The 144,179-nt window shown below is 41.9% G+C and overlaps 1 protein-coding gene across 1 annotated transcript; it reads right to left on the reverse strand.

Annotated features, from left to right (window-relative positions):
- Nucleotides 1-14,860: 14,860 nt before the first annotated feature.
- On the reverse strand, nt 14,861-53,240 carry MTNR1B (melatonin receptor 1B). The gene is made up of 2 exons (XM_087757373.1): nt 52,973-53,240; nt 14,861-15,729 (listed from the first exon to the last, which is right to left on the reverse strand). The coding sequence occupies exons 1-2, from the start codon at nt 53,181-53,183 to the stop codon at nt 14,861-14,863; spliced, it is 1,080 nt and encodes a 359-aa protein (XP_087613499.1). The 5' UTR covers nt 53,184-53,240.
- Between the last annotated feature and the right edge of the window lie 90,939 nt (nt 53,241-144,179).

A 144,179-nucleotide genomic window follows, 5' to 3' on the forward strand; every position in this document is an offset into this window, starting at 1 on the left:
TGTATTTGTTTCCAAACGAATAGTGAACAGACTGCAGATACTATAAATATTCTGTGTAGTTACTTAATAAACGCAAATGGCTGTAAATAAAAAGGACCTTCCTGAATTAGTGAGTAAATAATAATTGCTCAAAGCCTTTTTGCCCCAGCAGACTTCAATTACAACTGCACAGCATGTCAGAAAACATTTAATTACCCTCCAGAGGGCTCTGTAATTCTGCTTATAATGACTACCTTCCAGAGGGCTCTGTAATTCTGCTTATAATGACTACACCTCCCTATTACTCCTGTGTAAAAATTATCCCTCTGATAAGATTTGTTTTTGTTTTGCTGCTGTTTTTGATTAAAGGAAACAAACAGCTCTAGGAGAGGTCTTGCTGCCTGTCCGTCAGTCCCTCCTGCCCACCAGAAAAATTTGCCATTGCTTAGCTCCTTGTTTTCAGGGCTGGGTATGGTGCTGACACTTTGGTGGGATCAGATCTGACATCAGCTGAAGTCACTAGCAATAGGGTTCAGTTCCAAATTAAGGCATCAGAATGAAAATTTTCATATATGAGCCAAGTGTCTAAGCTCACATCTATGCGAGATCCACTCATAAACCCACGGAGCACTGAAAGCAAATTGGCTGACCAGACATGAGGGGCCCAATTGCTCAACCTATGCAAAGGCATTTTAAATTACCTGAAATGCCCTAGGGTTTCTCCAGGAATGTACACATTTCCCACAGGTCCTTTGTCATACATGTCTTAGAATATAGCCTCAGATATCTCAGGTTATTCAAAACAGCATTAAATACCTATTTTTAGGCAACTGGATGATATCTTGGTTATCTACTGTAGGGTGAGCTGAACTGCTGTACAGATTCCTCTGTGTGATAAGACCCTGGACACCTAGATCACATGCAGATATCTACATAAACCCCCCTAAACTGAGGTGTCTTAAGATATCTTTCCCTTTCCATAGAGAGTAATAATTTTGCTTCAGGCCTTTGTAGCTAGAGAGGACCTATGCTATGAAACTGGTATGAGAAGCAAGACAGGTTATATGTGGTTTTAACTTATTGCAGTTGGACTTGTCCATCAGCACGTCAGTGGCTGAAAAATACCAGTATTGCTTTGAATAATCACCCTAACCGTTGTCTGCTGGTGTATCTCCAGGTGAGCGTGTGTGGTGATAGAGGCTGTGCCGCACAGGGGGTGATTTCCAAGTCTTGTGGTATTGGAGCAAGTTGGCTTCAACGCTGAACACTTGGAAGTCGCCCTTTGGACTTCACAGGGGCTTGTAGAGAAGATTTCTCTCCCAGACGGGGTGAGCGCCATCCTCCTCCTCGAGAAAGGATTTTTATGGCACTAATTGCAAAGGGCAGGAGAGCACGGCCTGTAGCAAACTGCACCTATGTTTGGCAGAGATGAAGAAACCTATGAGTGACTAAGTAGGTGTTTTGGTAACGATGGGTTCAGCTCTCTTTCCTGATCATAGTAAACAGTACTTTAATCTGAAAGGAAACCTAGTCACCTTCGTGAAACTGATATATCATTTAGCCTGTGAAATACCTTCAGTTTAAGATTAAAGATGAGTATGTGTCTATGAGTTTAAAAACTGAAAATTAGGATGAAAGAAAAGAAGAAATAGGTTTGGTCCTACTGGATTTGTAGTGTTTGATTGTTATGGATTTCTACCAACATGATTCTAGAATTATCTATTTCCCTGGGGTTTCTACTCATCTGTGGAGGAAGACTGGACCTGATATTTCATACCAGGAGACTGTTAAGATGGAGGAGTGTAGGTGAACCAAAATCAAGCTAAAACCAGCGGACCTACTCACTGCATCTTGAGGACTGTCTAGAAACTCATCATGCAGCTTACAAATGTGGCCCTGTGGCAACTATGAGATGCCACTAGGAAATCTGTAGGACCCTAGATGCCTTGGTGTGCTTGGTAGCTTAATATACATGATAGGTGGCTTAATCCACTAGCAAAAAGACATAAACATGCTGTCTGGTGGACACACATATAACAGTTCCTTATACACAGGAACTACGCAAATCTAAAAGCACCTTGTGCTCATGGATACTCCAGAATCCAGTCTTTTGGATGAAGTATGTGTAGTAAGCATAACCATTGTGCCCTTGTAGCTGAGTCCTGAATATGGGGAGAAATGCAGAGTGTAGCTAAATCTTCCATACATCTCCTACTGTTCATTTCTGTTTCAGGAAAACAGATGAAATTTTGTGGATGCGCTGATTGAAGGAAAGGGTAAATAACAGAAGGAACTGGCAGCTGGTATTTTTTGTATTGTCTTTGAGCTCCTGAAGATTTTTACTTGATTCCACTCTGGTCAAAAGACTTCCTTCCCTTTTTACCATGACAGGATGAAATCCCTGGATGATTTTGCTTGCCTTTTATTCACTTAGCACTTATACTTGCAGCAGAACAGATGCCATATAGCAGCCATGTATGATTACCGCTACCCTAGTGAAAAAAAGAAATCTGTAGTGTGGAGACTCCCTCCTACACCAAAAGGCAGCATCACTATTACCAGTTTGGACTTACCTAGGTCTGAACACATATCTTGCATAAATACACCAACTGTACCAATAGATTACAATTACTTATACAGCATGGGATGAGGCTTCTAGCTTGTTTAGTAGCCGCATGGGGGATTTAAATGGTGTTTGCCAGGTGCCCTTCATAAACACTAAATGCAACCTGAGAACGGCTGGCCTCTATTTCAGTGTAGCTAATCAGTTAACAACTCAGCTGTGACCACAGGTATATTTTCTTCTGCTGAAACCCTTGTCTTCCTCTTTTCTTTATGCAACTATGGAGACTTCTTTGTGTATAATCTAGAGGAAATGTCATTCCAACATGAAAACCTTCATCATGATGTCTGGAAATCATGCAGCAGTTTAGAAGTTTGAGGTTTAGAAAATAACACATTAACAGTTAAATGAAGTGTAAAAATAATAGACTGCTGCTGAAGTTCGAAGTTGAGGATGTGAATTTTTTACAAAGGGCACTTGCATCTTCAAAGAAAGAATCGTGGGCTTTTGAAACTCATAAGGTAAATCTTGCAGCCCATGACAATTCAGTAAATATAAATGAAAAGGGCTATGGTGAAGAATTACAGGGGTTCCATAACAAGCTATGCAATAGTGACCTCGAATGAGGGCACCTGAAAAAGGTCTCTTAGGCTTAGTTTACTTGTTCTTTCAAAATAAGATAGTTTAACACTTGAGTTACCAGAGGATCCTCAGCCAAACCTGAAGCATTTGTCTCTGCATGGAGATAGCTATTATCCTTCCAGCAGCTAATGTCCCTGAAGAACCATAGGAAATTATTCAGCCCTTATTGCTGTCAGATCTCACATAGCAGAGGAGAAATATGAACGTTATGAACAATATTTTATCCTGCTTTCCTAAACACCACTTGGGTGCCTGCTGCTTCTTTTTATGGTGCTTGACACTGCAGATTAAGAGGTCTATCAGCATGTCTAAAGGCAAAAGAAGCCATACATTAAGCATGAGGTGATAAAAAACCTGCTTGCTGAGTGTTTTCTTTTAGGGGATTTTCAAAAATAATTTTTCTTCATTTTTAAATACTATGTGTTACAATTTATCCAATGAACATTATGAAGAAATTGCTTAAATGCAACAGACAAGTGAGCTGTCAGCCACTTGGAAACAAAGAATGTGTTAACTACTTATGGTCTAATAAGAGAGGATTATGCTTACCCTCCAAAAGCACACACACCTTTTATAATACAGAACTCCTAAAGAAATAACTAAGTTCTTAATACAAATAGCCCTATGAAATTTAAGGTACATATTGTTAATACCTATAATGTTTTCTAAAATATAAACAGGCAGTGATGTTTGGAGGAAGAATAAAATAAACTTTGTTTTTTACCTTCATGACTACAAATGTACTTCAGTGTCTTTGTGTTTCCAGTTGGAAAAAAAAAAAAGATTCTTTCCACATGCTTTTGTTGAGAGATAAAATAGGGTGAAATGTCATTTGTGTTACAGAACTGTTTATCCCTTTATCCCATTTCTGCCAGTGTAAGTGATCTTTTTATCCTAAATTCGAGAAAAAAAGATTACAGGATGGAGTGGGAAATTTCAGGTGAGATTTTTCCATGGTATGGGACAAGTTGAAGATGTAAAGTCAGACCTTCCAACACAGCTAGAATGACTTGATTTCTTAATTGTATCCCTCCTAAAGGCTCATGGTAGTTTTGCAACTGGATAAATAACAGTTTAATCCCATCCTGCTTGTCCTGAGTCTTTTATGGCATAACAACTCCAAGGAGCTTGTATGTCTATGTATGCTATTCTATGTCCACATATATCTGTAGCTGGTATTTATTAGTTATCCTTATGCATATGCTGCCACCATACCAAACTCTTGCAGCAGCTCTGTATGCTATATCTTCCTTCACCCACACATATGGGCAGTACAGGACCAAGTGGGAAAGACAGCTCCCCAAAAGATTCAAGTTTCTTTGAATCACATGGAACAAGGAACCACACGTTGTGTAGCCGTCCTCTCTTTGGCTGCTTCAGTGTGGCCCATAAATGCCTGAGGTTACAGAGTGCCTTTAGGGTTTTGGTGGGAGCAGAGCACAGGACCTTAGTGGAGCAAATCTAGGAAGCCAGAATTGAAAGCTGGCCGAACCGTTGAGTTCTCGCCCTTACCTTGGTCATGAGGAGGCCTTGTCTAAGCTAGGAATATTAACACTTGTAAGACATCAAACCAAGACTCTCTACTGTGAGTTTTCCATGGAGCCAAGAAAAATACTGCATGTTTTAGCTTTGCGTCATTAAACTATAAGGCATCCCATTCAAACTACTTATAAGAAATACAATCTAGAAAAAAAAGAAACAAAATACTCCCATTTTATTCTGATTGTTTCTAACACTTCTGGTTTTATTACTGATCTCATGATAGTTAGGTGTTTTCTTTAGTGTCCAGTCTCATGATACAAATGTCAGTGGCAGCACTAGAGCAGGAGGACGGTAAGTATTGCTGACATAGTCACTGAAGAATTCTGAGCCTACTTAACTACTTTCTGAGTAACCTGGTTTTGTAGACATCTGCTTGTCTCCCAGAGGAGGGTGTGAGAAGTTCATAGAGACTCCAAGATGGTGGCAGAAGTTGTTCAACAAGCAAATGTATCTTTTTGTAAAACAGCTAGAGAATGAGATGGGGCATAAAACTCCAGGATCTGTATACTTTTTCTCCAAATAAAAGGTACCTGAGGCCACTTAGTTCCTTTCACGTAATGCATTTAAAGGATGGTCTCTATATATGAGACATTGTCATGTTGTGTTTGGTTTTTTTTTTTATTTGTTCTCCACACAAACAAATCTGGGAAAAAACCCATATGCAGAATATGCTTTAATACAGATGACTTGAATGCCCTATCAATTTATGATATGCACCAGAGAGGGCTATTAGAGGCATTGTATTCACTTTTTGTATTGCCAGCTGAAAGCTGGGCATTGTAACCAATGGCCCAAGAGTATCCAGATCAATCACTACAGTAGCTTTTTGATAGTTCATATCTGCTAATTATATAAAATACCCTAAAATACTAAATGTCTGCTTGAAATTTAGCAGCAGAACAGGCTTTCATGGTGTTGCAGTGACAACCAATTTAAGACTTGTGCCACTTCAGAGCAAAGGGAAAAAATCTTCTGATGCACTATATTTGATGATGTAATGTTGCTTGAAATTCCTATTTCCTGCTGTGCTATTGTGTAAAGTGCTGGACTAAGTCTAATTAACCCTTGCAGGAATCTAGCCTATGAATACAAAATTTGCATTGATTTCCAATGACATAGCAATTAAAGCATGACAAAAAGGCTGCAGTTGATTAAAGACTGAATTAGGACTTACTATTCGAAAAGCATTGGGATCACTAGCTCTTGGCTTTATAAATTATCATATATAAACTAAGGCATGTGGGATTGCTGAATACATTACAACATGGAAAATCTATCTTGTATTTTTAAAATTATATATATTGCATATACTTCATATGAATATTTCCAGTTCCTTACCTTTTAAGCAAACTGAATGATAAAGGAAATAAAAAAAGGTTTGCAGCAGTTACTCTGGCTAAGAGCAACTTTTGACAAGGATGCTTTAACATTAAGAGACACACAACTGCTTGAACCAGGCTGATGAAATGGGCTTTCGGTGAAGTTCTGCTTGAGAGTGATGAAAAGTGCAGGATACGATAGCAACATTTTCAATGTCAAAAATGTCTTTTAGAAGTCCCTAGATTGGTACTGAAATATAAAACGAAAACACCCCAAAGCCTGATCTTTCTTTTTGATTGATTAATTTGTTCACAGAAAGATTTACTTCTCAACACGCTCTAGCATTTGATCAAAACGTCATTGTCAAGGAATGTTAGATGACTGGCCAATACAGTCTTTCCCCTACTGGGCTATGCATTCAGTTTGGATTATCAAGAATATCCTGTGCCACCTAACCCTTCTCACTACAGGAAGTCATACAAAATAGCGCCTACTTCTCCCCATCGCAATGTCAGGCTGCTGCAAATGGAATGGAAAGGGAAAGGCTTCTTCAGACTCTGGAGCACAGAGATTGGAATTGAATCTGTGCAATAATCTCCTTCACATGGTACATAGTCCAGGAGGGTGCAAGGTGAAGCGCAACAAGGAAGGTTTCTATAAATATATGGGTATTAAAAGGAAGGGTAAGGAGCGTGAGGGCCCATTCGTCAGTGAGGCATGGAACCTAGTGAGAAGCTACAAGGAAAAGTCTGAGGTACTCAATGTTTTTTTTGTCTCAGTTTTCAATGGTAAGGCTTGTCCTCAGGCATCTCAGGTCCCTGAGCCTTCTAGCAGGATGAGTGGGAGTAAACCAGTACCCACAGTAAAAGAAGAAAGAGTTAGGGATCACTTAATCCTCTTGTGCATACACAAGTCTATGGGACCAGAGGGGATGCACCTAAGGGTGTTGGGGGAGCTCGCTAATGACATTGTGATGCCACACTGCATCTTTTTTGAAATGTCATGACAACTGGGGAAGCTCCTCATAACTGGAAAAAGGCAAACATCGCACCATCTTTAAGAAGGGCAAGAAGGGGGATCCAGGGCACTAGGCTGGTCAGTCTCACCTCAGTCTCCAGGAAGGTGATGGGGCAAATTCACTCAGAAGTAATTTCTAAATGCATGAGAGACAAGAAGATAACTGAGAACAGCCAGCACAGGTTTACCAAGTGGAAATCATGTCTGACCATCCTCATTGCTTTCTATGATGAGGTGACTGGTGCTATGGCCAAGGGAGGGCAGTAGATGTTGGACACCTTGATTTTAGCAAGGCCTTTGACACAATCTCCCATAATCTCCTTATCATTGAATTTGTAACATAAGGACAGAAAGATGGGTGGAGAATTGGTTCAGCTGGTGGACCTGAGCAGCTGTGATCAGTGGTGCAAAGTCCAGCTAATGGTCAGTAACTAATGGGGTCCCTCAGGGGTCAATAATGGGACCAATGCTGCTTGAAGTCTTTAGTAACAACTCAGATGATGGGACAGAGTGCATCCTTAACAAGTTTGTGGACAACAGCAAATTGGAGAAAACAGTCAATATCCTGAAGGGCAGGATTGCTACTCAGGAGGACCTGGACAGGCTGAAGAAATGGGTTGCAAGGAACAACATGAAGTTCAGTAAGAGCAAGATATTGCATGCAGGATAGAATAACATCATGTAACACTACAGGCTGTGGCCCACCCATCTAGGAGGCAGCTCTGCAGAAAAGGACATGAGGGTACTTGTGGACAAGAAGTTGACCATGAGCCAGCAGCAGGTGCTTGCAGTAGAGGGCTGCATTAGGAAAAGAGCCACCAGCAGGTCAAGGGAAGTGATCCTTCCACTTTATTCAGTGCTTTTAAGACCATGTCTGGAGTACTGTGTCCTGTTCTGGGCTCACCAGTGCAAGATAAGTATTGGTATACTGGAGTGAGTCCAGCAGAGGCCACCAAGCTGGTCAAGGGCCTGGAACACAGACCATATGAGGAAAGGCTGAGAAAGCTGGATTTGTTCAGCTTGGAGAAGAGAAGCTGAAGGCAGACCTTACTGCTGTCTACAAGTACCTGATCAGAAGATAATAGAGCTAGAGTCTTCTTGAAGGTGCATAGTGATAGAATGGGAGGCAATGAGAGCACCTTGCAATATGGGAAATTCCAAATACATATTAGGGGAAAAAAAAAATGCCATGAGGGTAATCAAATAGTGGTGTAGGATGTCCAGAGAGGTTGTGTAGTCTCCATCCTTGGAGGTATTCAAAGTTGACTGAGCACAGTCCTGAACAAGCTGATCTATTTAGATCTGTTTTGAGCAGGGGATTGGACAAGATGAGCTCTGGAGGTCCCTCCCAGCCTAAGCTATGGTTCTGGGATTCTGAGAGTATTACTGAGATTGTGAGGGAAAATTTACAGCTACTCATATACTGATTACCACACAGATATGAACGTTTCAAGCCAGAGGTAGTCTTTATTTTAAAATCTCTTAAAAATGACTGAGAGAGTTTTTTTTCTTTTTGGTAATAGTTGTTCAAAACCAGAAAAAGTACTGACATTGAAAGCAACAGGCTGTGAGAGAGGTTGTTCTTCCTGGTAAAGCTTTTTTTGTCAGTTGTAGAGACAGCTTAAGACTCCTCAGCCATGTAAGCAAATTGTTCTTAAGATTGGGGAAACAAGGTTGGACCAAGCTGCTCCTGACATGAAAAAGGGAGCAGCACAAGAAAGAGGTACAAATGCAATGCAGTGAAGAACCAAAAAATAGAGCCCTGGAAATCTGTTGTCAGCAGAGGATGAGAAGGAGGAGACAGTGACAGTATCTGCTAGAAAACATATTAACAACAGCTGTGGTCTTATCATAAACCAGCCTGGACAGCAGCAGCTGCAGCAAAAGCTTGGATTTCCAGAGTCCTTCCTGAGCCTGGCGTATTAATGTACTTCTTTTGTGTTCACAGTAATCAGGTAAGCTCTGTTTTGTGGACAAAATAAGAAGCACTGAAATTCTCCATGTCTGGAGATCGTTGTGCAATCTTCCACATTTTGCTCGCATGTTATGCCATGTGTATCTTCAGTGTCTTATGGGGACTGCCAAAAATTAGGAATTGCAAAGTGCACGTTTCTACAGTAGAGTATTTTTTGCCTTGGAATGGGATAATATTATTTTATTTTTTTGAATTTTGCAAAGCCTTTTGGATTTTTTTCCAGAATGAAATGGTTACATTCACACATGCAAACAGGTGATCTGTCGCAAGGTTTCTCTGTGAAGCAATTTAAAATTATGGTCACGTGGCTTGCTTTCACAGGCTTTTTGTTGTTGCTGTTGTTCTTTTTTCTTTTCTAAGGACAAAACCTCACTGTTCATTAATTTGTAATTAAAAAAACACAGCTGGCATCAATGGACCTGCCTATAATGTCATTGCCTATAATTTCAGTTGGCATGCATTTAGTTGATTTTATCACATGACTGTAGATAGAAGGGAACCTCATTAAGTTTACAGAAGAGTAAAATTAGTTGGTATGTATTTCAGACATAAAATACGATTTTTAAAATGCTGTTACCATGGCCAGCTCTTCTTTATTCTCCCAAACAATGATTCTTTATACAGCAATTTCAAGGCTTCATTCTGCATCCATTGAGTTATTTGAAGTTTTGCCTGCACAATGACGTGAGATTAACTTGTTCTGTGAGTGGACACCAACAATATTCCATAGGACCTTCCCAGCTGTGCCCAAGGACTAAAGCCTTCAGGGCTGAACACAAGAGTCTCTATGGTTAGTGAATCTGACAGTCCCACCTCTGTGACCAGGTCCAGTGGGAGACACAGTGGGTCATGTTCTTTGCAGTTTCAACCTCCAACTCCAGTTGTTAAATTCAGAGTATCTGTTTTTTGACAATGTATTTAATGTGGTTTTTACCCCAGAGTAAATTTATGCCACAAAAATATTTCTGAAAATACAGACGTAAAAAATGTTTTCAGCCGTTTTTTTCTTACTACAGCTTGAGGTGCTACTAACAAGAGGATGAACAGGAATCAGTTATGTGTTCTACAACTGACATCCATAGCGGTCTCTTTGCATGCTCATTATAACTTGAGGCAAAATATTGATTTATTATTATAGACCAGGTGCGCAAGATCCAGTTAAAATAGCAACATATCAATAGATGACTGAAAATAAATTGTCTTCCACATTTTCCATTGAATCTGTAAATTCTTTTAAATGCAAGAATTTTTTCAGATGACCAAAATTGCGTTATATACATATTAAGAAATATATACACTCTTCCATAGATATTTATTCATTGTGAAATTCCCAGACTTGTGCCGTTAAAAATACAATTGTGAAATAAAAGTAACCATCTTTTATCTAAATGTGTTCTTAAAGGAAGAAGTGGAGAGACAGAAGTGCATTTCTGCCCCTGAGAATGAGCCAGACAGAATTATTCTATTCAGTCAATAATTTGGTGTAAAAACCTGATCTCACTGAAGTCAACAGTAATAGGATTGAATCCTTAGTTTTAATTCTTCCTTGAGAGTGAAATTTTCACTTGCACGGAGAGACAGGATAAGGCTAATGCATTGCTTCAGCCTCATTTAGACTTTACCATACCTCCACTTCCCTCTTTACTGAAACAGAATTTACAGATCGTCTTCACCCATCTACATAAGTGTAAGCTTTTTTCTAATCAGAGTTCTATTCTAAGAACAACTCTAGAATACATTCATTTCTTTTAATAAACAGAAAACACAACATTTTTTAATCAAGATAACATTAAATGCTTGAAAACACTCCAAATTTTCTGGAAACAGACTTTTTCCCTGAGGCCCTAGTTTTGCCTTCACTAGTTACCTTGTGCAGAACACAAAGTCTACTTGACTTTCTTCCTCCTTTTTCTTAAAGTGTCTATATCTTATATGCTGGTATAAATACTTTTATATAACAGAAATAGTAATTTCCTCAAAGATGCATAAATCTGTACAGAGCTCATATGTTCTTCCTGAGTATACTTTCAAATCGAGTTATAACCATATAACCTATCTTGATGGTTAGTTACATTTTAAATTGCACTTATAATTTTTTCTTCAAATTTAAATCGAGGGAAAATGGATTTTGAATTGTAATAAGAGAGGGAGAAAATTAATTTAAGGCTTTTGATGTAGGTAGATGGATACATTACTTTGTGGAAAAATAAAATATTGCTACATAAAGAAGTTTCACCATGCAAGAGCTGCATTTAGTCATCTAAATTAATATGAATTTTATGAATTTGATTGATTTCCAGGTCAACGCAAATGCAATGGTTTGTAATAATACTTGGTATAAAAACTTACTTTAACAGACATGACTTATTTTCCGTACATCAGGACTTAATAAGTAACAGTACCTGGCACACTAACTTGCTCCATTGGCTTTGCAGACACCATGCAGAGCAGAATCCCATTTAGAAAATGTGGTGGTGGTAGAATCCACACCTAATAATTTAGCACTGTTCCAAAAATTTTCCATCATTTTTGAGGAAGGATCACATTTTGAAACACTTCTTTCTTTGAACAATGCACTACTGTGTTCAAGTACTGTGTTCAGCTCTGGGGTCCCCAGCATAAGAAAGACCTGCTGGAGCAGGTCCAGAGGAGGGCCACAAAGATGACCAGAGGGATGGAGCACCTCCTCTATGAGGACAGGTTGAGAGAATTGGGGTTGTTCAGCCTGGAGAAGAGAAGGCACTGAGGAGACCTTATAGCAGCCTTCCACTAACTTACAGGAACCTACAGGAAAGATGGGGAGGGACTCTTTATCAGGGAGTGTAGTGACAGAACAAGGGGTAATGGCTTTAAACTGAAAGAGGGTAGATTTAGATTAGACATTAGGAAGAAATTCGTTACTGTGAGGGTGGTGAGACAGTGGCACAGGTTGCCCAGAGAAGTTGTTGATGCCCCATCCCTGGAAGTGCTCAAGGCCAGGTTGGATGGGGCTCTGAGCAACCTGGTCTAGTGGAAGGTGTCCCTGCCCATGGCAGCGGGGGTTGGAATTAGATGATCTTTAAGGTCCCTTCCAACCCAAACCGTTCTATGATTCTACGTTTTTACTCTATTACTCATGTGAGCTTCATTTAGGATAGTTGAGGAGGTACCAGCACAAGGATTTTTAGAAGTGATCTTTAATTTTTAAAGTGCAGAGATAATTTGTTAAATGACTTCATAAAAATTTCAAATCTTCTTCCCATGAGTATGCAGAATAATAGCTGCTCACTTTTATGGCCAAGCAAGTGGTAACAATGTTTAGATTTGTTTTATGTAGCTAAAACAATAATGGGAATTTGATCCAAATTCTGGACTCTATTCTGACTCATGTCAGCAAGTAATAAACCAAAGTCAATCAATTTACTTCTAATACTAGTTCATCTACAAGTCAGGCAACAAATTTTGACTTTCAAGTCACAATTTTGAGTACTCATAGAAGTCAGAAAAAGCAGGATTGTCAATGAAGCAAACTTGATGTCCTTTCCTGCAAGTTTCCCAGACTCTTGAAACTCCTTATTTACTCTGGGGGAAGTTTCACATGTAGACATACATGTGTATTAGTACTGTGTTCAGTACCTTGGTGTGGAAGTCACAAGGAAAGACAATACATATCAAAACTGTCAGACTTACTTACAAAATTATGTTCCAAGTACAACCTACATATTGATAATTGCTACTTTTAGCTACAATATTTTTATTATCTACCACCAGATTAAATTTGTCCCATCTCTTTCTTACCCCTATTCACAAAGTTTTCAGCTTTCATCAGGCTACTACTCAATGAGTCCTGAGGTACTGAACTTCAGAGATTATCAGAATTTATCTGAAGAATATGAAAGAAGCTAGAAGAATCATCACATTTGTTACTTTGCTGTACTTTACATAGACTTGGCAAGCAAATAAAACATTTAAAATACTGTGGTACTTGATGTTTTTCTAGAAGTACAACAACATAAGAGTGATGTTTAATATGTCTTTATGGCTTTGGGAGCAGCATATTGGCTGTACAAATTAACATTACTACAGAAATATTTTTTATAATAGCCAGGTCAGGAAACCCAAATTGGAAAGTAACAGCAACCTGAATTCCTCCTTTTCCTATTTCAACACCTGACATGGATTTACCTCTCCCCTGAACAGCGCTGCTAAGTAATGTGCATTTCAGGTCTAATGATAAAATAACTTCATTGACTGTGTGTTTGCACACAGATCCCTAATCTGATTTAGAGATAATGAAAACCACATTGTGTAAATTAGTATGATGCTGCGGGGTATAACCCAGATTGTAATCTGATCTGTACAGTCACTGTTACAATGTGCTACCTGAAAAAGAAGAAATCCAGTTTGAATTTGAGCTGAGTTTGAAAAGAAAACAGAAAGTCATCCTTGATGACTTGAATAGTCATAATAGATCATCTGTCTTTGCCTGAAATGTGTCTACATGAGCTGCTTGATCTCTGTTACAGTCAATGAAGTCAGTGAGTTCTGTCAATCAGTTCCCGTAACTAATAAAGATGCCTATTTCAAGATAAAATTAATAATTTCCTAAACCTCCATGGACTACAGTGAGAATTTAGAAAAAAAATCGTGTGCAAAAACCTACACTGGAGACATCCCAAATTAGGCAAGAGAAATCCCAGACTAGCTATTCAAAGTGAGATGTTTGAACCAGCAATCAAATCTCCTAAAGTCTGTGAAAGGAGATCAGCACCTCCACAAAGCAATTAATCCTATCCTTGGATTCGTGTTTATATCTCCACTACAGGAAACCTTGAAGGTTGTCTTAGATTAGACACCAGCAGTGGATTTTGTTCAAGATTAGATGTAGACATGTAAGGCAAGTATCTCAGCTACCATTATAGTCAAAAGGGCTGCTTCTTTTGGTCTAGCGTTATTTGAGATGATCTAGGATATCCTGCCTGGTGTCCAGCTGCCACTCCAGCCGACCACAGGTCATATGCCATAATTTCCAGCCTCTTGCAAATGTGTAAGGTGTGCTAAAGTGCATCAAATGTTATTGGATGTATATATTTAGGTGAAAAAATGGAGCACAATGAATATTCAATCCCTTCTAAAGGAAGAATATTGTGTAAAGTAAATGTGTAAGAAATCAACCATTTGTATTATGTTATCTACCATAAAATCAACCACAGAAGATGAACATAGTAAATACACTGTATTCCTAATCTCAACGTATGTAAGTATGAAAAACCTGTGAGGAAAGGCTCTAATGTTAATATTTGCTTTTACACAAGCATTCTTCTCTCCAATTTACAAGTTTGATTCAAAGGTACTACTACTGCCACCAGTACATGCACAGAAATATGATTGTGCTTATGTGGAAAACAGAGCATCTGCTTCACCCTCTTTTTTCAGATACAGGAGGGAGGAAAATATCACTCTGCAGCCTTGATGAGCTGCTGTGCCCATAGACAAGTACCATCGCTAAATCTTCTAAGAAATGGATCCTGACCTTGTATAAAGAATGCAAAACTTGCACTGAAGTAAAAAAATGCCTCATTCATATGTTTGGGAGCAGAATTCAGCTCTCAGAACTAAACCAGCTTGCACTCACCTGCTGCTTTAATTCTGAAATGCGTTTTCAATTGATGTCTTGTATAAATCATGAATTGAGAGCAATGTGCTTTATCAAGAAGACAGTATTCCAGTCACAAAGTGCCATCCAAATGGAAAGCCCCCAAAAGTAAACAAAAATTACCAGAACATTACAACTATATTCTTGGAGTTCTCCATGACAGACTCTTGCATTGATTATCACACATTTACACGGTATCAGTTTTCATTTGGTCATTGTTGTTTAAAGCAGGAGAAGGCTTGCTCTTCTGACCATCAGTTCCTCCTTTGGATGTGTCCTGGAAGAAAAGTCTTGGCATCCACAGCGACATTAAAATTCGTTTGTATTCATTCCGAAAATTCTGGTTAAGAAGTCCGTATATTATTGCATTAAGGCAGCTGTTGAAATAGGCCATGAAGTAGCTTATAATGAATAACCATTCAGGAACTTTTGGTGCCATTTCTGTAGGATCGATGGCTACAGCCAGTCCAATAAAGTTTAGAGGTGCCCAGCAAAAGGCAAAAATCACAAAAACCACAAACATGGTAAGAAAGTTTCTGAAGTCACTTGGCTTCAGTCTTGGCTTTGTTTCTGACTTGACTCGTCTTCTAACTTGAAGCACTAAAACCCAAATTCGAAGGTAGCAGAAGCTCACAATGGTGATAGGGACGATGAAGTGAATTACCACAACAGCTATCGTATAGTAGGAGCTTGCAGTCTGAACAAATGTGCATGAATAGATGCGTGGATCATATTTTAAAGAGCCAACAAAAAAATTTGGCACAGTTGCAATTACTGTTAATACCCAGACTAAGGAGACGTACAGCATTGTGTTCCAACAGCTGTACACTTTGTCATAGGCAAAACTATGACATATATAGCAATATCGGTTTATTGCAATTGCAGTGATGTTGAAAATAGAGCCTATTACACTTAGTCCCATCACAAAGCCACTCACTTTACAGTGCATTTCACCCAAAGTCCATCCATTGTGGAAAATAGCTAAGAGCACCAGGGGGTATGGATACAAGGCCACCACCAGATCAGCCAAAGCCAGGCTTACCACAAATGCATTACCTAGGGAAAAAGAAAAATACATAGACATAAGTCTGAAAGCTAGCATAGTTGTGAACAAGAAGAAAATATGATATATCATTTTGGATATCTGCAATGCTAAATTATTGTTGATGTCAGCAAGCAGCAGGTATATAGGACGATTAGGTCTGTATGGGAAATTATTTTACAATTCAGCTTAGAACACCATGGAAATACCTGCAGCAACATGATGTTTCAAATCTGTTGGTGACTTGATTATATCCTCCTTTCTATTTTAATCTTTAATAACCATAATCATCAGCCATCCATTACATAAGCATGTGTTGAGTTGTTTCAGTGTAGCTAACTCCACAGCTGGATTGAATAAGATGAAAAAGGAAAAAAAAGTCTAAATTGTGCCAGGTAGGCAGGCTATTATGTCATTCTAACCTATCACTGGAATACAACAGGCTTGACAGGTATCAAGGGAAGGGATATGCAAGGACTAGGTCTGTAAGGATTAGAAGGATGTGTTAGTTTATGTCTAAATTGCTACACGGTAGTCTGTAGTACAGATATTTTCTGTATGAATGGCCTACCCATCCTGCAGTTATTTTCCCATTGGATTGACTGAGAAAGAGTGAATTGCCTTGACCACCCTCTGTAGAAAGGCATATTTAATTTTACAAAGGCAAAATGCATGAATGCAAGAGAAAGTATTCAAATTAGGAAAAATTTTTTCCCCCAAAGGGTTACCAAGCACTGAAACAGGCTGCCCAGGGAAGTGGTTGAGTCCCCATCCCTGGAGATATTTAAAAGACAGGTAGATGTGGTGCTTCGGGACACAGTTTAGTTGTGGACTTGGCAGTCATAGGTTAACAGCTGGACTCAATGATCTTAAAGGTCTTTTCCAACCTAAATGACTCTATGATTCTATGAAATTCATGGGATGAGCCTTTAGATCCTTTTCTGATGATGATGTTTAAAGAAGTTTTGGTGATATGTTTAAGACTTACCATCTCTCTTTAAACAGTGTCCTTTTAATCAGTTTGAAATTTCTGGGCATTGTATCTAAGGATACTTTAATAAAATAGTGAGATAGTAAACCATATCCCTGAAAAAATGAGATTCTTACCATGGTAAGTAGTGCCTTCCTTGCTTTTTAAGAAAAATGTGAAATCCTTCTCTAGGAACTCCCCAGGAGACAGAAAATAGAGGTACTAACTTTAGATTCTTGGCATTTACGTAGCATAAAACACATTTCTGGTTTGCATACTCACTTTTTTGCTTTAAGTCCTTCACAGCGTGAACAGATGTGCAAAAGACCCAAGTAGCTTTTAAAATTATGTACAGAACCTAATTATTTTTTTTAAAAGAGCAAATAGATGCTCAATTCTACAAATTCTGAGCTTTCTAACCCTTATCTAGGAAAGACGTGCTCCATTTAATTTTAAGCACAGAAATAATGCTGTGGATAAGGACGTTGTTACCTGGGATCCAGAAAACCAACAACCCTGTAGGATTAAACTGTTCCACCCGCTCTGTATCTATAGCTTGCTTAACCTGAATTAAGGAATGGGGAGCACTCTTTCTCCCAGGGGAAGACCATGCTCATCAGAATTTGCACAACAGCTAGTGAACTTAGAAAGCAGGATGATCCATCTGTAGCTACAGAAACATGGCTCATCTCAAGAGTGGTGTACAACTTATTTTACATAGTTTCTTGTTATACATTTAGCAGACTGTCTCACACTCTATGCATCAAAGGCCACACAAGTCTTATCATAGCTACAGTTCACTGTAGCAATTCCATGCTATTTGTCTCAGAAGTAGGATATAAAACCAATAGCACTGTTGTTTTTTGTGTCCTCCCAAGTCATAGTCACTCCCTGCTTTAGGGTTGAGGGGGTCTATTTGAGTATATTGTTGGACCTGCACAAGGAGGCATTTCCTGCTGGCTTTATATGTGCTATACTGAATACAATTCAGTAATGATATGCTGTTGTGAAAAGGCAAACATAATTTTCAGATGCATACCCATAACTCTTTGAAAATATATAAAGTAATTTTTCTGTCTTACTCAGGATTGAATCATATAATACCAGGTTGGACAGGACCTCGAGGATCATCTGGTCCAACCTTTCTAGGCAAGAGCACAGTCTAGATGAGATGGCCCAGCACCATGTCCAGCTGAGTCTTAAAAGTGTCCAGTGTAGTGGAATCAACCACTTCCCTGGGGAGATTATTCCAATGGCTGACTGTTCTCATTGTGAAAAATTGTCCTCTCACGTCCAATCAGAATCTCCCTAAGAGTAACTTGTACCCGTTACCCCTTGCCCTCACCGTGTGACTCCTTGTAAAAACGGAGTCTCCATCTTCTTTGTAACTACCCTTTAAGTACTGGGACATGGTGATGAGATTACCTCTAAGCCTCCTTTTCTCAAGGCTGAACAAACCGAGTTCTCTCAGCCTTTCCTCGTATGGCAGGCTTCCCAGTCCTTTAATCATCTTTGTGATCCTTCTCTGGACCCCTTCCAGCCTGTCCACATCTTTTTTGTATAGCAGGGACCAGAACCGTACACAGTATTCCAGGTGTAGTCTGACAAGTGCCGAGTAGAGTGGGATAATGACTTCTTTATCTCTGCTGGTGATGCCCTTTTTGATGCAACGCAGCATCCTATTGGCCTTCTTGGCTGCAGCAGCACACTGTTCACTCTTATTGAGCTTCCTGTCCACCAGGACCTCCAGGTCCCTTTCCACAGAGCTGCTACCCAGCTGGGTAGATCCCAGTCTGTGCTGCGCTCCTCAATTATGTTTTCCCAGGTGCAAGACCTTTTACTTGTCCTTGTTATACTTCATAAGGTTCTTGTTAGCCCACTCTTCCAGCTTATCCAGATCTTCCTGCAGGGTGGCTCTTCCTTCCAGAGTGTCTGCTTCCCCACTTAGTTTGGTATCATTGGCAAACTTCATCAGACTACACTTGATCCCGTTATCCAGATCACTTATGGAGAGATTGAGGATTGCTAAGGCATTAGAAAAATGCCTCCAGTTTGGGGCTTCGCACTTCAAGAAAGAAGTAAACCCTAATTAGAGCTAATCTAGAGCAAAGCAAATATCTACTAGTTTTACGATCTGTGAGGAAAGATTGAACAAACTAGGGAGAGGATTGAGGGGGACATGATAACCTCAAATAAGTGAAGCAGGAAGGATATAATCCATTCCCATGACTGTGGTGAACACAAACAAGCTTCAGTCACAACAAGGAAGTTTCAGATTAGACATTGAAAAAAACACTTTAATGGCAAGAAGAAAGAAGTGCTGGAACATCTTGCTTTGAGTTTGCCATTGGAGGCTGAAGAAAAAGTTAAATAAGCATTCGTCAATACTAGCTTAGATACAGCTGATCCCTGTTTTGAGCATAGGAAGGATGAGATGAGTTTGAAGGCCTTTTCTAGCCATATGATAAATAGGATAAAAGACAAGACTAACAGAGGAGCAGAAGCATCTTTGTCAGAATGTATTTACATCATGGCAACAAGAATTTCTCTTATGTTTTTTCATCACTGTATCTGACATTAGAAGATAGAAAAGTCAGAAGAGAGAAAGAAAAAAATACTTTTTTCTGCTTTAGAATGTCTTTTGGAGAAAGACAGAGTTTAGGCCAGGGTGTGTGTTAAGATTAATCTAATCTGTAAGGCCTCCCAGAGTCAGTTTATACATAAAATGTAATTGTTCAGTTAAAATCAAGTGGGCATTCAGCTCTTTCAATCATATTTGGAAATTTGCTATAAAGTACATTTGTCAAGAGAATTTCAAAATTCTGAGTGTAATTTAGGACTTCTTGAAAATTCCAGCTGCAATGAATAAGGACAGTTAGCAATGAACTTGTCAAAAACATAATATACCACTTTACAACATAGAAGAAAAATGGTGCAATATCTATAAAGACCTCAAGCGATTTGTCACTGTTACGGCTGTTTACAGGGTTGGGTGTTCACACTGCACTGAAAAGTAAGGTCCAATGTTTTTTCTTTCTATTTGGCTGACTGCAGGATGAAGTTTTATATTACTGCAATGAATAATCTACAAAAGTAGAGAGAAACTTTTCTAATTCATAAAAAATACATAATCAACATTTTGAGAAATCAAAGATCTTAGATGTCTTCTAAGTGCTTGGAGAAAGTAAATGTTCCTCGGTACACCTAAGACACAGCATTTGGAGTGGCTATAATTACATTCGTAAGATAACCAAAGAGGTAACTTTTTGCTATCTGTAACAAAATAGAAACCACAACATGCTCATCTAGTTGGAATTATTATCATTATTTCCATAATTTACCCAATGGACTTTGTTCCTAGATTTCAGTTTCATTAGACAGAAGATTATACTAATTTATAAGAAACACATTTGTTCACTGGAATGGAAAGACCCCTTAATTACAAGCAGTAGCTACTAAAAGCCAAATATCTAACCAGGGACTCAAAAAGATACACATCTGCACTGTTTTAAACTTTGATAGCTGGGCTTATCTGATGTTGACTTTGGGTACAATGGAATGAGATTGATATTTCATGAAGCAGTCTCGCATATTGGTTTTGTTACCCCAATTAACAAGAAAAAGAGAACTTTCATACCTTCTTGCAGTCTTGGTATGACTTGATATTGTAGGAATTTAATCACACAACAAACTTTTTGGTGAGGCCAGGATGCCTAGGGGCTAAGCATCTGCCTTCTGAAAAGACAATTGAGTTCTAATGTCTCTACCAAAACCAGAAGCAATTGAAATCATCAACGATTTTTTAAAGGTTTTGCTTCTTCCTTTGGTTTCAAACTGGCTAAAATGATTATATATCATGGCATTTTATTTTTTATTAGATGGTGTTTTAGTTGTTACACACTTGTTTAACAAGTTGTTCCACATTGCATACAGACATCACACTCTTAGCTCTATTTCCCCCTGGCTACAGTAATGTTTGTACTTGTGTACTCTTCTTCTGCATCCATTACTCTTCTTTAGCATAAAAAGGCCTAGCTTCAAGACAGGAAAATTGTTTCTACACAGCCTATTGTGCAGACTGTTGCATTTTGCTCTGCCCCTCCTATCCTACTGTCGAACTTGGGTCGCTGTGTAGCAACAAATGTCAGGAGTAGGGACAGGCAAGGCAGAAAGTGAATGACTATAATGCATTGGCAGATTTTTTTAAATACCAAGGACTGATGACTCAGGATAGTTATTGTATTCTTCCATTTCAATATCCTAACCTTACTCTTGCAGATTTCTTACTTCATTATATCTTCAGTTGGAATATAAGTGGGAAAGCTCTTTGTTTGGGCTTAAGGTTTAAAAACCCCTCCAATAATCAGTACTGTTTACATTTAAATAGCCTTTTATACTGGCTGAGAATGATAAGGACTAGGGTTTTTCTATGATATCACTCTGACAACCACCTGTAGGTATTTATCTGTACTAAAGGAGGAGGAGCAAGATCTTGACTTTAATGAAGTAAATAAGAGTCCTATCATTCTATAAAATGAAGCCAATCATTCTCTGCAGAGTTCACAGTAATAGACATCATCAAAAAGAAGTTAGACTGACAGACTGTCTGTTCATAGACACTAGGCATTTCTCTAGTGCTAGCTCACTCTTTGACCCCCTTTTTTATTCCTCTGCCAGACTCCTGTAGCCCCTGTACTCAAAATGAACTTAAAAAAGAGAGTTCTGGAAGGCTTCTGATAGCTTTCTTGTTGTGGCTGATGTATAAAGACAGAATCTGGGCTCAGTTTGTAGACAGTCTTCTAGCCAAAGACAGAAGATACCACTTCAGGGATGCATGGTGTCATCCATTCTGTAAGTTCCTAACACTAAGCATACAAAATTATTTTTTGCTCTGTTTTTAAAATGTTCACAAAATACACAAGGTGAGTCTAGTCTTTTAGTTCTTTCCTGTAAGTCATTAAAGGAAAAAAAAAAGTTTTACAGTCTCATCATAATTCATAAGTGATATGCTGCTTGCATACAAAATCCTTCCTCAGCTGTGACATCACCTCTCTCTAATAAAGGTAACCTTGATCCTGATACTAGGCTTGGTATGGAACTTGCTGGTGGCTTATAATTTTTTTTTTCTGACTACCAGCAATTTGTGGAAACAAAATGTTATTTTTATAGTTTTAATCTTAATGTTATTGGCTTATATTATATTAGTGTAAATTATCTGCCTTTTAGGCCTCTTTAATGACTGCTGAAGTTAATGGGAGAATTGCCATAGACTTAAAGGAGACATTAATCAGATACAAGAAAATAAAGACCTCTTATTAATAAGAACGTGAAATATTGAAAGCATTTGGTCCATACAACAAGAGCAACAACAAGGAAAAAAATTAAGTACTTGAATTATATTTGGATGTAAAAGGACAAAAATCAAAGCTTAAACCACTTTCATAGTTCCTACCGCTTTTAAAAGAGCAGATCTTACCTTCAGACAAGGAGAAATAGCAGTGCGTTAATCCCAAGGCATGTTAGCCAGGATTCACTACAGCAAGTAGCTTATTGGGTCTATTGTTTGAGTCTAGACCAACATGGAGATTGAAGTGGCATATATAACAGCTTGAAGAAAGCAGTCAGTCCTTCAGTCAAGAAGCCTGTCTCTCTTTAATCTCCCCTTGTCTCTAATTACTAATTAGTAGTAGAAACTATGCAGTTCTGATGAAGTGTTGTCTTGAACTTTCTTGTGCAATGTCACCTTTTGAGAACCAGGCTTAAATAAAATTTCCAGGCTCTAGACCCTACTGAATCCTCATTAAAGTGAGTCTCAATGTCTGGACTAGATAAAACAGGAGCATACTCAACTAAGAGCAAACTGGTATAAAATTGACCTCTAATAAAATTGATGTCTATGTCTCTGCTTCTGGTTGCATAAGAATAGCCCTGAGACTGAAACTAAGGACCAATCTGCTCAGCCAAACCACTTAAGCAGCAGATTTTTCCAGGTGCCAGTCTGAGTGCAAACCTTAGCAAGGTATGACTGGTTTTCCAGCTCAGAGTTCCAGATTTTGGCAAAACAGATGATAACTGTGATGGAGATGTGTACCTGGTCCCACTTCTGGAGCTTCTTCATTATATGTATGTCCATGGATACTTACTACTTATTCAGCTGATTATCTTCCCAAAATTTTAGTTAGTTTTGGCATATTTTATGGAAGAATTGCATAGCAAGATAGCAGGTTATGCTTTCAGAGCCAGGACTTCTGCTAAACTTCCAGGTGGTGGCTTTTAAATGGACGCCCTGGCCACCTTATTGCTGGTTCTTGATGCTGCCAGTGACACCTACTTTTTCTGACGTATCATATTTTCCACTGGGCTTCAGTTCCTATAATTCTTGCAGCTCATTTCAGGCTTGGTTGTGGGGGTTCTTCTTAAGGTTTGCTCTTTAATGCAGAAAGGAGGTGATATGCTCCTTTGTAGTTATGTTCATGATTTCCGATATTAGTGGGATATGCTACAGACTCATGTAATGGAAAGGGACAGGGAATATATTTTCACTAGCACCACAGTATTTTAGAAACTCTAGCAAAAAATACAACATAGCCAGTGAATCAAGGCTGGTATTTGATCTATGGAATGTTCAGTTTATTTCTTTTTAGGAAACATATGTTCTATGAAACTGTTTAAAATATTTGGTGAATATAATTATCATATGGTCTGTATAAGGAAAATTCTCTGCCATCACTGGGAGTAGAATCATAGAATCATTTAGGTTGGAAAAGACCTTTAAGATCATTAAGTCCAACCATTAACCTAGCACGCCAAGTCCACCACTAAACCATGTCCTCGAGCACCACATCTACCCGTCTTTTAAATACCTCCAAGGATGGGGACTCAGCCACTTCCCTGGGCAGCCTGTTCCAGTGCCTGACTACCCTTGCAGTGAAGAAATTTTTTCTAATATCCAATCGAAACCTTCCCTAGCACAACTTGAGGCCGTTTCCTCTCGTCCTATCGCTTGTTACTTGGGAGAAGAGACCGACCCCCACCTCACTACTACCTCCTTTCAGGTAGCTGTACAGAGCAATAAGGTCTCCCCTCAGCCTCCTCCTCTCCAGACCAAACAACCCAGCTCCCTCAGCCGCTCCTCATAAGACTTGTGCTCTAGACTCTTCACCAGCTTCGTTGCCCTTCTTTGGACACGCTCCAGTACCTCGATGTCCTTCTTGTAGTGAGGGGCCCAAAACTGAACACAGTACTCGAGGTGTGGCCTCACCAGTGCTGAGTACAAGGGGACGATCACTTCCCTAGTCCTGCTGACCACCCTATTCCTGATACAAGCCAGGATGCCATTGGCCTTCTTGGCCACCTGAGCACACTGTTGGCTCATATTCAGCTGGCTGTTAACCAGCACCCTGGATCCTTTTCCGCTGGGCAGCTTTCCAGATACTCTTCCCCTAGCCTATAGCATTGCATGGGGTTGTTGTGACCCAAGTGCAGGACCCAGCACTGAGCCTTGTTGAACCTCCTACAGTTGGCCCCGGCCCAACGATCCAGCCTGTCCAGGTCCCTCTGTAGGGCCTTCCTACCCTCCAGCAGATTGACACTTCCACCCAACTTGGTGTCATCTGCAAACTTACTGAGGGTGCACCTGATTCCCTTGTCCAGGTCACTGATAAAGATATTAAACAGAAGTGGCCCCAACACTGAGCGCTGGGGAACACCACTTGTGACTGGCCACCAACTGGGTTTGACTCCATTCACCACAACTCTTTGGGCCCAGCCATCCAGCCAGTTTTTCACCCAGTGAAAAGTATGCCTGTCCAAGCCATGAGCAGCCAGTTTCTCCAAGAGAATGCTGTGGGAAACAGTGTCAAAGGCTTTACTAAGGTATAGGTAGACAGCATCCACAGCCTTTCCACTAAGCAGGTCACCTTGTCATAGAAGAAGATCAGGTTAGTCAAGCAGGATTTGCATTTCATAAACCCATGCTGACTGGGCCTGATTGTCTGTTTGTCCTGTATGTACCATGTGACGATACTCAAGATGATCCACTCCATAAGCTTCCCTGGCACCGAGGTCAGGCTGACAGGCCTGTAGTTCCCCAGATCCTCCTTCCGGCCCTTCTTGTAGATGGGTGTAACATTTGCTAACCTCCAGTCAACTGGGATCTCTCTGGTTAGCCAGGACTGCTGAGAGATGATGGAAAGTGGCTTGGTGAGCTCCTCTGCTAGCTCCCTCAGTACCTTTGGGTGGATCCCAACTGTCCCCATAGACTTGTGCGTGTCTACGTGGTGTAGCAGGTCACTAACCATTTCCCCGTGGATTATGGGGTCTTCAATCTGTTCCCCTTCCCTGTCTTCCAGCTCAGGGGGCTGGGTACCCTGAGAGCAACTGGTCTGCCTGCTCATCCTTTTCCTCATCCTTTGTCACTATGTTTCCCCCTGCATCCAATAAAAGATGGATATTCTCCTTAGCCCTCCTTTTGTTGCTAATGTATTTATAGAAACATTTTTTGTTGTCTTTTACGGCAGCAGCCAGATTAAGTTCTAGTTGGGCTTTGGCCCTTCTAGTTTTCTCCCTGCATAACGTCACGACATCCTTGTAGTCCTCCTGAGTTGCCTGCCCCTTCTTCCAAAGGTCATAAACTCTTTTTTTTCCTGAGTTCCAGCAGAAGCTCTCTGTTCATCCAGGCTGGTCTTCTTCCCCACCAGCTTGTCTTTCAGCACGTGGGGACGGCCTGCTCCCACACCTTTAATAGTTCCTTCTTGAAGAATGTCCAGCCTTCCTGGACTCCTTTGCCCTTCAGGACTGTACTATACACAGAGCAGGAGGAGAGTATTTACTGTGGCAGTTATCCTTTTACTGTGCAGCTATACCCAAAGGCTTTGGGAGAGCTTTCTGTTCAGAGGAAATCCAGGCCTAGACACCCTGAAAGTTATACGCCTCTGTTTTCACAGAAAAGTGAAATCCAGACTAATTACTGTTTAATACTGCAACTATGAGTTGATGCTGGAAGCTACGTTTGCAGGAGCTGAATTTTAGGCTTATAAGCTGCAGCTCTCAGGTGTCAACATAGTCTTGCTGAAAAGGGACACCTAAGTTGCACTGTTGATTAATATGTTTTTGAGATCATGATTTTGGCATGCTTGGCAGCTAGGTATGAATATAACCCAGTTAGCAAAGCCGCTGTTTTTTCTGTGCACTCAGGCTTCTTCTCCCTGTGGTTAAATATGGGAGCACCAGTACTTGCTGTGAGTTTGCTGCCATGAGTTTCATAATAGACTGCAGGTGAAAAAAAATATTTCTAATGCTCTGCTGTTAGAAACTTACTAAAGGCTTGAGATTTGTAACTCCTAGGTGTACAAATTTGCTCGCCTGTGGCTTCCTCAGGTGCCAGTAGGGACAGTGCTGACTCTCTATTGCCACCTAGTGCACCAGCCACAACAGAGACAATACATCGCACTCTCTGGCAGGGGAGAAGGCAAAAGCAAGTGGCTTGCTCTTCCAGAGCAAAAATCTGATCGCTAATCAGATACTACGTTTATGGAGTGATAAATACTTTTCTGGGCTTCTGATACTTCCTGAAATTGCAGGAACTTTCCTGGTACTGGGTGTTTTCAGAAAGAAAAGGGGAAGCAGAAGAGGCAGACAGGCTCTTCTAGAGAATTCCCTATTGCCTAGTCGTTCAGACACTTCCATGGTACAAGAGCCTTTCTTTGGAAAAGGACTCGAGCCTAAGTCTCCCATAGTTGCTGTTATTGCAACTATATAGTTGCAAGCAAGTGTCCTACTAACCAGCCCTGCTGCTCTTCTGGGGTTAGCCTGCTTGTCTCTTTCTAGGTTATGTTCAAGAATTTCACCCTATAACCAGAACACACAAGTTGTCACTTATATTGTAAGTGTTCCTCATCAGTCTATCTCAAAGCAGGAAAAAAAAAATAATTAAAAATTCTTCTCATGATTGAACAGGTGGGAAACTGAGATAGATGGGTGCAGGGACTCTCCCAAGACACAGATTAGAAAGAACACTCAAGGTTCATGAGCCTTGCTCTTCTCTATTAGATAATACCACCTCTATTAGATACACCTTGGAAAAAATGCCAGTGCTTGTCCAGCTCACTGCTCCAAAATGTCACTGTAGTGGCATTCTGGTACTGAGGGATGGAGCCAATAGAGGAGCTAGACCTATTAAGTGAAACTAGTGGGATTCAAAGCAAACAAAAGGGGGTGGTTGCTGCAATAGCTAGTAAACTTGTGGAACTCCTTAACAGATCTTGCAGATGCAGTTTTACCTGTATTCAAGGGAAGACTGGAAAAGTACTTGAAAGAGACATCAGTTGAAGGTTACTAAATAGGCAGAATACACTAGGTTCAGGAAATCCTCTGAGCTGGAAGGAATCACAAGTTGAGAGAATACAGAAGTATCATATAGGGTTGCTCTGATCTCTTTTTTTTCCTGAGTGCCTGCTTGTGTCTGCTTATGTCTACAATTAAAGACAGAGCATCCGGCTAGCTATGCCCTTGGTCTGTACTGTTACAACTGCTTTTATGATGAGGACAGTAAGTTTCAGTGAGCTCCTTCTTGGGCTTTCCTGTTGTGTTGGTCTGAGTGATAGGGTGTGACATTCTCATTCAGGTCTTTGCGAGCCACTCCTCTACACAACCAGCCCATTTTTGTTGACAAAATATTTGAGGATGCAATAACCTTGTTCTGTATGTCTAGCTACCTCCAACTGAGCAGGTAGCATTTTGCAGCAGGCTCAGGCGTGAAGACACCTTATACCAATGCCCTCACACTGAAGTCAGGATCTTGCCATCTGGTCTAGGATCGTGAAAGGCCCTTGTTGTTGCCGAGAGAGTGTGTCTATCTAGGGTACTATGGCTTTTCATGCGGGGAATGAAGCCAAGACATTTACTCTGAGTGCTTACTCCTGTGGGCACCACTGACGGCCCAGCTTCAGAACCTTCAGTTGCTAAGCACAATCACTGAATAACAACAAAACCAGACTGTTTTTTCACTAATTCATGGAAGAAGTTGTGTTTCCTGTATCTGTCAGAACCTATCAGCTTAATTTTCTTCACCTGAAGTAATCACAGCTGTTGATTGCTTCAACCCAGGAAGAATAGGAAACCTACATGAACAACTGCAAGTATGAAAACTCATTTACTGCTGACAAAGGGGCTAATATGAAAAGCTGTAAAACACAATAGGTGCAATCTAGTCAGATCCTATAAATAGCTAGGCAACCTATTATTGTTAATAACATATTTTTCTTTCAGTCTCCCAACACTATATTGCATTCCATAGAAAAAAGTGTAATATGTAGCATTTTGTAGGATGCTATTTTGTTACAAAAAAAAAAAAAAAGAAAACCTAAAACTTGGTTCAGATCAACTATAAAAGACTGAAATGTGGAAGCAAACACAGCAAGGACGTTACACTGCTAAAAACTCTGGACAAAACTTTATTGTGTCCTGGCAGATATTAATTTATATTGTGTGAAAGGCTAGCTCATCTTCTATTACCTTCACTATTACCTTCTATTACCTTCATCTTTGCTACTGTCTTTAGCCTGAATTTGGGTCAAAGGAAATTATGTTGGGTTTTTTTTCTCTCTTACAGCAACAAAACAACATTCAGATCCTTAGAATAACTTATCTTCCACCTTGTTTTAGAAAGAAGGGCAGGAAATTGAAGAATGAAAATAATTTTGTGCAAACAAAAACCATGTTTTGTTTTGTTAAGCTGGTTGGTTTGCGGGTTTTTCAATATTCACTAGCAAATTAGTTGAATTAAAACAAAACAAACCCAACTCCAGAACATAAAATAATTCTATTTTGAAATATAAGGCTCAAGATATTACAGAAGATAATAAAAATATCCTGCAGATACACCAAGTGAATAAAATTGGGACTATTGCAGACTATGGGACATACTCAGCACCAGTTAGCCAAGAGATTTGGCTAGCTATGATAAGGTGCATCTTGGAGCTTTGCTTGTAGACCCATTTAAACAGAACAGAGCATTTTGAACAGTACAAATGTTGGGATCTCCTCATGGAAATTAAGAAATGCGTGTGGTAATTTCCGCAGTGATTTACTCAACTGCTCTGCAGGTCTCCAGATGAAGGACTCGCAGCATGTGACAGCTATACAACCAGAAACAAGTACATGCAAAGCATGTACATGCAAACTAATTACAGCTGCAAAAAGAAATCAAATCTAAGCCCCTTATTGCTGCTATGTACTTTTAGGGGTTCCTATGTTCAGCTCCCAGACACAGTGGGGGATCATAAGACAGTCCTGGAATTCTACGAAATGGGATCTGATATACTGCAGTAAATATAGTAACACCTAATATGGAGAACACTTAGGCTGACAAGTTGCCAATGCTTCTAACATTCTCTGGAGTCCCTTCATTGTGATCTTCTTTTCCCTTCTCTTGTTTTCTGTTTTGCCAAGGAAGAAAATAGATGATACTTGATGAAAATGGCCATTATAACCTTTCAGTGAGGAAGTCTTACCCTTTTTGTTCTGAGCTTTTGGAAGGCCTCATCACTGTACATGCATAGGGAGATGAATGTCTTCGGAAGCTGTTGTCAGTCTGTGCCATCTGCTTCTTTTGGAAACAAGGGCTTAAAGCAAAGTACACTGATATGATTCATCTTATAATGATACTCATAAGTTTGTAAACAGCATGTAAACAGATGAGAAAATAAAATGCATTTACAGAAAGGGATGGTGTAGTCTTTTCTAAAGCATTGGCTGGTTTGTGTTTCAACTCAATACAGGCAAAGTCTGTAATGATAATTTCCTGAATTAAGGTCTTTTCTGACAGCCAGTATAAGCCTTGCAAAATGACTAGACAAAAACTCTGTTCTGGCTGGGCCTGTGAGTCATGATATTGGTGAGATAGTTAAATGAAGGGTGATAGGCATAGACATATAACCACAGAATCATTTACGTTGGAATGGATCTCTGGAGATCATCTCGTCCAAGCCTCCTGTTTGAAGAGGGCTCAGCTACAGCAGGTTGTTCAGGGCTATGTCCAGTCAGGTTTTGACTATCTCTAGCCATGGAGACTCAACAGCGTCTCTGAGTGACCTGTTCTAGTAAGGAATGAGTACACAAGATATTTACTGTTTTCATTAGGGAATAGGGGGGAAGATGCTGTTGATTTTGCACCAGATGAGGGCTCTACTTGATCTACTAAATAGCAGAGGCCATCTAAGATCGTACCTGCTACTATGTAGGTAGACAAAAGACATGGTCATTAACAGCGAGCTAGAGTTGCTTGGTCAGAAGAACAGGTCCCAGTGAAGATTAGAGTAGGTGGGGATTTCTTTTGTTTATGCTTGTGTCTTCAGATTCCTTGTGGCAGCAGAATCTGGACAGTCTCTGACTGGACATAATGGCCTGAGCCGAACAGAGAATCTGGACCAACAAACATTTACAGACCCAGGGGGCGGAGCATGGAATGTGGTGATGGTTGCACAGAAAGAGGGAAAAGGCACCAGATCCTAGCAAAAATATTTTTGGAAACCAATTCCCTCTGGCTTTAGCAAGGACAGAATTTCCCTCCTTAGCTAGATACTCAAATATCAGTTCAGCTGACCCAGGGTTGCAGAGTCCTTTTCTACATGCTACTTTGATGATCTTTGAGCATTGTGAACTGCAACTAGCCATTCAGACTAACTCCTTGTGGGAATCCTAGCTGTAACCCAAGTGAGCGACCCAGTGGCCTGTGGTCCAGAAACAGCAGTGGGTGACTTCTGTCTGTGTGAAGTACTGAGTCACACCTCTTTTATTGGGTGAATACACCTGCAAACTGGGACAAACCAATCTCATTTTTACTAAATCAGGCTCAAATGGAAATCGCTTTTGTATATATTATCATAGAATCATAGAATGTCCTGAGTTGGAAGGAGTCCAACTCCTGTCCCTGCATAGGACAACCCCAAAATTCACCCCATATGTCTGAGGGTGTTGTCCAAATGCTTCTTAAATATTGTCAGGCTTTGTGCCATGACTGCCTCCCGGGGGAGCCTGTTCCAGTGATCCACCACACTCTGGGTGAAGAACCTTTTCCTAATCACCAGCCTAAACCTTCCCTGGCATATCTTCCTGCCGTTCCCTCGGGTTCTCTCATTGGTCATCAAGGAGAAGAGATCAGCACCTGCCCCTCCTCTTCCCCTTGTGAGGAAGCTGTAGACCGCGATGACGTCTCCCCTCAGTCTCCTCTTCTCCAGACTGAACAGACCAAGTGACTTCAGCTGCTCCTTGTACGGCTTCTCCTCTAAACCCTTCACCATCTTCGTGGCTCTCCTCTGGACACTCTCTAGTAGCTTCGTATCCTTTTTGTACTGTGGTGCCCAAAACTGCACACAGTATTCAAGATGAGGCCGCACCAGTGCAGAGTAGAGTGGGACAATCACCTCCCTCGATCGCCTGGCAATGGAGTGCTTGATGCACCCCAGGACACGGTTGGCCCTCTTGGCTGCCAGGGCACACTGTTGGCTCATGTTCAACTTGCCGTTGACCAGAACCCCCAGATCCCTCTCCGCAGGGCTGCTCTCCAGCCTCTCGTTCCCCAGTCTGTAGGTACATCCGAGGTTGCCCTGTTGCAGGTGCAAAATCCGGCACTTGCCCTTGTTAAACTTCATACAGCTGGTGATTGCCCAGCTCTCTAATTTGTCCAGATCTCTCTGCAGGGCCTCTCTGCCCTCAAGAGTGTCAACAGCTCCTCCCAATTTTATTCCATGAGAAAGCTGTGTTTGAAGGTCATGTACTTCACTATTTTGTTTGCTCTCCATAAGCAGACCAGATATTCTTGCTTCATATTTAAACAGGAAGCTGACTGTATAGCAAGTTTTACAATCTTTATGGTCCTAGCCTACCAGGTGTTTTATAAGAATGACTAAAGACGATTACATTGTTTTGAGATTATCTAACTAAAGGCATAATTACAGGATCTCAAATTACTTAATTTTTGCTCAACTTTGAAGCAACAAATGTCCATCACTGAAATTAGACTCTGGATTGTGTAGTTAATGTTTCATACCTGGAACCATCATCATAAGTAAAATCTTTTAAACTATTTCAACCCGCTTACCAGTAGATCGTTTTTTTCTAGGCAAATCACTGTGGTTAAATCATCTTTTTACAAGGCCTGCTTCAACATCTGATTAACATTATACACATTTTGCTTCTAATGACTGCAAAAAAAAGCATAAAAAAAAGAAAGGAACATCTTGCTTAACATGAAAACTGATTCAGAAAACAATCTGTTGTTCATGGGCTCTAACCCCACCTTTGAATCTCACAACAAGTATTTTTGCAGTCACTTTAGAGGTCTCACAGATAGGCTTTGTGTCCTTGAGTAGAACTGCTCTATATATCCACACCACAATAGTCACTTTCTACCACTATATTTTACGCTAGTAAATTACCTGGAATATGCCAGTGTACTACCTGGCTTTTGGCAGGGGACTTTGAATTTTAAATTTTCTTTCTATCATGACCTCTAATGTAACAAGACAAAGGCATATAAGGATACCAGTCCCCTATTAATCTAATAATTGTTGCATTATCTAAGAATTAGGCCTTTCTATTTAACAGAAAGTTCTTTAAATATAGCATTTTCTGTCAGGTGACTGTGCTGATGTAATTAAAAGTGTGAGAAGGTGTGCTGCTTTGTTTTCTCTTTTAGAAAATGGTTTTTATGTTTCAGTTAACTGTTGGACCTACTGATGCAGAAGATTCATGAGAGTTTACCTCCCAGCTGCTTTCAGTATTACTGTATACTGTAAATATAGAGTTCTGCCAACACAAAGTGTTCTTTTCCTATTACTTATCAAAAGGCTATGCCTTGCAAAACAGATGACATGCAACCAAAGGCACTAATACCACTGCAAACATATTTCCATTCACTTTCTTTTTCTGTTTGGTCTTTTCTAAACTGGAGCAATAAAGGGTGGAAAAATAGTGGCAGTAAGCAATGAAAGACCACACTAAAGGCACAGAAAATTTACCACCTTTAAACATATGTGCACTGAAAAAAAAAAGCAAGCTTTTCAGAAATCAGAGATCTCAGATGTCAGGATGAGTCAAAGCCTACCTATGCGTCAGTAAGCCAGTGCTGTTAGCAGAGTTCTGCCAATTATGTCAAATGAAAATCTTTCCACAAGTACTTAGGTTAAAATACAAGTTTTTTACAGCAAATTATGATGTCATGCTGGAGCCTTACAGAATCACCATATCACAGACTCTTTTAGGTTGGAATGGACCTCCTGAGATCATCTAGTCCAACCCCTCCTGCTCAAGCAGGGTCAGTGAGAACAGGTTGCCCAGGACTATGTCCAGTCGGGTTTTCAATATCTCCAGAGATGGAGACTCCACAACCTCTCTGGGCAACCTGTTCCCGTGTTCAACCACCCACACAGTGAAAAAAGTTTTCTTGTGTTCAGATGAAATTTCATGGGTTTTAATTTGTACCCATTAGCTCTTGTCTTCTCAGTGGGCACTACTGAGAAGAGTCTGGTTGCCTCTTCTTCATTCCCTCCCACTAGCTATTTATGTACATTGATAAGATCCCCATGAGCTTTCTCTTCTCCAGGCTGAACTGTCACAGCTCTCTCAGCCTCTCCTCGTACGGGAGATGCTCCAAGCCCCTAACACCTTAGTGGCTCTGTAGTGGACTTCACTCCAGTAAGTCCATATCTTTCTTGCACTGGGGAGCCCAGAACTGGACACAGCACTCCAGGTGTGGCCTTATCAGTGCTGAGGGGAAGGATCACCTTCCTCGACTTGCTGGAAACGCTCTCATGCAGTCCAGGAGGCTGTTAGCCTTCTTTGCTGCAAGGGTGCATTGCTAGCTCATGATCAGCTTGTTGTCCATCAGGACCCCAGGTCCTCTTCTGTCAAGCTGCTTTCCAGCTGGGTGTCCCCCAGCATATATTGGTGCCTGGGGTTGTTCCTCTCCAGGTACAGGACTTCACACTTCTCTTTGTCGAACTTCATGAGGTTCCTGTCAACCCATTTCTCCAGCCTGTCCCCATCCCTCTGAATGGCAGCATGACCTTCTGGCCTACTAGCCCCTCCTCTCAGTTTTGTATCATCTGTGAACTTGCTGAGGCTACACTCTGCTGCATCATCCAGGTCATTAATGAAGAAGTTAAGCAGTATTGGTCCCAGTACTGACCCCTGACGCACACCGCTAGTGGCTTCCCTTCCTGCTGGACTTTGTGCCACTGATCAGAACCCCTCGGGCCTGGTCGTTCAGCCCATTTTCAGTCTACCTCACTGTCCACTTATCTAGCCCCTACTTTGTCAGCTAGTCTATGAGGATGTTGTGGGAAACGGTGTCACAAGCTTTACTAAAGTCAAGGTAGACAACATCCAGTGCTCTCCCCTCATCCACCAAGCTAATCACGTCATTGCAGAAGGCTATCAGGTTGGTTAAGCATGATTTTCCATTTTTAAATCCATGCTGATTACTACCAATCACCTTCTTGTCCTTCATGTTTTTTGAAATGATTTCCAGGATTAGTTACTCCATCAACTATTCATTACCTTATTAATGAATCAGAAGTGGTACCTTCTTATAGCATCCTACAATTGTATTGACTGCTTGTCTTCCAACCATTCATTAAGTTAGACTTTGCTTAGGTTATGATGTAATTAAACTAAAAAGCAATAGCCAAGAATGAGACACTAATTGGAAACATGTCACATATTCTCATAGGCTGAGGCTACCCATAGGCCTGTAAACCTGTCTTGAAAATAAATTATACATGAAATTTCTGGAAGTGTTGTGGAAGGCATTTCAATTTTTCAGATAAGTTATTTTGGCCTCAGTGGCACTGGCAGTGTTTGGGGGTAAAAGAAAGAATACATAGCTGCATCTCTTATGGTTTCCAAAGTACTTTGCAGATGACTTTTATTTACATTTCATGAATGAAGCACAGGGGAAAGAGTATAGCATTTTACTCAGAACAGAATGCATGATCAGCTTTGGTGGAGCTTTGAATAGTATAGTTAGCTGGTTTAGTGTAGTTACCAGTTAGTTACCTGGTTAGTTACCTGGTTTAGTGAAGCTACCAGTGAAGTTTGGTGTGCTTCAGTATAGTTACCAGTTTTATCTAGTAGTTAGCTACACTTTAATAGTGTAGTTAGCTGGTTCCTGTAGGAAAGCTTCGGGAAAGGTAATCTTTTTTCTGCAAAATGTACACAAGTATTCCTTGTGTAAAGTGAGTCACATCTGCTTTTTGTGAATTCTAACTCTGTAGATAATGGAATTAAGCAATTTTGCACGTAGGTGTAAAGTGGGGACTGTTTCTGAACAGCTTGATGCCCAATAAGTTCCTAGGCCCGTGAACACTTTGGGAAATCTGTTATTTTAATTTCATGCTTATGTAGAAGTAACGGTATGCTGACTCTTTCTGCCTATCTCTGTATTCAGTACAGTGGGTAACACCCACCATTCTTAGCAGCTCTTGGATACATAAAGAATGCAGTCCTTAAGCCTGAACTCAGAATTGTTAACAGCTTCAATGAGTGAGGTTAAAATGCCCTCAGCAACGAGTGGCTTCACTTCAGAGTAGTACAGTAGCAGTTACTGTGTAGTTTACTACATCAGAAGGGGTTTGCTGAGGTGCTTATAAGAAAATAGAGGAATTAACTTTTACCTGAGAGGCTAAAAAGGATGGACCTTTATTTTTAAAGGACAACATGGAAGAAAGTACAAAGGAGTGTTAAAGTTGCATGCTGTCTTGAGTTTGCAGACCAGAAGGTTTGTCTGAGTGAAGATGGAAATTCCAGCTAAGGTGTTGTGTGAAACTTTTCTTCTGTAACAATCCAAAGATTACACCTTGTGCATTCCAGTGAGTGAGGCTTGATTTCAAATGAGTTTGCTGGAGTGCTCAGTCTCTTGAATATAGATTCCCAAGAGTCTTAAGAACCATAAGTTGTAGTTCACAGCAAGGAGGGATGGGATAGCTCCCAGTTGGCACGTAGTGACTACGCCACCTGCATGTCTTTACTTGTCTTGAAGTGAAGCAGCATGTTTTAATATAACATCCTTTTACTTGTCAGTAGAAAAGCTGAGTAGAGTTGTCTTCTTCTAAGAACATCTTTAAAAAGACCTGAAGACTATAACGCTGATGAACTTCACCATGGGCAGGATCTACACAGCATGAGTAGCTTGAATAGACACACTTTTTAAAAAACTATGCAGATAATATTCAGTAAGTAGAATATTTTTACTTGAATGAAAAGTAGGAAATAAAAATACCTAGACTGATTAGATTGCACATATTCATAGGTGATAGCCATCTGACATAAAGTCCTTTTCCCTGTTTGAACTCAAATGAAATGCTGTGTATACTGAGGTAATTGGAAAAATTTCACTGGCTTTAGTATGAGAGGACACAGAATTTCAGGCAGGATTTGAGCAAATCTTCGGGACATGAGAATGTCCTTTATAGGTCCCTGTCTTTTTTGCAGCGATATATTTTACAATTCAATGCTAGCTCTGAACTTGTAATTAGTTAACATAATTATATTTACAAGGCTGATGTATTAAGCAGATATTTTTCCTGTTAGTCTGACTGCTAGCTCTAGTGGCTTTATTGGTATTTTCTGATAACAATTGTTGCCCTTGTTATGCAAATACAGCAATCTAAACCAACAGATGAACAGATGGTCTATAGCAGAAAGATGACAATGTTTGTGGAAGTGTCATGTAATATTATTATAATCTTCATACAGGTATTTAAACATTGAAAATGAGCCAAGTCCATAAAAAGCAGCTGAACAAAATTACTAACTTTGTGAGAAGGGTTATGTTTTTTCTTCAGACATAATTTAAGCAGCATTTATTAAAGTGTAATCAAATATCTCTATAATTAATAAATAATTTAAAGAAGAATCCCAGCAATCAAGATCCTAGTCATTTGATGAATGTGAATGTGTTTAGGCTGTTGTTATCTGTTGTCATGTCAAGACGTGACTGTCCCATATGCAGCTGAAATGTCAGGAAAATGTTGACTCTGTCCTTACCAGTATTGAGACCAAAAGTAAACCAGAAGATTCCAAAGCAGCCACTGCTGTTAACGAGGACAATGGAGTTGCACCCACAATGATTTAGACATATTTCAGTTAGCTTTTGCTGTCAGGAAATCTGTTTCATGTCCATATCAAGGTGGGAGTTTAAAAATTAGAACCACTGCTCAGATTGATTTTTCGGAAGATGTAGTTACCATAGCATTTTTTCCTTTCTGCAAAGGAAAAAATTTGGTTTGTTTTATCAGCTCAGGATAACATAGCTGTTTTCATATGTATTCTTGGGAACGAGGCAATGTACTTGACAGTCTGCATCAAGGTACCAACATGTGCTTGTAAAGGACGACTTATAAGAAGCTAAAATCTGGAGCATATCTGAAGATACTGGTACTCAGAATAGGTCTGAATTGAAGTAGGAGTAAAATTTACCCCTAGAGGCAGAGAAAACATTATCATTGATTTAATGAGATGAATGTAGTCTCCTATAACATCCTAAATAGACTGGTTCAAGTCACGTGGTGAATTTATATCTGCTAAGAATAGTTGAAAAAATTAGTCGTTTAAAATGAGCTGTCCTGGCTCTCTGTGAGTAGATTTGGTCTTTTAGCTCTTTGGCTGATTGTGTCAAAAAGAGCACCATGAATCCTTGAATTGCTTCTGCTGGTCCACCCAAGAATAGAGCTTTACTGTAGAGAGGTCATGCCTCACGCACTCAGTGAGTCTTCCAAAAGAAACACCAATTCAGAGTCCAGGAGACAGCTGGCAGCAAAGCAAGTGCTGCTAAGACACATTGGAATCGCCATATTACAGCTGCCAAGAGGTCCTTTGAATTACCTGTCTCTGAGGGTATGTTTGCATTGATTATTTCGGGAAGATGAAAGGAGCAAAACGAAACTCTGAGTTGAAAAACTAAAGCTGTGTGACTGTGTTAGACTTGGACCTATGGAGAGCCTGGATACGGTGTTGCAAGCAAAGCATCACACTAACATCACCCTTTGGTTTTCCTTTTGCTCGGAACACGGGTAGAGTGGACTTGTGTCAAATGAAATACACAATGTAAATATACCCTTAGATTCTTCTGTTACAGGTTCAAGAAAACCCTTATATTTCTCCAGTTCAACTAAATGCTTATCATTTTATTATTTCCTCTAAAGATAAGCACACCAATAGCTCCATTTACCAACTGGAATACAACTTAACATTTTATTCTAAAATAAAAGTGTCTTGGAGCTGATCTTGGCGATATACTTCCTATTCACTTATCAATAAATTGTTCACTTCCTCTACAGGATAAAAGAAAATTATTATTTAGAGCTATCATCCAATAAGGTATTGCCAGGTGCTTCAAAGGAGGATACAAAGTACCCTATAGCTGTAGAATAACCTGCCTCAGATTATAATTTTACCGTAATCCTTAGCTGCTAGAATTTGGTTTGCACCTGCCACCAACACTTTCCATACTTTCTCTAATTTTTGGGAGCATTAACTATTATGATTTCAAACACTCCAACTATTCACAGAACAGACAGTAGTTCTTTAAATTTACCAAATTCCTGACTTCCACTGTTTACTTAGAGTTTGAGAAAGTGACTTCCATTTTAGTATTCTCCATCTCCAGATTATGCTGAACATGTCCTTGGTCTTGTGTCATGATTCTCTAGATGATGAAAAAAAGATGATTCTAGTCCATCTTCTCTGAGGCTACCCATTATTTTATATACAGTGTCACATAAAGGCGTCTGCTATTGCTTTTGATGAAACTGTTTATCTCCTCAGGTTTCCCTGTGATGCAGACTGAAGATACAGAAGTTATTGTTCTCCTTTATGAAGTTTCTGTACTCCTAAATGCTTCTTTCAATCCCCTTAGGCTGATAATTTCCTTACAAACTTTCTACTTCCAAAATATTTTAAAATTCTATATAGTTTAGATTTCTTCTCAACTAGAATATTCTTAGGTCTCTGATTTTCACTTCTTCCAAATTTACTTGCAAGGTTCACTTCCTTTTGCTGAAGGACACTTCCTTTGTTAAAGTAATTTTCCTAATTCGCAAATGAACAATACTGGCTTTTCACTTTGCTCTTCTACTTTTGGAATAATTAACAGCTTAACAAAGTTTAAAGTTATTATTTTATAAGTAACTTACTTTGAAGATTTATTTTCTCAGCTGGTTACTGTTTAAATCAAGTCTCACAGGAAAGAGGATGCAATTGATGATGAACTTATTCTGTTTCCTCTCCAAGAAGAGAAGTGTAATTACAAGTATGAGATGAGTCATGGGCACATGACTGAATAATTCTAGAAGTGATGTAGAAAGACTTGGAGTATTGATCATTTGGAGGTATTCTCTGAGAAAAGGTTTCATGTCTTCGCAGACAGACTTCACCTAAGCATATGGGATACCAGCTTGCAACCCAAGCTGGCAGAATGAATAAAGAGAACTTGAAATTGAGAGATGGGAAGAGAGCCTGAGAAGGAATCATATAGTTTCTTCATTTAACACCCAGGGCAGGGGGAATTTTGGCTTCAGGAAGGTGGTGGCAACAAACATAGAAAATAGGAGCTCAAAGACTGAGGAGTTCGACTGGAGTGGTAATAAGAAAAGCAGTAGAGTCAGTAAAAGACTGCCAGGAACCTATGCAACAAAACAGAGGATCCGAAACCAGTGAGAAATTAAAATCAAACTTTATGGAAATAATTCTGTTAGAATGGAATTGCACCAATGATCAGAGAAGAGAAATATTAACTGAAAGGTGTATAGTCTTCATAAAAGAAAAAAAAAAAAAGAAAGAGGAGGATGATATCCTGGTAAAAGCCAAAATTGCATTGAGGAAGAGTTGTAAAGACAATGTCCAGGGAAGGACACAGAAACCTGCAGTAGGATGACATCACCTCTGTTTTAGTAGGGAAATACTAATGGAAACAATTTAACAATGGGACACTGCAGCTTCTCATATAAATAAGATAATAAACATACTAATGGCTGTTGCATTCTGGACATACACCCAGTAGATTTCTTCAATACAGAGTCTATTTGCCAATATACCCCAGCCTTTGTTTTGATAAAGAACAAAGACATCCCTGAAGAGCCTGTCATAGAAAATAAGGTTGTATTGAAAGCAGAGGAGATTATTTTGTTTAAATTAAATGGAAGAATAAACAAAACAGACATAACTAAGAAGAGGTTTTGCACATTTTGATAAATAAAAGAAGCTAATTAGGAAAGTGAAGTCAGCTGTATTGAGGAGCTTAGGGACTTGAATGTGGAGGAAGCTTGGCATTTCTTCATATTAAAGATACGAAAATAATCTCTGGAACTTGCATCCAAAAGAGGGAAAAGATATAAGAAAAAGTTGCAGATCTAGCTGGAGGAAAAGCTGCCTCAGCAAGGATACCAGGGGCAAGAAATGAGGCTAGAAGGAACAGGAAAAGATATGTCCACCAAGGAAAACTGCTAGGGAGAGCAAAAATGGATCAAATGGGAAATGGCAAAAACCTAAACTTAATTGAATTTGCAAAGACTTCTAAAATTAATAAAATGCCCTTTCACCACATTAACAAAAGGAAAAAGGAAAGAGGAGTTACTGGGGTAAGGGGAATCTGAAAATTAACTTAAAAGAGCTGCTGGTCTGAAGAAAGATTTTGCTAGGGTTTTTAGTAAGGACAATAATGTTGGGCTTGGGAACAAGACAGGCTGGCAGGTGAGGAATTAACATATCTACAATAAAGCAAAAATGTCAGAGAGATTGAATACACTTGATAGCAGGAATTTTTTAACATCTGTTATCTCAGAGATGGTGTTATAGGTTCTGAAAGGACAGAGAGCTATCTGTGGGACCTGTAAAAAGGGGCCAAATATGTTCTCTGGTCCTCACTGCCAGTAGGGAAGTGCTGATTTCTCTCAGGCTGTGGCTCAGAGCTTGGCTCCCACATGCGTCTTGAAGAGCAGTTTTGCCATGACTCGCCTGCACCTGTGGTGCTCCCACACTTTAGTACCCATTTCCTCCTCCCTTGCTATGGTGCTGGCAGAACTGCTGTTTCTTTTTGCAGGAATGGTGCTAGCGATAAGTCAGAAAAAGGTGGTGAATCAACTGCAAAGGAAGAGTGAATCAAGAAATCTTTGGGCTTCTTAATCTCATCTTAATTGTAGGCAAGCCTGCAGAAACAAATTTGGAAGGAAAGGAAAATTAAAGATGCAGGTAAAGACAAATGGAATAAAATTCAATGTGAACTTATACAAAGTGGCTGTACCAACTAATCAGATCATCTTCATTTAATAAAAACTGGACTTGGACTTTCTGTACCTGGGAGGTTGCTCTAAACTGATCTAGCCTTGGACACACATATACTAGGGTACCACATGTGGTCTGTTGTTACCACTGCCTGCATGGTGATGAAAGAAAATTGTTGGACCAGAGGGAGATAACCTACATTGAACTAATTTGTCTGATTCAGAAGTATTATGCTACAAAACACAAAGAGAACTAATGAAATTTTGTGATAATACAAAGTTGAGATCCCACATTGATACAGGGAAATGTCAAGATCTTTTTTTCTTTGAGGACTAAAGGAGCAGAAAGTGGAGAGAGTTTAATAGTATGAGGTATGAGGTCAGGTACTGAAAGAATAATAATTGTGTGGTCTGAAAAGACAGAAGAAAAAGAAGAGCTGCATTAGCAAGTGACTGCACCAAGAAGAGACATCTATATGATGCTATCACATACAAGGAAAATGTGGCTCCAAGGCATATCAGGTCCATTCTGACAATCCAGGGAAGGACAGAACAGAATCGAATGTCAATATCTTGATGTTGTTGTTGGTACTTCACCTGCATTACTGTGAACAGTTCAGTTTTCTCTTGTTCAAGAGAGATTAATTCAGCTGGGACAGGTGAACTGAAAGGCCTAAAACAATCAGGGAAATTAAGAGCCTGGTTAATTAGAGGAAACTAAAAGCATTTGGCTTGTTTACCATGGAAAAACAAAGGTTGAGAGGTAAATATGTGTTTATTCTCCATTAATACGGCACAAGAGCTCTCACCAGGTAAAGAAAGGATCCATCCAAGTTAAATGACAATTATAGTTTTACAAATAAAAATATCCACTATAATTAGCAACTAATAAGCACAAAGTTAAAATAAAAAAAAATGTTTGAACCATAGTATTATTACAAAGAGACAGAAGAGCTATATTTTAAGTGTTGGGTTCAATGAACCTTTGTGAATGTTGAAGTTATATTCCCATGAATTTGTTAGTATTGGGCAGCTTCAAGGCTAGAGATCCTGAACGTGAGAGAGAATGTGAAGGCCAAACACACACAATCCCAGGGCTAAGTCATCCATGGATCCAGGGTTCAAGAAGTCAAGAGAACAAAATTGCTGCTAAGCATGGTCCTAGCTGAAACCATAAAAAGTGGGATCTCATGCTCTGCTCATCTGTCCTGGTTTCAGCTGGGATAGAGTTAATTTTCTTCTTAGTAGCTGGTATAGTGCTGTGTTTTGGATTTAGTATGAGAATAATGTTGATAACACACTGATGGTTTAGTTGTTGCTAAGTAGTGCTTACACCAGTCAAGGACTTTTCAGCTTCCCATGCTCTGCATGGCGTACAAGAAGCTGGGAGGGGGCACAGCCAGGGGGGCTGACCCAGATTGGCCACAGGGCTATTCCACACCGTATGACGTCATGCTCAGTATATAACTGGGGCGAGTTGGCTGGGGGGGGAAGGGATTGCTGCTCGGGAACAGGCTGGGCATCAGTCAGGGGGTGGTGAGCAATTGTGTCGTGTATCACTTGCTTTGTACATTATTATTGTATTATATTATTATTATTATTATTACTACTACTACTACTACTATCATTCTATTTTATTTTACTTCAATTATTAAACTGTTCTTATCTCAACCCAGGAGTTGTCTGACTTTCACCCTTCTAATTCTCTCCCCCACCCCACTGGGGGGGAGTGAGTGAGCGGCTGTGTGGTTCATAGTTGCTGGCTGGGGTTAAACCACAACAGTCCTTTTTGGCGCCCAACATGGGGCAAAGGGTTTGAGATAATAACAGATTAATGAAAGTGTATTAAGGAATTTGCATCTGTTAACAGTTGCTGGTCATAATATTGATTCATCTGCTCTCGGTATTAGTCTACCTGATCTGCACCATGCTCTTGTTTTTGCAGTACATGTTAAAGATTGGTGTTGGGTGTTGCAGTTTTCTGTGCTCTGCCGTGATTAGTGATGTTTTGCCTGGGAGATTTGTTATTAAAACACTGACGTTGAGCGCTATCTGGTATTTGGGTTCTGTACTGAAGCCATTACTGTACTTCGGGTACCGCCATGGAGAGAGGTATCCAGTACCTGAGGGAATTAGCCGTACTGGAGGTGATGCATAATGACTTGAACAATGAGCAGTTATCCAAAGATCCAGATGAAGTCCAGTGCACACGACCCATGTGGTGGAAGTTCGTGTGGAGCGCACCGTCATCATATGCAAACTCTTTGGCAACAATGACCTGGAAAGATGAAGAGGGACCAACGGTGGATGAATTGGCTGGCCAACTCCGACAATACGAAGAAAGTCTCTCTTCCTCCCTACGGGCCTGCGTCGCGGCTGTGGAGAAACTGCCTGATGTGCTAGCTGAGAAATTATCCCGGGAGTTCCAGCGATTCAAAGAGGACATGTCCTACTCCTCACCTGTACAGACCAGTATCTCAGCCATCAGCAGTAAGCATCCCTCTCTTCAAGAGAGGAGATATAGTGAATACACACCACGGGCCACCCTGTGGTTTTATCTGCGTGACCATGGAGAGGACATGAGGAAGTGGGATGGAAAATCTACCTCGACCCTAGAGGCACGAGTACGTGAGTTGCAAGGAAAAACAATTACAAAAGGTGGTTCTTCCAGGAAAATTGCTGCTCCAGTTTCCAGTGAGCAGTTCCCTAGACAGGATAAAAGGGCTGATTTTGCTTCCGATCTCAATAAAGGGGTTTTTGATTCGCATTTACAAGAAGTGAGTAACGAATGCTATGACCGGGACTAGAGGGGCCCTGCCTCCAGCCAGGTGGAGGAAAGGGACAACCGGGTGTACTGGACTGTGTGGATTCAATGGCCTGGCACATCAGACCCACAGGAGTATAAGGCTTTAGTAGACACCGGTGCACAGTGTACCCTAATGCCATCAAGCTATGAAGGGGCAGAATCCGTCTGTATTTCCGGAGTGACAGGGGGATCCCAGCAGCTGACTGTATTGGAGGCTGAAGTAAGCTTAACCGGGAAGGAGTGGCAGAAGCACCCCATTGTGACTGGCCCAGAGGCTCCATGCATCCTTGGCATAGATTACCTCAGGAGAGGGTATTTCAAGGACCCAAAAGGGTACCGGTGGGCTTTTGGTATAGCTGCCTTGGAGACGGAGGAAATTAAACAGCTGTCTACCCTGCCTGGTCTCTCGAAGGACCTCTCTGTTGTGGGGTTGCTGAGGGTCAAAGAACAACAGGTGCCATTCGCTACCACAAAAGTGCACCAGCGGCAATATCGCACCAACAGAGACTCCCTGATTCCCATCCATAAGCTGATTCGTCAACTGGAGAGCCAAGGAGTGATCAGCAAGACTCGCTCACCCTTTAACAGTCCCTTATGGCCAGTGCGAAAGTCTAACGGAGAGTGGAGACTAACAGTAGACTATCGGGGCCTGAATGAAGTCACGCCGCCACTGAGCGCTGCTGTGCCAGACATGCTAGAACTTCAATATGAACTGGAGTCAAAGGCAGCCAAGTGGTATGCCACAATTGACATCGCTAATGCGTTTTTCTCAATTCCTTTGGCGGCAGAGTGCAGGCCACAGTTTGCTTTCACTTGGAGGGGGGTCCAGTACACCTGGAATCTACTGCCCCAGGGGTGGAAACACAGCCCCACCATTTGCCATGGACTGATCCAGACTACATTGGAACAGGGTGGGGCTCCGGAACACCTGCAATACATTGATGACATCATCGTGTGGGGCAACACAGCAAAAGAAGTTTTTGAGAAAGGGAAGCAAATAGTCCAAATCCTTCTGGAGGCTGGCTTTGCCATAAAACAAAGTAAGGTCAAGGGACCTGCACAGGAGATCCAGTTTTTAGGAGTAAAATGGCAAGATGGACGTCGTCAGATCCCAATGGATGTGATCAACAAAATAACAGCCATGTCTCCACCAACCGGCAAAAAGGAAACACAGGCTTTCTTGGGCGTTGTGGGTTTTTGGAGAATGCATATTCCAAATTACAGTCTGATCGTAAGCCCTCTCTATCAAGTGACCCGGAAGAAGAATGATTTCAAATGGGGCCCTGAGCAACGACAGGCCTTTGAACAAATTAAACAGGAGATAGTCCATGCAGTAGTCCTTGGGCCAGTCCGGGCAGGACAAGATGTAAAAAATGTGCTCTACACTGCAGCTGGGGAGAATGGCCCTAGCTGGAGCATCTGGCAGAAAGCACCAGGGGAGATTCGAGGTTGACCCCTAGGGTTTTGGAGTCGGGGATACAGAGGATCTGAGGCTAGCTATACTCCAACTGAAAAAGAGATATTAGCAGCATATGAAGGGGTTCGAGCCGCTTCAGAAGTGGTTGGTACTGAAGCACAGCTCCTCTTGGCACCCCGACTGCCGGTGTTGGGCTGGATGTTCAAAGGGAGGGTCCCCTGTACACATCATGCAACTGATGCTACATGGAGTAAGTGGGTCACACTGATCACACAACGGGCTCGAATAGGAAACCCCAGTCACCCAGGAATCTTGGAAGTGATCATGGACTGGCCAGAAAGCAAAGATTTCAGAATATCACCAGAGGAGGAGGTGACGCGTGCTGAGGAGACCCCACCATATAATAAACTATCAGAAAATGAGAAGCAATATGCCTTGTTCACTGATGGGTCCTGTCGTCTTGTGGGGAAACATCGGAGGTGGAAAGCTGCTGTATGGAGTCCTGTACAACAAGTTGCAGAAACTGCTGAAGGAGAAGGTGAATCGAGTCAGTTTGCAGAGGTGAAGGCCATCCAGCTGGCTTTAGATATGGCCGAACGAGAAAAGTGGCCAATGCTCTATCTCTATACCGACTCATGGATGGTGGCAAATGCCCTGTGGGGCTGGTTACAGCAATGGAAGCAGAGCAACTGGCAGCGCAGAGGCAAACCCATCTGGGCTGCCACATTGTGGCAAGATATTGCTGCCCGGATAGAGAACCTGGTTGTAAAAGTACGTCATGTAGATGCTCACGTACCCAAGAGTCGGGCCACTGAAGAACATCAAAACAATCAGCAGGTGGATCAGGCTGCTAAGATTGAAGTGGCTACAAGTGGACCTGGACTGGCAACATAAGGGTGAATTATTTCTAGCTCGGTGGGCCCATGACACCTCAGGCCACCAAGGAAGAGATGCAACATATAGATGGGCTCGTGATCGAGGGGTGGATCTGACCATGAATACTATTGCACAGGTTATCCATGAATGCGAAACATGTGCTGCAATCAAGCAAGCCAAGCGCTTCAAGCCTCTCTGGTATGGAGGACGATGGCTGAAATATAAATACGGGGAGGCCTGGCAGATTGATTATATCACACTTCCACAAACTTGCCAAGGCAAGCGCCATGTGCTTACAATGGTGGAAGCAACCACCGGATGGCTGGAAACATATCCCGTGACCCATGCCACCGCCCGGAACACTATCCTGGGTCTTGAAAAGCAAGTCCTGTGGCGACATGGCACCCCAGAAAGAATTGAGTCAGATAACGGAACTCATTTCCGAAACAGCCTCATAGACACCTGGACCAAAGAGCATGGCATTGAGTGGGTGTATCACATCCCCTATCATGCACCAGCCTCCAGGAAAATCGAACGATACAATGGACTGTTAAAGACTACACTAAAAGCAATGGGTGGTGGGACATTCAAACACTGGGATACACATTTAGCAAAGGCCACTTGGTTAGTCAACACTAGGGGATCTGCCAATCGAGCTGGCCCTGCCCAGTCAAGACTTTTACGTACTGCAGAGGGGGATGAAGTCCCTGTAGCGCACCTAAAAAATATGACGGGGAAGACAGTCTGGGTTACTCCTGCTTCAGGCAGAGGTAAACCCATTCGTGGGATTGCTTTTGCTCAAGGACCTGGATGCACTTGGTGGGTGATGCGGGAGGATGGGGAAGTCCGATGTGTACCTCAAGGAGATTTGATTTTGGGTGAAAATAGCCAATGAACTGAATTGTATAAAGTTAGTTGCTATATAATATTAGATGTCATCACTTCAATGATCACTATGTGCCATATCAATGGTATACAGTAAGAATCACCCAAATTAATGAAGAACAAACTTTGAGGAAACTGAACAAAGTGCAGTGATGATGGAACCAGAACTGACTTCAGCATACAACAATCCAACACCACACACCATCTCTCCTGCCCTGAAAGACTGTTATGACAGATGAAGCCTAAAGTCATGAACTAAATGAACTCAACAAACATTTTAGAGGGATAGCCTATAGACTAGGGAAATTATATCTATATATGTGTGTGTATATGTATATATATATATATATATAAAATATATCAAATGACTGGAAAAGTGGTAGTGATTAATTGGAATGTATTTGAAAGACCTGGGCATGACGTATATGGTATGGAATAAGGGGTGGATACTGTCCTGGTTTCAGCTGGGATAGAGTTAATTTTCTTCTTAGTAGCTGGTATAGTGCTGTGTTTTGGATTTAGTATGAGAATAATGTTGATAACACACTGATGGTTTAGTTGTTGCTAAGTAGTGCTTACACCAGGTCAAGGACTTTTCGGCTTCCCATGCTCTGCATGGTGCACAAGAAGCTGGGAGGGGGCACAGCCAGGGGGGCTGACCCAGATTGGCCACAGGGCTATTCCACACCGTATGACATCATGCTCAATATATAACTGGGGCGAGTTGGCTGGGGGGGAAGGGATTGCTGCTCGGGAACAGGCTGGGCATCAGTCAGGGGGTGGTGAGCAATTGTGTCGTGTATCACTTGCTTTGTACATTATTATTGTTTTATATTATTATTATTATTACTACTACTACTACTATCATTCTATTTTATTTTACTTCAATTATTAAACTGTTCTTATCTCAACCCAGTTGTCCTACCTTCACCCTTCTAATTCTCTCCCCCACCCCACTGGGGGGGAGTGAGTGAGCGGCTGTGTGGTTCATAGTTGCTGGCTGGGGTTAAACCACAACATCATCAAAATATATTCTTGTCAGCATCACTGCTGATATTAAAAGACTAGTTTGCCAAGCAGCTTCAGGACTCAGGAAGCATATTGAACATTCCAGTTGTATAATTTTTTTTAATTATTATTTTTTATGTCAGTCTTATGTGGATCAATATGATCTCTTGGAGGACAGGCGCTGAGGAGGAGGAAAATGTGCAAATTTGAAAATGGGACTTGACAAGTTACTAGAAGAGTTACTACATGATGACTTCTGACTTCATATGTTGATTTCTTCTGACCTAAATGTAGGTGACTACACTGAGATAGTCCCTCTTGATTCTCTTTGGTTTTAGTGGAGAGAAATAAAACACTTCTATGAGCTGAATCATGTCATCCTCGTGTAGATGTCAAAAATAAGTGAGATTAACTATGCCCTAAAAATGCTTATTTTTCTTCATTGATTATAAAGGGAGCCCAAGGGAAGAAGTTCAGGAACAGGTATCTCCGCTGTTGTCTTCTAAGAGATGAATTCCACCCCAGGAGAAAACTGTCCTCTATCCCAGTGGACAGGAATAATAATAGGGGAGGAATAAAGGAGAGAAAGAGAACTGGTGCAACCAAAGTGATGAATAGTAACTGAAACCAGAATATAACAATGGAGAAAACATACCCTCAGCTATATTACAGAGATGTGGAGTGAAGGTTATGGAAAGGGAAATACTCTTGGAAAAAGAGTACAAGACTTGGTTATATCGCTGAACATTTTTATTTAGTAGACAGGCAAGTACCAAAATTACAATTCTATATGCAGGAATGTGGGTTTTTTTGTGGATGTACATATGAGAAGTACTATCCATCTCTACGGCCACACACACATTAGATAGAACTAAGCATGCAAATACACCCATGTTCTTACAGGTAAAAGAAACATGAATTTTGATTTAATTTGTGTTGCAACAGCACCTTGCCATTCGAATGGAAATCAGGGTCTCATTGTGCTGTGTTAGCTGTTATATATAGGAAGGAAAATAGTGGAAAGAGGGTTGACACAATGCACTAAAAATATCACGTTCTGCTAATGTATTCTTTGGAAGTGCACCAAGGTTAATATTAGGCCTTCTGCCAAAAGTCAAAGGGTCCCAAGTCCTCACTGCTCTTTGAAATGATATTGAGTTAATGTGCCTAATTCTCACCTCTCCCTGATTTTATGCTGGCTTTAAGGCCAATGAAGTACAAATGGTTTGCTTTATCTCCCTCCTGTGGGAAATGCCTTGCCAGTTCCCACCTACTGAAGTGCTTCCTACTGGGTTCTTACCCCAGCGCATAATGTTACAGTTATAGCTATGGCTATACAAATGTGTCCTGAAATTCTTAAAAGCATCTAGTGGTTTTGATTGACTTGATGCACCTTCAGGATACTTGGCCATCCAGCAGTGGTTGTTGATGACATGTAAACTATAGCACTTCAAAAGTTTAGCACTTTAAAAGCTGCCTTCAACTAGGCATGCTTAATTGAAGACATGCAAAATCAATAGTCACTTCTGAAAATTCAGAACACATTTGACATTTCAAATAGAAAGACAGGCTAATTTATTTTATTATTCCTATATACAAAGTTTTATTTAATTTTGTAGTGTGTTGGACAAAGTTACTCCCCCCGCAAATCAGAAATTACAAAAGCATTAATTTCTGTAAATTAAATCACTTGTTGAGATCAGAAGTTGCTCAGCCTCTCACAAAAAGAAGGGGCGCAGTTATGTAAGACGACAAGCATGTTGATTCATACCAATTATGCTATGCATTACTTAGAAGAGCCTTCACAAATTTTCCCCTCCCCCTCTAAAAACAAATTTAAATGTGGGAAAGAGGCTTCTGTATGATATGAAACAATCTTTCTGTTGTAAGGCTGGCAAAATTCCCACTGTTTAAGGAGTGAATGATCAACCTCTAAAAGCACCGATCCTACCCATTGTCCATTTCTCTCCTCCTAAGCATAGTACTTACCAACATAAAGGCTAACAGGTCATTTTATTTCACTCCGTTCTTGTGCCTCGTATTATATAATAGCATTAAAATAGATTTGGTTTTGATCACACTTTAATTTTAAGGAGACTGATACATAATTACGTTGTTTGCAATTATCAGATTTCTCTGTAAAGGCTAGGACAGGATAGTGTTGATAAATCCTGGAAATATGCTAAAGCCCTGTTTTGCTTTCTGAAGGGAAGATTACTATTTGTACTAGAGAAATGGGCACAGCTGCTTAATTTATTCCTCATACACCTGTGGCTTATTTGAAGGCCTCAGCTCTCATCCCTATGCAAGAAAATCTCTCATTAGTTTCTTCAAAGAGAATTGAGTGTTCGTGGTGCTATAGCTCTTCCTTTTTTCTTCCGTCATCCAGACCCCCTGTCTGTTGTCACAACCATTCCACTAGCTTCGTCTTGTCTCTCTCTCTGACATCCCTTATTAGAAGTCTAACTTTCATGCCATTTTCCCTCACCATTTCACTTTCCACCACATCTGCTCCCCTTGAGAGTATGAACATGTTGTTCCTGGTTTGCTCAGAAAGGGAAACCTGTAAGTCCACCTGCTTGTCCATCTTATTCCTTGTTGGAGGCTAAGGGCTCCCAGGCCTTAGCTCTCCACCACCTCGCTGTTCCCTCCATCACTCCACCCACATCAGTTTGCAATCCTCTTCCACTCTGCTCCCTCCTTAATAAATTTTCTCTGGAAAGACCTCTGTGGACATTTACCAAGCTATCCTCTTTCAACTTCATCCCTAAGCGCCATCTCTCCTTGACGGAAAACTAAGAACTGGCAACTTGAAAGGTATTTAACTTCATGAAGATTATGCAGAAGGAACTCCCTGCTGTTCTTCATGGTACTTAGCAAAGATGAAGAGATCATTGGGACAGTGTCAGTGGCATCACGTTAAGGGTAATCCTAGAAGGAGATCGATTAGTAGGTATTTGAACTAGAAAGAAGACCACGTCTTATTTCAACAAGCTTAGGACGCCACAGAGCACTTTGATCAGTATCTTGAAACTTATTCTTCCAGGCATCACTCTCTTCCAGTCCAAACCCTCCCCTCTGCTGCCGTTTGAACGAAGGGAACGGTTCAGAAGAGAGCCCCTCTCTTGCTCCTCCCTCGGCCGGGATCCGATGCCCCGGGCGAGCCGCGCTCTCCAGCGAGAGCCTGTTCCCTGGGCGCTCGCCTCCCCGGAGCCCAGGCGCGAATCCCCGCGGGAAGCCGCCTCCCCCCGGCGCCGAGGGGGCCGGGAGGGCGCTGCTGACTCACGGGGGCTCCCGAGGGAGCCGCTCCGCTCCGCTCGGCCGGAGCAGCGCCCGCCCGCTCCCGCCCGGCCCGGCGGCCGCGGCCCCCGCTCGGGGAAGGGAGGGCTCCGGCTCCCGGCACTGCTGGCTACCGGGGGGTGCCGCCTTCCCCGGCGCGGCAGCGGCTAAGGCTTCACCGACCTCGGCACAGCTCTGCTGCTCTCAGTAGCGGCTTGGTTCCCGTGAACGTACAGCCCAAGCACAAGCCAAGGGACCGTGCCCGGCGCCCCGAGCAGCTCCCCCGAACCACACTTTCAGGTGTCCTCAAGTTTGGCGCGATCGCTCAGCCCCACGCAAATGGGACCCGCCAGCATCCCTCGTATGCAGTCAGACGTGCAATGACTGGGGAGGGGAAGTCTCATCCCTCTATGAACCTCTTCTGTTCCTAAGCATCATTTCATTTAGAACAAGGGTGAATGAGTGCCTACTTCCAGTTAGCGGGAGCTCTAGTCACTACACGTGAAACATCACATAGCGCTCGGGCTGCGACAACCCTTAAAAACCCCACAAACAAGCACACACCACCCGGGAGAAACAAGCCAGCCCTTCTCCCTCCTTCCCCGTGGCGAGGCAGCACCCCGCTGCCTCCCGGGTGCGCAGCTGGACCGGTGCGGCAGGGCCCGCTGGCCCCGAGAGCGCAGGGGATGCTGCGCGCCTGGCTCCCCCGAAGTTTCGTTACCTCGACCAGCGAGCGCATCGCAAAACGACGGCATGCGAGACCCAAAGAAGCGAGCAGTTTCGGGAAGCGCTGGGTCCTATGAGGATTTTAGCAGATACACCGCTATTTCGGGGGTGGCACCTTATGCTGCACCGACACCCAACAGCCAGCCGGGTGCAGGTGTGGGAGCAGCAGCCCAGCCCTGCGCTGTGCATCGGGTAACAACCGGCAGCATCAACGGGCTGGGGGCAGAGAGCATCCGCCGGCGGCGGGACGTACGTGGATCAGGTAAGGAGTTGGTCGGAGGGAGGCAAATCCGAGAAGTTGGTGCCAGCTCCAGAGTTTTGTAGCTGGAGACACGTGTAACTAGCCCAGCAAAGACGGGAAGAGAAAGCAAGTAAGTTTAGCAAATGAAACACGCAGGGCCACATTTTAGCACACACAAAGAAAAACTATAGACACGATTCAAGAAAAACACCCCACTTTATTTGTTGCTTTCTGGTTGAAGGATGTTTGGTGAGGAGACAAGAAGAAAGACGATTTCGGGAAAGACCGATTTTGCGAACTCCGATGAAGCCTCCGGAGCGTGAGCTGAGCCGCCTTCCCACAGAGGCACGGCACCCCCATCTTCAGAAGCACTCGCAAGCAAGTTTTAAAGTTCCTTCTTTCTTCCTCCGACCGTTTTGGGCACGCTCTTTGTCTCCGGTGTTTTAATCGTATGGCACCAGTTCCCCTCATCAGGAGCTCCATAGAGACTATACAATGCCTCATTAAGAGCCACTTAATGACCTGCGTTCCCCCCTTAAGGGCTCGGGCAGGACAGAGCACAGGCTAAGGGGAGCGCAGGGGCAGGACTGCCACAGGACTGAGCGTCCGGAGGTCCCTGCACACATTCTAGGGCAAGCACCGACAGAGGGGGACTCCTCGGTCCCCTGCCTTCAGCAGGGGGCCCGCCCGGGCTCCAGAAGCGGGCCGGCCTCCTCGGGGCAGCTAGAGGCGGGCACCCGCCGGGGCGGGTGCCGGGGCTCGAGCCCTTACCTGAGTTCCTGAGCTTGCGGTTCTTGAAGACGGAGACGATGACCAGCAGGTTGCCCAAGATGTCCACCACGGTGGTGAAGATCAGGACGCTGGAGAGCACCGTCACCACCCAGGCGGGCCGCGGGGCACCCGCCGCCTCCCGCTCCGCCAAGCCGAAGCGGCCTCGCCCGCCCGGGTCGCAGCAGTTCCTCAGGGAGCCATTCTCCAGCATCGCTGATACCCAGCTCCGGCCGCCTCCTGGCGTCGACCGGCCGCTGCCCCGGCAGCTCCTCGGCGCGGCAGCCGCGCTGACTGACCGCGCGATAGGGCGGGAAGGCTTTTAACGGCCGCGCCGCGCGCTCTGCCCCTCCCGCTCCCCCACGGGGCTGCCGGGGCGGGGATAGGGGCGGGGATAGGGGCGGGGCCATCGCCCCCCACCCCGACGCCGTGCGGGGAAGCCCGGGGGCGGGCACTTCTCCTGGCCCCGCCCCCGCCCCGGCCCCGCCCCGGCGGCTGCGGGCGGTGGGCGGGAGCGGCGCTCCGCGGCGGGCGGAGGGGGTCCCCGGCGGCGGCGGCGGCGGCGGCGGCAGCGCCCGAGGGCAGCGGGGGCAGCCGGGCGCGGTCATCCCCGGTGACGGCTTGCGTGGATGGAGAGCCCGGGAGGGCCGCGGGGGCGGCGAAGGGCCGGGCGGGGGCGCCCGGCGGCGAAGCCCCTCTCCCTCAGCGCCTCTCCCCGCTGCAGCCCCCCGCCCCGCCGGCCTGCAGGCGGCTTCCCGGGGAAACCTCCACCTTCCGCGGCGGGGAAACGTGGTTTTTTGGGTTTTTTTGTTTTGTGTTTTGTTTTTGTTTTTTGTTTTTTTTTTGTTTTTTGTTTTTTGTTTTTTTTCTTTTTCCCTGAGGCCCGGTCCATTGTGTTCCCGGCAGCGCAAGGCCAGGGAGCCCCTTCCCCTCACCGCCTGCAGATGCCCGGTGCGCCCAGACGGGTGTTGCTGTTGCATTCCTCCCTTTAGTCTGGGCTACAGATCTGAAAAGGTTTTACGCTTACATTGCCGTGGCCTTGTGCTTCGCGTTTCAACAAAACAGTCTGTCAGAGCAAGAGTAACGACAACGCCTGTAGGGAGATAACTGCAGAAGTCACGGACAGGAGATGCTCCAAACCAATGTCAACTTTGGAAAAAGTGTGCATTTCAGAGGCTTTTCCTTTCAAGCTGCAGGAGTAGACAGCAAGGCATTGATGGACTTTGCTCTGAAGTTAAGTTTGAAACATACAGCTTCATTTCGGATCCCAAAGTGACAGATGCCATATGCTCATTTGCACTAAATAAATAAGATGCACGCGACAAAGGAGGACAGGCCCTGCGTGTCTCCGTGCCTGGCTTCCAGCGTGGCTGGCATCGCCACCAGGTGCCACTGACAGTGCCTCAGTGGGTTCACGTAGCCTGTGCTGGCAATGAGGGCTGCTCACGGCAGACACAACTCGGAAGGGTTTTGTGTCCTACTTTGCACTGTTTCCAGGCCAACCAGGTCACACTGGATCGCTGTCCTGCTTGCAGGTTTTGCCCCGCTTTTGAGAATGATGCAGGAGCTACACCTGCAGAAGCGGTTGCTGTGTAGCGGTATTCTTCCTCTTTGTGTCTGCTCAGCACAGAGGAAGGTATGCCCCACAGTTTTCCAAGAATTAGCCTGCCTCGTTGAGTTAATTTGCAAAAATGGGGCAAGTTTCTGTCCTTTCTCACAGCAAATAATTTATTATGGCACATTGCTTCTTTGAGACTTACCTCTACACAAATGTGTGCTGGTGTAATCAAAATAGTACAAATTATTGTGTGGACTTCTTTTTCCAAATTAGAAATAGTTGGCACATTGCTTCTTTGAGACTTACCTCTACACAAATGTGTGCTGGTGTAATCAAAATAGTACAAATTATTGTGTGGACTTCCTTTTCCAAATTAGAAATAGTTTATTGTTGTTCACTTTAAATGTATTCCTAATCAATTTTAGATATACTAAAGTAGTCCTGGTTGGAATGAACATAAAAGTGTGCATGTGGATTTTTGCACCAGTCTTATTTACACTGATTTTAAAAAAAAAAATCATACCTCAGATGCTTTCTGTTTAATGTAGGCAATACGTAAGGCACCATGATCCTTTTCAAATGACAGATGGAGTTATCACAGCTTCATGGCTTGAACCAAAGAAGGACTGTCTTCTGAGAATTATCACTCCTGAATGGTTATTTTGCAGTTCTGCCATAGGAAAGTAGTAACTGCACACTTGACAGAACAGGTTCGTTCTTGATGGAAGCAAAAGTTTACTTGATTTTTCTTTTTCTTTCTCCAGAAGTTTAAAAGGAAGTTAATCCAAGAAAATGCCTATTTTCTGTATTCATCAGTGCAAAGAAGGATTTTTCTCCAGTGAATAATAATCTACCTTTAAGAAGAGCTTTTGTATTGCAGTGTCTCACTTTATCTACCTCTCTGCCAATTTCCCTTTTCAGAAAGTTGGTATCCTCGCTGCACATTATCTGTGTACTACTCTAGTCTTATTGACTTCTTATGGAAAACTTACAGATATTATCATTTATTTTCATGCCTCAGGCTCTTTCTGGGCATCTTTCCAGAGTCTGTATAAGTGCTTTTAGGAGAAATGTACCATTTTGTTGTCTGTTATCACTGCAGGATTTATCTTTAACTGTTTGTCAAAAGCTTAAACTGTCCCTGAGCATAAATGTGACTTTTCAAGGTAGGCTTTGCTCCTGGCATTCTCCAGGTTTGCAGTTCATCCACACAAGAGGAATGCTATAAATTTTCCCTGCCACACACAATTGTTATGTACCATCACTCATTTTGTTTTATAGCTCCCAAAAGTGTGCCAAGTGATTTAGAGAAAAATTAGAAAGCTATGGCCTGAACTTGGCCTGAAGTATGAGCCTGTTACAAAATGTGAAGTGAAATAAAATAAGTGTTGCTGGCTTTGTAACAACAGTCTGTCTTTTGTGGCTGCACTGGCATTTGACAGTAGGAAAACAAGTAGGGAGGAATCAAAACGGTAGCCTTTCTGCCTTAGCAACCTGTAAAGAGCAGGTCCTTCATCTGATCTGAATTCCCACTCTCTTCATTTATGTCAGTAACATAGGTCTAAATTATTATTTAGAGTTATCTATAAAAGGATGTTGTAAATGTTAATCTTATTTGCTTTTTAAAATGATGATTAAACTGCATTAAATGATCTATGGATGTTCTTACTCAGCCTTTTAGTAGCCTTATTTCAAATTAACTAAATTCTCTTTGAAAGTGAAATGCGTGTTTAAGCCTATTGATTTTTACAGTTAATATGAAATAACTGATTGTTGCAGAAAGCCTCCATTGCAAAGAAAGGGGCATATTCTTCACAGTTGGATTTTTAAGACCTTTTTATTTTTAAGTTTTGGGAATTTTTCTTCTAATTCTATGTCTAGGAAAAGTGACTGTTCTGTGTTTCTTTTTGAAAGCAATCCAAGTTTTCTAAGGCTATCTATATTTGTGTTGCAGGATAAGACCAGGAATTGCCTGGATAGTGGAACAATCAAATATTCCATGCACTGCTTTGCTGCCGGAGGCTGTACTCTCTTGTTTGCCTTTTTTATTTTTTTTTCTTTTTCATTCTGAAGACAAATGGCTGCTTCCTAGAGATGCATTCATGCACTTTGTTTTCTGTGTTTTGTTGATTTGATTTTCTGAAGGGACTTATCTTTAATTGGTCATGGAAGTCAAAACTCTTCATGAGCATGAATGAAATTTCAGGACAGAGGTTCCTGTTGGTGAAATCTCTTGAATTTTGGGTATTCCAGTGGAACAGAAGAAGAAATTATCTCTCTTCTATATTTGTTATGTCAGCACACATTTCTACAAGAAGCACACATTTCTACAAGACCAAAGGGCACTCTAGAGCTAAAATGCATGGTCTCCAAATAATGTTCCTACTTGTAACTGTCTCAGTTTGAGTTGACTGTTCTCACAGTGTACACCATGGCAGAGGCTGGAGTGTGGACTTCTATACCTCTTCCATTTCTATTCAATTTTGATTTGTTAAAATAGTTCTTTATATATTTTTGAGTCGACTCGAGCCCAAGTACTGTTGTTTGAATGAAAGCCTGTTTGTCTGTCCACTGCTGTCATGAGCCTGTACAGAAAATTGTATCTATCTATCTTGTTTAATAAAGAAGAGTCTATCTTCTCTGCCAAAACAGAAGATCCACTTAGTAACATTTTCCAGTCTGAGTTTCATCTTTTCCCTGTGCAATGTTAATATTTTTTAGGTAGAAATCAAAGCCTTAGTCAGGGAAGGGTTATTTTGTTGTTCGCAATTTTCCAGCTCCTTTTTCATGCTGGAAATTGCCCGTAAAATGAGATCTGTCATCTAATTCTCAATGATTTATTGGTATTTTAGTCGTATTGAATTTCCATGGCACATAACAGGATCCTTTTGCTGTGAACTGTCAATAAAAAGTCACCTGGTTTTGAAACTTTAAATAGGTTGGGCAAAACAAAGATGGAGAGTGGGAAGGGATTTAAGTTGGGTACATCTACCTAAGAGAGAGAGATACCTGCTTCCAAAGGACAGGGTACGTTCATTGTATTCTCACCATTGGGTGGGTGTTGAAGGCAGGTGGAATAGATAACCTTGTGCCTGTCTTTCTGCTGAAACTGAAGGGGAGCTGTGATGAGTAGCTTAGGCCAGATACTTCAGTGTTAGGTGATTAAAGATGACTCTCACTGCTGAAGATTACTTCAAGGAGTCATAGCAGGGCTAAAACTAAACCTCCATCTCCTGATTTGGATTCAGTGTCAACATTTCAAAGCCATCCTATCTTTAAACCTGATCACCAATTTCACCTTCCCTCTTCTTTAGTGTAAGTAGACTTGTATATACTTTCTATACTATATATACACACGTACACACTTTCTGTGTATACTTGTATACAAGCTACAGTTGCTATTCCATTCCTGGGACTGTTCTGCCAATTTGTGTCAAGCTCTTCTAACATATAAGCGCTAGGCTGGAATGGAAGAAACTAATTTTCATTCATGACCCAAACTAGTATTTGAACTTACATTTTTCAGGGGTGAAAGGCTAATTCCATAATCCCCCATAACCCTTTGACTAATCCTTTTTGAGATGGAAAACAGAGCCAGAAGAAAATAATTGGTTTATATTATTAAAGGGAGCTACCACAATCCCTTGTTCATGTAGCATTCAGGTGCTGTTATCTCTGTCCTTCAGCTTGTTTTGCAAGCAGCTGCTAGGTTTGTCACAGCCAGAAGGCCAAGAGGGGCTGGGGAGGGAGCGTTGCGCTGGCAACAGGAGGTTCTGAAGTTCTAGTGGTGACTGTCCCATGGATTTGCCGTGGCACTGGGGATAACTGACTTAATTTCTTCGTCTCCTTTGTCACATTAAAAGGAGGCTAAGGAAACTGTTATGTACTTCTTGGGAGGAAATGAGAGTTAATTAGTTAATGATTTAAAATATATTTAATTTTGCTATGCAGCTTATTGTCTTTTGTTTAAGTTAATGCAAAGCAGTCATGGACGGCCTTTTATGCATGGATGCATAAAAACCAGCCTGTAGTTCTCTGCCAATACCAGCCGTAACAGATGGTCTGCTTCACAGGGTTGGCCATGAGTTCGACATGAGCTGAAATCTGCAACCAAGGAATAATTGGGTTTAGTGAATCAAACGAGTTCACAACTTAAATACAACTTTTTTACAAAGAAATGGGTCAAGTTTCATTCTTCAGCACCAGTTTCCACCAGTGTTCTCCCAATGACAGTATGAACTATGCTGTCTTGAGCTCTGTCACGGTGTCAAGGTATCACCTGAGATCAGTCAGGTGGCTGACACAATACGCACAAGACACAGAGTTACAACTCCATTTTTCTCAAAGGAGTGGAAGTCTGGCTCTTTCTCTTCTAGCCAGCTAGTGATTTTCGCAAAACGTCTAGAAGTATAATAACCTCAGGGCTTGAGGCCATGACTCAAATCTGGTGGAATTTAGCAAAAGTTTAAAAGTTGTTGAGAGGGGATAACAAGAGGACAGATGTGTTAATAGAAGGCCTGATTATCATAAGTCCCATTTCTGTAGGAAGTTTAGGTTACAGTGGTCCAGTACTTAGAGCACTTCCATCTAGACTACCTGGTGCTATATCCACTTCGTTCTTGTATGCCAGGAAAATAAGGACTGGGACTGGAGCTGGAACATGATGGACTGATGGGAATAAAAAGCAAGTCAGACTTGGTGATTGCTTGGTTAGAATAGATCATTTTCTGGTAACCACCACACCATCACACTGACCAAATAACGTGCTTAGCTGGATTTGTTTTTCTGCTGTTACCTATGATTCAGAGGTAACAGTCTGGCTCTTTCACTCTGATAACTAGCAAGAGTGCCAGTGAGTCAACAGTGGTTGATGGTGTGGTGCCATTCAGTTGCTATATAAAATGGATCATGTCTCTCAGGGTTGGGAGACAGAACAATAGATCATTGTCTAAATTGGAAATTCTTGTCTGGATTCATTGCCTTGCCTAAATAACAAAAAGCTGACCCACTGAATTATCTGCTGCCCTAGGTATAGCTGCTGCTTGGGGATAATGCATTTACAGCCATATATCCCTCTTCAGTGCCAGTCAACATAAAGTCTAAACACCACTTCAGTCACTATTACAGTAACTGAAGTTAGCTATTAACTAAGTTAACTATTAACACTGTAATAGTGTTTAAGAGAGAAACATTCTTGTAGTACCTGAAGTGGTGTAGTGCTCTTGTGATAGTCTTCATTCCAAGTGAGTTTCATCTATTAAAGTCTTTGAGGTGAAGTGTGGTTTTATGGGTATTAAATCATTCACTGCACTAGAGTCGTCTTCTACTTAATGTTGAAATTATACATCTAGTTTAGGATTTTAGTGTGTCAATTTCAGAAAGCGTTCAAGAGAATCTCCAACTACTTTTTCAACTAGGGTGCAGTAATAATCATGCTTTTCTTCTGGCACTTTCCTAGCACAAAGGACAAAATCATATTAGAGGACAAAATTATATTTATGGTAAATGTTAAGGTATGGTTAATGCATTGACTGAAATTCATTAACTGGACAAGATGCCTGGAGGTATACTTGTGGAAGTGGCTCAGAATTGTTTTTTGACTCAGTATGATAATTAACTCAAGCAATCAGAAATGAAATACTGCCAGACTTGGTATTGCTGGCATGGGGGATATGACTGGAAGCGGAACATCAAATGAAGAATTCAGGAAGCAATTTGGAACATGCTGTGGTGGCACTATGTTTAAAACTACCAAAAAGGAAAAAAGTGAGTGTGTCTAGCTTTATGAAGTGAAGCTTGGCTGGCAGTAGGTGAGGGCTGTATGGGTTCTAGAGAAATGGTACAGGACATGGATGAAAATTAGGAAAGGAAGCGATGACAAAACGGCCTTTTTTTCTAGTTTTGAATTTTAATTAGTACATTACTGAAAATAGGATACTTTAAAAATGCACTAATATGAAGGAGTAAACAGGTTTAGAGTATCATAAGGGGATAGGCAATTAGAACTATTAGACATTTAAGGTTTCACAGAAGGGAAGAAAAAGCAAAAACAATTCAAATTTTAAAAGATCCTTAAAGTAGCATAGAAACAGAAATAGAATATAAATAGTCTTTTTCAGTCAGCCATATGCAAAAAAACAGTAGGCCACTGAGCTATGCACATTGACAAGAAGTGATTATTTTGGCAGGAGAAGCCTAATAATAATTTCCCCCACTGTTGGCATGGTCTAAACTTGATTCACTTGTGGAACAAGTCTGTCCCTTACAGATAATAAGCGGTCATCCAAAGCTGTGTCATAGGGTAACACAAAAAGGGTTGAATTCAGATTTTACCAACCTTAATTTTTCTATTTGATGGACAATTTCTTCACTTGCAACCTCAAGCTGTAATTTTCTGGAATTTTTTATATGTCCTGTCCTAGATTTTTTTTAAGAAAGAAAACTGAAAATCGAATATTCTGTCATTCAGGATTTATTGACCTTTGTATGGGCTGTCACTGATAGTGAGCATTATATATTTAAATCTTCTCTACAGCTCTCTTCCCTTCAAATTAATGAGATAATGACTAGTCACAATTAGTTGCCATTGTCTTCTTTTCATCAGCATTAAATCAGTATGAGGCTACTGAGTTTCATGGCTGCTTGCTTTCAGCAGAAGACTGGAGATGCTCAGGAATCTGGGTTTCATTCTGGAGTTGGGAAAGGATTTGTTTTTATGGTTCTGACCTTTCAACCTATTTCTCCCATATTTAGAATCATAGAATCACAGAATCGTCAAGGTTGGAAAAGACCCTTAAGATCATCGAGTCCAACTGTTAACCTATCAATGCCAAGTCCACCGCTAAACCATGTCCTCGAGCACCACATCTACCCATCTTTTAAATACCTCCAGGGATGGAGACTCAACCACTTCCCTGGGCAGCCTGTTCCAATGCCTGACCACCCTTTCGGTGAAGAAGTTTTTTCTAATATCCAACCTAAACTTCCCCTGGCGCAGCTTGAGGCCGTTTCCTCTCATCCTATTGCTTGTTACTTGGGAGAAGAGACCAACCCCCACCTCGCTACAACCTCCTTTCAGGTAGTTGTGGAGAGCGATAAGGTCTCCCCTCAGCCTCCTCTTCTCCAGGCTAAACAACCCCAGTTCCCTCAGCCGCTCCTCATAAGACTTGTGCTCCAGACCCTTCACCAGCTTCATTGCCCTTCTTTGGACACACTCCAGCACCTCAATGTCCTTCTTCTCTTCTGCTCTATTCTACCTTGTTCCTTCATATCTGCTCTATCATGCCTTGCTCCTACTCTCATCTCTTTTCTCCCCCCTCCTTGCGTTGTTTTTATTTGCTTTCTCAGACAGTCCTTGTCTCCCCTTTTGGGATCTCTCTTTGAGATCCCAGTACCTCCCTTTCCTCATGTTCAGGGAGTCTCCTTGACTAGCAAAGCCCAGTTCTCCTTTCACTATGAAAGTTGTGCCTTACCCTTTTCCCTACTTATATGGCTTTCCAATCTTACCACCCTTTTCCTGCAGTTCAATAGCAATGTCTTTTGTTTTCTTTCTCCCTTGGTGCTGATCCCTCTTTCTCTCCCCAGGTACCTGTACATCAAAGTATCTTGTCTTACTGCTTCATTCAGTTTTCATTTATGAAATTCTGGCCTAGGCTTCTAGAGCAGGCTGGCCCTTGTACCAGCCTTGTCTGGCAGATTGTCCTAACCTACCTTTTCCTCTCACTATGTCCTGCTTTTGACTTGCATTGGATTGATTTTTGTCCTCTCCATACTAAGTGAAGAAAATTTCCTTTGTGCATTAAGAGGGTTAGCATGGTTTGAAGCCAATGAGCACATAAGAGTCTTTTTGCTTTCATTTCCAGTCATAAACCCAGTCCAGTCGTTCTCAGGACAGCTATTTCAGGGGAGACCTTTGGAAGAGCTTGTAACCTTCTATTGAACCATGAACAGTCAGGTCAGTGTGAGTGGTAAGGAGGGGATGTAACAAATTCAACCACTCTCTTGAGGTGGCATTTGCAATAGTCACAGAGGAGAGAGAGCAGAATCTGTGCAAGATTTGGGGGATTCACATTTTAGTCAGCATTAGAACATGAGAAAAGCTCATAGATATTCAAGAAGAATAGGACAGGGTTGCCCCATAACTTTGGGGACAGCATGACATTAGCCTAAAATTTGGGTCTGAGCAGCTCAGTTCCATAGGATGTGTCAGCAACCCTTTGTGGTGTGGGGGCATGGTGGGGTTCAGTTAATGGATGTCTTCTTGAAGGTCTATAGAAGAAAGGGTGGTAAGCCTTGAGTTTACTTACTGCATCTTCTGGGAAAAGGAGGTAGAAAGGGAATAGCAGCTCCAGAGCATTCGCTCCCAAGCAATATTTGCCTATCCATAGTGTCTGTGATCTGCAATCTTATATCCATATGTCTTATTATGTGTGTCTGCTCTGTCATCTTAAAGCTCTTGGTTTTTTTTTTGCCACCCTTTGGAACAAACTGGACCTTTTTTTTCAGCCAGTTTTTTAGTAACTATGATTACCCTTTCTCAGCTTCACAGTCCTTCTGTCCCTATATTTATAGTAGAGATTTTCTCCATTCTTGAATTTCTGTCTCAATCTTTGAAGAAGCTTCCATAATTTCACAGGGATTTCCTTTATTTTCTTATTCTTTGTCCTAAAGCTAGCCAGACTTCAGGGTTGGTAAACATCGAGCTTGTCATAGCCAGTGCTGGTGCTGTAAGAGTAGAAAAAGAAAACTACCAAGTCACCTTTGCTCCACAGCAGCTGATCATGGACCAAACATAAAAACTTCTCAATCTTGTGGTTTTTTTTCTTTTTATTTTTCCCCACCAGCATAATTTTAGAAAGCTGTTTGAAAGGCTTCCTCAGAGACCTTTGAAATGACAAGTCTTCTCCTATCTTTTCTCCTGTGTTTGAATCATGATGGCTCACACTGTTATGTAAGTTTGCTGTTCCAGTCTTCCATTTATGACTGTGGACGCTGCATTGTTTCAGAGACCATGGGACTAAGTAGGTGAAGCTGAAGGAGGACAGCCTAATGGGTCTAGCAGAATGGCAGCATTTCTACTACTTTGTTGTCCTTGTTTTGCTGGGATAGAGTTAATTTTCTTCATAGTAGCTGGTATGGGGCTATGTTTTGGATTTGTGCTGAAAACAGTGCTGATAACACAGGGATGTTTTCATTATTGCTGAGCAGTGTTTACACAGAGTCAAGGCCTTTTCTGCTTCTCACACCACCCCACCAGTGAGTAGCAAAAGGAAAAAGTAGCCCTGCACTGCTGTGTCATAGGATTTCCTGGTTTTGTAACTCCTGCAGAAATTCTGAAAGTTCACTACACCATTACTGGTATGTTGCAATGAGGTTTTGGCACTTAGAGAGTAATCATGCCTATGACCCTTAACCAGCACTTTGCTAGTGCTGCCTGCTTGTGCTTCTGGTATTGCTATCTCATGTCAGACAGTAAATTTAAAACTGAATTGTTGAGAGCTTTACTTATTTGGAAAATAATCAAGTGTTAGACTGAAATAAAAGTATGTCTCTCTAAAATTTATGTTTGTGTCAGCAAAGCCTTTCTGAAATTCATGTTTATAGAAAACAAAGGTTTTACTGAAACAAAGATCTCAATAATAGTTTTAATATTAACGCTCTAAATTGTACTTGAGGTCAGGATCAGGACAGGACAATGGCTCTTCTTCAAGGCTTTCACTTTTTCCTATCCACTCGTGATGTGATAACTTGCAAAGGCCTGGGGGCAGCCTATCGTTATCTTGCAAGTATTGGTTACACACCAGCCTGCTAAGCTTTGAATTGTTATAGTCTATACAGTTTGCACAATCACCAAAATCACCCTGATGATTCTTCAGGCATGAAGTCCAACTCAGTCCACCTTTTAAGTACCCTTAGCATTTGTTGCAATTGATTAAAATTCACCCCAAAATTTACTGGCTGATTATAGCACACAGTTGCAATGATTTCTTTAATAAGTGTTACTTTAAAATGCATGTAGTAAGAAATGACATCCTTCCATAGAGTTTACATTAAATATACACATCCATACATATTGTAAATTAGACAATGTATGTTATTTTTGGACACAAAACACACAAAGACAACTGGAGCCTACATAGACAGTTACAGATTGATCGGAGATAGATGGGATAACTTCATAGTCACTCTTGATCACATTTGAAGCAGAAAGCTGTTACCTTCCCAAGTGTAATTCCTGCCTTGCCCTGCTGTTTGCTGTCTTCCGGCTGTAGAGACTGTCCAGAAAACTCCATCTTGATCCATAGTCCATCATTGATGCAGAGCTCTAATCTCAGAAGAAATATCATATATTCCTAAAATTATCTGATCAGCTCCTTGGTAAATATTTAAGTCTTTCCATCAAATTGCTGCAGATTGCTGCAGATATTCTACACGTATGTAGTGTTTTGATATCTCCATAATTGGGAAACCTCTGGTTTCTACCCTATGCTACCTTTTACTTACCCCAGGTCCATCAGTTTATTCATAGTTGTTTTAAAATGGCTTTGCTGTAGCACTACACAAATGTGCAGTCTTTTAAAATACAACTGATATATTTCTGTATCTGATTTACCTTCACTTTTCAACACTCAAAATATTAAGTTCTATAAATAGACAAAATCATATCCATGTGCATTTTTGTATTACATACGCACCTTTATGACTTGGTGCTCTATTAATCATATTCACTATTAATAAAATAAGATATATCCATCATCACTGAGAGGAACAGAGTTTCTTCTGTTTGGAGATAGAGACACCTTTGACTTGGATCCAGTTTTCCCAGTTACTTTTGCTTTTTTGTGTTTTTCTCTTGTTTTATCTTCAGACAGGGCAATTGACCTATAGAAGTATTATATCTATCCCATTTCATATATGATAATAAAATGAAATTAAAATCAAGTGAAACAAATTCACACAACTTATAATTAATCCTATTCATAGAGTTGGAATGGATTACTTTTCTCTTCTACCTCTGGAAGATAAAACAGAAAGGATTGTTATTAATAGTTATCTGAGTTATACCGGCTTAAGTATCTCCCTCCAAAGGATTTTCTAGTGATGTTAAAGGCCTGATTAACTGCATTTTCACTTTTTTATTTCATCAGCTAATATCCTCATACTATTGTTTATAAGTTCTCAATTCATGTTTACTATCCATTTATTACCTATTATTTATAACTGATAAGTTTGCTTTAGCTTAAATTAGAAATTCTTATTTTTGCATAGATTTCTACTATCTTTCATTTTTTTAGTTGTTGTTTTGGTTTTTTTTCCATTTCCTTCTCTGTACTCTAAAAAAATTACTGGTTTTCACATACCACTTAAAATCATACACTATAGTGTTAACTTCAGTTTTCAAGGGTTAGGTCTCTCTGAGTTCAATAAAATACCTGATACCTCTCTCTTTCTCTCTCTTATTCTCTGCCTTAGTAGGGTCACACCTAATCCACCATTCTTTCAGCTGTTAACTACTTACATGCTAGTAGCACTTCGTTGGTCTTTGTTTTTGTTTTCAAACTTGTCGTTTTTCTTTCTTTTTTTTCCCTGATTTTGTAGCACTGGAACCCCCCCCTGCTAGGTTTCTTTCATGCACATACTCACACGCTTCACTGAATTTAACAGTACTGTCTGTGAGCTTGAACTGCTTGTTTTCATCTTAATCGTACTGCATTTGTTTGGCTTGTTCTGCAGTTTTAAACATTTTACCTATTCTACCAGTTAGGTATTCTTTTGTATGTGATTCTCTTTTTCTTCCAAGACTTTTCAGAATGCATGTTGGAGGAGCCTCAAAGGTGATGCTGCCTTTTCTCTTCTTGTTTTCTAATTCTGGGGTTCATAGCACATTTGGGTCTCCTATTGATGTGATGCATCACTCTTATCCCTCTTTCTTAGGTCCGATTGCTGCAGATCATTGTTAGCAAGTGTTAAAGCCCTGACTCATTCCTGTGTTTATTATCCCTTTGAGACTTTTGTTCATCTCTCAAAATTTTCCTTGCTTGTTGGAACCTCTGTGCTAACTCAACCAAAGAAATGGTTACCAACCTGATCCAGTGGTTGCTGCTGCTCAAGCTAGGTTCCCATACTGCTGTCCCAATGGTTCTCTCACATTTAACCCATCACCCCATAGAGGTATCCCTGTTGCAGAGCACTGTAATGTTTGTTATTGATTTAATCTGTCTTTAATCGGTTCCTTGTGATAGCAATTTGCTTTTACATCTCTAGCCCTTCCCTTTTACTACAGTCTTGATGATTAAAAGAGCTATTGGTTTTCTCTGCATGGCTGTCTATATTGCAGAGCTGGTTTTGCAATACCACATAGTGTGGTGAGTAACTATTCTTTTCCAGATTCCCCTGCACAATTATTATTATCAGTCCCTAGGCTGGATGGGTCTGGATCACTCTGTCTCTCTCCATCCTAGTGTTCTGGGTCTCCCAAAGAGCTGTAACAAACCCATTATGACTTTGGAACTGTGCTTACAGGGCCACTGTGTGTTTCTCTCATTCTTTGTGGTCAGCCCCTGCAGGAGGATGGCAGGGAGCAGCAGCCTGGCTGATTCTAATAGAATATTCAGCTTCTCTTTTGTATGCTCCTTCTCCAAAAAACCCACAAACAACCTTTTAGCACTTCATTTGGTTCTTGCATTTACTCCATCAGAGTAGCTTCTTGATTGCATTGGGCACAACCTGCCCCTGGTATTCCAGCTTTCTTTGTTACATTGATGAATGTGCTAGTACCTCGCAGTTTGTTTCCTCATCACGCCTTAGCTCCACCAGAATGGTGGGCCTTCTCCAGGGATCCAGCTCTAATTTGACCATGAGCCATGGGAAGGGGAGGGACAGGACTCCCTAGACTATCACTAGGAGGGAGACGATACATGGCCCACTTTCTTCTTTCCTTGCACTGATGTCCTACAAGCAACACAGCAGAATGCTTGTTGGGGCATTATCCCATCCATTCAGATTGTCCCCACGCTTCTGAAGCATTTTCTATATATCTGGTCTTGCTAAATATCTTCTGCTGTGTTATTTCTTAGCACTACTTTAGGGCTTATGCTATTCTGCCACTCCTTACTCTACCACCACACTTTCACCACTTACCCCGAGAAAGGGTATTGAGGGAGTTATACTGGCAAAGGTAACAGTTTGTATAGCTTCTAAATTATTCCTCTCCCTAGATTTTTTTCCTTGAGTTACTATAATTTACTTTTGTCCATACCACTGCTATGTCTCTTAACCAAGCTTTTAGTTTATTCCATACTGGCTTCCACAATTACAGATCTTAAAGTTGCAGACATATGCCTCTGTGCTCTTATTTGGCTTATGCTCATCCAGGTAATACAATTATTCCATTTCTCATCTTCCATTTAAAGCTTGCACAATGCAACACATCCACTCAGCCTGCTAGCACTTCCCTCATTGGTTCCCAGATCCACCTTAAACTTATTTATCCGGGTTTTGGTTTTTTTTTGCTTTCCCAAACCAGTTTTGCCTGACCCAGAAGGATGCACTCCTTTAGCGATCAGTAATTGCCTACTGTGATTTATGTTTACAACCTGGGCCTCTGGTACCGTCTTGTTCTCTCATTCTGCTCCCTATCACTGAACATCCTAGGTGATTTACTTAGTCACCTTACACCATTTGTATTTATAGGGTGGAGAAATAGCCTTCTATTTTGCACAGCCACATTCCCATCTGGGAATGCTAAATCTGGCACTTCCCAATTTGGCACATTCTTCTGAATTTAAGCCTGTCTTTGTAAAATGGCTCCTCTGACCAGGGTCATTTGAGTGCACCTGAGCAGTTGTCACCAAGCACCTGGGAGCTGGTGGCATCCTCACAATGAGGCCCGTTGAGTTTCAGTCCAGCGGTGTTACAGGAATGGTCTCAATCCTAGATGCAAGGAAGCATGTCCAACACTGAGGTGTAAGCTTCAGGTAGCCTTTCAGTCCTGCCTGCACATTGTCTCACAACCAGGACAAGCAAATGCTGCTTTCTTGCACTGGTGCCCTCTCAAACACTTGGACTTTAGTTTTGCCTTGAAAAATACATCCCAACAGAGATGGCCAGGCTGAGTGGCAGAAGGTGTGCAAAGAGGAGCTAGCATTTGATCTCAGAGAAGTGATGTAAATGTGAGCAAAGTGCCGTTTCTGTCTTCAGCAGGTTTCTGACCTGCTTCTTTCCAGTCAGTGAGGTCAGCAGCGGCTGTCAGAGGGGATGTGTGTCGGGGAGAGATCACCAAGTGCTGGGAGTGCAACGGATTATAAATGGAATGCTTTCACACATTAATATTTATGCAGTGTGCCCACAAATGGCAAAGGAAGGTTAATTTTAGATTACTTTAAGTTGTATTTCAGTGGAATACAAATCTGAAGAGGTGTTGTGAGACTTCAGTGGCACAACTGATATGACAAAGTGAGTTTTTTGTCTGATCAGTAGGCAGGGGAGTTTTATCATATTAAATCTATAGGTTTTCATGAATGGCTGAAGGTACATGAATTCCTTCATCAGTTTCACAGCCTATTGCAGACAGATTTTAGTGAAACTGGTTACTGTGCTATTAATTATTAAATGAGGCCATATTACCCCTAATGGACTTGAACTATCACCAAAAATGTTTTCGCTTCGTTTTTGACCATGCTAATAATAGTCTCACCTGTCTTGTTGCATGCTACAATTACTCTAACATTTTACTTTCTGACTACTCTAGAAGCAGCAAAACTTATTTTGGTAACATAATGGTAGGATATACACAGGTTGCAATACAGTTTTGATCTGTATTCCCTTTTCAAATGCAATTATATCAAATCCATTAAGTGCTTCCAATGGATGGGCTGAAAAAATGAGTGTCAGAGAAAAATAAAGAGGTGCCATACTTCTGTGTCTCAGTGACTCAGCAGCAGATCTGCTGAGTTCACAAAAAAATATAATTTTCAGTCCTGCAAACTCAATTTCAACTCTGATAGTCAACTGGGCTCTTGGCTTCCCAATTATCACCACTGCTAATAAAGAAAACTCTGAAATGAATGCCACTATGCTGTGTTCTTTTCGTTACCTGTGAAATTGCTCTGACAGCCTCCTGTCTTCTCCATGCAGATATTTCTAAATTGATTGTGAGACTGTGATTAGCAAGGACAAACCTCACCTTGATTTCCAGAACCCCTGTTGAATAAAAAGGATTTGCAGTTAAAAAATCCTGTAGTTCTTAAAATTTGGAACTAAGCAAATTGATATTGCAATGAGTGAAGGAGTAAATACAGAATTCCAATCACCTTGCAGATTTCTGTAATACTTCAGTTGGTTTAGCACCAATTCTAATCCAGAAAAGAAGTATTTAAGTTTGAATATGCTTTAGTTTGACTGTGTGCCTGAATATCTTGACAACAGGTAAGTGGTAATCTTCGTAGTGATCTGAATCCCGCAGAGCAGACATCAGCTCCAATGAGCAATCCCTTCATGAGGTTGTGTAATGCTAAACTCCAAATTACATACCCTGGATTGGTCTCTCTCATATATATTTTAATAAGCTAAAAGGATGATTTGTTTTAAATAAGCTAATTACCTTTAGGCAAGGGATCAGTATTCTTAATGGCAGAATTCATGCAATTCCTCTACTTAATCACACCCATTTTCACAGACCGATGCACATACATGTAGTCTGTTTAATAAGACACATTCCCTATCTACTAGCTGCAGAGATTAGACAGTAGCTGGATCAGAAGAAAAACGTTTTTCAAGTCCTGTTCCTTCAGAAGCTTCTCTTCCTTTCCACAAAATGGTTAGGAGTCTGGACTCTGAAAGGCTATGATTTTTTTTTAATTAAAAAAGAGAAAAAAAGTTTGGAAAGGGTACTACAGAGTGGTAGTTTGCTACTGCTTGTGGATTCTTCTCCTGTTTTCATTTTTTGAACAAAGAGCAAAAAGATCACAAGGGTCTTGTAGGGCTTGTGTTGAATTCTCTCTGTGAACAGGCAAATAACTCCCTTTGCTCTGACCTCTGTTATTCTGATCTGCTAACCTGCATGTAGTCATGATTCAGAAGGAATTGTTCCAACAGGGCATTCTCAAAACATGGAATCATTTTTATTAAGTCATTAAGCATCACAAGCAGCACTTTTTCAAGATTTCATAATTTTTTCCTTATCTAATAAAAAAGAGAAAAAGGAAGAAGCTTTTACTCAACCATAAGTTTAAGTGCATCATTACCAAACTTACCGGACTGGCTAAGATTTTTGAAGATGGCGTACAGGTTCCATTAAAGTGACTGCGAGAATATCCTACAGTCATGGTTGCCAAACTCTTAGCTCAGAGGACACCGCAGACTTTCTTGTGAGCTCCCAGAATTGCAACATTCAGCAGGTCCATAAACTCTACTGTTTAATATTGTTTTGCAGACTTCCTTAGACTACATACTACAGCTTCAAGGTTTTCAAAAAACTGTGGGAAATCAAATTGATAAAAATTCCCCCTCTATGGGATTATAGATTATGGATTGTAAAGCTGCTCCCAAGGTCATCTGAAAATTGACAGGCCATAGCTGTGCTTTCGTTGTGAAGGGTTCAAGCAGCTGTTAGCTCTGCTTTATCACCATGTGATATATTACACCATTATGGCCATATATTTTTATTGTCTCTACCATGCGCAGTGCGCCTGTGACTTTGTCTCGTCAGAGTTATGTTCAGAGATGCTATTCAAGGTAGTGAGCTTTTTTACATGCCAGAAAATTGGAATCTAATAAATTTGTGTACTTTATATGAAAAAGCAAGAGTGATGAGAGGTGGCAGGAAAAGTAGCCAACAGGGAAGTACATACAAAATAATTCAAGACTGCAACAAGACACAAAAAGATGATTTTACAAATGTCCTTTTTATCACCAACCATAGCTACTTTTTTGTCCAGTTTTGTTATTAGCTGGCAGCAAGCCAACAACTTTCCCTCCGGTTAAAAGCTGTATAGGCTCTTCAGTGCTTTGGAAGACTGAGCTGGATTCTCATCATCCTCATCAGTCGGTGAGGAAGCAATGGGATTTCAATTGTTGCATCTTCATTGCTGATAATAAGGGAAAAGGAATAAAGAATGCGGGTGATTTTCAGATTCCAGATTTGTGGTTGTTGATAGTTATACAAGTCATACTCTAACTTCTAAAATATAAATGCCTTGTTATCTGTGAAATCCTGTTTTATTTTTCTTCCCTTTTATTACAAGAAGGTTGTCATTCTTCTTTGTACCTTTAGGATCTTGCATCATCATATCACTTCTTTATATTTCATCTCCTCAGTTGTCAAGTTTTCCCTTTTCTATTCACATAGCAGAGCCAGTTGGAAAGTGCTACCTCTCCTGCCCTAGGAATGCTTTTCTGAGCTTATCTGTCAGCCTACAGATCTCTTTTCATTCAAGTAATTCCCTAAAAGTTATTTCCATTCTTACAGAAAGTCAACCAACTACCAGTGAGTAGGAGACACTAAACAGTCACTCCACAGAAACAGAAAGATTTGGATGAGCAAAAAATTGTTTTGGTCATTTTCCCCCCAGCATATATGTTCCCCTTTCCTTATTGTCTTGCCTTTTATCTCTTTAGAGGAGTGGTCAAGATTAATTCTTTCTACACATTTCTTTCTTTCCAAGGCATTTTCCAGAGATTGTTGGAAAATTAAAAATGCTAGTAATTGATAATACTGGGAATGTCATAATACTGAAAATTGAAGTAGGAAAAAAACTGAAGTAAAAAATAATCTCATTTTTATATCACTACAGTCACATTTTAATAGCTCATGTCACATGCAGCACCTACTTTTGAGAGTCCTCATATTTCCTCCATTATCCCAAGTTTTTGCTACAGCTCTTCAAGTTTAGATTAATATTTGGACATGAATAGTGAGTGTATACAGCATTCTAGGTGAGTCATGTCTTACGCAATGCTTCATGCTCTACATGGGAAACTCATGGACTGATTCACTGTAGGATAACCTTTTCCACTTTGGTGGCTTATGTTTATCCTGAGGAATCACCAGAACTTCATCTCCTTCATCTGCTTCCAGTAGATGGCTTCTCAGCTTTCAGACAATATTCTCATTCACTGATTGGTACCCAGAGTTCCATTCTGTACAACGTTCGTCCTATTTTGGTTACTCAGAGTTACCTAGTTCTTCATATGTACCTCGGTATCTTCCACACTGCTAATAACAGCTCAATTTGTTTTCATGTCAGTGTATTTATCCACTCTAATCTCCTTCCAGTTTGTCTTCCTTCAACAGTATTTGTTGTCACTCACTCCTTTACCACCATGCAATTTTTACACCTCACTTACAATACAGATTTTGTGCCACTAGTTGGAAAGGCATGAGCTTATGAAGGTCTCCACTTCCAAATCCAGCAGTTGGCAAAAGCTCAACAAAATTGCAGAAAAGAATGGATGGCTGGATATGAGTGCAGTCCAGAAAATGTGAGGCAAAGAGCCAGAGACTTCTTATGCAGAGCCTGAACCACTGCTGTAATGTACATAGGCTCATCGGCAAGAGTGAATCATCCTAAACCAAAGAAGGCCACCTTACATAGTAAAATCATGGAAGTGTTCAAAGGTAACACTGTTCCATGAAGAGAAGATTATAGTGAATGGCTGGACACCCCAACCATCCACAAGAAAACCTCAGGAACAGTGGCTGATAACTTGTTAGTATCTTAAAATGGGAGAAGTCACTGGAGGAGAAACATCAGGAAAAGGTGCAAAACTATAGCCATGTTGAAGAAAGGCTTTTGACACTATCTTCCATAACATCCTCATAGAGAAGGGACAGATCAGCAGACAATGCAGTAGATATTGAAAACTGGCTGAACGGCTGAGCTGAGAGGATTGTGATCATAGCAGGAAGTCTAGTTGAAGGCCAGTAACTAGCGAGGTACCCCAGGGGTCAACACTGCATCCAGTTCTGTTCAACATCTTCATTAATAATCTGGACGATGAGACAGAGTGTACGCTTGGCAATTTTGCTGATGACACAAAACTGGGAGGAGTGGCTGATAAGGTTGTGCTGCCATCCAGAGGGATTTGGACAGGCTGGAGAAATGGGCTGACAGGAACCTCATGAAGTTCAACAAAGGGAAGTGCAAAGTCCTGCACCTGGAAAGGAACAACCCTGGGCACCAGTATATACTCAGGGACACTTAGCTGGAAAGCAGCTTGGCAGAAAAGGACCTGGGGATCTTGGTGGACACCAAGCGGAACATGAGCCAGCAATGTGCCCTTGTCACGAAGAAGGCCAATTGCATCCTGGGCTGCATTAGGCAAAGTATTGCCAGCCTGTTGAGGGAGGTGATCCTTCCCCTCAGCACTGGTGAGTCCACACCTGGAGTGCTGTGCCCAGTGCTGGGCTCTTACTACAGGCTGCCCATGGACAGCCTGGAGAGAGTCCAACAAAGGATCACGAAGATGATGAAGGGACTGAAGCATCTCTCCTCTGAAGAAAGGCAGAGAGAGCTAGGACTGTTCAGCCTGGAGAAGAGAAGGCTCAGGGGTATCTTATCAATGTGTATAAATACCTGAAGGGACGGTGCAAAGAGGATGGAGCCAGGCTCTTTTCAGTGGTGCTCAGCACCAGGACCAGAGGCAATGGGCACAAACTGAAACACGGGAGGTTCCCTCTGAACATTGGGAACCCCTTTTTTACTGTGAGGGTGACTGAACACTGGGACAGGTTGCCCAGAGAAGTTGTGGAGTCCAAGCATGGGGTTTGTTGGACTTTTTTCAAGAGTCAATGGGATAAAGGTCTGAATAACCTGGTCCAATCTTGTAGCTGACCCTGCCATGAGCAGGAGGTTGGGCTAGAGACCTCCTGAGGTCCCTTTCAGCCTGAATTATTCTGTGATTCTATGAGGCTCTCATATATTTATCTTTGAACCTCTCAGATATAATTCTTGGATTTGTTGTTCGAGCCCATGGCTACTTTCCCTGTGATGAAAATTTTTCAAGTACAAAAATGCACCTACGTGTCATGGTTTAGCCCCAGCCGGCAACCAAGCACCACACAGCTGCTTGCTCACCCTCCCCCCGCTGGTGGGATGGGGGAGACAATCAAAGAGCAAAAGTAAGGAAACTCGCAAGTTGAGACAAGAAGAGTTTAATAATCAAAATAAAATAATTAAAAAAATAATGATAATTTGTAATGAAAAGGAAAACAAAGAGAGAGAGAGAGAGAAACAAAACCCAGGAAAAACAAGTGATGCAACCACTCACCACCTGCTGACCGATGCCCAGCCTGTCCTTAAGCAGTGATCCCTGCCCCCCAGCCAACTCCCCCCAGTTTATATACTGAGCGTGACTTCATACGGTATGGAACAGCCCTTTGGCCAGTCTGGGTCAGCTGTCCTGGCTGTGCCCCCTCCCAGCTTCTTGTGCACCGGGCAGAGCATGGGAAGCTGGAAAGTCCTTGACCAGTGTAAGCACTACTCAGCAACAACTAAACCATCAGTGTGTTACCAACATTATTCTCATCCTGAATCCAAAACACAGCACTATAGCAGCTACTAGGAAGAAAATTAATTCTATCCCAGCCAAAACCAGGACACCACCATTAGTTCATTGCAGAACCAGGACAGCAATGAGCATAAAAGCCCAAACATATAACAAGATAGTTGCATGCCGTTCCATATTTCTCCTATGTTTTTCAGATTTCAAAAGATGTATCTGATAGGAGCAACAAACTCAAAATCTGCAAAAAGAAAAATGAGACTGTCTTCTTCTCACCATTTCATTATCTTCACAAAAAAAAATAAAATGTTTCATTAGAATTTTGCTTTCAATCCAGGAGAGCTGAGTGTGCCTCTCTCTTCCTTAGCACACCAGGACCAATGCAGCTTAATTAGAAAGGAAGATCTTTTGCCCAGTAAGTATTCTGCCATCTCAGAGACATGGGGGGAACAACTCTGCTAGGTAAGAAAGTGACATTATTAGATATCTTCTTGTCTGACCTTGGTTACATTTTAAGCACAGTAGAGATGAGAAATACATGTTTTAGCTGGCTGATCTCTCATTGTGGTAACAGAGCTAGATTTCATTTCAAAAGGGAAGGATAGTCTGAGCGCTTGCTTGCTACCTATATTGTGTACTTTCAACACGGTAGCAGTGAAAAAAAAGGAACAGCGAAGGCAGATATGACTGATACTGCAGAAATGACTGAGGCATGCAGTGCTTCATTTGAGTCAATGCAAAAAAAGGCAATGTCAACCGTCACCAAGTACTTAAATTAACTTTAATGACAATACAGAGGTGCAGAGCAAGACAGATCAGGGAGGCATTAGAGACATTTAGAAGGATTCAATTTGTTCAGACATACTGAAATTCACTCTGAAGTCATTAAAGAACTTAGCCATTAAAAATTGCCTGCAAGAATTTCTGTAAGTGAGGGGATCCCAGCAGACTGCAGAGAGCAAAATTTAAAATCAACAAGATTAAATTCAACAGAGACAAGTGTGGAGAATGACTGTTAGGAAGAGGAAATCAAGCGCACAAATATGAAAATGGTGAGTAACTCAGCTGAAGAGCTGTAGAAAGAAGATTTAGGGGTGCAATAAATCAGAAGCCAACCCAACAAATTAACATATTAGAGAAATTGAGGCACAGTGCAATATTGTTTCCAGCAAGTTGTATTCTGTGGTGCATTAACAGAAGCAGAAATGATAAGACAGAGATAAGTTTTTCAGCCTACTAAACACTTAGCTAAGCTAAGCCGTACTGAAATCCTGTGTCCAGTCTGAGCATCATATTTTAAGTAAAATGTAGACAAATTCTGATTGTTCTGACTTTCTCCAAGAATAATTAAAGGATTAGATAACATGACCTAAGAGGAAAGTCTAAATGAATTGAATGTGTTTAGTCAAGAAAAGAAAACAAGAGAGAAAGAATGAAGACAGCATTCTGGTTGTAACAAGTTGCTATAAAACACACAATGAGCAATTGTTCTTCACATTCACTATGATTGAGGGAGACAGGAAGAAATCTGATGAATTACAATAATGAAAATTGAGTTCATATTTTCAGAAAAGTTTTTAACTGGGGATTGGAGACAGCTTTCTGTGTGGAGATAATGAAAAATCTAAATTAAGAGAGTCAAACTACGCTCAGAGAGCAGGCTTAAGGTTTGCTACAAGAGAGCTAGGTCCTAGGAACAAGGCGAATTTGTACTCTGAAGCAGAATTTGTAGAGGCTCTTGAGTCAAAGAAGGTCATAACACATTCACGTTCTCCCACGGACAGGCCTGTAAAATGTGCCACTAATTATTCATGTGCCTGGCAATGCTGATGTTAAAGAGAGTGACTGTACAAGAAATGACATGCTGTGTGAAACGTGGAATCTGATATGGAGCAGAATTAATATTAAACAACGAATGGACAATGAATGGAAATACAGAGTGCAAGATGGCACATCACTTCTGAAAGAAAATAGAAATATTTTAACATCACTACTACTCTCTTCTGCATTGTAAGTGTGTTCCCATTCTGTTCCATTTGCAGTTTACATCAGGAGTCAGCCTTAGAGTAGGAAAGGGAAAAGGGTGGAGGAGCAGGAAAGGGAACTGTCAGAGAAGTTGACATTGTATTTAGGGCTGCACCCAATGGCAACGTATGTGCCTGCGAAGGCAGGAAGGACTACAAAGCTGTTACAGAATCCTTTAGTTGGAAGTGATACCGTTGTCAAATTAACACCCATCCCCACCCCCTGTGCCTGCCTATGAATGCCAGTAGGGATGAAATATCAAGGAGTGACAAAAGATGCCTGGGTTTATTGATGAAAGGAGGCATCTAGGAGCAAAGAAGGAAGGGACAGGCTCTCTATCTGCCAAAGGTAGCTGGCTTTGGTAATAACAGAACAGCAGGTGTTGGAAATGATAATTAAGGCGTGAAGTTTACAGTATTGTGAAATATTCTATAAGGATGGATAATTTTATTCAAAAAACAACTCTGATGCTCGGTGGGGAGTAGCTCCGTGCCTGAAGAGTCTTCAGAAGTGTGAAATATGACGTGTAAGTAAACCTAATGGATAAAATACCAATTAGCTCAAGCTTTGATTTACATGAGGAAGACTGACATCCCTGTGAGTCAGGTATGTGGATCTCATGTGCAGAAAGGCTTTAGTTATTGTTTGAAGAATTGCCAAGGTTTATGGAATCTTGCCTCTGATATGTTCAAAGGAAAATATCCTCCAGAGTTAAAGCTGGTTTGTGTGTCTACAGGTCTGCATATGTGTATGAGTATGTTTTATTTGATCAGTAGACTGCATTAAGAACTGTTGTAAAAAGCAGGGAATAGGAGTGTATCACTTAACATCTCTTTACATTTTCCAACAAAAAACGTGAAATGTCCACATTACTCATTTAAAGAAAAGTAGCTTGTAGTATATCTTCACACACTGCAGAACTCAGTCCCTCCATCAACCAAATAATATAATCAGTGAATTAATGAAATAATTTATGGTGCTAAAGGAAACCATGTGTCTAAAACAAAGTGCTTTTTTTCCCTCATTTTGCTCTTGTAGCGGATATATCAACACATTTGTCCAGAGGACAATCGTTCATGGATTATTTCTCTATTAATAGGATGAGAAATGCTAAGAAGGGGGAGTTCATTATCCTGTCAAGACAGGGCCTTGTGATCTCAGTGAAAGTTTACAACAGGCCAGTGTGTCTGTATGTCCCAAAGTCTATCTACCAATGTCAACATGCTTGAATGCCCATGCATCCAGAATGGATAACGAGTAAATCTGAGGTCAGCATGAGTAATCTCTTCCTTGAAGGATAAGTTTATGAACTCATAGTTAAGCTGAGAAGCAGAATGATTCTTCAGTTTCATTACATTCTATTTATTTTCCACCCCAGGTAATGGTTGGCAGGCTGTACACAAGCACAGAGAACAAGCCAGAAGGTATTTGTGTTAATTCAGCACTCTTGCTCATGCTAGTTCTTTGATGACTTGAGTGGCTGTTCTTCCAGAATATCTGCAAGGTGATGTGGAGTGTTTATGAATATTTGCAGAAGGTATCTTGCTCATTGTAATTATACTGACTCTAAACAGCTGAGAGAAGCAGATTAGTTTGCTGTATCATCACTGTGCTGATGACAGTCACTCAACTACTTTTCCAAAGGAGACCGTACAACTTCTTTGCTGTCTCATTGTTTTGCAAAGGCTATCAATATTACAGTGTCTGTTGTGCATTGACATTGTTTAGTGTTGTTTAAGATATGAAACACAGTTCATCTTGTTAGAAATTAAAATTCTAAAGGAATCTGGTATGCAAAATGCAATCTCGCTGTGAAACTCCAAAATAAAAATGATCACAGTTTTTAATTATGCATTTATTCTGTGATCTGAGGACCCAGCAGCCACCACCAAGGAGGCTTTTTCTTACTTCTGTCTTAATGCTGCTTCTTTCTGGAAAAATATTACCCCAGACATATCTTGCTTCAGTATAAACAGCACACTTTTTTCATATAATACAGCACGTGACAAATATCACTCTCCACATTTTTTTTTTCTGTAAAAGAAAACAGCAACACAGCTCTGCATAGTTCAGCTCTTTCCCATTTTAAAGAACAGAGCCACAGTCTGGAGGGGGGGTAATTCTCAACCTAAAGTATCTTAGGCAGACTGATGGCATGTGCTTTTGCCTTCAGGCATGCTCACACAGGGTTTTTTGTACTTCTCAAGTCTCTCCAGGGGTTATTAGGGTTTTTGCTGGTATACCTTGAAGAGTTAGAAAATAAGTTTTAAAAAAGATTATGGCCGGTGCCCAAACACTGATCAATACCTATGCATGGGCTCTGCTGTTGTATAGGAACACAGAACTGGGGTCATCAAATCAAATCCCATCCTCTGTAACTGGGGGCAACCGTGTAACCTGTGTTAAACACACAAGATCCCACATCTGTTCAGTCCACAGCATTCCTCTCTCACACCGCAAAAATCCTTTAGGAGATCAAATGCTTATAAAAAATGAAGTGTGTCCAGGATGATTCACCAGAGCAGGAACAGTTTGTCAGTATATACCTTGCACAAATCAGTAAGCATTTTCACCATGGTCCCTGTGATTTTGGCAGTTAGAGCTCCAGTAACATTTATTCCTTGAAATGATGGTGAGAAACATCTCTCATACAACATAACTGGGTTTATCACAAATATGACTGAACTGAAGTCCATCCTGTCAAATTATAGTTTTAATTCAAGCTATGTGGAAGCTGAAAAGTTATTTTCTTTGATGACTTGCTAATTAACTAAGCCAACAGATATGTACCACAGTGAAGAGGGTGTCTGACTGGCTGTTTATTCTTGACAAACAGAGATGTTTCTCACTCTTGTTTTTCTTTTTTATTTTTCTTTTCACAGCTTTTAGTAGAAATGAGTTTTCTAGTCAGAACAACAGCTAAACAATACAGTTTGCAGCAGATAGTGAATAAACGTTCATGTAATGTCTTTACCATGGTCTAATGACTCATATAGGTGTTAATGATGACTGAGACATGACTCTCAACTCAAGATCACTAGGTCACTGGGTTCATGTATTTCACGCTTTTCCTCAGACTGTCAGCAAGAGTGTGATCATGTACCACAGTCACCACTGCTCATTACACTGATCATCACTGCTCCTCATTATACCATGTAATGGGCATGAGTTAATCTCTTTGTCTCCCCTACACAGCTACTAGTTTTGCTTTCTCTTGCTTTAAGCGTCATTGACTATTTTAGGTTATTCTACAGTTTTCTGAAGTTGGCTAACTTCATCTATGGCATCTAGGTACACCAAGCTTGGCAAAGTATACACCAGAGTTAAGACAAAACTGTGAAGGATTCAGTTTGAAATTAAATTCTTTAAATTAGGGTGTCTTCATGTAGATGTCTATATGTCAGCTATGTGTCTAGGCTCCGATTATAGTTTGGAGATCTAGGGCTCCTTTCAGTTGCCTACACTTCAGTACATAGTGTTATTTGAGGTCCTTGAGGGTGCCCAAAACCTCTGCTCAGGGCTGACAGATGTGACAGTGGTCCTACAGCAAACCTGTGTCCCTTTGGAGTGGCAGCTCCAAATAGCACCCTTATACCACCTCAGATGACACTAGACATATCTGCTTAGGCAGGTGAATTGAGCTCCTTTTCTTTATAGTCAAGGGAGCCTGGACAGAGCGATTCATTTCATCCTAAAGCAGGCACCTAGTGGCTAGCCATTCATTAGGACTTCAGTTCAGTTGCTGGAAGATAGCTCACCTTCTTTGAGTATTCAAGGCATCCCGCCTTGTTACCAGCTACCAGTCCAGAAGGATACAGCTTCTTTTAGGTTCTGTGTTGTATTAACTAACCCCACGCTGGTGCCTTAAATACCACAGGGCATCTGCAACAGCACTAGAGATTTACATTTAGACAAACAGCTTTAGCCATGGAAGCCCAAGGACAGTAAAAGGAGCTTACTTTGTATGCAGACATGCACAGAAGCATCTAAGATTGGAAGTTAGTCTGTAATTGCTCTCACCTAACTAAATCCTCAAGTACTAAGCTTTCTATTTAGAAACAAAATTCGTCATTTAGGGTATCTGTAAATATAAGCATTGAGTACCATTTAAGGGGCCTAGATGTCTGAGATATCAGTACCTGGGGCTGGCAGGTCCGACAGCTGGAGGCCAGGCAGGATACACTTGGAAATCTCAAGTGGCACTAGATGCTTGTGTTTACCCAGGTTATTAGTAATCTTCAAAATCTCTGCTACACGGTTGCCTTACCCAGTTGGTAACTCGCCTTTCTAAATCTATTTCCATAACTAATCCTAAAAAGTTTTAACCCCCTCCAGACACGCACATTCAAAAGGAAGTGTGGGTTACAAGCACAAGGCCCTTTTTTTTGGGAGTGTGGCATCCCCTACGCTTAGGTAATGTGATGATAGAACAATCACAGTGAACATAAAGACCCTGGGAGGAGCAATGACAGGCAGGGGAACCCCAATAATCTAATCAGGGAGATTGTCACCTCATACTGGCTGCCCCTAGGACCGTCAAAGGAGCAGGATCAGCCCATTGTCCCACCAGTTGAGGCAGCCAAAGGAAATCTCCCCCTAGAAGGCTGTGCAGACTGAGGGGATTATTTTCTACAGGGGTATAGATTCACTATGGGATGTAGGTGTAACTGTGCAAAACTTATGGGATGTTCTAAAGGAATTGTGGGAATGTGTGAAACATCTTATGGGATGCTTAGGGGAAGGATCAAAATCAAGGAAAGAGAGGGATCAAGATGGACTGGAGAGGAAAAAGCATGGGGAAAGAGAGAACAAGGAGCTGAAAGATTGGATGTAAACAGGGGCTGGTCAGCATGCTTGTCTGACGGAGCCCTGTGCTTGGTCACTGCAGTGTACCCTACATTCCTATTAAATCCTCTTTCTAACTGTCTCCTTGATGGAGGCACCCTCTCTTCTGGGCTGCTGTGTGTGAATGTGAGCAAGGAAGGTGAGAGGTCTTGGTGCCTGTGCTGGGGAAATGCTGAGGACCTGCAGGGCCCCAAAGTCTGGGGGCCAGCTTCCAGGAGAGAGGACGTCTGGGTGCAGCTCCTGGATACACCAGGGGTCTCAGACGGGATCCTGGAGCCTACAGCATCTGTGTGTCTGTCCCATCAGAAGCTTTCAGTGTTGTCAACAGGAGAGAAGAGGTCCAGGCTGTTGAGGGCTGCTCATGTCTGCGTGAGCATGATGCCTGTTTTTCTGGGTGCTGACAAAGACAGTGTGTTCTGTCTGTATTGATCTGTGTGGCCAGCTGTATTAGTGTGTGTTTGTGTGGGGCGGGTGGACACAGAGCCACAGCAACTTCCGTCAATATCGCCAGGGCAGGAGGAAGCCCGCTGAGGCTTGTAGCCCACTGGAGTTGGCCACCTCTAACAGATAGATGCCCTGGTGGAGATGTGGTCCTCTAGTTTTATCTGCACCTGTGCTGCTTCCTGCAACTCATTAGTCCACACATTGGTGAGAAAGCAACCCACAAGGCCACATACCCGTGCTGTGGGTCCCTACTTGTTGCACCTCACAGTCAGTCTACCAGCTGGATGAAGGCTCATCATAGCATCTTCATAGCACTCCAAGTTTCAGATTTTTTCCCCCCTGTTACAAAGAATCATGCTTATTTTATACTTTTTTTCATGATGATTCTTTCTTTATTTCAAAAGCCTCCATCTATTTCCTTAGTTACTGTTTAATTCAGATGATGGCTGCCTTTCTCTTTAGCATCATCCCAGTTTTTGGGCAAACACTCAAGCAGTTTTGGGTATTCCATTCACACACACACTTTTTACACTCACATTCCTGTTTTATCAGATACTGTTACCCAGGCACTTTGCCAAGGCTGTGCCTTGTGGGGACCCCCATGCTGGGATGTGGAGAGACTGACCCAGGAAAGATGCAGGCTGGAAATGTGTCTCCTGTCTCTCAAGCCAGTGCTGAAACCGCTGGCATGGTTTGCAAGTTATGACCATTGCATACCTGTTTTGAATACTGTCTTCTTCCACGTCACCAGGGATTCAGCCCCGCACTCTACAGGAATGCCATTCATCAGCTTTGCTAGACCTAATACCCCTTCAGGCTTCCCAGTCTCCAGCACAGTGGTGTTGGACATTTGCTGTGCCATCAAGTCAGGTCATACTAGGAAAATAAAACAAAGATTGAAATTTTTCAGTACAGTCTTTTATTACTTTTTCTCTGATGTACCTACTGTTTGTATAATAATACACTGCTCAAAGACCAGTAAGATAAATGAGTTAAAAATCTTTCCTTAGGTCACTCTTAACTTTTAAAGTATCCTAATGATACTAGGATAAATATATTAGCTAAAATCAATTAAATTGACTGGATATTTACCGGAATTAGTCACTGGAGTTGTTTTTTTAATGTTGATTTAATTAGAATTTCTAAGTGCTTCGAGATCTCAATGACATTTTTGTTATTATTTCGTAGAACACAAAAAATGATTCAGACTCCAGAAACTAAGAACTGCAATAAGTCATATAGAATCTTCATAGACTGGCACGTATTTTAATCCTGTTTTGAAAATCAGTATATTTATTTGCAGCTATTCTTAACTGATTTATCTGTAAAGTTTAGATTATAATTAATCACTATTAGCATTTTTTCCAAAAGAGAGTGTTGGAAGGCACTTGCCAAAGGGATATGAGAGGAGATTATTTTTAGCATTTAATCCACCAACAATCATCTAAAATGGCAATTACCATCTAACAGGCAAATAACACATATCTGATAAACTATGTGTTGGTACTTAGTGTGCTTCTCTAGACTCTTTGGTATTATGAAAATCCACAGTGTTGCAGAGGTTTTAAAGGCATTTAGCACTTAGCATTCAAAACAGCAGGAGATGCTGTAAACTCACAATAAGACTCAGAGCTATAAGATGATCCCATTTGTTTAATTTTTATTATCTCAGGAGGAATGCTAGATCCTCTGCTGGCATAAACCATTGCAGCTTAACTGATTTATAGCATATGCCTGCCAGTCATTTGTCCGCTATTTTTGGTTTGTAGTGCTTTGGATTGGAGTATTCATATCTCAGTCCTAGACAACTTGAATAAACAAAAATTATGGCATAACTTTACAATCTCTACTGATTTTTCTAGGAGCTGAAGCAAGTACTTAGCTCTTGGACTTGGCAAGATCAATTCTGAAATGAAATTAAGGTGAAACTGAAATAAAAAATGTACAGATTCAAGCCCTTTTTTATTCTACGTCTCTTTTCTATGCTAAGTTGTGCCAAAATCTTTCATCTAACTAAAGAATTTCTTGAGGAAGCTGAACGTGTGACTGGTTTGGAGGACTCAATAAGTACCAAAAGGTAACCAGGTGTCACGTGCTCTGGACTCTGTTAAGGGGAGCTGCAGGATGCCTTTCAGTCCCACCATTTAATCAGTTCAGATTAAATCAGATCCTTAAATGAACATACCTCACAGAAATGTTCTATGTTGGATCATGCAAAATCAGCTGGGAGTAGGATGCATACAAAGTGATATATTCTTTAACTTAGGCTCAGTAGGAGATCAGCAATGTATTAATGATAAAGTTTAAAACAGAGGTTGATATGAGCTTTGGAAAAAATGTACCTGGTGCAGAACTTTTCTAAACTTGAGGGATGCTAAGACACAGATGTTTCATATTAGCTCCTTCTTCTTTAAACTGAAGTGTATCTGTTGCCTCTTTTTGAATCTGCAGGTCTATAGAAAATTACATTAATCAGCTCTCATAATTGACAAGTGAACATCTTTTTCATAAACTGGCTTTCAAATTAAATATAAAAGAAATTGTCCTGGCTTATAAAAAAGCTGAATTCAATAGGATTTTTTTTCCCATAGGTTGCTTTTAATCAGGTCTCAAGTTATGAGTAATACTGCATGGCCGATTCTTTACTTCTGTGATTCCATCAAAGTCAGGCGCTATCAACTTATGCAAATGCAGCTCAGACTGTCAGATGTTTCAAAGATTTTTTCTAAATGGTGGGTCTTTTATTTATGTGAGTGTCCTTTTCCTTTTTATAACATAAGTACTTTTTTTGCTCCTCTCCACTTCTTAGGAAAAACTGGTTCAGAGATGACAGGCTCTGTATAATTTCTGGTGTGAATTCCATCAGGCCTTGCTGACTGAAATTCATTATTTAATGTGTCCTTTCTTCATTCTAGCCCACATTCCTATCTCCTTGTTGAGTTCACATGAATCATTAGTAAGATTTTTTTCCCAAACAAAAATCTAAGAAGCTACTGAATACTTCAGCCTTCTCTGCATCATCTATTATTTGCACTGCAAATAATATCAGGTCTTACTAGACCTATGCTGTCCTTTGTTTTTCTCATTTCAAACATATTTGTAAGAGCCTTTTTTATTGCTTTTACATAACCCACTAAGTGAAACTAATTTTTTTCAGCTTTCTGTTTTTTTATTCATATAAGCTTATGGCATTCTTTATCCCTTGCCATAGTCATGCTCTCTAGTTCCTGCTTGGTAAGATTCTGTATTGATTTTCAAGTCTTTAAAGACCTCTGATGCAATCATAACAATCTCTGTATTTTTCTTCTTCAGTAGGATGGTTTGCTATGGTACATCTATTTCAGTAACTTCCAGATCTTCTGCTCTCATATGTATCTTGGATTATCCTGGGAAACTGTACCTCGTAGCTCCCTGAGTTTGACACGGACTGAAGTTGTTTGTTGATTGCAAGAAAACATGACAGCAGCAAAAGAATCACAAAATCATTCTGGTTGGGAGGGACCTCAGGAGATCACTAGTCCACTCCCTGCCTACAGCAGGGTCAGCTAGGAGATCAGACCAAGTTATTTAAGTTACTCAGGGTTTTGTCCAGTTGGATCTTGAAAAATCTTCAAGGATAGATATTCCACAGCCTTTATGGACCACCTTTTCCAGTACCTGACTGTCCAAATGTTGAAAAAATTCTTATTATATCCAATTAGAACTTTTCTTCTTACAGTTTACGACCATTGTTTCTTGTCTCATGCCATACACAACTGTGAAGAGCCTGGCTCCATCTTCTCGAAAACCTACTCATAGGTACTGGCAAGCTGCAGTTAGGTCCCCCTGAAACTGTTTCTTCTCTGTCCTGAACAAGGCCAGCTTCCTCAGCCTCTCCTCACAGGTTAAGTGCTCCATCTCCTGCCCATTTTGGTGGCCCTGTGCTGGATTTGATCCAGTTTATCTACAACTCTGTTTAGAGACCTAACAGCTTCCCCTCAGCGCTGTCTCCCATGGGATCACACCTCCCACCTTCCTGAATAAACTGAAGTCTGCTTGCCAGAAGTCCAGGCTCTGTACTCTGCTCCTTGCCTTCCTCAGTCCCCTCAGGCCCTTGAAACCCACCATTTCTTTGTCACTACAGCCAGGATTGCCGCTGAGTATCACATCCCCAACCAGTTCTTCCTTGCTAGTGAAGAGCAGATCCAGCTGCTCGTCATCCTGGTTGACTCATCTGGAGACCTGACACCCTCCAGAAATCTTCTGGGTTATTTGCATCCCGTTCTGTTGCTCTTCCAGCAGATATCCAGGAGGTTAAACTTCCCATTAAGAAAAAAAGGATCTGTGGTTCAGAGACTTCTTCAGTTAGTTTCATAGTTCTCCTATCTAATGATACTGACACAAAACATTTCTCTCTCATATTTAATGATAGGCATCACTGAAAAGCCAAAACAACCTTTCACTTACAGTTAGATGTATTACAGTTTATATTCTCTCCTGGTAAGCATTGTTGGCCTAAGTGTTTAAAAATAACGTTTACAGATTCTAGCTCATCTAAATGCTCATATCATTTTGTTGTGCTTAAATAAAGGCATGTATTTACATCTTGGCTGGGTACTATAACTGGAAAATAAATCACTGTGTGAAAGATACATGATATTGCTCAGTTACTTGGGGAAATTTAAACAAATGTATGAGTTAAGAAAAATATAGAACAGCCTCATAGAACTGCATGTGTTCCATTCGTTAATATAACTGAGCCACACTTTAGATTATATTTAGTGATAGCACAGATTAGAAGAGACCTGGGTTACTTAAACAAGATCTTGTTCAGCATCAGGCTTTCTGAACATTCCCCTTACTGTTTCTCTGCTCTCTGTGGATAACAGCAATGCCATTTTTGACAGGGTAACATATGGCCATTCTGTAGAGTTCCTGGAAGGAGACATCTAGAAAGAAGACTATGGGCTTTCCCAGATGCTCGTATTTGAAACCCTGTAAAAAGGGACAGCACCAGACAGTACCATTTGCCTATGCAAATGTGCAAGTGCCATGAGCCAATGCAGCTAAATCAGAGAGCTCACTCACTGGGGCAGCTGTACTTCACTAGTGTCTTGTCCTCTATAAATACCCCAGGTTGCATGTCAAGCTAATCTTACCACAGGCAGTCTTTTGCTTGATGACAGTCAAAGTGATTGTGCAATCACAGGATCATGGGATAATTCAGGTTGGAAGGGAGCTCAGGAACACTATTCTGTGCAGTCAGTGGTATCAGTGTAAAATGCATTTTAGAGCATCAAATCCATCATCAAACAATGCAAGATCAGTGCATTCAGGCTTGGGCGGAGGCACAGGGTAAGCAGATGGTTCCATGCCATGTGAACAGGAAAACTCTGACACCAGGAAGACCTAAGGCACATGAATACCCTCTCTTCCCCTGTAAAACATCCCTGGGTTGACCCTTTCTATAGTCCACAATGAACTTCATTCTAAGGCTTCTTTAAGTCTTTAGAGCAATGTGTAGGATATTTTCTGTACTTGTCAAAATATTGCTTGGAAATCTGAGCTCTGAAGTTTGTTTTGGTATCTGCTTCATTATATAGGTTTATTATAAATCACAGGGGTAGTTAGATGTAAGATCTGCACCACAATTATGGCTTACTCCTCTGTAGATGGAAGAGCAACAGTCTGATCAAAGTTAGTGGAGATTTACATTGAAGATTTTGAGTTGAAAGCATTTTCTGTTCCCTTACAGCTGGTGGGAATGATGACCACAGGATAGCATTGAGAGTCTGTATACATCTCCAGATGAAAACACGTATCACATGCTCAGTATCTCTGCTAGTTAAGCATTGCCTGAGGAACTGAAAAGAAGGTATCCAGGTAATTTCCACTTTGGACAATATCTCTGTGCATACTTCTGAATTCTTTTCTAATCACATCAGGCTGCCTGACATTCCTCTTTTTTTTTTTCCTCTTTTTTACTGAATAAGTCATAAAGCATTGCTCGTGTCTTTTTCTGCACATTAATATACCTTTTTGCAATGGGGATAGTAAAACGTGGACTACAACCTTCCCATTGTAGTGACATACTTTGTACTGATTTGCACTCACACTTGTACTAACAAAACAACATGGGGTCAATTCTGAGAAACTGGATATACCTTAGAGCATGGGTGATCCTTATTCTAAAGTTGTCTTTTAAAGCAGATGAGATAAATTGCACCTTCAAAATGCCCATTTTTCCCAGAGAAGTGAAAATTGTTCACTGAAGGCCTAGCTCACCTGTAGACATCTGCACTGGAGGCATACACAGTGAATTCCAGCTTAGTGCTTCCAAATGTGAGCTAAAAGCTTGATGTCATGGGAATCACAGAACAGTAAGTATTTTAGGTTGCACAGGACCTCTGGAGATCATCTGGTCTGACCCACCAGTCACAGCAGGGCTGACTTCACAGTTAAATGAGGTTGTTAAAGGCCTTGTCCATCATTTAGTTTTTCTCATCTTCCCTTGCTTTTGCAGATTTTCTTGTGGGGTAAAGTGTGCAAGCAAAGTCCCAGGAGCTGCACTCACCAAACCTGCTTCCTGTTCTCTCACCGCAGGTTGCAGAAGGGTAATGTCATTCAGTGCTTAGTCAGGAGGAATGAATCACAACTTGTTTTAAGACCGCTTGTTGAGGATTATCTGTCTACCTTTCTCCCCTAACATTTTCATTAATTGCTCTGAGAGGTCAGAGCATTGCTGTCTCATATCCGATTGTAGGCAGTAGGGAGCAGCCACCTCTGGACTTCATGACACAACATTTGGGAGTGAGAGGAGAGCTGTGGGAAGAGAACAAAAAATGTGATCAGAGCAGGGAAAATGGGAGAGGTCAGATAAGAGACAGAAAAGGAAAAAAAAAAAAGATTTTGGAAGAGCAAAGAGTAAGAACCACTTTCCTGTACAAACCTGAAGGAAAAATATATACGCTGGCCCTAGCAGAAGCTGGAATAAAGGGGCAAAAAGGAATTTAAGAAAGGAAAAAGTGCACCTGCAGAATGATAGCAAATGAGGGAGTAGCTCCAGAGCAACTTTGAGAAGCACAAGCTTCACAGGAACAGCTACTACAAACAGTGGGAAAATAATACAAGAGCAGTAAAACAGACTCACAAAGGCAGTAGTGTACCCAGCTGCAGCTCCATAAAATCATTTAGCTGAACACACACACACAGGTTGGCCTGGGAAATGATGTAATTTCCAGATAGCGTTAAGTTTCAGCATGAAAATATGAAGTGCTCCTTCCTGAAAAAGAATATTTGTGAACTTTACTGCCTGGCAGGAAACCAGCACTGCAAAACCACTGAGGGTTAGGGTGTCATGCTGTCTTAAGGAGTCATGTCCACACCACAGATACCACCTGGAGGGAACTTTCCAAAAACAGTAGGTAGGAGAACTACTTTATTGCAATTCAAATGCATCCAGGATTGGAGGGAGGGGAACTGGAAAGGCATTTTATGTAATCTCTGATCTTTCTTCTTTCACACCTGCTCCAGATGTAAGAGTTGGGAACACCCAAAGACGGAATCATGACTTCTAGCAAGACTTAATTGATGGAAAGTGCCATTAATGACTGAAGAAGTGAGGAGAAACAATGAGAAGCTGTGGCCAGCTTTTAATGCCCCAAGTTATCCTAGCATTCCTGTATCAAACAACACTGTGCAACTCTCTAAAAAATAGCTCTACAGGTTCTTGCAAAATACGTGTTTTCTCATTTACGAAAAGAAGTGGTGCATCCCAGTGGGTTTAAAAAGGATAAACTGTTTTCTCAAATGACAGTCTATAAAAAAGTGCAACAATCATGATTGAATTTACACTTTCCACTCACATTTCCTTTAGTGTAGCTGATGCTAAAGACACATGGCTGGGAGAATGGCAGTATCATGGGGACTGAGAAAAGGTACAAGTATGATGATACTCACAAATTGACATGGGGAAAGAAGCAGCTCAGTGAATAGGAACTGTGAAGGTAGGTAGAACTGGGACATATGGATTTTCCTAGATATCCCTCTCAGGAAGAATGCAAGTTTTATGCAGCAACTACGGGAGACAGATTTATCTGAGCAATGAACTAGACAAACTGGTGGGAATAGTTAGGGTTTCAAAACCAAGGAAGAAACTTCCATTTTGAGATTCCTACCCATGTGAATAAACAGCTTGGGAAATAGGTACATCACGCACAGTGCAGTGAACAGCTCCACAGAACCACACGTTCTTAGATCTAGGTGTAACTGTACCTGACAGGTAGTTTCATCAAGCCAGACTTATTTTGAATAGAAATAAAAAATGTCATTGTCATAAAATTTGTTCATATGTAATTACTGGAACACATGGGCAATGTGAATGGTGTTGAGTCTGCGTTAACTAAAACACATACAAGTTCAGACATGTAGGGGTGTAGGGAACCTCAGAGATGTTCACATACAGGGTAAACCCCAAATCTATTTGAGATGCAAAAGTATTCAGTGAATTCATTTGTGAACATGGATCCTCCAACAAGCAAACAGTCCTTTTGAATCATTTGGTGATCATTTGGTGACATTTTGACCAAAGCAGAAGTAATGGGTTGAGCTGAGTTTGAATGTACAGTATATTAGCAGAAAGAAAATTTGGCTATCACTCTTATATGTAGTAATTTTGGTACACCATCACCTTTACATGCGATTGACAGGTTTGTGGTTAAGATTACAAGGCTTTTTTGGGTCAAGTTTGTTGGAATGACTCAAAGTCTTAGACACATGTGCTTCCTTGATGGAAGAAATGTCTTCTATGAGGAAATGGACTTTACTGATCTCTGCAAATCCTAGATGAAATAAAAAAGCTAAGAAACTAAGAAATGTCATAGCAAAGCGAATAAACTGGAGTGTCTGTAAGTGCTTTATTTTACAGTATTCACACACTTGCTGCTCTGCTTCTGTTTGTTCTTAGGAAATGGTCACATATACTGTATCTGTCAGAAGTTGGATGAACAATGTTCCCTTGACATGTAAGGCAGATGTAAGGAGATGTAATAGCATCTCCTGCCCATTCAGTCTTTCATGCTTTATGGATAAGCCATTAAGTGGTTGCAAAATACATCCAGGGAAGATCTTTTATTTATTTATTTATTTATTTATTTTTAGATTTATACCTATTCCCTGTAGTTACTTTACTTTCAGAGTACTTTTCTGGAAAGTTGCAACTACCTTTTTGCATAAATCATACTCAAGCCCATTAGTAAAGCTGAAAACATATGCCATCTTTAAATCTGATTCTTCTCCTGCATTTTTTTCAAGCTGAGTTCTTATATTATACCAAAGTCCTTTGCCTCTTTACCAGCAGGGTTACTGAAAGATCCTAGAGGTGAGCTGTTAATTTTCTTTAGCAACATATCTCCACCCCAGTCACTTTTCCATTGGTGGTTTTAAAAAACTATGGATGATTCTTTTTTATGTCTTCAGCAATTTTGTAAGGTCTGGTGAATCAAAAGGTGATGATATCTTCTAAATTCTTTCTCTGCCTTTTAAGACAGCCATTCATCAGAATAAATAAATTACCAAGAAGGACAGTACTAGATTTATCTCTGAAAATGACTGGTTTTCAGTGTGTATATACTGCTGCTTTGCTTATTTTAAGGCTCAAATTAAAAGGCATTACTTAGTCTCCCACCTTCCTGTTTCTGTCACAGGATCATGCCGTCCACTGGTTTTATGGTTTGCATCTGCCTCAGTGAATTCTATAAAAGAGATGGAAACATTAATTCTTTCAAGAATGTGTAATTCTAAAAGAATTACCTAAAACATTCCTACTGTAACTCTTGTTACTACACCTGAAGTATCTCACTCTGTTGGAAAGTGTAATGAATTTTAGTTGTCTAGATCATATGGTATATGAATAGAGAGACAGATACATAACCAGACAGACATATAATCCTGAAGGCTCTGATGTAATCAGGCCTCTGATATTTTGATCCCTCTTCTCTGTTTTCAGTCACAACAGACAAAAGGCTAGCAATAATGTATAATATGTAAGAAGTAACTAAGGTGTTAAAGACATGTTAAGACCATCTTTTCTTCCCCCTCAAAGTCAGGCTTTGCTATGTTTATCTGATGGTCCTTCCATGTCTCACAAAACAGACCAGTCTTGGCGTTGAACTCTTCAGACTTACTTTATCATATGACCCTGGAATCCAAGGGCAGGACCATTCTGCTGTCGCAGCAAAACCCACCCAGAGAAGCACCCTGAGGCAAGCTGTATGCTCTGCTACCTAGTAGAACTCAGGTTATGAATATGTCACGTGTCTGCATGTAAGGTATTTTGAGAAGCAATAACAGATTACAAATTAATGCTGAGGTTACTGAGCCATTCAGTTGTGTGAATCCTTTTATTTCTTTCGCGTAAGCACGTACTCTACAGTTGTCCAAATCATATGTAGTAGTCTAAAGTTCACCTCAGTCAAAATATAGCCACTTGTTGGATTTCCAGTTTCCGTCCGTTGCTCAGAAGCAGAGGGACGAGGCCTAGTGTCACTGGGGTGAGTGAATCCTGGTGTCCCTTCCTCACAAGTGGTATGGCACATTGCCCACTGGACTGCAAGGTCATTGAGTTCTGCCAAAAGATTGGAGGCCTCGAGTCAAAAAGGTGCTACCAGATTTCAACAAGTCTGACTCTACTCCAAGCCAAATAAAAATTGGATAGACATTATAGAACACAAAAATATTTCCTGAGCATTAAGACATGTCCAGGAGATGAGGATGTATGAGAAAATTCATATACAGCTCTGAAAAAGTCACCTGGTGCTGTATGCAGTCATCATTATTTGTTTATTTATTTGTTCTAGCATGGCAAGGTACCAGATCCAGGAAATGTCACTGTGAAATACCAGATTATGGAATAGAGGCAGTTTGTAAGTATCCCCTCCAAGAAAGTGTAGGACACTTATGAGGCCCAGTAAAACCAGAGCAGAGATACAACATACACAGAAAAGTGTAGTACACGTTCCTAAACTAATAAATATAGCTTTACAATGTGTAGGTATTAACTCCAGGACTAAAGAGGAGCTTAGTCGTGTTTGGCCTTTCTATGATCAAAATAACTAGTTCTCCTGAAGTCTGAGATGCTTGTATATTACTAGTAAAACTATTACATGTTCCAGAAGAGTAGCTAAAAACAGTAATTATCTTGTCAGAAATAAAGGTTTCAGAGAAATGTGTGCCAGTACATATTGATTCTGATGGAAAATATCCAAAATCTACTGTGCAATTGTTACAACAGTAGGCAGTGTGGAAGCGAGGCATCATCAGCTTATGACTCATCTGTGTCCTTTGAGAGGTCAGTGTGTGGGACAGAACTGTCTGTGGGTTTCCTTTCTTCTTGGCAGCAATGGAGCCACAGGACATGATCAGCTGACGCAACAACCCAAATGATCTCCCAGACTTCATTAACAATAACATACTACAAAGAGACAATGCCAGAATAGATGAAACCCCTCTGAAACCCGGGAGAGGCAGATCATCAAAGCTGGCACAAAAATGTCATTGTAACTTTCTGCTTCAGCTTGATTTGCTGTATTTCTTTAGTATTACAGCACTTTCAAAAGGGAACACACCAATGAACAGCTGGGCTACAAAGCAGAATTTATAAAATGATGTTGATATGCTAATGTAGGCTAGATATGCCAATGAAAGTCAAAAAGTGGTGATGAACATCTACCACTTGTCTAAAAGTGTGTACGCAACCAAAGTGTGGTCTAACGTAACTTAGGACATAGGACATAATTTACACGTTTCTTTGGTAAGTATGAGAACATGATTGATGCTGTCAACTTGATAATGAAACACCCTTCAAAACCTTTTGGCTTCAAAGAACAATTTTGTTAATGGTCTTCCTCAGTATCACTCTACTGAGTTCAATGAGTCTATCAGGAACTCCCCATTTGAACATGACACATTTCGTATTTTCTAACAGTCTTTCACACAATACCACCCTGGAATGGGAAGACCGCAAATCAGGCATCAGTGGCTATCATCTCCTTTTTCGTCTTCAAATCACTATCTGAAATACAGGAGACTCACATGAAGATACTATAAGCTTGAGAAATAACTTTGGGTGATTAATTTTACAGAATGTTATTGCAATTAGCATCTGTGACATCCTAGTGATAAAGCCACCGGGACTAAGCTGAACATTTGACAGCTTTGCTAAGATTAAACTGTCATGTTTACTATATGATTAATAGATTTATTAAGTGAATAACAATGCTGAACATGCTGGAAAACAGCTGTTTTTATGTCACCTCTAAAAAATCAGAATGTCTTCTATGAAGCCAAGCCACGAACATTTAGAATTACATACTAGAAAACATGGCAAGAAGCAATATAATCATCAAAGATATTCTATTAATGATGTGGTAACACATGCAATAGCAAGGGGACCTGTATAGTTTTTGACAATAAGGTTGCTGCTGAAAATTCAAAAGGGCCTCCAATGTATTACTAATATGGCATATTCTTCCTTAGCCTACACAAAAAGAAATCACATGCACACACAATATTATGACTTTTGAGGGAAAATATTCATTAATATTAAGAATGTCATTCATATAATGACACAGAACAAAAGAACATTTCTCTGTCTTCGTATTCTAGACAATCCAGGAACTACAAACATTCAAAGGACATGTGACTATTTGAGAAAAATCATTGTTATGTAGTTTTGCATACGTTTCATAAGCAGATGATGTGAACCCACAAGTACAAAAGTAGTGGAAGATTGCAATGTATGCTAAATAAACCTTAAGTCTTTAAATCTTAATTAGGTCTGGCATTTACCTACAGCAATCCTACAACAATGGCAAAGAACTTATTCTTCCTGAATATAAAAAATGTACATATTCTTTTTCTGTATGTGCTGAAATGCTCAATTTCAACAGAAAATATGTTTTGTAATTCATTAATGAGTGTGCATAAACATTACTCAGTTACCTGCCACTACAGTGACTGCTTTCCAAGACTTTGATGGGGTTGTTTAGTTTGGAGAAGAGGAGGCTGAGGGGAGACCTTATGGCTCTCTACAGCTACCTGAAAGGAGGTTGTAGTGAGGTGGGGGTCGGTCTCTTCTACCAAGTAACAAGTGATAGGACAAGAGGAAACAGCCTCAGGTTGCACCAGGGCAGATTCAGGTTGGATATTAGGAAAAATGGCTTCACTGGAAGAGTAGTCATGCACTGGAACAGGCTGCCCAGGGAAGTAGTTGAGTCTCCATCCCTGGAGGTATTTAAAAGACATGCAGATGTGGTGCTTAGGGACATGGTTTAGTGGTGGACTTGGCAGTGCTGGGTTAACGGTTGGACTTGATGATCTTAAGGGTCTTTTCCAACCTTAACAATTCTATGATTTGAAACACATGACAAACTTTCTCTGAGGAAACAGGAAAATGGAAAGAGCCAGGAGAATGGAAGATCTGTTGTTTAAAGTGTAACACTCTAAGAAGCATTTCTTGAGCATGCTGAAATTCTTTGGCATATGTTATTTGTGCAGCAGAACTCTTCAAGGGAAGGTGACTTTGTTCCTTATAGCCTGTGGTTCTACAGCACTTAAGGCAAATTAACGTCTTCCACTGTGGCCAGTCAACAGAATGGGTGAGGAGCTCTAGTTGCCTTATTTAAATGCCTTAAGTTGTATTTGTGAATAGTGTCCCTTGCTCTTCTTCAAGCAATTTTAATGCTGCTGTAATGGTGATTATAAAATATATTGGGCTAAAAAATGAGCATTGGTTTTGGTCTGTGTATCAGACTGCTCAGAATGGGGAGCAGTGAAAAAAATTCCCTGCTGTTATTGATCTATGACCTTATTAAAAAGAGCGTACAGTCCCCATTTGGAGCAGAGTCATTCCATGCAGACACGCCTGTGGCACGAGCTAGGAATAGACTAGCTGGGCTAGGAAGCAGGATATCTGGGGCAACAATCTCACGGCAAACCTCTATAAAGAGAACTTGCATGTTGGAAAGGTGATAGAGCCCTTTACCCGGCAAGTCTCAGGAATAAACACGTGATGCTAGCAGTAAGATTTCCAGCCTCAGGCTTGCTTGCTATCTCTTTGATCCCTTTACAAAAGGAGAGAAACACAAACCTGCTGCTCCTCTCAGTTCCAGCCCAGGGACCCGTAGACTAGTGAGGGATAGAGATGGAGTGGTTTTAGCCTTTCAAACTGATGTTTCTGGCTGGCATCAGTGCTAGGTACAGCATCATGAGGAGGGTCCTGTGGGAATGCAAACCCATGGTGTGGAACAGCTCTCTATGGGACGTACCTGGTGAGAAGAGTCCTTCCCACTGGTTGTCCTTATTCACTCTGGGGTGATGATATGATGAGCCCTAAATTCCCTCACTCTGACCCTGACATCCTTTCTCCCTCTATCACTCAATCTATAGCTACTGAAACTCCACCTTCCCAAACCTTGCAGTATCCTGTTTTCCCACAGCTGCAATGTCCATACTATTCCTCCTTTTCCCCTTTTAGTCTTTCTCTCTCCCTGACATGTTTCAATACCTTTCCCACTAGCCAATCTGTTTCCAGCAACACTGTGTTGTCCCCTTTATGGCACATTTCTTTCCACCACATCCTCACTGATGATGAGTGAAATACATGTCAACCCATCTTCTTCAGAGAATGCTTTCCCCAACTCTTGCTGTGTTCCTACTTCAGAGATGCCTGCCCTTCTCCAGTTTCCTTTTGCACTCCTCCCACGCTCACATCCTATCTCTCCTCTCTTAATCTTCTCACAACATTCATGTCTGGTATTTTTCCTTTGTTCAATGGACTACACAAACTGGGGACTGGAGAGAGCTCTGTCTCTATTTAGAATATTTGACTTTTTGCAAAGACACTTGGAAGAGAAATTTAGAGAGGTTGGCCCAAATTCTCAGTTAGTGCAAAACAATGTAGTTCCACTGAAATTGCTAGTATGCACTCATTCCCTTCAGGAACAGGTCTTTCTTTTCAGGAAGACTGTCCTCTTACCCTGCTCCCATTTCTCTTTTATAATCAACACTGAGCAACAGAAGTCAGGAGGACAGACATATTCCTTTCCAAGAATCTAATTTTCTTTTCCACGTCTATTCCTAAAATGCAACACCAACTTACAATGCAATCTATTATTTTATAAATTTGACTTACTGTAGTAAGATAAGGACTGGCGACCGGAAGATCACGCGCTGTACGGAAAGAGTGAAAGGTTGACCCTCCTTTGTCCCCGCCCCTTATAACATGACACGCCTACTGTTGGGAGTATAAAGGTAAACTACTGCGCAATAAACGGGGGAGTTGAACACCCACACTGCGTGTGCTGACTGTTCCTTCCCCAGCCCGGGTCAGCTGGAGATCCGTCAGTATAACCTTGATATGTAACGAACGCTACAACTTACATTAACACAGTAAACATGGCCTATTGGCCACTACCACTGTAGCTTTATAAGGGGGAATAGAAAAAAATTGCACTTTAAATAAATACTAGAATTCCCTTCATGATTCATACAGAGAATTTACACTTGTTTTTCTTCTGTCTGAGGCAACCAGAACGTGCTGATGTGGTGGCAAAAACAGCATCTGGGCAAACTGTAAGTTCTTTCCAGGAAGAGAATGGTTCTAAACTAATGTAAACAAAAAATTAATAATAATATTCAAAGGGGTTTTTATCATATCTAGAAGTCAATATTAGTGTACATAGAGACAGGAAGGAGTGCCAAGAGTTGCCCAGGAAATAAGTAAACTAGCCCCAGAGAATGCTAAATGCTCTCTCCTTTTGTGCACATTCTATTAATGTTAATACTACAAGCTTTGCTGATAAATCTGTTCTTGGTAATTTATATAAAATATTCATATATCACCATAAATGCACATGATGCCTTGCAAGCAAGGGTCAAGGTAAGTTCCTCGCCTTGAAGACTTCCAAGTGTAAGGAACCAAGCTCAACCGTGACAAAATTAGGACAACAGAGCAGTTGAAATTAAAGGCCTGAGGGAGGAAGGAAAGACAGATGAGAAGAACAAGGATATTTCAGAGTACCTGCATCTTGTTTTCATCTAGCCTATTTCCCAGACAACCTCTCAGTTGTCACCAGCCATCCACATTTTCTGTTCAAACCAGAGTGCTAATAATTACAATCCTATTTATTGCCATAGTACCTAGAATATTATGCAGGGACAAGTTTCCTTTTATAATCACCACACAAATGTGGGACAAGATGGTAAGGCAGATGTTTGCAGGAAGAAAAGGAGCATTACTCACAAGGTGGAACAGGAGCAGTGTTCACTTCCAAATACATGAAGTAGGCAAGTTGCAGAAATAAAGTAAACAGATAAAACCTTCCACTCTTGCAGCAAGAATTTACAATGGCTGTAGTTTAGCAGTGGGGACTGACTGCATTACAGAACATCCTGATCATCAATCTATTATTTTGGCCAGCCTTCACATTCTGGGTTGCCATATGTTTTCTTTCCCCAACCCCTTGAAAAAATTGTCAGTCACTGTGGCACTTTCCTTCCATTGACTGAAGCTTAGACTGAAGCATGCAGCCTCATCCACGGTGACCAGCAAGTGTCTTCCATGGATCCTCTGGCAAAAACCCCAAAGTTTCAATTGAGTCTGAGTAAAGAAAATGCTATTAGAGATATCTTTATGAACTTCTAGTGCATTCTCAGCATGAAGAAAGTCCTTCAGTGACATCCAAATTTTATGCACAAGTAGAAAATACACACAGTCTGAGGAAAAAAAACAACAACATATTTCTTTTCTGAATTATTTAATGTACTTAATCATTATGTTAGAAAACTTCTGAAAAACTTTGTATCCTTGTAAGACCTGGTACTAGCCATCAAAAAATGTTGGTCCTGGTAGGACACAAGATTGCTGCCTTGAAAATTTTACTATTTTTATCTTTTTTTTCCAAGCTTTTATCTTTTTTCTTTAAATTCTGTCTCCCTTCTGATGATATTTGAAGTGATCGGAATCAGCACCCAAACTTTTATAAGACTAAATGCCCAGGTTTGTTGTTAATATTGCCAAAATCTTGGTATAGATGCTTAGGGCCCCGAATTCCATGCGAAATTCTGCCACTGGCTGATATAACTTGACAAGACAAAGCATGAGGAAAGTCTAGTAAATCCCATTCCTCAAAAGAAGGATGGATGCAATTAAAGATTGACTGATTTTCCATTACACCAGTATCTATCCGGATGACTACTTGTGTTGTAATGTTTTTTGTACTCCCTCCTGCCCATTTTCTTGCCCTGTGCTTAGATTGCAAACTCTTCTGGTCCATGGAAGCCGGACTCATCTGACCACCTCCAAGTGTCTGCATTGCAGACATTGGCATCTGAGTTAGTCGTGCCGATTTCCCTCTATAGTCAATTCCAAGGCACTTCTAGGGCATGATTCATCTCATTCTGATCTGATGTCTAAAATAGATCACACGAATCATTCCCTGGAAACACCTGGAAACACCCATCCATTGCCTAGCTGAGATGTGGGTGTTTCTAGCTGGGTGAGATTTATGCTAACCAGACTCCTAGATGTTGTGCAGGGTCAGATCTGGAATCAGGACTCCTAAGTTATTAGCTAGTCAGTATTAGATATTAGTTATCAGGGTTATACAATATTCCTAAGAAGTTGTCCTGGTTTCAGCTGGGATAGAGTTGATTTTTTTCTTCCTAGTAGCTAGTATAGTGCTGTGTTTTGGATTTATTATAAGAATAATGTTGATAACACACTGATGGTTTAGTTGTTGCTATGTAGTGCTTACACTGGTCAAGGACTTTTTAGCTTCCCATGCTCTGCCCGGTGCAGAAGAAGCTGGGAGGGGGCACAGCCAGGACAGCTGACCCAGACTGGCCACAGGGCTGTTCCATACCGTATGGCATCACGCTCAGTATAGAAACTGGGGGGAGTTGGCTGGAGGGCAGTGATCGCTGCTCAGGAATGGGCTGGGCGAGTGGTGAGCAATTGTATCATGTATCACTTGCTTTGTATATTATATTATTATTATTATTATTATTACTACTACTACTACTACTACTACTACTACTACTACTACTACTACTACTACTACTATTACTACTACTATTCTATTTCATTTTACTTCAATTATTAAACTGTTCTTATCTCAACCCACGAGTTTTCTGACTTTCACCCTTCCAGTTCTCTCCCCCATCCCACTGGGGTGGGGGGAGTGAGCGAGTGGCTGCGTGGTGCTTAGTTGCTGGCTGGGGTTAAACCACGACAGAAGTTTAGTCTTATTTTAATGCTTGAAGTACTGGGTCAGTATTCCTTTCAGATACAGGCAGTATTGGGTCATGTCTGTAGTCTCTGGGTTTTTTGCTGACCACAGACAGCAAAACTCTCTGCTTATAATTATAAAGGAGTTAGGGAGAGTTTCCAGATCTCTTTATTCTCGGACCAGTTCATTCTCCATTGGACTGTGCTCTCTTCTTCCTTCCTAAGATGACCCCATTTCAGTTAAAATTTCTGCTACTTGCAACATTACTACTGTAAGATAGCAGTCTCCATTCAAGCTTAAATCTAAAAATACCATTCAGTCTGTATGAAGCTATATATATGATTGCAGACTGACTAGATAATACATGGACACATCTTTGTGTGTGTATGGATTTGCTACATGCTCAGCCTTGTAATGTGAACCTTGCAGGTCGAGGAAGATGATTCTGCCCCTCTACTTTGCTCTGGTGAGACCCCACCTGGAGCACTGCATCCAGCTCTGGAGTCCTCAACACAGGAAAGACATGGACCTGTTGGAGTGGGTCCAGAGGAGGGCCACAAAAATGATCAGAGGGATGGGACACCTCTCCTATGAGGAAAGGCTGAGAGAGTTGGGGTTGTTCAGCCTGGGGAAGAGCAGGCTCCAGGGAGACCTTATTGCAGCCTTCCAGTACTTAAAGGGGGCTTATCTTTTTAGATGGGGACAGACTTATTAGCAGGGCCTGTACCAATAGGACAAGGGGTAGTGGTTTTAAACTAAAAGAGGGTAGATTCAGACTAGATATAAGGAAGAAATTTTTTACAATGAGGGTGGTAAAACACTGGAACAGGTTGCCCAGAGAGGTGGTAGATGCCCCATCCCTGGAAACTTTCAAGGTTGGATGGGGCTCTGAGCAACCTGATCTAGTGGAAGATGTCCCTGCTCATTGCAGGGGGGTTGGACTAGATGACCGTTAAAGGTCCCTTCCAGTCCAAACTATTCTATGATTCTATCTATGATTCGATGAATGTGAAAAGTTTTGTCCCCAATGAATGAAAAAACAATTTTCAGACTGTACGATTCTTTCTGTGGTGATTTTTCTTTCTTCCTCTTTCCTGTCATATCCAGGCAGAAAAAGAGCTAAAAAATATCAGATGTAGATTGCCTGAGAACCAGGCTAACAAAATTGTCATGTTATTTTAATAATATGAGGAAACAACAGGAGTCTTTCAGCAGAAGATGACGAAGTGCAATTAGGAAGGGAAGTGCTTAATCTTCCCATTATATCAAATTTTCATGTTCTCTTTCCTCCTTTAATTTAAGAGACTGAACCATGACGTCACGATAAAAGTGGAGAATCTTTCAGCAAAGCATCATTGAATTTTTTATTCACTATGTGTCCTGAATGAAGATTATACTTCACAAAAAAAGAGATTATACTTCACATCTACAAAAATCAGGAAAAATTCTCTCAAGCTGCATGCTGTGATTGCACGGGAAGCATTATCCAACTGATCACAAGTCATGGCAGTGTCCCAGGTTAGGATGGGGTGGTGTGGCTGTGCACACTTCCACAAGGTAGCTGACCAAGGCCTGGAGATTGCAGGAAACTGGAAATTGGAATTGGAAGACTGGATAGCCTGACGGACTGTCTGATCCATCCCCAGTCCCATCCAATCCCAAGAAAGGGATTCCAGTGACTTCTGTAGGTTACAGATATTTGTAGGTATCTCATCCTATAAAAGCTATGAGCACTCGAGCAGTGAACTTACTGAATGCCAACTGCCTAAATTGCTTTCTTCAGCTGCTAATGGTACTGCACTGATGGTACCATGACAGCAATACTTCTGATGTGCTAATGAATGTTTCCCACAGTGCCACTGATAAAGGGCAACTATTACTATCCTCATTTATATTTGGGGAAATGCAACAGAGATATTAAGTAGGATGCAGCTCCAGAGGCAGAGATCTAAATGTAGGTGTCTAGAGATGAGTTAAGAGTCTGAGCTCCCACGGCAATCAAAGAAGCTCAGAGAGCAGTGAAGCTCACCCTACAGCAGGCATCACTAAATTGCTCTCTAGCCTACATTCACTGTACTGTTCATTCATTGATTATTACTATTATTAGTTCATTCACTGGTTATAATGGGAACTTAGACACTTAAAACTGTTCAGTTATTTCAAAACAGGTGTCTAGGGCCATCTGAGATCACCTTTGACTTCCAGCTGCTTTGGTAGAAGTACGTGGGTCCTACATGCCAATTCTGTGCAAAAGTGTCAGGTCCCCCAGAGGATCTCAGTTGGACAAGACTCCTACCTGGGGGCAGAAGGATCAGGCCTAACAGAGGGAGCCAGGGCATGTCATTTGGGTTTGGTTTCTGCTTCGAGCTGCCTGAAAATAAATCACTGCAAACTGATGTATTTGTTTATAGGAGGAGGCTCCACTTACTGTTAGGAATCAGTTTAGCTCCCTAAACATCAACTGCTAGCATTTGAGATGCTGTAAAGTCTTCTGCCTAACTGCTGGCTACAGGCCTTTTCCAGGTCCTGTGCCCGCCTTGGGTGGCTGCACCAGGTACCCTGTCACATCTTAAATGGCGTTAGATGTCTCTGTGTGGGAAATTGTTGACTAAGACCCCAGTTTGTCCTTTTTGTTGATAAGCACTCTGGCAATATACATATTGTGCTTGCTTGTGTCCGGATCCCTGAGGTTCTGCTGCACTCTGCATGTTCATTAAATACAGTTTTATTTTTCTATTCTAAATATTAAATAATAACTCATTTGAATTGGTAATGGCTTTAAGCAGAGGCATTCCAATCAGAAGCAGCAACCCTGCATATTCTTTCTTTTTTCTGGCTGATGCATTTATGCATAACTGAGCTGGTTGAGCAGAACAAAAGTAACTTCTTCCTGTTTGTGAAATGCCAGTGTGGCATCCTGGGCATGAGGTATTGGAGTCTCAGGAGAAGCTACTTTATTTTGTCCAGAAGTGGAGCTACACCCATTGGCCAGATGTGTATGACGCACTCTCCGCATGCCTTATGTGCGTGTTTTCGTTGGTGATGGGGCAAAAATGACTCACTACTGTGTGGGTTGGCTATCAGCTCAGCTAAGCCTTCTAACTTCAATGCAGCTTCTTAATTGACTCTGACAAGTCCATATCTATCTTTTATATAATATTTTATAACACCCTAAGGTCAAAATAAAGTTCTGCTCCTCTTGCTTAACCTTCTTTTACAGAACATTAAAAAAATGGACTAAACCAGCTGGAACTAAGTATTATTTAGGTGAATGTACTGTAAAGTAACATTTTGTTTCTTTGCTGACAAAAAAACTCTGTAACAAACAAAATAACAAACTCTGTAAATATCAGAAAACCTGCATTGCTTGTTAGGGAATGCAAATCTGGTCAAATGTCATTCCCTGGGTGGATGGCAGGTGCTTTTATTATTGGCTAGAGAAGTCACCATGGATATGCATGTGAAACAACCACAGCCAATGGTCACTGTTCTGTAGCACAGGGTTGCCCTTACGTTATGGAGTACTGTGGCTATAAAGAATGCTAATGCTTACAGTTAGGGTGCAAACAAGTAGATAATGATTTTAAAATAAAATCTTCTTTATTAATATGACACTGTTCAGGAGCTGGACAAACTAAGTAACTAGAAGCATTGTTTACTAGGAGCTCCTCTAATTTGTATTGCTCTGTTCCTCAACCAACAGGAGAAAGCTGATTATCACAGAGTTTTAATGAAGTACTCAGGAAACATTAAGTTTCACAGATGGAACATTATGAAAATAATAACCAGTGAATGCTAACGATGTCAGATGTGCAGGCTTTTGAGATACTGTTCATCTATCTAACTTCACCCATCTTGGTCTTGAGTGTCTCATTCAGGCTAGTCATCTAGTCATCTGTTATCCATGGGGAAAGAGAGTGACCCACGTGGAACCTCACGGTGGATTCATCTCTCCTTAGACATCTCTTTTAGAATAGGATGAACTGTCCTCTGGAGATGCTAGTCTCTCTCTTACTAGCTTAGTCTGAGGCTTAGCTTTTGGGTTACTAAAGTTAGAGAAGATGAATTCCATCCTTTTAGTTTTTATTTTGAGGAGGGAGGTACTAGCTTTTTTTCCTGTGTTTGTGCAGTGACTGGCCACCAGTTTTGAGAAGCAGGCCATGGTTTATGGTGGAAACTCTCAAGTGCTACTGCAACACCACCATCCCCCCCGCAAATGTTTAAAAAATCTTACTAATTTCATTGGGTATTATTATAGTTCAGTTCTTTGGGCTGATGTTAAGTACTGTCTAGCCCCAAACGAGGATGTGGATAAATGATCAGAAAGAGAAAAGTTCAGAAATGCTTTAAACAACTGAAATAATGAAGATGCATATATGTTATTCGCTGCAACACAGATAGATAGATTGATAAGTAGATAGATAATGGAGAATAGAAGAGGAAATTTTTGTGTTATCTTTGCATATATATCATATGCTGCAGTTGCTGCAGCTCAAAAATGAAACCACTTGTTTTAAAAATACTGTGGTAACATCAGAAAACTGCATCTGAAGAAAATGAAACCCAAATTAAATTCAGTGAGACCACTGAATTATAAGTTTGAACGGGGAGAAGGAAACAGATCTGTTTTCTAGGAGTCTCCCAGTGGCTTAGTTGAAGGCTAATATGGTGCCATGCAGGCACCAAAATCATAAAGGCTGTTTATTATGACTGTGCAGCTAAAGCCATAGCAAGCTCGAGACTGTGGCTGATAAATAGCTAGATAATGACAGAGTTGCCTGCAGCCCATTAAAGAACCAATGAAAGACTGAAGTCTGCCACAAGGTTTCTGCAGTCTGGCATAGATGAGGTGGTGAAGACTGGGAGATATCCAGATCAGGCTTTAACAGATAACTAGTAAAAACTGAACACGTGGATCTTGCATGCATATGTAGCCTGAGGCTAAGGATATTCACCTATTAAAACCTGTGTGATGAAAGATGGCAAAAGAAGATGGAAAATGCATGAGATAAGTACAGGGAGTAACTTAAGTGACTGTGAATGTGCCAAAGATCATGCAAAAATATTGCACCGCCATTAGTTGGAGGTGAGAAGAGGACCACAGGAGCTAGAATAAAGGCGACAGACCAGTTAGAAAGGGCAAACATAGGAGCAAGGTGGGAAGGAGAGTAGGGAGTATGGCTTTTAGACAAGCAGAGGGGAACTGCACTGCAAACAAAGTGAACAGCTGTGTGTGCTGGAGAGTTTATCAGTCTTGGGGCTTGCTGTACCATCCCATCTGTACATCACCATCTGTGCAGATTAGGTGGTCTAATCCTGCTAAGAGCCAGCGTGACCAAACAGCATGGGAAGGAGCATGGAAAGGGACATGGGAGGGTTGGCAATACTAGTGAGTCAGCGGAAGATATGCCTGCTGCTGGTGGTACGTCTCTTTGTGGTTCTGGCTTTTAGTTCCCATGAGGAAATTATGGGTTTCAGCTGCAGGATAAAAAGGAGACAGGGGACAGTTCTGATCAAAAACTTTGAATCCTGATGAGAGCGGAGGAGGGAGAATGAAGTAGTGCAGCCCACAGGCTCAATGATGACAGGGCACATGGTGGGGAGCATGAAGAAGCTAATCATATGAATACAAGCTGCTTGCCCTCTCTGCTCTCCTCCCCTTTTTGCCTATTCTCCAAACACACACCTCCAACCACTGCTTCCTACCCATTTATTGCCCTGTTTGCTTTGTCTGAACACACTGATGGTTTTTATTAACTTTGTGGGAAGACTGCTCTAACCATATAACCGTATTTCAGCATTTACTAGGTCACCCAACTTCCAGTGATAATTAGCTCGCCACAACCCTTCCTCACTTCTCCCATGGGGAATGGGGATTGCTGGCTACTTCTTAGGCCCCTTCAGTGGTTGACTCAGAGCTCCTAACATCCCTGCAGGACTGTGAGATGCTGTGCTGACACCACTGAGGAGCATGAGACGACAGGCTCGGAAATCTTCCCACTTAGAGCCACCACCAAGATCAGGACCTCAGACAACAGAGCACCCAGTTCTATAATTCTATGTATGATACATATGAAAATGACATAATTCATTGGCCAAACTGTTCCGGTTTTGTCTGTTTTGTTGTTTTTTTGTTTTTTTGTTTTTTTTTTTTTTTTCTTTTTAATAACTGTATCAAAAGGGTGTGAAGACAAATCCATGATAGATGAAGTCTCTTTCTAAGGAAGCTCCTCTAATATGAAGCTGACTGCCCCTAACTGACTGCTCCTTCTTGGGGCAAAAATTTTGCTCTTGGTTAAAACTTACAATTTCCCCTATTTAATTTAACAGAGTTCTAGTTACAGACAGAGATTTAATAGTGTCTCAGGAAACCTTATTATATAGACTGTTTTGTAACACAGGCTGTTTCTCCACAGTGATGGACACAAAAAGTCTGTAATTTGAATACCTGATGTCTTAATCCCATCTTTGGAAGAATTTTAAATCTCAAGTTGATGACAGTCATCCTTCCCATCAGGCAATAAAAGCACTATTCCACTTTTTAATACATCTGGTAACCAAACATTAAAAATCCCCTCCCAACCAAGCTGTGAGGCCCAGGAGAACATGACAGTAGGCAGACGAAGGGGTATTTAAAACATCAGATGACTGTATGAGACAAGTAGGCTTGTGTGGGCTGGCAAATTTAATAAGCACTGCAATATTTAGTAAGTCTCCATTCTTAATAGCAGTTTCTTTATTGGAATAAGATATCAAGCAAAGTCTGTCATTACTCTGAAGTCCACATTTATTTTAATCTACTTCCACCCAATTGCATGTTCTACTCTGAGTGCTCCGGAAACCCACTCCCTTACAACATGCCTCTTTCTGAAGATCCCTGATCATTGCATGTTCAGCAATTTCACCCTGGCAGCTTATGGTCTGCTACAGTATCAAAGCTGTTTCCAAACATGACAGGAATTAGTATGTATTTAAACTGTTTTTCTAAACATATCATCAAATATGCCTACATGGATTTTACTATTTACAATTCTTAAAAAATCCAACAAATGTCCTTGCACTTTTCTATTGATTTTAAATATACATTAAGTTAATGGCTGTCCAGCAAAATGTAAGACAAGTCTTCACCTTGACTTTATCTGAAGTCTAACTTCAGTGTGACTATAGCAGATAAGAGGAAAAAGCAACGAATCTTGGAGTTGCTTTTCCCTACCCTTCATACAGGATGTAAACCTACATATATTCTCCATCTTGAAAGAATTAAAAAGTTAAGGAGTAATTTTCAGTAGGTATATAGTTTTCAGAATAAACACTTGGAAAGAGAAATGTCTGTGCCCACCCCAAAATGTGATATAAATCATTAAAAATGTGATATAAGTCATTAAAACTAAAATTGACATTAACCTTACAACATCTCTTTCTGTCTTCAGCTACTTAGCCACTTCTTAGAAACCAGGCCTACTCAGTGATGGAGAAAATAAATACTGGTAACTCTGACAGCGATTTCAATAACTAAATTTTGTCCAAACCCCATCCAAAAGTAAGTACAGCATTGGTGGATTATGAGTACAGTCCTGCACTTCGTAATTACAGAATGAAAATTAATGCTAGGTAGTTTTATTAGGGTATCAAAACAGTAATGTCAGAGATCACCCTAAGCAGTCCCTACATGTTGTTGTCCATGAATGATTAGTGACAAAGATACGTGCCTCTTTCTTTCTTTCATTCATGATAAGATTGTGAAAAAATGCTCAGTTTCTTTATCCTATTCTCTGCTGTAAAATGGTGTACTTTAGACTTAAGTGAGTTATTGAGGATTTTCTGACCAGCATGACAGTGAAAGAAATACCAGGGACTAAGTAAAAGGTTTGAAAAATGTCCACAGCTGGGACTAAGCACCAACCATTCATCATCACATGCAAGAGGGCACATCGCCCCTCGTCAGTGTCTTGGTAGCGTTTACTGTCCCCACTCACCCAGTGCTGGCCAGTGTCAGAGACAGGATGATGGACTTCCCAGCACGTTCTTTCCCATGAGCCCAATTTACTGGGGATCTCAAGTCATTGTTTCTATCCTTCTTCCTCACTTTGATTCCTCAAGGCAGGGATGGAGCTAGTGGTAACTAGCCTTGGAGCTAGTGGCAATGAAGAAAAAGGAAGAATGTGGCTACTTTTATATCCTAATTGGCTTTAGAATGCAGAGCAATTGGTTTTCAAGGGTGAAGGTAAAGGTAGGATCTGGAATTTCATCTGTAGCTTTTTCTACTTCTTGCCACTATTAACACTCAAAATCTTCTTTATGAGCAAAGAGGAAGCACAGCTTATATAAATATATGTATATCCAATAATTTATTTTTTTTACTTGAAATTTTTTTTTTTACTTGAAATTTTTTTACTTGAAATTTTTTTTACTTGAAATCTTATCATTCTAATCATTGTTAGTCCAGATAGAATTGTTACAGAAAAAGAAAGAATAATAATGCAGTTACATGTGAATCTACATCTGGGTCTACAAGACACAGATTCTACACATGGTAGCTTTTCCATCACGTCATGTCTGTAAGTCAAAGTTGCATAATCTTCTAAAAATATTCTGCAGGAAGGAAGGAGAAGGAAGGATGTAAATCCTGCTGCCAAAAATGACATGGTAAAATCATGTAAGTTTCAGTTCTGCAGGAAGGCAAACAAAATTGTCTGTCTATCAAAATTTTGCTGACTCCCAAAGCAGGAGCAGCTGTTTGGCATCAGTGGGAAAGGAAGGTGTCCTCAGTTGCCCTCTGAGGAGGATCCCTGGACATACCCTTTTCTCAGAGGTGAGATGGGACAGGCACATGGAGCCTTACAGACAGCTTTCATTTCCTTGTGCCTCCCATAAAAAGCAAATGTGCCTGAGTACCCAGCCCATGTCCTGACCACTTTCCCTCATCTCCAACCTGAACTCCAACTTCATGTCTATATCTACTTTACTTGCCTCATCTTTCAAGAAGGGCATCCTACACTCCTATCCTAATCCTCATTCCCCTCTCTCCCCAAACAGCTGTGATCTCTGCTCCAGCTGGAGCAAAAGCTGCTGCCTACCAGCGTTCCCACAGTAGCTCTCTGTGTGCAGAAACTTTCCTAGCAGCTTTCCAGGGATAGGGCTCCCTTCCTACCATGAGAAGAACAATTTCTTTCTGTGTTGTTTGACTCTTAGATGAAGCCCTGGATCCCTTTTAGCCATTACTACTGATATTCAGAGATACCCTATATGTCTACTTGCTCCGTCACCACTTTCTATGTACTCTGTCATACCTGTATGGGCCTATCACACTGTTGGCTTTAAGAAGAGACCATGAGGCAATGGGAGAGGCCATAGGACGTTCAAATAAATAAAATTTTTAAAACTAGCACCACAGAGCAAAATTTCCAGTACAGGATAATATCCATGGGATGCAATAAATGAAGTTAAATAGATAATTTTTTTATTTAAAATTGGTCTGAAATGTGCGGAGGGAAAGAAGCTTATAGGATACCAATTTTATAAAGAAAAAAATGTGAGAAAATTTTGCACTGAAGAAAAGAGAAATTCTAATCCCTGTAAAAATGATGTAATTGACACAAAGTGTATACTTTTCAGTGTTGTTTAAGCAATGTGTTTATACACCCTTGACTGCTAATCTTTCCTATGCATCTGGGATGTTTCGTAGACAGTAGCAGTAAAACCAGACATTAATGCTGTAGACTTAACTATCCTTCTTAGTCAATCAGGCCTGTGTCCTGGCATTTCTGAGTGGTACTTTTCCCCAAATTAGATAGCATTTTTTCTGTTCTCTTCCAGTTTGGACCCATTTCCAAATTATCCTCTTCCACTGCTCAGAGTCCCACTTGAATAACTCCAGTCTTCAGGGTTTCATAGATGACCTCACAGCTGGTATAAATCGAGAAGCTTGTTCTGTTTATGAACAAGTTTCTGTGCAACAAATGTCTTCAATAGCAGCAAACTAAACCAGGGACTAAAAATGTCTCTTCTGCTGCCATATTCATACTGGTATGAACTGAGTGCAATAAACAAAACATTAACCTCACCCTAACAAGTTAATATCTGTCAGCTTAGCCAAAGTCACTCATTATAACTAGCTTTGTGGTACAAACCCAAATTCAAACAGATCAGCTTAAACTGCAACACAATTGAGCATCTGTCCACATCTTAGCTACCCTGTGATCCATCCACACTGCGTGTGTTTCAAATTACTTGAACACAGGTACACAAGATTATTATGCTGAAGCTTCTCTTGGTATAGTCATGGGTTCTGCTATTTTATTTAAATACCTAGGCCTTGGAGTCAGGTGAATGCCATGGCATCTTAGTTTCTTTATCAGTAAGCTTATATATGGAAAAAAGCAATAAAGCAAACAAAAATCCTTCAATACATAACCTAATAATTTTCAAAAGCAAGAAGTCAGGTGAATAAAATTTTGAATACATTATTTTGAATTCTAATGATTTGGGTCCATTCTCAAGATTTTGGAGTGCTCTAATTAGGCATCACCTGGGTGTCTTATCTCCACGGCTATTTCTAGTTTGGAAAACTGTAAAATCAAAGCAACAAAATGAAGTTGTGTGACACATATTAATCCCATCAGTCAGGTATGTTTGGTCTATTTATGCCACTCTATTAATGCAAATTGATCCTGCCCAGGAGTACACACTGAAGGAAACAGAATCATAGAACAGTTTGGGCTGGAAGGGACCTTAAAGATCATCTAATTCCAACCCCCGCTGCCATGGGCAGGGACACCTTCCACTAGACCAGGTTGCTCAGAGCCCTATCCAGCCTGGCCTGAACACCTCCAGGGATAGGGCATCCACAGCTTCTCTGGTCAACCTGTGCCACTGTCTCACCACCCTCACAGTAAAGAATTTCTTCCTAATATCTAATCTAAATCTACCCTCTGTCAGTTTAAAACTGTTACCCCTCCTCCTGTCACTACAATCCCTGATAAAAAGTCCCTCCCCATGTTTCCTGTAGGCCCCCTTTAAGTACTGGAAGGCTGCTATAAGGTCTCCTCAGTGCCTTCTCTTCTCCAGGCTGAACAACCCCAACTTTCTCAACCTGTCCTCATAGGGGAGGTGCTCCAGCCCCTGACCATCTTTGTGGCCCTCCTCTGGACCTGCTCCAACAGGTCCATGTCTTTCTTATGCTGGGGACTCCAGAGCTGGACACAGTACTCCAGGTGGGGTCTCACAAGAGCAGAGTAGAGGGGCAGAATCACCTCCCTTCTTTTGATGCAGCCCAGGATATGGTTGGCTTTCTGGGCTGCAAGTGCATGTTGCCGGCTCATGTCCAGCTTTTCATCCACTGGTATCCCCAAGCCCTTCTCTGCAGGGCTGCTCTCAATCCACTCATCGCCCAGCCTGTATCCTTGTTTGGGATTGTCCTGACCCAGGTGCAGGACCTTACACTTGGCCTTCTTGAACTTCATGAGGTTTGCATGGGCCCACCTCTCCAGCCTGTCAAGGTCCCTCTGGATGGCATCCCTTCCCTCTAGAGTATCAACCACACCACTCAGCTTGGTGTCATCCACAAACTTGCTAAGGTTGCACTCAATATCAGCCAGTCCCAGAGACAGGCTTTGGGGACATGGCTGCAGGGCAAATGGCAAAGAGCCATAAGAGATTGCATCCACACAAACACACACACAGGCAATATGGTTGGAAAAGGGACTTCGGAGTCCATGCCTGAATATGGAGGGAAAATCATCCACTGAGGTGGGCACAGTGGGTGCAATGGGTACGATTCTTGGGAGACAACAGTAGTGGTGGGACAAGCCTTGTTAAAGATGGTTTTTAACCATTAAGCTATTGGTTGTGCTTTAACAGCAAGAGTCCTGAGCCAGGCCAAGCCACCGCTATTTAGGCAAAAAGGAGGTTGGTCACTTCCAAGTGGGTGTTTGGGAAAAGCCCTCAGGGCTTTCGCCCTAGGAAGAAAATTACTGCTCCCCAGAAGAAAGACTTGCCAGAGGAAGGATGGATTAAGCCTGGCACAAACATGCTAGATGCAACAGGTCCCCTGAGAGCTTTTCAGCATGCAGCGTGGTAGAAGCTCAAATTTCTCTTTTCGTGCATATTTTACTGCAAAATCTTCCATTTCATCAGAACTGCACAGGAAGCTCTATTCACAGTCTATGAGATTCCATGTTAAGGGATAACTTTCTTCACAAAATGTAACGACACAGTGTACTTTATGGTCTCTGCCCACCCTTATTCTTATACAGGCCTCTTTCCCTGCCAGCAGTTCCTTCCACACAGCTATAAATCACATTAGGCGAGGTTACCAGCTTGAATGAAGAAAAATGTGTTCTTGTATACATTTCCCAGTGTCACCCCAGGCAAAGCATTTTTATGGCAGGCATTTGGGTGATCTGCAGGAAAGGAAACTATGTCAGTTATAAATACTTTGCAAAAAAACTGTCAAACCATTACAGGCCACAGAGCAGTACTCTGCTGTTACTGCAAAGCTATCAGGTGTGATGACAGCAGCCATCAGTTGCTGTTGCTGAAATTCAACCTAATGGTCACTTTGCCATTGGAAGCTGATCATTTCTGGAGCCAGATGCAAATCTTGAGCAGGTGCCACATGAAGAAAGGTAAAGCATTTGTGTTAGTATTACTATTTTCTTGAAGGAACACATCTTGTAAATTACAGGCAATCAAGTAATTTTCACGGAAAGAAATGTCACTTGTTGCTTTAAAAAATATCATAGAGGCTTTACTTAAAAGTAGCCTTTTAAAATGTAATACAACTTACCCTATTTTCACCTCCTTCTGATGAAAGCAATGAATCAGAACCTATCTGGAGAGTCACTCTTTGAACAGTGACACATCTTTAACTTTTTTGCACTGTTGGTATTTACAATATCCAGCTTTCAGATTCCTTCCTGTCCTTTGAAAACAACATACAACCAGAAAGCCCCCCCCCAATACCTATCCATTTAGTAGTGGGGCCACCTTTTGGTTTTAATAGTAATTATTGGCTAGGTTTAAGAGTTTGCTCTGCATAAATGTCTTTGCATCTTTTTTCTCTGCTTCTGTAGAAAGTTGTCTAAGACATTAAATGCTCATTACATTGAAATATCAGTGTGTTCTGTAAGCACTTACGATATTTGTCTCCTGCGTTTGTCTCCTGCACATTTGGACGCACTGCTGCCAACAGTGCATTTAATACTTAGTAGCTTCACGCTCCCTTGATAATTTTTTCAGTGTGTGTTTGTGTTACTTTCCTTCTTTGATATATTCCCATAAGGAACTTTTCCTAGAACCAGAAGACAGAAGCAGAGGAACTCTGTAAGGTACCACATAGCAGGAACTTTCCAAGAAAAATGAGCAGTCACATGTCAAACTGGAAAATTACATTGCATGTTGAAGAGACTAGCAGTGTATTCCCTTTGACTCTAGTCACATTTGCTTGCTAATCCATTCCTTTTTTGATATTCCAGTCTCCTGAACAGGATAAAACCCAATCTTTTTAAAATCCTCTCTCTTAGAAAATGCTGTTGTGTTTGTCCTTGCAGATAAATGAGTTTTCCCTATAGTGAATTATTCTTTAGATCAGCTTCACTGCAAGATGATTAACACTCATTTCTGGGCCAGTAACGTGTTTCCAGTACACCAGTTTCAAGGTCTGAAGCCTCATCATCCTGTAAGTCCAGAGATTGTATTGCATCACGGGGAAGCACAGAGCTGGAGTTTCTGAAGGGGACATATAATATTTGTTAGAAGTTTGAAGATATCAAACTATTGTCCTTGAAAGTGACATTTTTAATATAGAAACATCACTTTGGAGGAGGTTTTATGTATACTTCTAAGCTTAACTTCTTGGGTTAATGAAAACTGAGGCATCTAGCTGCATGTGTGAAAGGGCACAAAATCTGAATATTTTGAGCATGAAAAATATCTGTAGAACATCTAAAATAATTTTTCTGTAACCTATGTGGCATATGTGTAGCAGCTTAAATTTATTTAGCAGAGTGAGATTTGCTCCACAGGCTTCAAAACTTTGTTTCCAAAACATTTGAAGGTAGAATTTCTCAGCGTGTATTTATTTGGCAAAATTTCTGAAAACTTCAGCTATCCTCTTCCATTACAAAACTCTAACCTATGCCTAACATAAATGAAGTTCTTCATGCAAAGAAGACAAGACAAAAAAACCCAATAAGAAGCAAACACACTGAGCAGGTATTTTCAAATGTCATTTATGTATAGTATTTGCTTCAATGTAACTTTTTCAGGTTAAAAACAGCAATTGGCCACACAGAATTTAATGTAAATAATATGTCTGATAAGGATAAAACTGTCTTATAAGTAATTTGCTTTCAAAATCATGCACTCAAATGCATTAAAATGTACAAAATCTGGAAGCGCAGTTTGGGATATATACCTTCAGGTAACTTAAGGAGGAGACTGGGAGTTTGATGAATTAAACGCTTGACAAGAAACCAAAGTTGTAAAGTCAGCTCTGCCATCCCTTATATGAGTGTGGGATGTGTGGGAACTTGGAGCATAACTGGCTTTCAGCAAGCTGCAGCGTGGCTCTCTCCAAGCACTGTGCTGGGAAGCTGTCCAGGGGATATTGACTTCTGGTTTTCTGGATCCAGGAAATAGTACTGTCAAGTCCTGAGGGCTAAAACTAATCCTTATTTAATTAAGAATTTTGATTAACTGAGTTTGGGTAAACAGGATGGTAAAGTAATCAAAATATCTTGAAAGCAATATATGGGAGCTGAGAGGCATGTCCCTGTTCAGCCACTTGTCAGTAAAGACACATTCTTCGTCGCTCTGCCCTTGCAGCTGCTGGGGATAAAAATGCAGCCTCCTGGCTGTGGAGGGATCGGTGTGAGCAGAGCTGGGAGAAGGCTTTGGTAGAATTCATGAAAGGCATCTGTCAGCAGTGTTTTATAGCATTAACTGTGCTACTAACTGTGTTAGAAGAAAAAATGAACCTTTGTACTGGGTCTGCTTGGGATGGAGTTAATTTTCTTCATAGCAGCCTGTAGGCCACTGTCTTTTGGCTTTGTGACCAAATCAGTGTTGATAACACACCAGTGTTTTAGCTGTCGCTGAGCAGTGTTTGCACAGTGTCAAGGCTTTTTATTTTTTCCACTTTCCCCTCACCAGCAAGTAGGCTGGGGGTGGGCAAGAGGCTGGGAGGGGACACAACCAGGACAACAGACCCAAGCTGGCCAAAGGGCTATTCCATACCATATGATGTCATGCTCAGCTATAAAAGCTTGGAGAAAGACAGAGGAAGGGGGGATGTCTGTGGTTATGGCATTTGCCTTCCTGAGTACCCACTGCACACAGCGAAGCCCTGCTTTCTGGAAATGGCTGAACATTTGTCTGCTGATGGGAGGCAGTGAATGAATTTCTTATTTTGCTTGCTTGCGTGTGCCTCTTTGCCTTCCTTATTAAACTGTTTTTATCTTGACCCATGAGTTTTTCTTGCTTTTCCCTTTCTGATTCTCTTTGCCATCTCACTGGGGGGAGAGTAAGCGAGTGACTGGGTGGGGACTTACCTGCTAGCTGGGGTCAACCTGCCACAACCTTGTGATAAGGCCCTCACGGCAAGTTCTTCCCGCCACCTCTCCCTCCAATTCATAGAATCGTAGAATCATAGAATCATTCAGGTTGGAAAAGACCCTTAAGATCATCGAGTCCAACCATTAACCCAGCACTGCCAAGTCCACCACTAAACCACGTCCTCGAGCACCACATCTCCCCGTCTTTTAAATACCTCCAAGGATGGGGACTCAACCACTTCCCTGGGAAGCCTGTTCCAATGCCTGACTACCCTTTCGGGGAAGAAGTTTTTCCTAATATCCAACCTAAACTTCCCCTCGTGCAGCTTGAGGCCGTTTCCTCTCGTCCTATCACTTGTTACTAGGGAGAAGAGACCTCGCTACAACCTCCTTTCAGGTAGTTGTAGAGAGCAATAAGGTCTCCCCTCAGCCTCCTCTTCTCCAGACTAAACAACCCCAGCTCCCTCAGCCGCTCCTCATAAGACTTGTGCTCTAGACCCTTCACCAGCTTCGTTGCCCTTCTCTGGACATGCTCCAGCACCTCGATGTCCTTCTTGCAGTGAGGGGCCCAAAACTGAACACAGTACTCGAGGTGCGGCCTCACCAGTGCCCAGTACAGGGGCACTATCACCTCCCTGGTCCTGCTGGCCACACTATTTCTGATACAAGCCAGGATGCCATTGGCCCTCTTGGCCACCTGAGCACACTGCTGGCTCATGTTCAGGCAGCTGTCAACCAACACCCCCAGGTCCTTTTCCGCCAGGCAGCTCTCCAGCCACTCCTCCCCCAGCCTGTAGTGTTGCATGGGGTTGTTGTGACCCAAAGTGCAGGACCCGGCACTGAGCCTTGTTGAATCTCATACAGTTGGCCCCGGCCCAACAATCCAGCCTGTCCAGGTCCCTCTGTAGGGTCTTCCTGCCCTCCAGCAGGTCGACACTTCCACCCAGCTTGGTGTCATCTGCAAACTTACTGAGGGTGCACTCGATCCCCTCATCCACATCATCAATGAAGATATTGAACAGGACTGGCCCCAACACTGAGCGCTGGGGAACACCACTTGTGACCGTCCGCCAACTGGATTTGACTCCATTCACCGCCACTCTCTGGGCTCGGCCGTCCAGCCAGTTTTTAACCCAGCGCAGAGTGCGCTTATCCAAGCTGTGAGCAGCCAGTTTCTCCAGGAGAATGCTGGGGGAGACAGTGTCAAAGGCCTTACTAAAGTCCAAGTAGACAACATCCACAGCCTTCCCCTCATCCACTAAGAGGGTTACCTTGTCATAGAAGTAGACCAGGTTAGTGAAGCAGGACCTCCCTTTCATAAACCCGTGCTGGCTGAGCCTGATCCCCCAGTTGTCCCGCATGTGCCGTGTAATGGCACTCAAGATGATTTGTTCCATGACCTTCCCCGGTACCGAGGCTGACAGGCCTGTGGTTCCCTGGATCCTCCTTCCAACCTTTTTGCAGATGGGTGTCACATCTGCTAGCTTCCAGTCATCTGGGACCTCCCTGGTTGACCAGGACTGCTGATAAATGATGGCAAGTGGCTTGGCAAGCTCCTCTGCCAGCTCCCTCAGTATCCTTGGGTGGATCCCATCTGGCCCCATGGACTTGTGCACATCCAGGTGGCGGAGCAGGTTGGTGACTGCCACCTCTTCAACAACTGGGGCTTCATTCTGCATCCTATCTCCATCTCCCATCTTTACCTTTAAATCTTCACCTTTAAATGTTTTTCCTTTTTAACTTATACAAAAAATGCTCAAGAGCGACTCAATAATGGACCAAGGCAAGAAACATATAAGTATGCAGTTGTACAGTTAATTCATGTTCACAACTGTGAGGACACATGCAAAGGAGGCACTCAGAAACGAAGACTGGCATCTCTTGAGTGAGCAGCTCATTTGATTCTGAAACAATAATTTTTCAAATGTTATTTAATACGAGTGATGTAACTGCTCTGTTTGTGTGACTGACCTCTTGGAACACTATGCCAAAGGCTGTCCTCAGCCGTATCCATGCAACGGCATTGATTTCAGTGCAGTTGCACAGGCATGGCTGCAGACAGAAGCTCACCTTGGCGCTGTCCCTTCCTCCACTGCAGAATCACCCGCTGTTTAGGTCTTATTTTTGCCATCATAATTAGTTACTGCTTGCATAACTAATGCGACAGTGTATGGGTCTGTTCTCCAGCCTGTACAAAGGCACGTTGTCCTGAGCACATGACACGTCATCCTGGGAGGGCTTCCTCCTAAATTATTTCCTTTGCTTCCTCACTTATTAGCTTATAAGAATCCTCCAGAATTTATCAGATAAAATTTGATTATTATTTTGCTTTACAACAGTGTGAAAAGAATTAATTCAGAATGGCAGTGATGGAGAAATGTTTGAGGCACTACTAAAGTTCTCTGTCAAAATTAGAGGTGGATTTTTGGAAAAGCTTATTGTTGAGATCATTCTGGTCCCACAGCTACTCTCTCTGTACTTCAAATTCAGATGAGACCATTATGGTGCAAGCAGACCCACAAACTTTGCTAGCTAATTTGCTTCACTGTTAAAAACTGTCATCCCGTTTCTAGTCAGAATATACCCATCTTCAGCTTTCAGCTGTTGGATTCTATCAGAAGCCTGAATTTATTCCAGCGAGGTTATCTGATCAGGGACCTTGTCAACTAAGGGAAAAGAGGAAGCCAGAAACCAAAATATACAGAGACACAGACCTGACAAAACAAACACAGAGACAATGACAAGAAACAAACTTTGCCACTCATAATAATTGATGAGCTATAGTAGGAAACTACAGGCAACACTTCCAGGAATATCAACGTGGACTTTGCAACTGATAAGACTGTAAACCAGAAGAGCTGGCAGACACTGGGCTGGGAGGGGTGTGGGAACTGATAGAGCTGTACAAACCCAGGGGGGACATGCAGGGAGAAGAGGGAGGAAGGAAGAACAAAGAGAGGGGGTAGCCAGAAAAGGGTATAAAAGGGGCCCATTGTGTGTAAAACGGGGCTGGTCTGTATGCTTGTCTGGCTGAGCCCTGCACCTGATCACCACAGTCTGTCCTATCTTCTTTTCTCAGCTGTCTCTCTGCATAATCTCGCTCTTTATCCCATGTGTATGTTTGCTGCAAGAACTAAGAGCCAGCTACAGATGAGACCTGTGGTGTCCGCTACTGAAGTGAGGGAGGGTCCCTAGTTGGATGGGCCAGAGCTCTCTGGTCCTACAGACTTTGTGCCTGGAGTGCCAGCTACCGGGGGGACTAGTGTGAGTGGACTGGGTGCCAGTTACTGGAATCAGATCAGGGTGTAGGCAACCCTGGCCTGTGGTGTCAGCTACTGGAGTGAGTGCAGTCTCAGCCTCAGCTACTGGAGCAAATGGGGATCTTGGCCACCAGCCACTGGGGTGGGAATGCTGTGTGTCCTGAAAACCAGATGCAGGGAGGAACTGGCATGAGTGAGGAGGGTGAGGGGCTCAACACCCGCATCTGGACCAGGACTGCAGGTCACAGCCTCTGTACCCGGTGCCTTCTGCTAGGGGGGGTGACTGTCTGTATCTTCTTCAAACCTGGTGGGTGTGTGGGGGGGTGTATTCACTAGCAAATTTCAAGCTGAACTAGCTGGCAAGTAGGGTAGCCTCAGGTCTGGGCCAGGGTATGAGGCAGACAAGGGTCTGTGCTAGTATGCCCAGGGGGACTTGCAAGTGTGGAGTGCGGGATGAGTGTGTGAGTGTGTGTGTGTTTCCTAGTGAGCATCAAGCTGGACTAGCTGGCAAGCAGTGGACCCATGAAGCAGGTAAGAGGGCCTAAGATCTGGGCAGGGGTAGCAGCTGAAGAGGAGAAGCAAGGGGGAGGGGACTTGGCTGTCTATTTTGTTTTATGTGATTTCCATATGCGGGTGCTGTTGAAGGCAGTGCCACATCTGTGGCAGTCTGTGTGACTGGTCATGTCAGTGTTCCCTGTGTGTGTCGCTGTGTCTCTGGGATATGTGCTCAGCTTCACTGCTGGTTGAACCTGCAAACAGGAAAGCGACAGCCGCATCCCTCAGCCTGCGCAGAAGCACCAGGTCCCCAGGCATGCTGGGCTGGGCTCCAGCGGCTGGGCAAGAGAGGTCCTGGGCTAGAGACGGTGGAGGTGGTGGGAGGGCTCAATAGGTCCCTACTCCACAGATAATCAGGTGCCATTTGCTACCACAGACTGAATAGGCCCCGGCTCCAAGGAGAGGAAGGGTTAATTCCCAGGGAGGGCTGAACAGACTCCTGCTCCAAGGACAGACGTGCCTTCATTCCAGGGAGGGACGAACAGAATCATGCTCCACAGATAGGCCCTATGTGCAAGTGTGGGCTGACTAGGCCCCTGCTCCAAGAAACACATTGATTCTTAGGGAGGGTGAGATTGGTGCCCACTCCAGGAAGACACAGCCATTAATTCCCAGGGAGAGCTGAATAGGCTCCCACTCCACAGACAGGCAGGTGCTTTTCTCTACAGGCCTGTTTGCAGGGATCTGTTTTGCCCCCACCCCAAAGACAGACACACATTAATTCCCAGGGAGGGCTGGACAGGCTTCAGCTCCACAAAGAGACACGCATTACAAAGAGACACACATTACTTCCTAGGGAGGGTTTCACAGACCCACATTTTTGCAATAGGCATGCACTGATTCCCAGGGAGGGCTAAGTAAGCCCTTGCTGCAAGGAGAGATGTGCAGTTATTCCTAGGGAGGCCTCTACTCTAATGACAGGCAGACATGTATTTCCTATGGAGGGCTGGAGACATGCCTTGATTCCCAGGGAGGGCTCAATAGGTCCCTACTCCACAGATAAGCAGGTGCCATTTGCTGCCACAGACTGAATGGGCCCCGGCTCCAAGGAGAGGAAGGGTTAATTCCCAGGGAGGGCTGAACAGACTCCTGCTCCACGGACAGACATGCATTAATTCCCAGGGAGGGTGGCATACATCCCCGCTCCACAGACAGGTGGGCCCTATTTGCAAGCACAGGCTGAACAGGCCCCCGCTCCAAGAAGAGATATACATTAATTCCTAGGGAGGGCCTAATAGGCCCCTGCTCTAAGACAGATACATTTGCTCTCAGATATATGCACAGTGGACTATGTATCTGAGAACACTAAAAAAGCCACCCTCTCTGCTCTGTATGAAAAGCCCAAAAAGCAGCATCCAGAAAGCATAACTGTTCCTCCTCTGATCACTCCAGCGGAAGGGTCTCGGTCTGTCTTGCTAGCTGAACTGAACAAGATGGAGGAGGTCATAATGAGGTACATGAGCAAAGAATATTCTTCTGCCCAGGGACAAATGTAAGATGAGACAAAGAACACTACAGTCAGATTCCTACAGTGTCACTGGTGCAGTCTGTGCGTATCGGGCAACTCGTTGCTATACAGGTCGAGGAAGATCCGTGGCTCAGGCAGTTTCTGTGGAAGACACCAGAATAGGACAAGGAGAAGCAAGCATTAGCTCCCAGGGGGGGCTGAACAGGCCCCCACTCCACAGGCAGGCAGGTGCTATTTGCTAGCACAGGCTGAATAGGCCCCTGCCCAAAGGAGAAACACACAATTCCTAGGCAGGGACAAATAAGCCCATGCTCCAAGGCCAGACACGCATCCATTTCTAGGGAGGGCTAAAGAGGCCCCTGCTCCAGAGAGAGGAGGCCCCACAGGGCCTGGAGCCAGCACCTGGCCGGGCCTCCTGAGGAGCCAGTGCCAGACGGGCCCCGCCAGAGCTCGCTGGGCTCCTCTGCCCTGTCCGATGTGACAGAACATTTCACGACGGCTGGCAGAAGAGAGGGCTACTCGTGCAGTGCCGCCAGTGTTTTAAGATTAACTTATAGTTTGTGTTAGGAAGGCTGATGGGCTCAGCTGTGGCCTGCAGCAGGGCTGTGGCAGAGGCAGCTGGAGCTGGCTCCACCTCTCCTCACAGAGGCCGCCCCTGCAGCCCCCCTGCTGCCAGCACCTTGCTACAGGCACCCAGTACAGTCACGAGCAGACATGGAGCCCCAAACACTTAGATTCATTTATATAGCATTGCCAAACAACAGTATTTCATGCTCCTTTGTGGTAAGCGCTGTACAAAACCCAGGAAATCTCCAACCTTAAAAAGTGAGGCCTAGGAGGAGTGTGAAGCGAACAACATAGCTGAGGAGCAAAGTGAATTTCAAAGGTGTTTAAAAGATGTTTGCAGTCAAGTTTACATGCCATCAGTTATTGTTATCACAGTATGCCACCACTCTCAAGACTGTGTCTCTGTCTGAATTTTTTCGTCTTATTGCCTCCTTACATCATACCATTGCAGTCTCATTTTCTGCTCCCCTGGATTCCTCCTGCAGTCAGTCATCCATGTGAGGTACAATGCTGTTGTATTTTTCATCTCTTTCCCATCTTCCCTTTTCAAAGCTTTTCAACTGAGTACAGATCCTGTTTCAGAAACCTCTTTTTTCTTGGCAAAATCTGATATTCCCCCCTCCTTGGTAAGCAATGCGTGCCATTAGTATACACAGCCATCTCCTCAAAATGTCATTTCAAAATACACCTGAATGGTTTAGTGCACAGTCTGCAAATGAAGGACCAATTTTATAAATACCTTGATTTTTTTCAGCCTTTATCTGTCACACCGTATGTCCTCAGCAGCTTTAATGACCTGTTGGAGGCAGAAGGCAGAAGGATAAAAAAAAACAGTGAAGAGAAAAGTTTAGTAAATACACAATTCAAAGCACATTTCATCTGAGGCCATACATTAGCATCTAATATCCACCTTACAACCCATGAGACACAATTTAAATGATGGATACTTCTATCTAGATCTTCATGGCTAGACTTCTTGTGCACCCACATATGCAGAATAGCGGAGATCAGTGTTGTTAGGAAGGCAGTTACTAGCATCTCAATGTATTCATAGGCTGGGACATGTGCAGCAGGGTGGAGGCTACTTTAATAAACTACCAGCACATTGTACCTACACAAGATCAGCTGCTTCAGCCCCTTCTCAGCCCTGAGAGTTTGCTCCAGGAGGTGTCTGGGGCAGAAGAGTATTGGCACTGGCAATGCTGACTGTATGCATCAGAGCAATGAGCACCAGCCTCATGGCCTTTCTGCCTGAGAAGAGTGATGTGGTCCTCTGTATAGCGAGATCTTAAACATGAGATATGATTTTGTCACTTTTTCATTAAATCACTTTGATCAGGTTTTACTGGGTTTTTGACTGACTTCCTGCCTGCAGGATTCCTCAAGGGCACTCCCTCCCTCTCTCTGCTTCTGTATGGTCAAGCTGGGGTTTCCACAAACCTAGCTTGAATCCTGAAGAAATTAGATGCCGACTTTCAACGAAGTGAACTGAAAGCTATATGAGAGTGCTGGGAGGAGGGAGATGAAATAAGCTTCCATGGGAAGCAGAGGACAAAAATAATAATTCCATTAGGTTTGTTATTCAAAAAAGACTTGATGGTTTGAGTCAATTCAATCAACTTCAACTGCCTGAAATCTGGATATCTATTCTTAGTAAAACATCTTTGTTAGATACTTAAACTAGGTGTCTACCATTTCGCTTTTCAGAGGACCATGGATGTCTTACTGAGAATGGACATGTCACTTTTAGGAAGTAGCTGTGAGATGGGAAGAAACGTGCCCTTGGAGGACAATAACTCCAGGATAAGGTTAGAGGATTGCTCTGGCCTGCGTTAGGAAGAGAAATAAAGTAAAGGTCAGGTGGCAGATACTGTCTGTGTTTTCCTCGTACTATGCTTAGCACCTTTGGATAATAGGCAACAAAACTCCAAACGGCTCCAAGCTAATTCATGTCAACAAATGGAGCATAGGCATCCAGGACATGACCCAGACAAACCGGGTCTCCAAGGATAATGCTCAGAGCTAGTTACTGGATCCTGCCCTCAGCCTTCCCCCACCAAGGAATTCACCTCTATCCTCCTTTGCCTCTCCCTCCCCATCATCAGAGGTTACAATTTGCTCCTTTCTGTGGATTTCCACGATCATGAAACTGTGCCTGCACTCAGAAGTGTGAAATAATCCAGATAGTAAAAAATACAGTTCTAAGAGAAGTCTTTTTCAAAACCAAGATGATTTGACAGAAGCAGGAATGAATGGGTGGAGATGGGTTGGGGGTGGAAACCACCTGAGCTAGGTGTAATAAATAGAATAGGGTTTTTTCTGTGCTCTCAGTCTTGTTCCTTTGACTGAGACCCTGCCAGAGTGTGCAGCTGGCTCTCTATAAGAACACAGTCCTGTTTAAGATGCTGAGGTGGAGCATTTGCCTAGGGGGAAAAAAAGGGAAAAAAAATAATAAGTAGCTGATCTCTGTTTACTATCCACATTATATGGCTGGGTGTATAAATGCAGCAAAAAAACAAGTTCCTGTCACTGAAGAATAATATGTGAGGCCAAGACCAAAGTAACCCTGGGAGCTACATTTCACATGTCTGTGATTCTATTGCCTGAATAGGTGCGCAGGGACATATTAGCCACAACAGACTATTCTGCCTGTCTCCCAGCTGCCCACCTAGAAGAGCATGGGTCTTATGTAGGACTTATGCCATATTTGTTATATTGGTACAGATACGCTATAGCATCCTGATACCCTATGGCATCTCAAGTGGACAAAAAATTAGATATGAGCCGACAACATGTGCTTGCAGTCCAGAAGGCCAACTGTATCCTGGGCTGCATCAAAAGAAGCGTGGCCAGCAGGTTGTGGGAGGTGATTCTGCCCCTCTGCTCTGCTCTGGTGAGACACCACCTGGAGCACTGCGTCCAGCTCTGGGGTCCTCAGCACAGGAAGGACATGGACCTGTTGGAGTGGGTCCAGAGGAGGGCCACAAAAATGATCAGAGGGATGGGACACCTCTCCTATGAGGAAAGGCTGAGAGAGTTGGGGTTGTTCAGCCTGGAGAAGAGCAGGCTCCAGGGAGACCTTATTGCAGCCTTTCAATATATAAAGGGGGCTTATAAGGAAGATGGAAAGAGACTTTTTGCCAAGGCCTGTAGCGATAGAACAAGGAACAACAGTTTTAAACTAAAAGAGCGTAGATTTAGATTGGACATAAGGAGGGAATTTTTTTTTATGAGGGTGGTGAGGCACTGGAACAGATTGTCTAGAGAAGTTGTGGATGTTCCATCTTTGGAAGAGTTCAAGGCCAGGTTGGACAGGGCTTTGATCAAACTGATCTAGTGGAAGATGCCCCTACCCATGGCAGGGGGGTTGGACTAGATGACCTTTAAAGGTCCCTTCCAACCCAAACCATTCTAAGATTCTATGATTCTATGATACTATCTAGTCCACTTCTCTTTAGACATCTTATCCTGCCTCTAGTCCAGCTCCTCATTTTTTTGGTGGGGGAAGTGACTTGGGGGAAGTAAACTGAGTCTTCAAAGAGGTAGGAACACTGTAAAGGTAAAGGTTAAATACAAATTTGAGGGCAGATGGAAGGACAAGAGTATCTGTGAATGGAGTGATGCTTTCTGTGGGTGGATGTGATGTGGTTTCAGTCTCACTTCAGGTAGATCCCTTCTTACACATGGTACACTTCAGCTGCCCCTCCATTCAATGAAACTGCTTGTGGAACTGCTCCAGCAGGAAAACCAGCAAGCAGTTGCATCAGCTCAATGCATGGGACAGTAAGTTGTGGCTCAGAGGCAAGAAACAGAAGAAATTTCTAGAGAAGGAATTTCATATCATCTATAACCCTGGAGAAAAATCTGTATGAAATTTCTTTAGGTGAGCTCAGAATCTGGAAATCCTCTGTCCTGAAGATGGACTTATATGAATGTTGCCACTGCATTTAAGAAAAAGGGTTATGAATGATCTGACAGAAAGGGGGAATCAACTTGCATTTTATGATGAGAGTAAGCTTTTCATTTGCTGTCTCAAGAAGGCCAGTAGTCCAGCTCCTAGTGCAAACCCTTATACCTCTCAAAGCTATATCACACAGGCATTTTACTGCTATTCATTACATGTAAATGTTTCTTTGTCCCAACAGAAACTTGCAGCTGTCAACACAGCCAACGCTAACTACCAGGAAATGATCTGTCTGAGAAGGAAATGTTGCAAGCTATCAAGTCCTCACAATGTGCTAAAACATCCGTAGAGGCAGACTGCCAGGGGTTTATTATAAACTATGGACCATATGTTCTCTTGGCTTCCATAGTTTTGAACAAGGAGACGTGTCATCAAATAATCCTGAAGGGAAGGGAGAATGTACTGTGCAGGGGAAGAGTCATAATGATACTTCACTGGGATGGTACCCCGATATCTGCTTTCCTGAAGAGTGTGAAGGCTAAAAAGACCAATAGAGATATAAAAAGGGGGTTGTTACTAGAGTGTGGATAGGAATAAACTTGGCAGGAACTCCACCATATGGCAACCTCAGGAGATGTGATAGATGTCTGAGGAAAACCTGCTGTCATTCATGCTGGTACAAGAAACCTTCTAATGTATGTATCTGTCTTGTCCATAGTCAAGACAGGTATGTCAAGACATGTATGTTTCACAGGGCTCGAGGTGAAGCAGACGGGTAGCCCCACCATCCAGTCTTGCTGACCATGCTGCTGAACTAGCTCCACATATATGCAGTGTAGATATGATTGGTGTTGAAGAAGAACTGAGTCTGGCAAGACAGATCCACATAGGAAGGAGGCTGAACTGAGGCTACATCAATCTTTACCATCCCAAGCTGGTGACATTTCTTTATAGGCTAATGTTTTTCTATGCTGATACCAGACAGTGCAGGTAACACTGCCTATTCCACTCCTGACTCCTGCTATGGCAAAACACTGAGCTACATGGGCTATGGCAAATTTTTCTCCATTTACCTGACAGCTGATGTCACTAGTACCCAGAATGACTCTCACAGTTCAGTGCAGAGCCCTTCAGAGCTTGAAAACATGTTGACAAGTAGGCACTAAGAGTGAATCAGCAGTGCCTGAGGTGGGGAGACCAATCAGTCCATTGGAAACAGAGATTGCAGGGCATGGTAGGTAGCTTCAAGCATATGGTTCTCACTAGGTAAGATTAAGGAAGAAGCCAAGTTTGTTCTTGCAAAGATGAGGTTGGCCAATTGATTACAAAACAGAAACATAGTTATGAAAGACACACAACCCAAAACATATTTCACTGTAGCATAACCTATCTGAATCTCAGCTGTGTTCTTAGCTGCTCCGTAGGATTGTGCTCCAGGAGCAGTCTTGGCTGACTGTGCAGAGGGAACACCTCCAGCAGCACTTCCACCCTCTGAGGTGATGCTGACAGAACTGAAACTGGTCCTCTCTTCACTAAAGATCTTCTCATGCCTTGGCTGCCTTGAGGGGCTGGCCACTCTCTGTTTGCTTCTTAAGGTTAGTAAGTGCTGCAGAAATTCTTATATAGAGGATTACATATATAAAAGGTTCTTAAATATGTAAGAGTTCCCTCCTAGATAGAACAGATCCCATGACTTTTGGTATAATATCTATATTAGGGTTTATACCAACTATGGTTGTGAGCACTTCACCTCCTTCACCAATAGGTTAACAGTTGGACTCGATGATCTTAAAGGTCTTTTCCAACTTTAATGATTCTATGATTCCATGATTCTATTTCTTGGGGTACATAAAACACACTCAATAAAGGGACATTCAGAGGGACATTTCCTTACTATTTTTTTGTGTGTGGAGAAGGTCAGATTTCTTCCTCTTTTTCTCAACTTTTCTAACAATTTATTTCTTTGTATTCTTTAATCAGTACATTCTTTCTAATTTTAAGATAGCTTTTTTGGTTTTCAGCAGTTCTGAGATTGCATTTAAACTTTCTGAATCATAACTCATAAACCATGGGAAAAAGTCATTTGTTAAAAGCATGATTTTCAACTTGCAGTGATGAAGGTATATATCTTGGGTGTCTGTGGCAAGGTTTTGATTGTGATGGAGCTGCAGGTGTGGCCTTTGTAAGGACAGGTCAGGGCTGCCCGATGATGAGCATAGATGATTTCAGCCAGCTCCAGCCAGCTCCACAATGGACCCACTGAAGGACACAGCTAAGCCCGTCACCCAGTGGGCTGGCACCTCTGTGAAACCATATTTGAAAGGGCCAAAAATGCCAGATGGAGAGAGGAGGGAAGACAAAGTGAGAAACAAAAGGAACACCAAGGTCAGAGGAGGAGGAGCTCCACAGTGTGGTGTGAAGGACCCCATGCCAGAGCAGATTTTCCTGACAGCACTGCAATGCATGGATAACCCATGCTGGAGCACAGGAATGGTGTGAGAAGGAAGGAGCAGCAGAGAAAAATTGCTATGTATTGACCATAATCTGGCCCCCTCTGCACCATGCCACTTACAGTGGGGGTAGAGGAGTCTGGAGTGAAGGACTGAAGTTCAACCTAGGAAAGGGAGGAGGAAAAGTGTTGCTTTAACGTTTATCTTTTTGTTTCTCTACTACCTGAATCTATTTCAATTGCCAATAAATTAAGTTCATTTTCCCCAAATTTGAATCTGTTTTGCTCACAGCAGTAATTAGTAAGCAATCTTCCTGTCTCTGTCTTGACCCTCGAGCTTTCTTGTTCCTGTTCTTCGTCTTTTTTCCCCTTTCCACCCCTGTCCTAGCAAGATGGGAGGTGCACGGGTAGCTGCATGGGAGTTAAGCTGTTAGCCAAGGCCAGGCCCCCACAGTATAGCATCCCTACATGGCGTACACATGACAGACTTAGCAGATTGTGGATTTTTTCTGCCTTATCTCACTGTCCCAGCTTTCATCATTTTTGGACTCTCCTACATGCTGGCTTTTAGATGCTTAAAATGATGTCAGACTTAAGACCTGGGCTGAAACCTTCAGTTCCATGTGTTTGCCTCTGACATTTTAAAATAAATATAATCAGTCCTAATAAAAAACAAAGGTTAAAAAAAGTCTGCTTTAATATAAACATTCCTAAAAATTCATTCATTAAGAAGGTCCAGCATTTTTGTGCTTTGAGAAAGTACCTATAATTTAGTTGATGGTCTCACAACAAAGTTGTGCTTTTTGAAATCACTCTGAATAGCTCTTCAGCTTTGTCCAGATACAAAGTTTTAGAGCTTCATTTTGCATGTGCTGTAGAAACTGTACTAAAAGATTGCAGTTAATTTCTCTGATGACTGCATTTGCATGATGCACGATCCATCTCCGTGATGTGACCAGGACTTCCCTTGTCCTTTGGAGCATACATAGAGTGCATGGATATAGAGACATGCTGGCATCTCAAAGTGGCATGTACAGCTTGTAGTCAGGTATTATTTGAGCTTATAAGGTTCCTCTTTCATTTACTCAGTTCATACACATAAAAGGCATACATAAATGCTGTATGGGGACAGTCCAATATGATGTGTTTATTTCAGCTTTAAATGCCACAAGTTATGTATCTCCCAACTAAGCATGACTGTGCTGAGAAATTCCTTCCTGTGTCTTGACTCCCAGTATACTCTGCCTCTGACAAATGTGCTACTTCTTTTTTCTGAATTGGAACTAATAGAACCGATGTGGTGCAGCTGTGGGAGTGACTCAGCAGAATGGCTCTGCATCTTCATGCACATGACATCTTGTGACAAAAAATATCACATTTTCAAGATAAAAAGTATCTTAGTTTCATTAGTTTCTTCCTCAAGGGAAGCTAAAATTATTTTGAAGGAGAAACAGTAAAATTGAGATTCCACTACACCAATCTGTCAAGATGGCAAACATGAAAATCATATCAAGAATATGTGATACTTCAAATTTTATTGGATCCATAATTATTTTCATACTTTCCAGACAGAACTTAGGAGTATCTAAAGCAAGGCTTAAAATGTGAAACACATGGCAGATGAAGCAATGCTGATAACAATGGGGACTAATGAGAAGAGAAATGTTTTGCTAACAAGCGCATTTTACTTTGTAGATTTTTCCTCAGAATTAAGGAAGAAACATGGAATTTGATAGCTGGAGGAGAAAAATGGTAGAAATCCTTCAGGATCTGAGTATTTGACCTCTAAAAGTCCAGGGTGAATGGACTGTCATTTTCATTTAATAGAAAAAAATAACAATGATTGATGAAATAATCTGTTGAGCTTGTTTTGTTGCTTTTTTTTTTTTTGTTGGGTTGTTTTGGTTTTTTTCAGAGACAGTTTTGAGAGTTCTGCAAGGTCTGACAGTAGAAGTAAGATTCACCTGCTTGAAAATGTATGTTGAAGTGGCTTTAGGTGGTTAAGTTTTCATCTGCAATTCTTTCTCCCTCTTTCAGCATCTGCATCTAGGGCGATGCACAAGGGTTTCTAGATGTCTTAACAGACCTCTTTCACATATGTTCACTCATATCACCTCAAAGAAAGACATCTAACACACACTCAGCTCTGCTGCACCAAAGTTCCCAATTTCCAGGTATTTAACTTCTGTACTAACTGGGGCAGACTGAAAAGACAGCCTGCAAGCAAGCTCTAGTACAAACCACACTCATTTTGGTTTTGGGTTAGCCATCAATCTATGCTGCAAGGAAGAGGGGATAGCAAGGACAGGAGTTTCCCTAGACCCTTTAGTTTAGGTTGTTGTGGCTGGTGGGACTTTAGCATCTGGATAGGGACTAGGCTAAGGATAGGGTAGATCATTAGGTTGGGAAGGGGCAGCAGTGAGAATTCAGCTTGGGGGTCAGAGCAAGGTGGGTGGAGGCCATATGCAAAACCTGAGGGCAAGTCAGCTGCTACGTGTACCCTAATCTTCCCTGTATCTAATGTTCCCAGGACTGTTATCTGGGATTGAGAAGACAGGTGGGCACAATCATTGTCTATCTCTCCAACAATGGGTGACCTCTTACAGCCACTAATTGGGAATGATCCTGAGCCCTTGCTGAGTCCAGGACCCTGATCAGTTTTTGGTTAAGAGAGCACTCATTGGCCTTGGCCAAAACCACGCTGGACACATTGAAACAATTTCACAGTCCAAAGCTCCAGGGTCCCACAATATTCCTAAGTACTGTTTAAGTCACTAATGTAGACTTACCCAGCGTGTTCACTTTGATGAATGCGCTTGCCTCTCACCACTTAGAAGGAGGGTAACTCTCTGCCTGTGATAACTTCTGAACTTCTGTTCACACTCCTGCTTTTTAGGCTTCATGGGCAAACTGCATCAAACTCCAGGCTAAAGACAAATGGCATTCAATTCTCATGTGACTTCCTTAGAAAGGCTTACCTCTCAACAGTCCAACCAAAGCCACCATTGTCCCTGTATGCCAGCACTGTGCCACAAGCTCCTTTCAGAACCAACTATCTAGTCAACGGCTTCTGAGCTTCTGGGGAAACTCATTAATATTCGTCAACTTACATTTCTTCTGCCTTTGAAGTTCTATTCCATCATGCACTTCAACTTTATCCTCATGAAGTGCAAAGTCCTGCACCTGGGGAGGAACAACTCCATGCACCAATACATGCTGGGGACCACCCACCTGGAAAGCAGCTTGGCAGAAAAGGATCTGGGGGTCCTGGTGGATACCAAGTTGCACATGAGCCAACAATGGCTCCTTGCTGCAAAGAAGGCAAATGCAATCCTGGGCTGCCTTAGGCAAAGTATTGCCAGCCCGTTGATCCCCTCTACTCAGCTGCACCTGGAGTACTGTGTCAAGCTCTGGGCTCCCCAGTACAAGAGATGCATGGACATACTGGGGAGAGTTCAGCGAAGGGCCGCAAGGATGATTAAGGGACTGGAGCACCTAACATATGAGGAAAGACTGAGAGAGCTGGGACTGTTCAACCTGGAGAAGAGAAAGCTCAGGGAGGATCTGAAGGGAGGGTGCAAAGAGGATGGAGCCAGGCTCTTTTCAGTGGTGCCCAGTGACCGGAGGCGATTGGCACAAACTGAAACACAGAACGTTCCCTCTGAACATCAGGAAACACTTTTTTCCTGTGAGGATGACCAAGCACTGGCACAGGTTGCCCAGGGAGGTTGGGGAGTCTCCCTCTTTCGAGATACTCAAAAGCTGTCTGGACACGGTCTTGGGCAGCTGGCTCCAGGTAGTCCTGCTTGAGCAGGGGAGTTGGACCACATAACCTCCAGAGGTCCTCTTCCGACTTCAATTATTCTGTGATTCTGTGAACATCTGGAAGCCATTCCTTCACAATGCTACCACATAAGGACCACACAGAGTTGCTATCTATGGACCTACATGACTAATTCTATGGCTATTTGTAGCAAACCTTCATCATGTCATAGACATTTCTGCTAGACTCAAAGGGTTTGTCCACAATGAAAAAAAAATCTGTCTATTCTCTGGAAGACTGTACTTTAGCTGCCCAGAGGAGGCCTGATCACAGTGTCACCATCTCCTAGTGACATTCTGTTGAGATTTAGACACTAAAAAGTAGGCGTAGGATAGGTGTTTAAAATCCTGTTATAGACAATGGACACCTGGATCCTCATTCAGTTGCCTAAACATCGTATGCACTGGAATTTCCCTATGCAAGATACCTGCATACGGCTGCCAATGATGATAAAGACCCTATAGGAAACCCATATCTTTTTGAAGAGGTGGCTGGAGGCTCAAATGGCACTATAGGTGCCTAGGTGTATGAATCCCTCCACTAATCAGTGCAATCAAGTGAGAGTAGAAGGCAGTTCAGTAGAGATCATTCCCAAGGAGTGGGGTCCAGGTGCCCACATCTAGTCCCAGCTGCACTGTATCCACAATGTGTTCATGGGGCTGGTAGCTTTCTCACAGTACGTGTAGGATACCTACGTATTCCTGAAAGGCTACCTAAAGGCCAGGCAGAGTACCTTGTCTTGTTTACTTTGATTGATTGGCATCTGCCAAAGTAGTCAGGGCAGTTAGATTTCTGACTGTAGGTAATGGCAGTGCAATGAAATGCGGTTTGGGAGAGTGTCCACCTACCTTTGTGAGGCTCCTGTTAATGAGGCTGAATCCTGGTCTAGAGAACAACAGTTTTCAGGAGTCAGAGGTTGCACGGCTTGTTGTACCTGCTGTTGTTTGCAGTGTGTGGGTTTACTTGCAAATATGTGTATGAGAGCATTCTTGAATTAAAAATACATCTTCCAAAAGGTGAAGAACTGACTCTGTGTATCCTCACAGTGGAAGCCGAGGATAGGCCAAAGTAAAAGCATTTGCTTTGTGTGGGAGGAAACTTAGGCCAGTGACTGATAGAGAATTACCTCCCACACTTCGGCTGGTATGTGTCACACTTTGAAAAGGGTATTAAACATTAGATGAGACAGCAGAGAAACTTTCAGTCAACTGGCATTTCATTCTGCTCTGTCTGCACTCCCTATACTCCCCTGAACGCCATCCTAGTATTACCCTTTCGGCAAAATTCTAGGTTTGTTAAATCTTCCATTGATCCAGTGAAGTTCCTGCAGGTCTCCTTGTTTTGCAGGTGATGCTTGGATCACTCTGGCAGTGTCCTGTGAGAGCACTGCTCTCCCCATCCCCCCAGCTTCCCTCCAATGCCTGGCCTCCACCTTACCACGGACAACCTAGCTGGTCTCCCACGTGTATGCCAAGATCTTCTGATTACAAACTTTGGCTAAGTCTGCAGGAGAGTTCAACCTCGAAACCAAAGTGTGATCTGTAAGGTACAGAGTAAGGACATAAGACATGCTCTACCTTGCCCTGTGGTCCATCTGGCCTAATACTGCCTCCAAAGTAGCAGCAGTGAGAGATGCTAATTAGGGAGAGCATATGAGCCTGGACTGTGCAGTCAGTAGTTTAAGGGTATTGGTGATAAGTCTGTGTTGTCCTTTTACTATGTCTTTATGTACCTGCTTTCCAAGAATTTATCTATTACCTTTTTGGACTTGCTGTATTTGTACCTGCAGGGTCGACATAGGCATGAAGTCTAAGGGCTGAATAACTTCCAGGTCATCTAGTCCACTAAAGACAAAAACACCATCCAGATTCATCACCTCCTTGTTAAGTCCAGAGCTGTAAATTACAATAAGCTATTTTATTTCTCAGAAAAACAAACTGCATCCTATCCCACAGGGAGAAAATGCAGCCACCCGTCCTCCTTGCTTCTAAAATGACAAATTCTGTAAGCCCACATCAGAGTACTGACCACGCTATATGGTTTTCTTTTTCTGGCTTTGGCTGGTCCTTGGTTATTAAGAGAAAAGCAATAAAAAGAATCTAGGGTCTCCAAAGGCAAGTACTACTGGGGAAAAAATAATTTATGATAGTGTAACTGAAAACAAAATTTGAACATATCTGTCTATTTCTCCCACTGTTATCTTTTTTCTCCAACCAGCCTCCCACTTCTGTGCATCATTTATCCTCTCCCTCCTCCTGCAAGGTTTTCCTTAAATCATATCTTCCCTCAAGGCTTTGTTATGTGTCTTTTCCAAGAACATTTTGTGTTTGAATTCCTCTGGTGCATTATACTTGTCTGAATGAGGTAGCACATTTCTCAGGACACAGGCCCTGCCTTTTAACTTGGTGTGGAGAAGTGGGGAAATTTATAACTCTATAGGAATTATTTACAAGTTTAAGCTCTGTGCTTCATTTTTTCTCCCATAAATACAATATTTGTTCTCACTAACGATCATGCCAGCATGCCACAGTTATAAACAGTAATCGTGCCTTCTGATGACAGTTACACAGCAGCACTTCTAAGCCAGGGATCTCAAAAAGATTTTTAGTCCTGTAGTACTCCATTTAAGAGACAAGTAAAGTTTATTATTGCTTTCTGACAGACACTGAACTTCAGTGGTTTGCTCAAGATTTGTCAACAGCTGGAACAAAACCTACCAAACATCCACCACTTGTTTCTCTATGAGCAACTTTCAATAAGATTCAGCTCATCTCACGCTACCAGTCTCAGGATTGGGATGTGGCTTTTGCTGTTGAGTGCAGTGAGATGCTGGCTCAGACCAAAGCCTAATATTTGTAATAGAAGTCAGGTCAAATGAATCACAGTGTTGGTTGCCATGTCATTACTGAAACCTGGCAAGTTTCTTAAGACAGAAAGAAAAAAAAAAAAGATAAGGATCTGGTTATGTTTATATTGCTGAAGTGGTCCAAGGCACAGGACCGATGCTGCATTGCTAGTGTGCCCACGGGTGGGCTGGGGCCGTGCTCTCTGACACACTGGCCAAGTGCTGTACAGGAACAGCACATGGCCTGACCCGCTCCTGTTAAACCAGCTGAGCCCGACTGCTTCAGTTTTGCTTCCCTCTGCCCTGCACAGCTCTCCAACAGTGCCCCCAGGACTCCCTTTTCAGGGTATGCAATGCAAACCCTGAGCTTCTATGGTGGGTTGGCCCTTGCTGGACGCCAGGTGCCCACCAGAGCCGCTCTATCACTCCCTTCCTCCTCTGGACAGGAGACAGAAAATACGATGAAAGGCTCGTGCGTTGAGATAAGGACAGGGAGATCACTCAGCAATTACCGTCACAGGCAAAACAGACTCGACTTGGAGAAATTAGTTTAATTTATTGCCAATCAAATCAGAGTAGGATAATGAGAAATAAAAACTAAATCTTAAATGACCTTCCCCCCACCCCTCCCTTCTTCCCAGGCTCCACTTTACTCCCAATTTCCTCTACCTCCTCCCCACAAGCGGTGCAGGGAGACAGGGAATGGGGGTTGCGGTCAGTTTGTCACATGTTGTCTCTGCCACTCCTTCCTCCTCAGGGGGAGGACTCCTCACACTCTGCCCCTGCTCCAGCGTGGGGTTCCTCCCATGGGAGACAGTCCTCCATGAATTTCTCCATCTTGAGTCCTTCCCACGGGCTATGGTTCTTCACGAACTGCTCCAGCGTGGGTCCCTTCCATGGGGTGCAGTCCTTCAGGAACAGACTGCTCCAGCGTGGGTCCCCCACGGGGCCACAAGTCCTGCCAGCAAACCTGCTCCAGCCTGGGCTCCTCTCTCCACAGGGCCACAGGTCCTGCCAGGAGCCTGCTCCAGCACAGGCTTCCCACGGGGTCACAGCCTCCTTCAGGCATCCACCTGCTCCGGCATGGGGTCCTCCATGGGCTGCAGGTGGATCTGTGCTCCACTGTGGACTGCCATGGCTGCAGGGGGACAGCCTGCCTCACCATGGTCTTCCCCACAGGCTGCAGGGGAATCTGCTCTGGTGCCTGGAGCACCTCCTCCCCCTCCTTCTTCACTGACCTTGGTGTGTGCAGGGTTGTTCCTCTCACATATTCTCACTCCTCTCTCCAGCTGAAGTTGCAGAGGTTTTTTTTTCCCCTTCTTAAATATGTTATCCCAGAGGTGCTAGCACCATTGCTGATGGGCTCAGCCTTGGCCAGTGGTGGGTCTATCTTGGAGCTGGCTGGTCCCTCTACTACCAAAACCTTTCCATGCAAACCCAATACAGCTTTCCACTGTGAAAACAGCTTCCTACTGGACTGAGACCCACAGCCTTACATCAGCTATGGATCTGAACTTGGAAAGAAACCCACATGAACAAAGTAGTAATTATGGTTTTGGGCCTTCAGGGGAGACACCACATAGATCTTGGAAGAGACCCAGGGCCTAGGGCTATGTAGCCTTTCTCCCTGACCTCATGGCAAGATACTCTCTCAGCAAGATGCTCCCGAACTTCAGTTTTATATAGCAAGACAGATGTAGTTTATGATACAGATGTAGTTTATGATACAGTCAAGAGTACATAAGCAAGGCACAAAATTTCATGTATTGATTCAGACATCCTGAACATAGCATCTCCTTAGAGAAGGACCATATGAAGATTATTTGAGCCAGCTCTGCTCTGCAGCAAAGCTGCTGCAAATGACCAATATTTAAGCACCCTAGAGAGTAAAACTAATGGGACGAGAAGAAAAACTTTCTCACATTTTTAGAAGAATAGGAATGTGCTATTTAAACTGAAATCCTATACTTTCATGCTTTTTGAGATTTTCTTACAATTTAGAAGACATTTTCAGCCTGTGCAAAAGTGATATGGAAACTCGACCAAGAGTCCAACCCTCAACAGTTTGAACTGGCATAGTTCCAGCTAAGCCAGTGGCATTATAGCAGTTAAATTCAAGTATGAATCTAGTCCAATAAACAAAAAAAAAGGTCATCAAATTGTGACTGAAATTGTATGGACTGATAACTCATCAAACAGCATTTCAGATTGTTAGGCCAGCGTCAGTTGTAATGCAAGTGAAATTGCAGGGCTCTTTTGAAATGACATTAAGGAATGAGGGATGTTCTTATCTCACACATGGATGATAATTCCACGACGAGGGAAAATTGCACATCCTCTCCCTCTGCCAGCTAATCACTCACAGCGGAGGACACTGGGGATTCCCATGTGCTGGAGTGCAGCCAGGAGCAGGATAATGCAGATGAACTTGAATGGCAGGACAGGATTCGGGGCATTTCAGGACAATTTCCATTCTCAGCTAAATGTCAGCACTCATTGAAGTTCAGGCAGGTCAAATCATGTTCTCTAATGAGCCAAATGCAGATTGCTGCCATTGCCACAGCAGCGCAATGCTGAACAGACCCATCCTTTGCTCCACATGGGATACTGAGTGAAAGACAGGCTCAATAAATTGTTAATGTATTCATTCTCCTGGCAGGTCAAATGGTAATTAACCTCATGTCCATCCCTGCTGCTTTGAGAGCTAATTCAGTATCTACCATGCAGCTACAATTTGATCCAATAACTACCATACAGGGGAGGTGATAAAGGCATGCAGAGCATCACAGAAGCTGTGAAAGGAAGGGGACAGGCTGAGCAGGCACCCTTTGAACAGGGTGGACAGGATTGCTGTGGGCAGTGGGGCATCCTAGGACGCATAGGGCAGTCTCTAACACCGCTGTGCTCCCTAGAGCCCTGGCTTTGCAGTGTCAGCCAACCCTCCTGATGTCCAGGGCCAACCTTGCCTAACGGATGAGATGTTCACAGGTAGCTCTGCTGATGGATATAGATGCAAGATAAAATGCTTCTTTCTCAGGCAAAAAGTTTCATTACTCCCATGGCAGCACTCCCAACAGTTTTTCCTTTGAAGATCTTTTCTGGAAAGGCTGGACCTGCCAGCGTGTTTTCTGTAGGGTTGTTTCTCTCTGGCAGAGATGAAGTTCCATCAGCAATAAAAATAGGCTTAGTGCCATGTCTTGGTAGCGTCCTTAATACTGCACTGTAAAAGTAGGAAGAGGGAGGAAGGATAACTTCCCCTCCAGGCAAAGCTGCTTTCTCTGTCCCCTTCTCCTGTGAAAGACTATATGCTTTTAAGGATGAGCTCATGGCAACTCATGTTTGTGGAACAACTGGAGACACCAAGAACATATTCCCCTCCTGCTCCAAGCACAACATTTTAGCCTTAAAAATCTATGGTATTTTATGGAATTTGCAGGAATTTGCCACCCCAGGTTGGCAAACCTAATGCTCCTTTGTCATTCAAACGCCTGCCGAAAGGCTGCTTGCTTGCCTGCCTGTGGGATTATGACTGGGAACTAAAACTGTCCAGAGAGGCAAAAGCTGTGGAACAGAGGACCTTTCCTATAGTGCTCCATGGGTCACTGTCTCAGTACTGTCTTGGCTGATTAGATACTCACGCTAAATCTGGTCAAATTTTACCAGAGAACATACTGAAAAATAAGCTCAGTTAACAGGAATGAATGTCAGTTAATCAGTCAGCAGCCAGTTAATATGTTACACGGGATATGCTTGTTATAAAACATCCTATATAATTGCGAAACATTCAACAGTACTGGAGTGATACCAGCACTGACTTTTCCACAGTTTATAACAGAAAGAGCTGCCTCTCTTAAAATTTGTATACAAGGCTGACTGGGCATATTAAATACCTCTGCAAATGCACCACAGGGTAGGGTACAGGGTAGCAAGGCCATTGCCTGCACCCTACACTGGAAAAAATGAGGAGTATCCCACAGTTGGAAAGGCCTCAGCTAGAGCTAAGCAAAGTACTTGGCTCTTACAGCAACTATTCCTCCTCTGCCCTGTAACCTGTGTTAGAAGATGCTTGCTAGATTTCATATAGAAAATTCCAGTATTATGCTGGTTTTCTCTTGCTGAATGGTCGAGGACATGGTTTAGTGGTGGACTTGGCAGTGATAGGTTAATGGTTGGACTCGATGATCTTAAGGGTCTTTTCCAACCTTAATGATTCTATGATTCTATGATTCTATGACAAGGACTGTATGCAGCAGGGTCCTGCTTTCTTTTGGCTTCGACAGCCCCTTGCTCTGCTGTCCCAGTCTTTGCAAATCCTTAGTGGACTGAAGATAGACACTCTGCTTTTAACTGATAACCAGTCCTTTTATGGTGACACACTGGTGTTCACCTTGGCCACAAAAAAGAGAAGCATGAGACTTGCTGCACTTTCATTCCCTGTGTCTCAATATGGATTATAATGACTGAATCTTCCTTAGTGCACAAGGCTTCTGTTGATTTGTTTAACGTCATGTTTTTTTTCTGAGGAGTCAACAATATAAAAATTAAACAGTAGATTCAATAGCAGACCCTCTCTCTCCCAGCTGTTGAAATGATCTGGCAGTCTGGAAGAGATGGAACAGATGGAACAGATTAGGCTATTGCAAACTGACATTCATCATACATAGGGTTTGGACTCTGCGATCAAAGATTCTCCTGAAGCACAAGAGTTTAGGCCCAGGATTAGAGGCTGACGGTACAAATTGCACTTGATGGGACCAAACCTTGACCAAGGTTGAAAACTGACTGTCAGAGCCCTGAGGCCCACAGGTTTGGTCTGGGTTCTTTGTCACCTGCAATAACTTTCCTAAAGAAGACAAGCCAACTCTTGGACTGGTTCATGGTCAATCAGTCATCATCTCCAAAACCACCAGATGTTGTTATTCATTGGTTGTTTGAAAAGCAAGGCGAATGAGTAGATGATATTTGTCAGTAAAGCAGCAAGTGGATTTTCCAGTCTTTCTTCACCACCACAGGTAGCTAGTTTATCTGTTATGCCACATCAAATAATGAGAATTGCATATCTCATCATTTTTTTCTGTGCAACACAGATATTTCTTCCAATGTCTGAAACATGACAATGGTCAAAATATGTTTAAAACAGCAAAAGAAAAATTAGGTCACATGAGCTTACATTGAAGTTTAACACATGGCCCTGTTCCAGGTGAAACCAACAGCGCTGGGCTGCAGAATGCATCTCAGCACCGTTTCATTCAATTAGAGAAGGAACTGTACCCAGCCACAGAGAATCAGCAGGGCTCCTGCCCTCACTTTACAGGTGTTCCAGTGAAGAGCAATACTAATGTTCTGAGGCCACCTACTGTTTACTTGTAACATCTACATGTTAATCTATAGGTTACTGTCCAAGAGAGCAGTCTTTTCTTAATGACCAGAAAGTATTCCTGATATTCCTTAAGGAAGTGAAGATACATCAGAAACAGAACTTGCTCTGCTTTAATTGGCATTGTTTTATAAATATCATTATCCTCAACTTGTTAATATGATTTTTCATGTAAAATAAGTATTACCATCTTGAAAATTTTTTACTTCATTAACATCTTCTGCAATCTCGATAAGAATACCATTAAAAGAGCCAGATCCTCCCAGAGCTTCCACTTTCAAGTACTCAGGAGGAATCTAGATGCACAGAGTGAAATCCCAGCTCCAGTGACTCACAAGCAATTATTCCCCTCTGCATCAGTAGAGCTAAGTTAGGTTTTTTCTCTCAGTTCATCATAACAGGAATTTGCTGATCCCATGCTGTTAAATCCATCTGCTGCCTCAAGCTTTGGCTTGAAGCACAATGAATAAAAGAGGAAGAGAGAAAAGGAGGAGGAGAATCAGAAGCTGTTATCCACAAAATGTACCAGACTCAAAGCCTCAAGCTGAGCCCGTGGAGGCCAACCACTGCAGTACAAATGGAAAGAAAGCTGAAACTCTAGCCACTACAGTCTTCTGCCTATTACTAATAGCAGGATTCAGTTGACTCTATTACACAGGGACTCCCTTCCATTTACACATTTGTTACACATTCTCAGCTGCTATTTAAGCATGGACTCCTAGTTCTTGTTATAACACAGGTCCCACTTTTTTTCCCATTAAACAGGGTCAATTGGATGCTCAGCCCTCCTCTTTCAGTCTCATTTAGCAAGCAATGGGACATTCAGGTCTGCTAACACCAGTCCCTCTCACCAGCATCTGGCTTATAAACGCTTCAATGCATCAATCAATCAATCATCAATCAATTAAGGCATCAGTGGCTTATTCTTTTTTGTCAATTCTACTTCACTAAAGCTCTCTTCTATCTATCTCAACCATATTCTTCAGAGACCTGTAGAGTTTGGTGGCTTAGGCAGTGGGCTCTTCAGCTGCAAGCACCAAATCTAATAAGTCTTCATGGCCATGTATAACAAATCAGTCAACGCTAATTTTGCACAGTGCTTCCATATGCAGTGAATGTGAGCCCTTAAGTGATCAGGATAGTAAAATCCCACAGTGTTGGGTTCAAGTCCCTTCTTTAGCAGCGAAAAGAGATCGGCCAGTGAACATAGACACTGACGAAAAATAAAAATGGGAAAAATAGCACTACGTAAAATATAAATTATGCATAAGACTAAGGAAATGAAAGGGGAAAAAATATAATAGTGCTAGCAATAAACAAACACTAACAATGTCAAAGTCCCATTATTAGGTGGAGAGGGTGTAATGCTGATGTACAGAGGGTTACAAAATGTTAAGTAATATTTCCATTCTAATCTAGGTTTCCATTCTACTGCTAAAGGTAATGATATCTGTTACTTGTACTCTTTAGAGCATTTAACTTGCTTTGACATTCCTGTTAAAATTCAGTACTGTGCCACAAAGTACAAACTGAATGGATTAAGACCTTAGTAAGTGAGGTTACATTCACACCATCTTTTCAGAGCCAACATAGTTAAAACTGCTGGAGACCATTCCACTCGCTTACCCACTTCCATGCAGCCATAGTGCCACTTACAGGCAGCGTGTGGGCCACATGTGCGGTGTCCACACTGCTTAAAGGCAGCCTGAGAGCAAGCTGTCTACCCGTTTCATCAGTCTTGGCAGCAGACAATGTGGGGTCCCTCCAGGAAGGACTAGCAATATGCCCCAAGATTTATTTCATAACCACCCTTGATGTGGATCCAAGCAAGAAAGCAGATTACAGTGCAGAATCAAAAAGAGGGTTGGCTCACACTCTGTGTAAAGGTGTAAAATATAAGAGGTTGTAGGAAGCATGAATGACATCTGAAACACTGGTATTATCAAGTGTAAGCCCATTGAGGTAGTTTAAGCCATTAAAATGCTTCATCCAGTCTCTGAAATCGCTGCAGACTGTCAAACTGCAGATCAACATGGTCACCACAAACAAGAATGTGCAGCCAGGATGACTGATCAGGACTGCTTAGTATCCTTAGTTCATCCAAGCTGTGTTTTAATGCAGGCAGCAGCAAATGTACACATGTAAGTACAAGTACAAGGTGGTAACACCATATAGAGAACACACAGAAAGAAAGAGTGACTTCTGAGAAGCAGTGGTTGTGAAAGTGTTTTACGGACTGCGTTGAACAAACATGTGGTAGTACAAAGAACTAGTATCACGTCTGAATCTATAATCAGGGCAATAATTAGTACACATAGTCAGTTTGCTTTTTCCATTGTGTATTTGGGATAAATAAACCCAGCACTGAAGAAATCCTTTCAGGATTGCTTTTTAAAATCTGTAACTGATCAATAAAGAGCCACAGAAATATTTGAGGGCTGAACGAAATTCTTCTCTGGGACCAAATTAATGAGCTTAGTGTGTTTAGTTTGTTAAAACAAAACCTGACAAATTACTCATTTCCAATCTATAAGACCATCACAGAGGAACAGTGAACTTTAAAGAATTAGACAGAAAGGAATAAGAAGAATCAATGCCAGAAGATGGAAACGATCATTTGCAAATGAGGAATTAGGCAGAACTTTTTCTATTGGAAGCAATTAACAAAAGGAATAAAGCAGTAAGGGAAGGAATGGGCTCTCTGTTCCCTGATGTCTTCATATTTGGACTAGGTGCCAGTCTGGAAAGTTTCCTTTAGTCTAGCACAAGGCTTGTCTGTGCATACCTGGGTGAAATGCAGTGGCCTGTGTTATGCAGGGCTTAGGGAATCACTGAGTATTTTGCCTTATACCCCTACAGTCGTGTCTTCTCTTGCCTCCATCTCCAGCTTGCCTGCATAAACACTGAGTATAGGAAACCTGAGCACTTCAAACCGGCCATCATTATTTATCTTGTCCACAGGCCCTCTCCTTGAGTGCAGGCTGCAGTGATGTATTCAAACATTAGGACGCAGATAACAGGCAACCCCTGTCTTGTCTTATGCTGATCTGGCATACACCTTTCATATGTTACCAATATACTGTGCGAGCATTGTTGCAGACCTAAAAGGAAGCAAAATTGTAGTGGATGCACGTTTATTTCTCTCTTTCTTCTCCAATGGGGGGAGAATTTCCCCCGGGTTTCTTCATGGTTAGCCCCAGAAGGAAAGCAGGGAGAAGGTTACACCAATATACATACTTAAATGCTTATACAAGCATAACACAAATTATATGTACATACAGCCACATATTTTAAGTACATCTGTAACAGAAGGTCCAAATAAACTGCAATGCATGCAGTTTTATTAACAGTCCAAATTTCTTAACAACCCATGTATTAATAATAAAGCTCTTTAATTATGAGTTCTATGCCTTGAAAATCACCTGGTGACTCATGGATGTTGTCAAGTTACGCGAAGTTCACAAGACAGCTAGTCTACTCAGTGATTTCCATTTTTAATTTTTTAGCAGTCAGCCTATGAAGATTCCTTATATCAAGTATTTACATAGGAACAATTGATGTTAATGAGAAATAACTAACATCGCCTCATAATTAACACTCCCCAGTCATATGCAATAGCACAACCAACAATCAGGTTGACATTTGCTTCAACCCATTTCCAAAACATTTTTGCCTGCTATAATTACATCTACAGAACAAATCTACTACCCATGGACAGCACATATGCACTATTTTACTGAAGATATTGCCAAACTAAGGAAAAAAATT

The sequence above is a fragment of the Nipponia nippon genome, unplaced genomic scaffold, assembly GCF_047370975.1.
Source record: "Nipponia nippon isolate SJK-2023a ecotype South Korea unplaced genomic scaffold, ASM4737097v1 scaffold_2, whole genome shotgun sequence".
Classification (NCBI taxonomy): Eukaryota; Metazoa; Chordata; class Aves; order Pelecaniformes; family Threskiornithidae; genus Nipponia; species Nipponia nippon.

Coding starts and splice junctions, on each gene's coding strand:
- MTNR1B (XM_087757373.1), bottom strand. CDS start 53,183: ATGCTGGAGAATGGCTCCCTGAGGAACTGCTGCGACCCGGGCGGGCGA. Junction 15,730..52,972: donor CCGCAAGCTCAGGAACTCAG/GTAAGGGCTCGA, acceptor CTTTTTCCCTAG/GTAATGCATTTGTGGTAAGC.